The following is a 144,179-nucleotide window of genomic DNA, read 5'->3' as shown; positions in this document are numbered from 1 at the left end:
TTTAACAATATAACTTGGGATAGGTTTCACCTAACTGTCAGTGAAACCCTTTATGACCATGTCTACAGTAAGGAAGATATTTACAATATGACTCACAGTATAAGTACTTGGAATTCTCTATATGCAGCATTCTAGCAAACTATTTAACTTATCTTTGCTTCACTTCTTTATCACAAAAAAGTACTAATAACACCTACCTTATGAGATTGTTGTAAAAATTAAACTACTTGAAGAATCTTATAACAATCTAGCAAGTATTAAGCAATTTTAACTCATTAAATTAATAGATAGGTGGATAGATAGATCGACAGATAGATAGAAAGAACACCAAATAGGCATGAAGCACATTTTAGGCACTTGGGTTACAACAATTAACCAAATGGAAAAGCAAAACAAAACAAAACAAAACATTCCAGAATTTGTGTGGCTTATGTTTTAATGCCATCTCATTTAAACTCTAAGAAGTAGGTCTCATTATCCTCATTTTACAGACGAAGGAACTCAGCTCTGAGCTATGATTTGATTTATCCAAGTAGCTAATCACATAAACAATGATAAGTAGAGCCAATATTACACACAAATTAGCTCTAAGAACACTGGCTACAAACTACCATGCTATATGTACAGTAAACATTTCTTGAACTTCTCCTATGCACCAGGCAAAAAGTGAGCCACACACTACCCACAGCCACTGAGAGGCAAAGCACTTTAATGCTTTGATGTGATATTTCCAGAGACCTTGATCTAACCACTCCCTTACACACCCTGTGCCATGTAAACACACCCTCACATCTCTATGCTCCCCACTCCTGAATTCATCTCTGGATAAACATATTTGTGGCAGCAATAAATCAATTAAGAGTTAAATCACTTCTATTTGAAATCATTTGAATGAATAAGAAATAATTTGGATGGCAAGTTTACAAAGAATACATGCCTCATTCACTGAAATTCAAGGACAGAATCAATATTCCTGGAGGAATAGAGTTCTTTCACTGTGGTATTGAGTCTAAATATAACTCTCTGGCTTTAATGATTTGCTTCTACACAGGAAAAGAGTACATGCCAGTGATTTAATGAGGGAATGGATTTTCTTTCTAGTTTCACTATTTTACTACCACCTAAATACCTCTGAGTGTACATTACTGTTCTCATTTGTATATGATTCTATATAGCATATGAAAAGATTTTTTGTGAGAATCTTTAATTTTAAGAAAAAATAGTAAATGTGAGTCATTTATCTAGATTATTTAGAAAATACAGTACCTATTTAATTGTTCTGAAACATTGGTAGAATGTTCATTCCTCATAGAAACCATGAGCAAAACAATGTTTTAAGATATAAGTGTAATAAAAATGATACTTACATAATCATGAGCATATGATATGGTTTGTATATTTGTCTCCTCCATCTTATGTTAAAATGTAATCCCCAATGTTGGAGGTGGAGTCTGGTAGGAGGTGTTTAGGCTATGGGGGCAGATCCCTCATAAATGGCTTGGTGCTCTCCTCGGAGTAATGACTGAGTTCTCGCTCCAAGTGCACACGAGATCTGGTTGTTTAAAAGAGTGTGGCACCTCCTCCCTTGCTTTCTCTTGCTCCATCTCTCTCCATGTAATACATCAGCTCCCACCTTGGCTTTCCACCATGATTGTAAGCTTCCTGAGGGCCTCACTAGAAGCTGAACTGCTGTTGGCGCCATGTTTTTACAACCTGCAGAATCGTAAGCCAAAATACAATTCCTTTCTTTGTAAATTACCCAACCTTGGATATTTCTTTATAGCAATGCAAAAATTGACCAACACAACTTAATTGAATCATTCTTTGATAGTTTAAAAGAAAATTTAGAATGTTTCAAGTCATCATTCTAACATATTATTTAAAAAAATAGACTTTAATTTTTTTAACTTTTATTTTAGGTTCGGGGATACATGTGAACGTTTGTTACACAGGTAAACGTGTGTCATGAGGGTTTGTTGCACATGTTATTTCATCACACAGATATTAAGCCCAGTACCCAATAGTTATCTTTTCTAATCCTCTCCCTTATCCTTCCTCCCCATCAAGTAGACCCCAGTGTCTGTTGTTTCCTTCTTTGTATTTGTAAGTTCTCATCATTTAGTTCCCATTTATAAGTGAGAACATGCAGTATTTGGTTTTCTGTTCCTGCATTAGTTTGCTAAGTATAATAGCCTCCACTCCATCCATGTTCCCACAAAAGTCATGATCTATCTCATTCTTTTTTGTGGCTGCATAGTATTCCATGGTGTACACGATCACATTTTCTTTATCCAATCTCTCATTGATGGACATTTCTCCATGTCTTTGCAATTGTGAATAGTGCTGCAATGGAGATTTGCATGAATGTGTCTTTATGGTAGAATGATTTATATTCCTCTGGGTATATACCCAGTAATGGGATTGTGGAGTTGAACAGTAGGTCTGCTTTTAGCTCTTTGAAAAATCTCCATACTGCTTTCCACAATTGTTGAACTAATTTACACTCCTGCCAACAGTGTGTAAGTGTTCCCTTTTCTCTGCAGCCTCGCCAGCATCTGTTGTTTTCTGACTTTTTGATAATAGCCATTCTGACTGGTGTGAAATGTTATCCCATTGTGGTTTTGATTTGCGTTTCTCTAATGATCAGTGATATTGAGCTTTTTTTAATATTCTTGTTGCCCGCATGTATATCTCTTTCTGAGAAGTTTCTGGTCATGTCCTTTGCCCACTTTTTAATGGGGTTGTTTTTCTGTTATAAATTTGTTTAAATTCCTTGTAGATGCTGGATATTAGACCTTTGTCAGATGCATAGTTTGCAAATATTTTATCCCATTCTGTAGGTTGTCCATTTACTCTGTTGATACTTTCTTTTGCTGTGCAGAGCTCTTAAGCTTAATTAGATAGCACTTGTCAATTTTTATTGAGATTTGTTTGCTAGTTTTTGTCATGAAATCTTTGCCTGTTCCTATGTCCAGGATGGTATTGCCTAGGTTATCTTCCAGAGTTTTTATAGCTCTGGGTTTTACATTTAAGTCTTCAACCCATCTTGACTTATTTTTGTATATGGTGAAAGGTAGGGCTCCAACTTCAATCTGCCTATGGCTAGGCAGTTATGCCAGCACCATTTATTGGATAGGGAATCTTTTCCCCATTGCTTGTTTTTGTCAGCTTTGTCAAAGATCAGATGGTCATAGCTATGCAGCCTCATTTCTGGGCTTTCTATTTTGTTTCACTGGTATGGGCCTGTTTTCGTATGAGTACCATGCTATTTTGGTTAGTGTAGCTTTGTAGTATAGTTTGAAGTCAGGTAGCATGATGCCTCCAGGTTTATTCTTTTCGCTTAGGATTGCCTTGGGTATTCGGGCTCTTTTTTTGGTTCCATGTGAATTATAAAATAGTTTTTTCTAGTTCTGTGATGAATGTCTTTGGTAGTTTGATAGGAATAGCATTGAATCTATAAATTGCTTTGGGCAGTATAGCCATTTTAATGATACTGATTCTGCCTATCTGTGATCATGGGATGTTTTTCCATTTGTTTGTGTTTTCTCTGATTTCCTTGAGCAGTGTTTTGTAATTATCATTGTGAAGAACTCTCACCTCCCTGATTAGCTATATTCCTAGGTATTTAATTTTGTATATGTGGCAATTGTGAATGGTATTGCCTGTCTGATTTGGCTATTGTTGGTATATAAGAATGTTAGTGATTTTTGTATGTTGATTTTGTATCCTACAACTTTGCTGAAGTTGTTTATCAGCTAGAGGAGTTTAGGGCCTGTGACTATGGGGTTTTCTAGATATGGAATCATGTTGTCTACAAACAGAGATAGTTTGACTTCCTGTCTTCCTACTTGGATGTCCTTTATTTCTTCCTCTTGCCTGATTGCTATGGCTACGACACCCAATACTATGTTAAATAGAAGTGTTGAGAGAGGGCATCTTGCCTTGTGCCAGTTTTGAAGGGGAATGTTTGCGGCTTTTGCCCATTCAGTATAATGTTGGCTGTGGGTTTGTCATAGATGACTATTATTATTTTGAAGTATGTTTCTTCAATACCTAGTTCATTGAAAGTTTTTAACATGAAGGAATGTTGAATTTTATCAAAAGTCTTTTCTACATCTACTGAGATAATCATGTGGTTTTGTCTTTAGTTCTGTTTAAGTGATGAATCACGTTTATTGATTTGCATATGTTGAACCAATCTTGCATCCTCAGGATGAAGCCTACTTAATCACGGTAGATTAGCTTTTTGTTGTGCTTCTGGATTTGATTTACTAGTATTTTTTGAGGATTTTTGCATTGATGTTTATCAAGGATATTGACCTCAAGTTTTCTTTTTTGAGCAGTGTATAATGACATGTATCCACTATCACAGTATTATACAGAATAGTTTCACTGCCCTAAAAATCTTCTGTGCTCCATCTGTGTATCCTTAACCTCCTCTCCCCTGAGCTTTGGGCAACCACAGATCTTTTTATTTTGACCATGGCTTCAGCTATTTCAGAACATTATATTGTTGGAAGCATACAGTCTGTAGCCTTTCCAGATTGGCTTCTTTCACTTAGCAATGTGCATTTAAGGCTCCTCCATGTTGTTCTGTGGCTTAATACCTCATATCTTTTTATCTCTAAGTAGTTTCCATTGTATGGATGTACTTCTACTTCTGTTTGGTTATCCGTTCACCTACGAAGGGCATCTTGCTTCCTTTCAAGTTTTGGCAATCATGAATAAAGCTGCTATAAAAATTTCTAATGCCATAAGCCATCATTCTAATATTTTTTTCATTCTATAGTCCTCCAGATTTAAAAATAGGAAACCTAACAGATCTCCATGAATAAATTCCAGAAGCTGGTTAAAGAACAAATTCCTGATTCTAACCCATTTACAAACATTTTATGTATCCATAGATTAAGGAAAAGTGTTTGTAAAAGCATGCTGTAACTTTAAGTTTTAGATAAATAGGTGCTTGATGTATAATTATATGTTATTTAAAGGCTAAAAATAATCAAAATTCAAATTATAATAAATGAAGTCCATTTTCTTTAATTTTGGAAATGACTGAAAACACAATTTACTCTCTAAATTACATTACAGTATATAGCATGTAGTTTTTTTCTTTTCTAAAGGACTTAAAAAATTTTTGCTATAGCATACAATATTATGTTAATTTTCTTTTGTAAAACAATTATGGTTGGCAGAATCAGCAGCATAAGGCAAATAATCAGATCACCAATAATATTTATAAGTATCTACAGTTAACACTTACTTACATGATGTTTACTGAACGATTCTCCCAGGGGCCTGAAAGCTTAAGGGAATTAATAACTCCCCCCTCCTCAGGCCCAGTCCCAAGGCACTTGCGTCAGCAAGACAGCAGAAGTAGGAAGAGAGCTGGCTGGAAGAAACGGTACCCGCTGAAGACCAAAAGAGAGGCCGTCCGGGTACAGCGGTACAGCGTAGCAGTTACGTCAGACTGAGACACTTCCTGTTTATAGGAGACTATAAAACCCCTGCCTCGTCCTAATTTGTTGCTGACGCCATTTTAGGCCTCAGCCCATCTGCACCCAGGCGCTCATTAAAAACAGTGTGTTGCTCCACACCACCTTGTGTTGTTTGTTGGCATGCTCTTGGGGTTCGAACCGATACAAGAGCCTTGCATTTACTATGTGCAGGCACTGTTTTAAGTGCTTTTATATACATTAATAAATTTTTTCCTTATAATAAATGAGTGTGTCAATACTATTAATAACTCCATTTCACAAATAAAGTGTTGTGGTCACCCTGAAGAGGCAGAATGGGCTCTCCCCACTCAAAAGTTGGTTGAGTTGTTGAGAATGATGACACTACACATGCACAGAGGGTATGAACATATTTGTTACCCACATAATGAGGTTTTCTGAGGAGAGGGGAGGCTCCCAAGCAGTCCCGAAATGGATTGAGAGTAGGGAAGGAGACGGGCTTGGCTTTTAGGGTTTTTGTATGGTTTAAACTTTTTACCAGAGCCACAGGAGGGAACACTCAGGCTCTCTTATCACATTCTCTAGAAAGGAAGCAGAGGGTCCATAAGGAGTGGCAGGGCATGAAAGCTGATAGCAATCAACAGAAATGGAGTCAGATTCTTTGTTTAAAAAACAAAAACAAAGGCTCAGTGTGGATAGTTTACCCTAATCACAGAGCTTTTAAATTGCAGATCTCAATTACAGTTCAGTCAGTTGGTTCCAGTATCCATGCTCTTAACCTAGATACAACATTTCTAATTATAAAAGCATCACTTGCTTGCTGTAGAAAATATGGAATTTATAAATAAGCTGTGAAGAATAAACAAAAATCACTCTTAATTATACAACTCAGGGGAAGGCCATTGGTTGTATTTAGTTTAGTTCTACATTGTCCTTTAACTGTTACACTGTTTTAATATTATGTAAGGTGTTTTGGATTTTTCTAAATTAAATATTATATATAAAACATTTTTTCAATAAATTAAATATTCCTCAAAGTGGTAGATAGAACTCTAAGATGCCCCTGAGAATCCAACTCTTGGTGTTACACCCTGCATTATCCTCTCCCCTGTGATTTGATTCTAATGAATAGAACCTGGCAGAGGTGATGGGGTATTAGTACCATAATTACCCTACTTTATATAACAGGTGCAAATATTTTACAGCTATAACTAAGGTCCCTTGAGTTCATCAAAAGGGATATTATCCTGGATAGGTATAATGTAATCAAGATAGTTCTTGAAAAAAAAAAAAATGCTTGGCCATCCCCAAAGAGAAACATTCTTCTGCAGGTCTTGAAAAAGTAAGCTGCCATGTGGAGAGAGGGACTAGGAGAGGCCATAAGGCCAGGAACTGCAAGTGGCCTCTAGGAGCAGAAAGCAAATCCTGGCTGACAGTCTTATAATCACATAAAATCATAGAAAAGAGGGACTTCACTCCTATAATCACACATACACACAAATGGAATTCTGCTGGCAACCACATGAGCTTGGAAGAGAACCCTGAGAATGGAATGCAGCCCAGCCAACACCTGGATTGCAGCCTCGCGATACCCTGAGAAGAGGACTCAGTAAGCCACCCTTGGACTCCTAACCCATGGAAATCATGAGATAATTAATAAATGGTTTAAGCTGCTATCTGTAGTAACTTTTTATGCAGCAACAGAAATCACGTAAATATGTGTTTTCAAATCATGGTGCAAATAACAATTAGATGACTCAGACTTAAATTATTTAAGTATTTTTAACATAAACACCAACCTAAATCCATGATTCTTTCCTTGGTATAAATTTAAGGAAATAGATATAGAGAAGAGAGTGCACATATGTTATTTTTTGCATTTTCAAATTCATGGCACTTTGTTTTAGTAATAGCAACTCAATTGTCTGATGCTTGCAGTCTTGATGAGACGTCAGCCTTGGTACGCAGCCTTTGCCTGACCTGAGGAGAGTCATGGACCTAACAAGACCCATCAGACTCTCTTCCTGGAATTTGAATCTCCAAAAAAAAAAAAAAAAAAAAAGGGCACTGAAAATCCATAAATCTGATTCATGCTTATTATGACATCTGAGGAAACTTTCTGTAATTCCCTTCCAACTGGATCCCCACATGCCTGTTTCATACCACTTCTTACGCTTCATTGTTCAATTTTTCTTTAATTCCATGAGTGTTGACTCATATCCTTCTAATAAATCTCTCTCCCTCTCCATGCATACACACACACACAAACACACACACACACGAGTCAATCCTCATTATTCAGTACTTATGAATTTGCATGCTAAATGTATCTGTAACTCCAAAATTAATATTCACTATGGTTTTGTGGTTATACGCTCACATGTACAGGGCATTGAAATCTTTGTGTCACCCACACATACATTCTCTGATGGGGTGGAACGAGGCAAGACTCCACCTTCTTGTTTCAGCTCTCACACTGTAAATGTGCTCCTTTCACAGTCTACGTAATGCCATTTTCACATTTTTGTGCTTTTCGGGGGGGTGACTTTGATGTATAAAATGGTCTTTATATGTGTTAGGCTGAAGTGCTGTCTAATATTTCTAAGCACAAGAAGGCTGTGATGTTCCTTAAGAAGAAATGTGTGCTAGATAATCTTTGTTCAGGCATGTGTTACAGTGCTGTTGGCCATGAGTTCAACGTTATGAGTCAACAATACCGTATGTCTAGAAAAAGAAAGAGAAAACTCACTGATGTGTACATGAGATTGCTTTGGAAAGTGCTAAAGCAATGTGTCCGGAATTGGTGGGTTCTTGGTCTCACTGACTTCAAGAATGAAGCCGGGGACCCTCGCGGTGAGTGTTACAGCTCTTAAGGTGGCGCGTCTAGAGTCTGTCCCTTCTGATGTTTAGATGTGTTTGGAGTTTCTTCCTTCTGGCTGGTTCGTGGTCTCGCTGGCTCAGGAGTGAAGCTGCAGACCTTCGTGGTGAGTGTTACAGCTCTTCAAGGCAGCGCATCTGGAGTTGTTCGTTCCTCCCAGTGGGCTCATGGTCTCGCTGGGCTCAGGAGTGAAGCTGCAGATCTTCAAGGTGAGTGTTACAGCTCATAAAGTCAGCGTGGACCCAAAGACTGAGCAGTAGCAAGATTTATTGCAAAGAGCGAAACAACAAAGCTTCCACATTGTGGAAAGGAACCCCAGCGGGTTGCCAATGTTGGCTCGGCAGCCTGCTTTTATTCTCTTATCTGGACCCACCCACATCCTGCTGATTGGTAGAGCCCAGTGGCCTGTTTTGACAGGGTGCTGATGATTGGTGCATTTACAGTCCCTGAGCTAGATACAAAGGTTCTCCACGTCCCCATCAGATTAGTTAGATACAGAGTATGGACACAAAGGTTCTCCAAGGCCCCACCAGAGCAGCTAGATACAGAGTGTCGATTGGTGCACTCACAAACCTTGAGCTAAACAGGGTGCTGATTGGTGTGTTTACAAACCTTGAGCTAGATACAGAGTGCCGATTGGTGTATTTACAATCCCTGAGCTAGACATAAAGGTTCTCCAAGGCCCCACCAGAGCAGCTAGATACAGAGTGTCGATTGGTGCACTCACAAACCTTGAGCTAAACACAGGGTGCTGATTGGTGTATTTACAATCCCTGAGCTAGACATAAAGACTCTCCACGTCCCCACCAGACTCAGGAGCCCAGCTGGCTTCACCTGGTGGATCCCGCACCAGGGCTGCAGGTGGAGCTGCCTGCCAGTCCCGCAAGGTGCGCTCGCATTCCTCAGCCCTTGGGTGGTCGATGGGACTGGGTGCCGTGGAGCAGGGGGTGGTGCTCGTCGGGGAGGCTCGGGCCGCACAGGAGCCCATGGAGTGGGTCGGAGGCTCAGGCATGGCGGGCTGCAGGTCCCAAGCCCTGCCCCGCGGGAAGGCAGCTAAGGCTCGGTGAGAAATGGAGCGCAGCACCGGTGGGCTGGCACTGCTGGGGGACCCAGTACACCCTCCGCAGCCACTGGCCAGGGTGCCATGTCCCTCATTGCCCGGGGCCAGCAGGGCTGGCTGTCTGCTCCGAGTGCGGGGCCCGCCAAGCCCACGCCCACCCGGAATTCCAGCTGGCCCGCAAGCGCCACACGTAGCCCCGGTTCCCGCTCGAGCCTCTCCCTCCACACCTCCCTGCAAGCTGAGGGAGTGGGCTCCAGCCTTGGCCAGCCCAGAAAGGGGCTCCCACAGTGCAGTGGTGGGCTGAAGGGCTCCTCAAATGCCGCCAAAGTGGGAGCCCAGGCAGAGGAGGTGCCGAGAGCAAGCGAGGGCTCTGAGGACTGCCAGCACGCTGTCACTTCTCAGTAACATAGACACAGGATGTATTGAAACTATGGAAAAGACAAAAAAAGTAGTTAAACGTGTGGATTCATGTGATGACTACGAATTGTTAAGAAGCATAGTGGTCAGCATTGTTGTGAGGTTAAAACCCAAAAATATGTATGGTCACCTTATCCATGGTCAAGAAAATGTTAAACCATTCTCAGCTAGTGCTGGCTGGTTTGCATGTTTCAAAAAGCAATGCTACATGGAAAATGTTAAACTGGCAGTCAAGGCAATTAAAAAACATTTGCCAACTGTCATACAGAAAAAGGGTTATGTACAACAGCAGGTTTTCAAAGGTAATGAGACTGGCTTGTTTTTCAAAGATTTTGGCAAACAAACCTAGGTAACACAAGTGGTGTTTGGAGTGACAAAAATTTTGTGACCACAGGCTCACAGGAACCTAATCCTGTATTTCCCCTTGGAGCAATAGTTTGATATCTGCTAAATTAATATTCATGGTGACTTTATGGAACATAGCTATCATGAATAATGAGAATTAACTATGTGTTACACACACACACACACACACACACACCCCAATGTTTCTGTTGCTGGCAACTAAAGAATCCAATCAATAATACACTATATCAAAAGACTGAACTTCAATCACTTTTAATATGGTTAACTTTTAATATATAACTCAGAAAACTATCAGCTTGCATCAGTGATATTTCCAGTTTCCTTATACCATACATCTTGTTATAGCTTTCCAATTTGGTAGACAAAATATTTCCATTTTCCCTATATCATAAAACTTGTTATATATTTTGAATTTGGTAGACAAAAAAGAAACATCTTTTTGTTTTAATCTACACTTCCATTCAAGCAAAATTTGCCTTCTCTCATTTCTTGTATGTGTAATTCTCTGTTGTTGTTGTTGGGATCTATTCAGGCACTACCAATTTTTCTTACTGCTTTCTGAAATCATTTTTTACAATCTTCAGGCTGTACTAACCTCAATTTTCTGGTCTAATTCAATAACCTTTATAGTTTCCTCATTCTTTTGTGTTTCTCGTTTTCCTCGTCTTCCTTTTGGATTAATTTTGTGATAAAAATCTATCATACACTATTTCTTCAGCTAGTAATTTTGAGAGTAAGCTTTGTGAGTCCTAGAGGTTTGAAACAGTCGTATTGTCCTCACACATATAATTCATTTGGTTCTGGAAAATTCTAAATCAGACCTTTTTTTAAATCAGATCATATATTCAGAATTCTGGCAATTATGTTCAGAATTGCCAGCTAGAATTCCAATGTCAATGTGATACTTTGTCTTTTAGAGTCTCTAATTTTGTTCATCTTGAAACTCATAGTAAGTTTCACTTGATCCTGGGTTTTCTAAAATGTTACCAGTATGTCTGGGTATGAAGTTTTGCTTTGTTTCATGTATTTACAACATGTTAAGCACCCAGTTAACAAGATTAATGCACACCTTTCTTCAATTCTGATAGTATTTATTATTTCCTCCTTTCTAATTTTGAGTATTCTATTTATAATGAAATTACTTTAGACATATATTGGAACTTTTAGATCTATCACCCTTTTTTTCTAACTTCTATTTTCATACATTTTAATTCTCTGTCCTTTATGGGTTGAACTAGGAAGGATTTTTCACTTGATCTTGTACTTCACTAATTCACTCCTCATCTGAGTCCATTCTGACATCGATTCTGTCTGCTAATTTTATTTATTTTAACAAATTTTAGTACTTGCCAAATTTATTCTTAGCTGTTTTTGTGTTTTGGGAAGTGTATTAAATTTCTTCTTCATCACTTTGAGGATAATTCTGTCTATTCTAAAGTTGTGTGTTCTATTCATGCTGTTTCATTAGGTGTTATTTATTGACATTCACATGTCTTTTTTTTCATGGAGTTTTGTTGCTTATGTGCCCAGATTTTTTTTTTTTTCTTGTGTGCTCATTTTACTGGGCAAACTAGTGAGAGGTAGGATGCTATAGAAAGAACTACATCAGAAGTTAATTTTCTGGTCACAGAATTTTACATTTTACATTTCTTCCTGGGTGTCTCTAGCTCTTCAGTACATTGCCATGTTTCTCTGACCCAAATGACCAATTTCACGGCTTGTGCCTGGCCACAAAAACCTCTACTTGTCCTTAAACTAAGACAGAGAGGGAAGGGTTGCATGTCTTTGGGGTAGTCTCGTCTTCCAAGGCTCTGTTAATTGACTCATGGTCCCTTTCTCCTTAACACATGCATCATGTCCAAGCTTGGAAAAACTTCCCCCTACATCCCCCAACCCACCATCTTTATTTTTTCTATCAGTTTTCTTGTATATAGCTTTTGAGCAGTGACTCCCTCCTTTAATCTCATTCTGTTGTCTGCCACCTTTCAATGATTTATTTCTGGTCCACTGAGGTTATGACTTTTCTATTCCTAGTTCTAATGAATGTTTTTTTTAAAAGTATACTGTTCAGCATTTGGTAAGGGAGGTTTGTCTAGAGTGTGTACTCTGTTAATCACGTTAAGGTAATCCTTAAACAACTTTCTGAGTTTAAAACCATCTGAAAACATGAGAAATAAAATCAGCTTTAGATTTGACTTATTTAAAAATTCAAAGCTGCATTACAGTAAAAAATAAATAATTGAATAGAATTAAACAAAGCAATACAAAAGGGTCATTTGGAATAAACACAACAAAAAAGAGTTCATATGAATATATAAAAAAATTAAGGTTCCAATAGATAAAAAAATTAACTGGAAATTTAAATGACAAAAATAAATGTAAATAAACAGAGAAGTACAACCCAAATAGTAAACAATATAGCCACTGAAAAACTGAGAAACTTTTATATTTGCTAAATTCACACATAAAAATAAATTGTAATGAGAATATTTAATACTACCAAGTATGTGGTAAAATAAACATTATTAGGTACTGCGGATGAGTATTGGAATTGAACTGTTTGCTAATGCATTTCAAATACCCCAAGTGTTTACCCATTTGAGCCAAATATATGACAGTTTTTAAAAATATGTTCAAATGATGATATGTTTTATAGAAAATTTATAATGGAAGAAAAAACAAAGTGTTCTTTGACAGAACAGTTAAGTGAATTAGAGTTCAGTCACATCATAGACTATTCTGTAGGCATTAAAATTGATGTTTACAAAGATTTATTTTATGAGGAAATGCTCAGAATAGGTTACGTCTTTAAAATAAAATATAATTATGTATATAGGTTTCTTTTGACTTAAAAAAATGCACATATGAGTTAACCAAAAACTAAAAGGATGTTTATAAAAATGTCAAGGAAGGTTTTCTTTAGTTGACGAATTTATTTTAAATTTTAAAATCTTCTTATGTATTTTCAAAATCATCTGCAGTGAGGAGATAATAAACTGATAAATAGTAAGATAAATTATTTTAAAAAGCAGTTGTCTGAAAAATATTTTACTTTACTTCTCAGCATCTTTCCCTTTTATTTCATGTCTGATAGCTTTTTTCTTCTTGTATTAGTTTCCTAGGACTGGTGTAGGAAATACCAGTCACTGGGTGATTGAAAATAGTATACATTGATTCTATGACAGTTCTGGAGACCAGAAGTCCAAAATCAAGGTCTTGGCACATCTATGCTCCTTCGGAAGCCTGTGGGGAAGAATCCCTCTTTGCCTCTTCCTGGCTTCTGGTGGTGTCCGTGGATCCCTGGTATTCCTTGGCTTGTGACAGCACAACTTCAGTCTCTGCCTCCATCTTCACATGTTCTCCCTGTGTCTTCACATCATCTTCCTTCTGTGCAAGTCTGTCCTGTGTTCAAGTTCTCCTTTTTATAAAAAGCGCACTGGTCCTATCAGTTTAGGGCCCACTCTAATGATTTCATTTTAACTTATTTAAAAAGACCTTATTTGTGAAGACCCCAAATAAGGTCACATTTGGTGATAGCATGGGTTAGGACACCAGGGTATCTTTTTGAGGTGACACTATTCAATTCACCATAACCCCTTGCCAAGTAATGATGCCATATCTATGTCTGTCTTCAAAGGGGCTATCTCTTGATTCTGAACATCTCTCTTAATCTTCTCAATTATCAAGATGTACTGAATTAGTATGTTATCGCTTAAAGTTGTCTTCTCAATTAGTTGGAAATTTTCTTATGGAAAAGAGCGTGATTTTAAGGTAGGCTTAAGGTACAGTAATGGCTTATGGGGTAAGAATAATTACAGAATGGAAGACATTTTGAGCACCTCTCCAATCATATCATATGGGAGACGTGATAAACTATTTCACCTAATGCAGGGAGAGCAGAACCAAACAGCTGTCACCATGCGGTCTCAATAGAGGCAACAAAGGAAGACAAGATTCAGGATCATTGAAAAGTGGCAGAAATGTCATGTTATATGATATGTGTAGTGACTCTTTAAATTGCTTCCTTAATTTAATATTGTAATTTTTGTTTAGAGAAACCTCTCTTGGAAGCAGTAGTAACCATTTCAAAGTAGAAAATAATAGCATGAAGCTAGAGCCAATTTCCTGGCTTTCTTTTCAAAATCTGCATCCAAAATACAAGAAACAACAATATATAATACAGATGGTAATGTAGGTGGTCTTGGAAATTCTCAGTAAGATGCACTGAATAAGGTATCAATTAAGTATTTGAGAGGTACTAAGCATTACTTATTCACTAAATGGGATATAGATTTAATCATCAAAATACATCTTTAATTGTGAAGGCAGAAAGTAAGAAATGTGGGAGCAATACATTATTAATATTTCTTGATCCCCCAAACCCTTATTCCTTTGATGACTCACATAGAAAGTAGTGTTCTGGTATGCATTATGAATTATAACTAGAAAGATTTTTTATTTTAAACCACTTTGGAACCAGTGTCAGTGTCTATTATTTAGATGTCTATATTAAATTACATGGCTTTTTTTCTAGTTTATTTCCACATTTAAAATATGTATGCCACATGGTATTGCATCTACAGGCACACTTGCAGGAACTAATTTCAGAGGTAACCCTGTTACAGAATCACTCCTAAGCCATTACCTCCGCATGACTTTGTGGGATCATATGGGGAAAAAAAATGCTCTGTCTTTTATGGTGAGTGATTTTTTGTGGCGTGTCCATTCAGTTCATGACAGCAGAATTAGTGGTTTTGACATGTGGAGATTATTCTAAGCCAATCCAAAATTACAGACAAGTGTTCTACCTGTGTAAACAGTGCTGCTCTTCCAAATGGAAGGCTTACATTTGAAATTTTCTAAAACAAATCTAACCACTGTTTTTATATTTAAAACCAGCTGTATTTAATATATTAGTTTTGTTGTTATTCTGAGGCAAATGATGATTTAATACCAAAATATCTTTAAAAAAATCATTAAATCTGAGAGGTAATCATTGATGTTGCATTAGTCTCCCAAGACATTGTTTTATGTTTTTTTTCCTGCTTCATAAATTCCTTAGTCTTTATGACACTGAATTCAGAGAAACACTTGCAAAATTTCAAACGAAAGTATGGGTTTGCTATAATGCCTAAATTATCTCTTAGAAGACCAATTGGACATCTACTGGCCTGTATTTTCAACTTCCTTCAAGATGATTTTTCTGGTAATTTTTATCCAGCATTAGCCACTTCCCTATCTTGAATTTCTCAATACCTTGATTATTATTGAGGTAAATAAAACTGCAGAATTTTATTTATTTTTATCCAGAATAAATGTTCTTTAAATACTCTTGGCTGTTTCTCTTTCTTGTGATAGAGATATCAAGTCCTCAGTTTTGGAAATGTCACCAGAATGCCATCCCAATAATTACCTCCCACCCCCATCCCCCCAAAAAAACAAGCACATGACCAAAGTCATGATGTATTTTATTTTGGCAAAGACCTTTGGCTTAGGCGCTGGTGTTGGATGGTGGTGTATTATGAATGCACTGCCTTACCTGCTGAACATCTCTGCATCCAGAAATTTACTTAGAGATAAAGAGAAAACCAAAAGTATTGTGAAGGTAACATCTGCTCCTTTCTTTTAAGGTTTGAATATTTAAAATAGGAAAATATTTTTGCCCTGATAAAATGAAACCAGGGTTACCCAAAATGAAACTTTGTTTTAAGATGGGGATTTGGCCCATGACCCAAAATTGTCACGGAGGCTTTGTTCACTGTGTGACTGATGCTGGAATCCCGTGGAGCCATTGTACATAGCATAGGTGGGTGCGCCTTAGGATTGGAGGCTGTAGGTATGAATAAAACTGCTGCTCTATAAGAACTGTGAGTCTAATTCTGAAGGGAGAAGTACTCCTTCTTAGAGGTCTTGCCATTTAAAAAGAAGTGTAGGAAAATAAATATAACTTTTTACCCCAGTGAATAAATGCGGCATACCAGTTACATTTATAATAATATTTTCTTGTATTTTTGTAGATTGTTCCAGCATAGTAGTTTTATTTCTTCAAGAAGGTTATCTCCCTGAGAAAAAGAACCATATTTCCTATAGTTTTTTTGGTTTATGATAATGTCGTTAATTGTATTAATTTGTGGATGGTAAACATCTGATGTGTGGTTGTTGAGAAAATGATATCTCACCTTTATATGGCTTTATGGTTCATAATGTGCTTTCACAAAATTATCTTACAACTGAACAGAGAGACAGCTGTGCCAAATAAAATTGTGTCCCTGAGACTTGAGGAAATAAGGGATTTGTTCATAGCTAAAATCTCATAGCTAATAATGGGAGAAACCAAAACTCAAAAGTATGATGACAGAATCTGAATAAATTACTATTTCAACTAGTACTAGAGGCAGCAATCTAGGAGACTTCAAGCCAGACTTTAGCCACAGGTTTTTTTCTTTTTTCTGGCTATGGGGTCTCACTCTGTTGGCCAGGCTGGAGTGCAGTGGCACATTCATGGCTCACTACAGCCTTGAACTCCTGGGCTCAAGTGATCCTCCCACCTCAGCCTCTCAAGTAACTTGGACTACAGGCATGTGACACCACACCTTGTCTTTTTTTTTTTTTTTCACCTACCACTTGATGAAATGCTCTCTCCCCAATTGATCACATTACTCAGCACTCACAGTTAAGCGATACCTAGCATTTCTCAGTGACTCATGTTACCTGCCTAGCCACTGAAGACACGATTTCCTAAACTTCACTATAAACTAATACAAGATGTAGAGCTTCTTTGCCAGCTTTGGGACTTAGCTTAAAAGAGAAATTATTAGGAGTTAGACAAAAAACAGAGTAAGCAGTGAATGGACTTGAAAAGATACAGAGCTGTGGGAAAAGACTTTTGTTATCAGAGATCCTCATGAAAATTTCAGTGAGCCCTGAGACCTCCATCATGTAATGATCATCCCTTCTTACAGAATGCAAAGGAATTACAAACTGTGAATTTTGGTTTTAAGCAAATAAATCTCTTAATACCCCTTTCAAGAAATAACCAGCTTATAAAAAAGGGATAGAATTATGTAAGTCTACAGTTTCGCCCTTATAATCTCTCAGTGTCTTTAAGGGATCCCAACATCTGCAAAGTCCAAGCATTTCTCTGCGTTTTATACCCAGTTAATGGGAGAGAACCATGAGCCTCTGCTCAGAATTGGCAAGACAAGGAACAAATCCCAAATCAAGCCAAAACTGGAAGAAATACTACCACTAGCAGATTCACATTGCTTAGCGTCATATTTAATAGGGAATTGAAGGATAGGATATCTCTTTCTGGCTGTCTATACCTCTAATTTTCCTGGCACTTTACCCTTCTTGATGCTCTTTAAAAATAAAATAAAACTCAAACTCAGAGAAGGAAATCACTCTTAATTTTCCTGAAAGAGGATTGTTGTTCTAATTTGTACTGAGGGTGTTTGAATCATTGAAATGCCTTAACTTGCATCACTTTTGTTAAAAATCTCTGTCCCTTTCCATCTTCTCTAATTCCAATTTTTCAAGATTGCATAAGAAGGGTCTACACATTTTTTAAATAGATCCCTTTGGAGAAAAGGGTCTTTCTGTGGAAAACAAGTCTTTAAAGATGTAGGGTTTTTGTTCTGTTGATCTATTGGTAGTAGTTTTCCATAGCAGTTAATTAAGAGGAGCTATAAGTCTATGTTAGGCTCAGTGAGAGCTTTTAAGTCAATTTGTGTCTTTTTCAGAGGCTTCCGAGAAAGAGTGAAGATGGAAAGACCAAGCACTTGTCATGATCAATGTAATAATCTTGTTATGATCAATATGTCTACATGATTAACTCAGGTGACTATGGCTCAGGTTTGCTGGAATCTCAGTAAGAAACAAAGGCTAAGGACTTGGCCAACTGCATCACAGAACTGACAGCTGACCCTGGCTTACCCAGTGCCTAAGAATAAAATTGCAGCATGCAGAAGGTCCAAAGGAACTGAAGCTCAAGCAGGTCCATCCTCAAAAGGCCTGATGTGGCAACTACAAATCAATTCAAATCTTAATACGGAAAATTACTTAAGGTGATGCAAATGCTGAGTACCTGGTGGATTCATCTTCTGTTTATGACTCATGGCAGTGTTTTCTAGTTTATGACTCATGGCATCTTCTGTTTATGACACAGGACTTGGACGGCATCAAGGGTCAGTCAGTCAAGGCTGAGCCTAGTAGGGAAATGGGGCTGGGAAGCAGAAATTGAGGTTAAAAGAGAATAACAGCAATTGGAAAAATCTGGCCAAGGTGGGTAGAGGAAGCTTGAAGTTAGTTGAGCTGGGCATCTCGAATACTGACAATAGTGTTGAAGATTGCAGGCCCCATGACCAGTTCAACATAGTCCTACCCTTTCTCCAGCCAGCCCTTTGCTCCCTGCATCATGTTGAGTTGCAGGGATGGGGATTCTGCCTGGGACTCCAGGTCAAACTGGGCCCACTGGGAGTAGTGTGTCATTGGCACCATTCAAAGAAGATCCTTTTCTGAGCTTCCCAGGGAATACAATCATCATGGACCTAAACTTGAAGTAACCGTGTTGACAGGATCTCCACTTTTAACTATGGTGGAAGAGAAGGGTTCAAAACATTTTATCTACAGATTTCATGCTGCTCAGTACATCTCTTACGCCAAAATGCAAACATTTTTACCGAAATCATTTTGATTCTTTCATAGGTGTGGTCTTAAAAAGAGCAGTTTATAGACAACAAATCCAACACAAGAAACTGCCTAGTGTCATGGAACGCATTCTATGCAAAAAACTGTTTTAATATATTTTAAAAATTAATTTGTATTTATTTATTAGAAGATAGTGTCTGCTTTGTAATTCTTTCCCAACACTGGGACATTGAACAATGCTAATAAGATAAATGACATAATGTGGATGTTAATTTATCCATAAAAAGTGGATATATTTTGCTGTCAAATAAAATATGAGTGAAAAGAAGAAATCATGATGGGTAACTGCTCAAATCTGGAGTTGCCATAGTTTAGTACAAAAGTTTCTCAAAATGTAGTATGTGAGAATCACCTGGAGATCTCTTTGTGCTTCATAAGAGAGTTTGAGAATTGCAGATTTATCCAATTTAGAAAATTACCTTAAGTAAGATAGTTTCCCTGGTTAAGTTTTAGAGACCCAATTATGAATGTCAAATGCAAAGTATATACAGCAAGAAATTATGAAGATTATTTTACATGGTGTACTATAATTTTAAATTATTCCATATATCAAAGGACAATTATCTCTGTCTTTAAAAATTGAATTGATTTTCATAATAATGAATGTGAAAATGCTCAATAAGTAGAATGTTCTAAATCTACTTCAGTTCTGGAATACTATTTTTTGTTTGCTTTTTGTATATGTACATTTATCTATATCATTAAAAATATAAAAGCAATGTCATTTTCTAATGTACTGGAGAAAATATGTGGCAAAAGATGTAACTATTAAAAGATATGTAACTTCTGAATAAGAAAGATATGTTAATTTGGCGTACTGAAATACATTTTTAACTATTAGGTTGGTGCAAAAGTCATTGCAGCTTTTGCCATTATTTTCAATGGCAAAAGCTGCAATGACTTTTGCACCAACCTAATACATAACTACATACTACAGAAAAAAATTCAGACAAATAATACATATCATCACTAGCAGTAAGAAATTTGTTTATTTTGTATTAATGCCAGTATGGGTATTTTATCTGACTATATGGAAAGAATTTACTTTTCTTATTATCATTAGCTGTGAATTCAGACACGTAATTTTAAACAAAACATAATTTAAAATTACTTTCTCTGTATACTGTACAGGACTGGGCTCTTTGTTCTTTTGTATTTCAATCTCAATTTTAACAGTATCAGGAAGGAAGTTAGATATAAGGTTGCCTTGGATTTATAAAATAGTTTTCTTCCCAGGAACTCAAAATTACTTGCATTTATTCTTTGGAAATGTTTGTCAGGCTGCCAGTCTTTATTGTGTTCTTTTATGCACAAGATGTGCCTGGCAGAATGTCTATTAACCCCTCCTGCCTTCTAATCAACAGAGCTGGGCAGGCTTAAGTGGAACTATATGAGTTATAGGTCTGATTTACTTATTGACACAATAAAACTTAGACATCCATGTATTTGTGGAACTTTATCAAAGTGGTCACCTTGGAAGGATAAATATTTAACAGAGTTGTTATTGTCTCACATGTATTTAGTGCCCTTTTTGATAAGGGATGGCATTGCCTTCAGAGCCAGTGGATGGACCACTTTAGTACCACACATCACTCTTTCATCTTTCATCACATTCCTCCTTCATCAAACACAACTCCCACTTATTTTATTATTGTTTCTCTTTTTGTTGCCTTCTATCAAATTATCCCCATGAGGAAGATTTTGCCATCACTGTAAACATGCAATGAATAATAGGCCAGACCTGCCTTCACAGATCTGTTTAACAAAAATGATGATCATAAGTATAATGTTAGGTAACATTTTACTGAAAGTTTCCTGTAAGCCAGAAACATTCTGAGTCCTTTGTTTGCATAATTTTAACATTCAACACAGCTCTGTGGAATGGGAACTATTATTCCCATGGAACAATTTTTAAAATGAGACATTGAGAGATCTCAGGCCTATAGTCATAACTTGTAAAATGTTCATAGGCAAGCTTGATGTTGCCCATTTTCAAGTCATCTCTGACCAAGGCAGCGAATATATGGGAAGTTGACATAGACATACCACTAGCAACACAGAGAGTGAGAAAAATGTATTATAAAAATATTAACAAGGAAAAAGTTTGCAGTAGAGTAGACATGAATCCTCATCCTCCAGTTTTCTATTTATCAAAGAACCAGTATTGGGTTGGGCATAATTGCATGCCAAGAAAGAAATCCACCCTTGGACTCAACTGAATCAAATTTGGTGGTGCCTGAAGCATTTTAATTCAGGGGCCTGCCCTTTACGGAAAAGATTATAAAAATGTGAACAATGATAGGGGAAGAAATTGTATATTTATTAGAAATGAGAAAAAGAACCTCAGTCAATTTAAAAAATAAACAGCATCCCAAGTTTCACAAAATAAAAGAACACATTATTATTATTAATTAATAACCTGTATATCTAACACTTTATTTCTTTTCTTTTTTTTTTTGGAATGATTTGAGGAAGAGGTTTTATTTATTTATTTTATTTATTTATTTATTTATTTATTTATTTATTATTATACTTTAAGTTTTAGGGTACATGTGCACATTGTGCAGGTTACATATGTATACATGTGCCATGCTGGTGTGCTGCACACACTAACTCGTCATCTAGCATTAGGTATATCTCCCAATGCTATCCCTCCCCCCTCCCCCCATCCCACAACAGTCCCCAGAGTGTGATGTTCCCCTTCCTGTGTCCATGTGATCTCATTGTTCAATTCCCACCTATGAGTGAGAATATGCGGTGTTTGGTTTTTTGTTCTTGCGATAGTTTACTGAGAATGATGATTTCCAATTTCATCCATGTCCCTACAAAGGACATGAACTCATCCTTTTTTATGGCTGCATAGTATTCCATGGTGTATATGTGCCACATTTTCTTAATCCAGTCTATCCTTGTTGGACATTTGGGTTGGTTCCAAGTCTTTGCTATTGTGAATAATGCCGCAATAAACATACGTGTGCATGTGTCTTTATAGCAGCATGATTTATAGTCCTTTGGGTATATACCCAGTAATGGGATGGCTGGGTCAAATGGTATTTCTAGTTCTAGATCCCTGAGGAATCACCACACTGACTTCCACAATGGTTGAACTAGTTTACAGTCCCACCAACAGTGTAAAAGTGTTCCTGTTTCTCCACATCCTCTCCAGCACCTGTTGTTTCCTGACTTTTTAATGATTGCCATTCTAACTGGTGTGAGATGGTATCTCATTGTGGTTTTGATTTGCATTTCTCTGATGGCCAGTGATGGTCAGCATTTTTTCATGTGTTTTTTGGCTGCATAAATATCTTCTTTTGAGAAGTGTCTGTTCATGTCCTTCGCCCACTTTTTGATGGGGTTGTTTGTTTTTTTCTTGTAAATTTGTTTGAGTTCATTGTAGATTCTGGATATTAGCCCTTTGTCAGATGAGTAGGTTGTGAAAATTTTCTCCCATTTTGTAGGTTGCCTGTTCACTCTGATGGTAGTTTCTTTTGCTGTGCAGAAGCTCTTTAGTTTAATTAGATCCCATTTGTCAATTTTGTCTTTTGTTGCCATTGCTTTTGGTGTTTTAGACATGAAGTCCTTGCCCATGCCTATGTCCTGAATGGTAATGCCTAGGTTTTCTTCTAGGGTTTTTATGGTTTTAGGTCTAACGTTTAAGTCTTTAATCCATCTTGAATTGATTTTTGTATAAGGTGTAAGGAAGGGATCCAGTTTCAGCTTTCTACATATGGCTAGCCAGTTTTCCCAGCACCATAGATTAAATAGGGAATCCTTTCCCCATTGCTTGTTTTTCTCAGGTTTGTCAAAGATCAGATAGTTGTAGATATGCGGCGTTATTTCTAAGGGCTCTGTTCTGTACCATTGATCTATATCTCTGTTTTGGTACCAGTACCATGCTGTTTTGGTTACTGTAGCCTTGTAGTATAGTTTGAAGTCAGGTAGTGTGATGCCTCCAGCTTTGTTCTTTTGGCTTAGGATTGACTTGGCAATGCGGGCTCTCTTTTGGTTCCATATGAACTTTAAAGTAGTTTTTTCCAATTCTGTGAAGAAAGTCATTGGTAGCTTGATGGGGATGGCATTGAATCTGTAAATTACCTTGGGCAGTATGGCCATTTTCACGATATTGATTCTTCCTACCCATGAGCATGGAATGTTCTTCCATTTGTTTGTATCCTCTTTTATTTCCTTGAGTAGTGGTTTGTAGTTCTCCTTGAAGAGGTCCTTCACATCCCTTGTAAGTTGGATTCCTAGGTATTTTATTCTCTTTGAAGCAATTGTGAATGGGAGTTCACTCATGATTTGGCTCTCTGTTGGTCAGTTGTTGGTGTATAGGAATGCTTGTGATTTTTGCACATTGATTTTGTATCCTGAGACTTTGCTGAAGTTGCTTATCAGCTTAAGGAGATTTTGGGCTGAGACAATGGGGTTTTCTAGATATACAATCATGTCATCTGCAAACAGAGACAATTTGACTTCCTCTTTTCCTAATTGAATACCCTTTATTTCCTTCTCCTGCCTGATTGCCCTGGCCAGAACTTCCAACACTATGTTGAAAAGGAGTGGTGAGAGAGGGCATCCCTGTCTTGTGCCAGTTTTCAACGGGAATGCTTCCAGTTTTTGCCCATTCAGTATGATATTGGCTGTGGGTTTGTCATAGATAGCTCTTATTATTTTGAAATATGTCCCATCAATACCTAATTTATTGAGAGTTTTTAGCATGAAGAGTTGTTGAATTTTGTCAAAGGCCTTTTCTGCATCTACTGAGATAATCATGTGGTTTTTCTCTTTGGCTCTGTTTATATGCTGGATTACATTTATTGATTTGCATATATTGAACCAGCCTTGCATCCCAGGGATGAAGCCCACTCGATCATGATGGATAAGCTTTTTGATGTGCTGCTGGATTCGGTTTGCCAGTATTTTATTGAGGATTTTTGCATCAATGTTCATCAAGGATATTGGTCTCAAATTCTCTTTTTTGGTTGTGTCTCTGCCTGGCTTTGGTATCAGAATGATGCTGGCCTCATAAAATGAGTTAGGGAGGATTCCCTCTTTTTCTATTGATTAGAATAGTTTCAGAAGGAATGGTACCAGTTCCTCTTTGTACCTCTGGTAGAATTCGGCTGTGAATCCATCTGGTCCTGGACTCTTTTTGGTTGGTAAGCTATTGATTATTGCCACAATTTCAGATCTTGTTATTGGTCTATTCAGAGATTCAAATTCTTCCTGGTTTAGTCTTGGGAGGGTGTATGTGTCGAGGAATATATCCATTTCTTCTAGATTTTCTAGTTTATTTGCGTAGAGGTGTTTGTAGTATTCTCTGATGGTAGTTTGTCTATCTGTGGGATCGGCGGTGATATCCCCTTTATCATTTTTTATTGCATCTATTTGATTCGTCTCTCTTTTTTTCTTTATTAGTCTTGTTAGCGGTCTATCAATTTTGTTGATCCTTTCAAAAAACCAGCTCCTGGATTCATTAATTTTTTGAAGGGTTTTTTGTGTCTCTATTTCCTTCAGTTCTGCTCTGATTTTAGTTATTTCTTGCCTTCTGCTAGCTTTTGAATGTGTTTGCTCTTGCTTTTCTAGTTCTTTTAATTGTGATGTTAGGGTGTCAATTTTGGATCTTTCCTGCTTTCTCTTGTGGGCATTAAGTGCTATAAATTTCCCTCTACACACTGCTTTGAATGTGTCCCAGAGATTCTGGTATGTTGTGTCTTTGTTCTCGTTGGTTTCAAAGAACATCTTTATTTCTGCCTTCATTTCGTTATGTACCCAGTAGTCATTCAGGAGCAGGTTGCTCAGTTTCCATGTAGTTGAGCGGTTTTGAGTGAGATTCTTAATCCTGAGTTCTAGTTTGATTGCACTGTGGTCTGAGAGACAGTTTGTTATAATTTCTCTTCCTTTACATTTGCTGAGGAGAGCCTTACTTCCAAGTATGTGGTCAATTTTGGAATAGGTGTGGTGTGGTGCTGAAAAAAATGTATATTCTGTTGATTTGGGGTGGAGGGTTCTGTAGATGTCTATTAGGTCCGCTTGGTGCAGAGCTGAGTTCAATTCCTGGGTATCCTTGTTGACTTTCTGTCTCGTTGATCTGTCTAATGTTGACAGTGGGGTGTTAAAGTCTCCCATTATTAATGTGTGGGAGTCTAAGTCTCTTTGTAGGTCACTCAGGACTTGCTTTATGAATCTGGGTGCTCCTGTATTGGGTGCATACATATTTAGGATACTTAGCTCTTCTTGTTGAATTGATCCCTTTACTATTATGTAATGGCCTTCTTTCTCTCTTTTGATCTTTGTTGGTTTAAAGTCTGTTTTATCAGAGACTAGGATTGCAACCCCTGCCTTTTTTTGTTTTCCATTGGCTTGGTAGATCTTCCTCCATCCTTTTATTTTGAGCCTATGTGTGTCTCTGCACGTGAGATGGGTTTCCTGAATACAGCACACTGATGTGTCTTGACTCTTTATCCAATTTGCCAGTCTGTGTCTTTTAATTGGAGCATTTAGTCCATTTACATTTAAAGTTAATAGTGTTATGTGTGAATTTGATCCTGTCATTATGATGTTAGCTGGTTATTTTGCTCATTAGTTGATGCAGTTTCTTCCTGGTCTCGATGGTCTTTACATTTTGGCATGATTTTGCAGTGGCTGGTACTGGTTCTTCCTTTCCATGTTTAGCGCTTCCTTCAGGAGCTCTTGTAGGGCAGGCCTGGTGATGACAAAATCTTTCAGCATTTGCTTGTCTGTAAAGGATTTTATTTCTCCTTCACTTATGAAGCTTAGTTTGGCTGGATATGAAATTCTGGGTTGAAAATTCTTTTCTTTAAGAATGTTGAATATTGGCCCCCACTCTCTTCTGGCTTGTAGGGTTTCTGCCGAGAGATCCGCTGTTAGTCTGATGGGCTTCCCTTTGAGGGTAACCCGACCTTTCTCTCCGGCTGCCCTTAACATTTTTTTCTTCATTTCAACTTTGGTGAATCCGACAATTATGTGTCTTGGAGTTGCTCTTCTTGAGGAGTATCTTTGTGGCGTTCTCTGTATTTCCTGAATCTGAACGTTGGCCTGCCTTGCTAGGTTGGGGAAATTCTCCTGGATAATATCCTGCAGAGTGTTTTCCAACTTGGTTCCATTCTCCCCATCACTTTCAGGTACACCAATCAGATGTAGATTTGGTCTTTTCACATAGTCCCATATTTCTTGGAGGCTTTGCTCGTTTCTTTTTATTCTTTTTTCTCTAAACTTTCCTTCTTGCTTCATTTCATTCATTTCATCTTCCATTGCTGATACCCTTTCTTCCAGTTGATCGCTTCGGCTCCTGAGGCTTCTGCATTCTTCACGTAGTTCTCGAGCCTTGGTTTTCAGCTCCATCAGCTCCTTTAAGCACTTCTCTGTATTGGTTATTCTAGTTATACATTCTTCTAAAGTTTTTTCAAAGTTTTCAACTTCTTTGCCTTTGGTTTGAATGTCCTCCCGTAGCTCAGAGTAATTTGATCGTCTGAAGCCTTCTTCTCTCAGCTCGTCAAAGGCATTCTCCGTCCAGCTTTGTTCCATTGCTGGTGAGGAGCTGCCTTCCTTTGGAGGAGGAGAGGCGCTCTGGTTTTTAGAGTTTCCAGTTTTTCTGTTCGGTTTTTTCCCCATCTATGTGGTTTTATCTACTTTTGGTCTTTGATGATGGTGATGTACAGATGGGTTTTTGGTGTGGATGTCCTTCCTGTTCGTTAGTTTTCCTTCTAACAGACAGGACCCTCAGCTGCAGGTCTGTTGGAGTACCCTGCAGTGTGAGGTGTCAGTGTGCCCCTGCTGGAGGGTGCCTCCCAGTTAGGCTGCTCGGGGGTCAGGGGTCAGGGACCCACTTGAGGAGGCAGTCTGCCAGTTCTCAGATCTCCAGCTGCGTACTGGGAGAACCACTGTTCTGTTCAAAGCTGTCAGACAGGGACATTTAAGTCTGCAGAGGTTACTGCTGTCTTTTTGTTTGTCTGTGCCCTGCCCCCAGAGGTGGAGCTTACAGAGGCAGGCAGGCCTCCTTGAGCTGTGGTGGGCTCCACCCAGTTGGAGCTTCCCGGCTGCTTTGTTTATCTAAGCAAGCCTGGGCAATGGCGGGCGCCCCTCCCCCAGCCTCGCTGCCGCCTTGCAGTTTGATCTCAGACTGCTGTGCTAGCAATCAGCGAGATTCCGTGGGGTAGGACCCTCCGAGCCAGGTGTGTGATATAATCTCATGGTGCGCCGTTTTTTAAGCCCGTCGGAAAAGCGCAGTATTTGGGTGGGAGTGACCCGATTTTCCAGGTGCCGTCCGTCACCCCTTTCTTTGATTAGGAAAGGGAACTCCCTGACCCCTTTCGCTTCCCGAGTGAGGCAATGCCTCGCCCTGCTTCGGCTCGCGCACGGTGCGCGCACCCGCTGACCCGTGCCCACTGTCTGGTACTCCCTAGTGAGATGAGCCCGGTACCTCAGATGGAAATGCAGAAATCACCCGTCTTCTGCGTTGCTCAGGCTGGGAGCTGTAGACCAGAGCTGTTCCTATTCGGCCATCTTGGCCCTAACACTTTATTTCTTACAATTTTTGGTGTATACTCTCTGACTGTCTCTTCCCATGGCAACAATTTTGTGAAATAATTTTCTAAAAAGAAAATAAAAAGGTAATAGTCAATCTCTCTTCTGACATGCTTCATGGAAAGTTGGGTGTACTTTTAAAAGTTATTGACACAAAAGAGTCTGTATATGTCACATTTCTTTACTAATAGTGCAACATCTGCTCAGACAGTGCTCCTTGTCAGGGGACAAGTCATCAGAGAACTGAAAAGACAGCAATTGGTCCACCTTAACTGTGTCTTCCTTGAACCATGCCAGCCCTCACCAGACCATTGGTGTGCAGAGCATGAAGTAACTATGAAGCTTAGACATAGTATCTTCTGGATAGGAAGCAATGGAGCAGACTCTGAGTCAGTTCCCTCTTCTTTAGGTCAAAGACGGGGTCCAGATGAATGATGACATCTACTGGGCACAGATCTAACTATTGAAGGTGAAGATGGCAGCCTATTGGCCCACCCTCAGCCCCATGGCCACCATTGGTGAACAGATGGTGGTATCATGCCATGCTCCCAGCACTTCTCCACATACACTATGAAGAATTCTCCTATTCATTTTTTATTAGCTTCTTGATAAAGCTATCTCTAACTGCAATATTTCACATAATTACAGAGAAGCTAGGAGGTGGCAAGTAACACCCATGGACTATGCAACAATGGAAGGTTTTTAGCCAGAGAAATGGCTGGTTAGAAAATGCAAAATTCCAGGTGAGTCTGAATACCAGCACTGCCTTTACCTAGAGACCTCGCGTTCTTCCACTGAGCAAGTTTAGTTCTACTAGCCATTTTTTTTGCTAGGTTATCAGAACTTTGAGAGACAAGAGGGACATTAAGAAGAAAATTTTTCTCCCTCCTAATGCTATAAGAAAGAATGAATTTTGGATCCTGATAGACAAGGTCTGTCTCTATTACTGTCTTTATAAAATTGGAGTAATACATATGATTGAATGTTGAGTAGAGATTAAATGAAATATTTTATGTGCAAATAACTGTGTAGTGCTTGGCTCATATACGTTTTATGATAAATCTTTATCATCTCTCCTGAACCAAATAGGACCAATATTTTACACCAGTGGAATAAGTTTGACTTCTGTAAACTTGGCAGGTGGGGCATCTTGTTGAGCACTGGAAACTCAAATATGCACCAATTCACAGCCAACCTCAATCTCTGCTCTCTATGTTTGATATTGCACTTTTGAGCTTAGTATGCCAGATCCCCAGTGGATTAAATCTGTGCTGTAAATCTCTGCTCACTTGACTAATTCTGAATGTATTCATCACAAGGATACTTTGTATTGGCCACTTAGTGACTTAAACATCCTTTGATGTGAGTGACCTTTGCTGCCTTGTTCAATCAACTAAATTAGATTGCCTTCAGTGTCGTTGCTGGCCTGTCTGAAGCCTAGAATTACCCAAGTCTTGTGGCACCAAGGGCCTGGCTACAAAGCTAAGTCATTTGATTTCACCTGGAGCATTAGCGCTTCTCTTTGCTGCTGTCTCATGCTGCCAAGTACTCAGCCAGAAGGAGAGTCTAACGCAGTCTCTTAAGCCATCCGTAAAGGTGTACATGAAACTGCTCTCAATAACAACATAGTTGAAAAATACAAATTGGCTTCTAGGATGACAAGTTTGTAAAATCCACACTTACCTGAATAGAAATTGTAAGGGCCAAAATAATGCTAACAATTGTACCTGCATTCTCTCTCTTACTCTTCATCAGAACTCTGTAAGGGAGCTATATTTTTATCACCATTTTATAGATCAGCATTTAACAAACTATGGCTCGTGGGTCTGGCCTGGGCTGCTACCTGTCTTTTTGTTTTTGTTTTTGTTTTGAGACGGAGTCTTGCTGTCTCCCAGGCTGGAGTTCAGTGGCGCGATCTGGGCTCACTGCAAGCTTCGCCTCCTGGGTTCATGCCATTCTCCTGCCTCAGCCTCCTGAGTAGCTGGGACTACAGGCATCCGCCACCACGCCTGGCTAATTTTTTGTATTTTTACTAGACACGGGGTTTCACCGTGTTAGCCAGGATGGTCTCGATCTCCTGACCTCGTGATCTGCCTGCCTCGGCCTCCCAAAGTGCTGGGATTACAGGCGTGAGCCACCGCGCCGGGCCTGCTATCTGTTTTTGTATGGTCCATAAACTGGGAATGGTTTATACATTTTTTAGTGGTTGAAACAAAGTCAAAGGAAACATAGTATTTTGTGACATGTGAAAATTACATGAAATTCAAATTGTAGCATCCATAGATAAAGTTTTTTTCAAACACATCCACATCCATTTGTTTACATATTATCTATAGCTGATTTGGTTCTATAAGACAGAGTTCAGTAATTGTAACAGAGACCCTATGGCTCACAAATCCTAAAATATTTACTATCTGACCTTTTATGGAAAGCTTTGCTGACTCTATTTACCAGATGATGAAGCTCAGAGAATTCTGTAACTTAGCTAAGGCTACCTTGAAAATCAGTGGTGAAACACATGAAAACCCATGTCTGATTGCTCCAGAGATCATACTTTTAACAACTACACACTGTCACTATAGTGCTTGTTTGTTATGAAATCAGTGAATTTCACACATGAAAAGTAAATCACATTTTAGTGACTCTTTAGTTGTATTTTCTATCTAGAACATTGCAGAAAGGTTTGGCAGAAGGTGGCTGCTACCACTTCTGTAAAGTGGTGTGCTGCTGAATTTAGGAGAGTGTTTTGTTTTGCTGACATCTGCACAGCACAGTGAAGTTCCGGTCCTAGTTCAAGTGCAACGGTTGCCAGCCACAAATTATAAACACTTCCACTTCTAACCTAACTTCAAAAGCACAGCACATATACTAGGCTTTTGGAATTCGATGAAAGGTATGGGGACCATGCCCAAGAAATAATTACAAATGATTATTCAAAATTATACATTCAGTTAATTGCCAGTGAAGAGAAAAAATAATCCCTTCCTGGTTTCAGAAGCCAGAAATAGTGGCAAGATTTGGTCCATTAAACCAATGAAAAAAAATTATTATGTCAGAATTATTCTCTCACAGCAACATTTTAATATCCAATATTCATTTTAATATTCGCTTTTAAATGCATTTATGATAGTTTGCACCTTGACAAATTTTACATTTTAGATATTATGGTTTAAAACAATCATACAGCCTGGTTTTTTAACTATAAAAATGGCATAGTGCTAATATTCAAGAGTACTATTTTGTATTCTGTTAGGCCACCCAAGCAGGGTCACGAAGGATTAAGGGATATCTTTTTTAAAATATTTGCAGAGATGTGTAGACAGGGGCACAGTGGCTAACTAATAATTAGTTTGGGGATTATATATTGACTTATGAGTTAACAAATTTGTAATTTGTATCCCATGCCATCTATGTTGTCAATGGTTTTAGGATCTTTGGACTGAAACACTTGATCTGCATTTGTTTCATGGCCTATTCTGGAACATGTAGTCCTCCAATTATTGTTATGTTGGGTCTTAGGACATCTATTTTTATGACTTAGCACTTAGCAGCAAAGATACATAGCACAGCTTGGAAGAGCACTGCTTTGGTTAAACTAGTATTTACTGTAAGTGGAAAAGGGAGATAGTTATTAGAAAATTATACAGAGTAAATGTCTTGTCTAAAAATTAAACTGGATATTTCTAAACTTTCTTTTTTACTTTTGGGTATCTTTGACTCATTTTTTGGACAGTTTGCTTCGAAACTAAGTCATTTTCAAACAGTAATTAAAACATGAATTTTCATCAGGTTATGTTTTCTCCCTCCTCTGAGTCATTTTAGTATTTTGTGTACATGCCTCTTACTATACTTTTGATCTTTCATTACAGCTATTTATTTACTTCAGTCATTCTACATAGCCCTATATATTGTTAAGTCACTGAAGGCAGGTACCAAATCTTTAAATGATATTTTTTATTCTGGTTCTATGATAAAAGGGAAAGCATTAATTAAAATTGAGTAAAACATTTAATTGTGGAAATGTGTATTATAAGGAAAGCTGTGTGCTTTTGTTTGACAGACACAGGGAAATTATATGGGTGCCACATAGTTTCCTGTGTTCAACTAAAGCAAACCTGACCATTTATAATGTTTGATTTGCTTTGATCATTTGCAATGATGAAGAGAGATATATATGTAGCAGAGAGGGCAATTTATATTTTGAAGAAAAGGAAAATAAGGAGAAAGGGAACTTGAGGGAGAAGAAAGAAGACTAGACATGAAAAGAACTTGCAGTTCCTAAGGCAAGAAAAGGATACAGATATAATATTAGGAGCATTGGAGAACATGCCCAGTCTGAACAGTTTTCAGCATTATCCTCCTTTCAGATACAATCACAGTATCCAAGTATTTTCCTCTCTTTTCCCTGTCTCTAATATTTATTATTTAGTATATGCAGGACACTCTGCTAGGAACCATATCTATACCTTATAGGCTATGTGTCTCAAATTAATTTTAAAGAGGTGAATAGATAAATATGACTATTTTAATTTATGATAATAAATCTGGTCTGAACAGACTTTGTGGTTAAGACATTAATGGGCATATAATGTGTTTTGAACCATCCAATGAAAGATGAATCTGCTTTAAAATATGTTTTTTTCTCATATTTCACTTTGAAAGCTAATTTTTTCAGTTCAGATTCTAATTCTACCACTTACTAGCTCCTTGTCCTGTGAGACCATTAAAGGAGTTTTCTAGCTTCAGTTTTCTCACTGGGAGAATGGAGATGTTAGTAAAACTGAGGCAATAAAATTTCTATGATGATCAATTAAGATAATGTAATTAAAATACTTAGCATGTTGTAAGCATGCAGTAAATACTAGTTAATACTGTTATACTGGGTCTTGATTTATTGTGCAGCTGTCCCTATTATGACTTTCCTCTCCTGTGGGGCAGATATTTTTGAATGGATAATTAATACTGGTAAAGTTTAAATTTATTAATTGGTCTCAATAAGCTAACATTTGTCCATTTAGAATGCTTTATGAAAAGGGAGCTGTCTCAAGCCCAGGAGTCCTTGGTATTCTCTCATTCATAACAATGCACAGAATTTCCAATCCTGATTATCTTTCCATTTTATTTTAATTTTTGATCCTACTCTAAATAGTCAGATGCATTCAAATATATCTTAAAATTCATTCATTATTTTAATTTAATCTGAACAGAATACATAAACCAGTAGTGTGTTTTAAAAATATAATTCTAGTGCATTGTCTTAGAATAGTGTCAACACAACTACTCAGTAGCTCTTTACTGTGATTATATAACATCGATTCAAGAAGTAAAAGGCTGGACTGGTGCAATGGCTCACGCCTGTAATCCCAGCACTTTGGGAGGCCAAGGTGGTAGGGTAGTTTAAGCCCAGGAGGAGTTCAAGACCAGCTTGGGCAATATAGGTGGGACCTCATCTTTGCAAAAATTAAAATTAAAAAATTAGCTGGGCATGGTGATGTGCATCTGTAGTCCAGCTACTTGGGTGGGAGGATTGCTTGAGCCCAGGAAGTTGAGGATGCAATGAGCTGTGATTGCACCACTGCACTCCAGCCTAGGTGACAGAGTGAGAACCTTGGATTCTGCTGTTATTTATGAAAATGAGGCTCTTATATGCAGCACCTTATTGTTTCCTACTCAAATTTTTAAAAATTGTCTTTGATAGGTTTCTCAAAAATTTCAGAATTCACACTTGAAGTACAGGGTATTTGATAATGTGTTTCTTTCTGCAGAGTAGCCAGATCAAACTGATTGCAACCACAGAGCTCTGGAGGAACAGCAAATGAGCTGCCTTGTCACTAAAGATGGTAAAACTTTCAGAGAAAAGAAAAATATTCCATTCTCAACTGGCAAATTAAATGTTATTTTAATAAAGTGCAATGATACAGAGTACACAATTCCCAATCTAATTTCACATGTTATTTATTTAAAATAATATGCATTAGCACAAAGACAAATAAGATTTGTCTCAATGAGAAACTAGTACAGATATAATTCCTCTCCACTTTTGACGCACATATCATTTTACGGCTAAGTAAGCAAAACCTTCAAATTTCAATAAGGCAAATAAATTAACTTTGCACAAGTTGAAGAGGGAACATTTTATGCGGGAAATTATTTCTAAGCTTGAAGATGGAAGAAGTGTGGTTTCTCTCCAATATAATCTCGTTTAACCAAATATAGGTCCTAGGAAGTGTGTGTGTGTGTGTGTGTGTGTGTGTGTGTGTGTGTAGAACTAGCAAACAAGAGCATATAGTATCTTTCCCTATACAATTAAATAAACTGGGGCTCATCAAATATGTGTTTAATAATGTGCATGAGAGACAGGTTTTATAAGAGATGGTAAAGAAGGAAAATCATGCCTAAAAGAACAAGTTTTAATATTTTATCTTTGTGGAATTTGTTAAACATCATGATGTCAACATTCAATTCTGGTAGTGTAACCTTTCCTGAAATTAAGATTTAAGAGTATTTTTTAGCATTACTAAAAAATTAGCATTCAATGACTCAAATTATGATGCCCAGGCTAGCAGCAAGAGCATCATCCAAGGACTTAGAAATGCAAATCCTCAAGCTCCACCCCAGACCTACTAACTCAGAAACTCTGGGGGTGGACCTCAAGAAATCTGTGTTTTAATGAGCTCTTCAAGCAATTTAGATGCATGCTAAAGTTTGAGGACCCCTGGTCTAAATCAATTCCTCACAAAACAAGAGAAATTTGATGTATGTAACCAAGATGTTCAGGGGCAAACACATGAAATTATGCTTCGGTAACTTACTTAAGTTTGCCACTGATGCATTTTCCAGATGCTTTCGAGTCCTATCTATTTATTTTACTCCTTTGACTAAATTAAAATGCAATTTATACAATGCCCTATTTGTTCCACTTTTGCTATAAATTCAAGCTCAATTTTATTTTGATCTTTAAAACTGGTCTTGACCACATTCAAGGTAACTCCAGATCAATAATTTGAAGCTCAGTGTTGTGACACTCTTTGCCAATCTCACTTATCATAGTGGTTAGTTCTACCTTGTCTATTTATCAAACCAAGTTCCTACTTCTGAAGCATGTATACTTCATTCTTATTTTTCAATTTCTTATCACAGAGGATACAATGTCCACCCAAGCATGTGCCTCTGACTACTCTCTCCTATTCTGCAAGGGTGCAATAATTATTAAGCAAACTAGTCAGAAACTAAGTCATTGAATAGGCCATTCTTCATCAGGATGCAGGAATACTACTGGTGTATATGAGAGTAAACATGGTTGGGTAGAGGGACAGATTGTGGCAGAGAGGGATAGGAGTGCAGTAGGAAGCACCCAGCAGCCTGCCAAGTCTAAGTTTAATGCTACTTCTCAGCCAAGCCTTAAAGGTGGTGGGGCATCAGGTGCTTTCTTATCAGAGAATCCCAGAAGGAAGAAGAAACAGTGGATTGAAAGGTCCTTGTGGCCAGCCATAACTATCTATGTCAATTGCTCTGAGATAAACCAGCAGTTTATATGCTCCATTTGTCAATATTTGGGGAACTCATTTTACCCTTTGTTTGTATTTCCAAATGTTGGGTTCTGTTTTGGACCATCTCTTGTGGTACAAAACATCTCTATTATGCTTCCAATATTCTAAGTTCTGCCTTCCTCTCAGATGATGAAAGAGAGTAAGAAACTTCACTTACTCCATGCCCCATTAAAAGTCATTCTAGTTCTAACTCTAGCTCTTAGATCTTTCTTTATAGTTCTGCTGTAGTTACTCTGTCAAAGCCTGGTTCTATTGTGAAACAGAATAGTCACTTTACTCAGCAAATGATATCAGACTAGAAGAGATCTTTGAAAATGTTGCACTTTTGAGTTTGAGTTTTCATCATGATAGACCATCTGGATAAAGAGAAATTCAATAGAAGACACACTTAGAATAAGAGAGCCATCAAAATCTTCTTTGGAAGTTACTTTTGGCTTAAGGCAGTTTTATGGTTGTTGGCATCTTGAGAAATTTTGGTATGTATTTATACACATTCATAAACGCAGAAGCAGTATATAAGATATATAGCCAGCATCTTGGATTTTAATCAGGAGTTTCCAAGTAAAGATTTTAGGAGAAGTCCCTGACTATTTAAAAGACACAATAAATAATAAAAGAAACAGATTTTTAGCAGAGAAGACTCATTTATTCCATAGACATTAATAAAAAAAAAGGCCAAAAAAAACCCACCATTTGCTCTTCTCTTCTCTTTCTCCTGTCTCTACTTCTTTTTTCTTTCTGTCTCTCCCTGCACTATCTTACCCTGTGTATTAATCGCTTCAGTTATAGACTCCAATGCACATTACTTCCCCATCTATCATTCTTCTCTGTTGAGCTCCAGGTACACACCATTAGTGGGTACCTATAACCAGGTGTCTCATGGTCAACTGAAACATAATCCAACTGCAAATGACTCACCATCACTGTGCCCCATGCCCTTCACACAAACACACATGGAACATGCTCTTCCTTCTACATGCCTTATCTAAGCTAAGGAGACTGCAGTTTCCAAAGATAAAAATATTGGAATTATCTAAAATTCACCCCCTTTTAAATAAAAATAATAAATTTGTTATTGATTTTTCTTTCAATTCCATAATAATTCTCAATTTTTCTCCTATTCTTCCCCCAATGCCATTGTATTAGTTTGTCACTCATTACAAATTTCTTGGATTACTAAAATAGCTGCTTAGTTGGTCTCCAAGTCTCCATATTTCCCTTCAGTCCATCTTCTGTATCACTTCTTGAGATTTATTTTTACCAAAAATAAAAATAAAGGTCATTCTGTATCTAAGAGCCTCTAAGAATTCCTTGCTGTTTCCAAGGTAAAGTCTACTTGAGCTAAGCACATAAGACCCCTTACAATTTGGCTCTAAAATCTGTTTTCTAACATTTGCTGTTTCTCCTTTGCACCTCCATAAATGCTAAGTCAAACCATACAAACTTAAATGTTATAGAAAAATACCTTTTATGCTTTTTTTGGGGGAGTGGGAGGTGGTGGGATGGAGTCTTTCTCTGTTGCCCAGGCTGGAGTGCAATGGTGCTATCTTGGCTCACTGCAACCTCCACCTTGCCTCAGCCTCCTGAGTAGCTGGGATTACAGGTGCCCACCACCATGCCCAGCTAATTTTTGTATTTTTAGTAGAGACAGGCCTTCACCATCTTGGCCAGGGTGGTCTTGAACTCCTGACCTCGTGATCCACCCCCTTTGGCCTCCCAAAATGCTGGGATTATAGACATGGGCCACCACGCACAACCCCTTTTATGCTTTTGTTTCTTTTTACAGTATATGTTTTTTCTCTGCATAGAATATCTCTTTTTTTATCTTACTGGTATGCAGTATCTCCACTATGACTTCTCATGTGGCATGTTAGTTGTGTGTTTGTGACTCTTTGCTCATTGAACTGTGCTCCCGGAAAAAAGGATGATGAGTATAACATAGTTATCTAGCAAATAATGGACATTTAATTTCAGTGAATGAATAAATGAATCAATATAAGGCAACATGCTTAGTAAGTATACCTATAAATAAAAATCCTAGTGATGTTTGAATAAAGTTGATAAATGAGTGAGTAGTAAGTTGTATATATTTGGGGAAGGACTACAAATCTGGAAAGATACCAGTTTTCTTCTCATTTACTTGCAATGTAAAGGAAAAGTTATTTTCATGCTTAAAGTATACCATGTTTGCCATTTTACATCTCTGTTGAAAACTAACTCAAAAATTTTGTCCGAAATTTTCCACATCTAATATCAAATCAATCCTCAATGTATAATATTAAGGACAGGTCTTTTAAGTGAAGTATAATGTTGACTATCAGCCAAACAAAGAAAAACATTTTTGGATCTTTGATGATATTAAGAAATAACTTGTACTGGTATTACAGTTACATTAGATGAGAATCCTTAAATTTTAGAGATACATGATGAAAACACACATATGACCTGTGAGATGTGCTTCAAAATAATGCAAAATGGTGATGTAATTAAGAATGTGGACAAGGCAGGTTTATCCACAGGTTAATGGGTGTATTAGTCTGTTCTCACGCTGCTGATAAAGACATACCTGAGGCTGGGTAGCTTATAAGGAAAAAGAGGTTTAATGTACTCACAGTTCCATGTGGCTGGGAGGCCTCACAATCATGGTGGAAGGCAAAAAGCACATTTTACATGGTGGCAGACAAGAGAGAAGTGAGGACCAAGTGAAAGGGGTTTCCCCTTATAAAACCATCAGATCTCATGAGCCTTATTCTCTACCATAAGAACAGTTATGGGGAAAACCACCCCCATGATTCAATTATCTCCCACCGGGTCCCTCCCACAACACATGGGAATTATGAGAGCTACCATTCAAGATGATATTTGAGTGACAGCCAAACCATATCAATGGGTATATAGGACAGGTGATGGATAACAAACATTCATCCAAATATCTGTTCACCTTTGTGTATGTTTGAAATTCTCTACAATAAAGTTTAAAAAAGAAATACATTTTCCATCATGACCAGTGCCTACACAAATATGAACAATTAAAATGACATCAAATGCTTGCTGCTATTTGTAACACACTCTAATATTTTCTTTTCTATTCTATTTTTAATTTAAATTAAGCCTACTAAAGATGAACCACTAAATTTATTTCAGTCTTTGCTAAAGAGTTCAAACACTGTTCTATGTCATAAAATAATCCTGCATGAATTAATCTCCCTCTTATCCAATGCCCACTTTAAAAATCTTCCATAACTCATATTAAATATTAACCTTCTCATAAAGCTCCTAAGCTTTTAAGCATCTCCCTAATGTTACTCTAATTTCATCACATGGTTCTTGTCATAAAGTCTGCTGCAGAAGAGTTTTCTGGGGTTGGTCTAAACAGTTGAAGACTAAGGCAGGCTATGGACAAAGTTATGCTTTGATTTCATATATTGTCCTTCCCTGGACAATTTTTTTTCTGACTCTATAAAGAACACTGCTTTGAATAAAACAATAAGCAATATTGTCAACAATATTGTCCCAGATGATTAAATTGTATCCTTTAAACTTGACCCTAACATAAAAAGAGAGTCTTCCTGAACGTTCACCCTTCCCTATGTTCTGTTCTGTGTATAATCATCTGCAATTCTCTTTGTTTTGCTGGACTTTCTAGTGTTACATTCTGATTGTTTTTTAGCTTTGCAACTACAGAGAAACTTCCAGTTTCATATATTCTCCAGGCATCCTAAGTCACTCCTTAGATTTTATTTGTACAGCCCATTTGTTTCTGATTAAAAAAGTTAAATGCCATTCTGTTTTTATTAATAAATACACTTCCCTTTACCCACGTCATTTGTTTCCTATGGTACAAGCTAGGCCTCCTAGGATGTGCCATCAACAAATAATAAACATTTTTTATATTGGAGCAGTTAGTGATACTGTTGCATCTTATGCAGTCCCACTGAACTGCCTCTTTTGTTGTCCCCTCCAACTTAATTGGACTCTCAAATCTATTTTAACTGATCAAATAAGTATATTACCTCAAACCTATTTTCAAGCTTCAAACTTATTTTAACTGATCAAATAAATATATTACCTTAGACTTAATTTTCAGGCCTCAAATCAATTTTAACTGATTAAATAAATATATTAAAAATGAAAAACTGAGTACCACTAAGTTCTTGATATTAACAAGCCATATAGGCATCTAAATAGTGACAAATCAGTTTTTGGCTTATTTAATAGATATTATCTACACTACTACATTTAAAAATCATAAAGATAAAAATGAATACATTAACCTATACATTGTGTTATAATCTTTAACCCTTCAATAATTGTTCCTATGTATTTACATTATTTCTACAGATTGTGTTTTAAGGTGCTTGAGGCCTGTACCCCATAATTTTGAAGACAGTGTTTGATGTGTATAAGCTAATTTGATAGTATGCGTGTTGAATTAAAATACCAACTCATCGGTCAGGCATGGTGGCTCACGCCTGTAATCCCAGTACTTTGGGAGGCCGAGGCGGGCAGATTACCTGAGGTCAGGAGTTCAAGACCAGCTGGCTAACATGGAGAAACCCCGTTTCTACTAAAAATACAAAAAAAGAGCCAGGCTTGGTGGTGCACGCCTGTAATCTCAGCTATTTGGGAAGCTGAGGCAGGAGAATTGCTTGAACCTGGGAGGTGGAGGTTGCAGTGAGCCGGGATCATGCCATTGCACCCCAGCTTGGACAACAAGAGCGAAACTCCGTCTCAAGAAAAAAAACAAAAAACAACAAAAAAACAACTCATCCTAGCTCTTTAATGCATTACTCTGGTATAGGGAGAAATAAGAACAAGGTAACATCTAGATGTAAAATGAAAATAATTGGCTAAGCACTTGAAAAAAACTGACCTATAAGTAGTTTTTGATTATATATATCAGGTAATATTATGGGGGAAAAGAAGCCTTGCATGAATTTGATGAGTCAATATGGAGTCTAACATGGAGAAGTTTGTAAGTAATCTGAAATCTATAATGTAGTATGTATAATAATCACTCCTGGTTGCCACCTTTAAGCAGATTTTGCCATTAGCCAAACTGAGATGTGTTACTATTGTGGTAGAAGGTCTGTAGAATCCCATTCTTGTAATTGCCTGACATTAGATAAAGATAACTTAAAAATAACTTCCCAGGCTTTTTAGGTATTAAAACATTTTACAGTGTCTTAAATCATTGTCTGTAGGATTCCAACAGTAAGAAATGGGTTCTGTCATTCTGACTGATGGAGTCATCATTACTCTAAGCATGTCACAGGGTGGCTGCATCAGAACACGTCCAATCTTGGGGGCACTAGGAGCAGCACCTGCTACTGGCATGCTCTGCCTCTAAATCACTCTATTCCAGCCAGTCTCTTACCTCTGATTATATGTGCCTTCAAGCTCATACACAAACATTTTAAGCTAGATGACATTTTACATTGTATTTTACTCTCAAATATTTAGTTTTAATTCCAGCATCTGGAAATCTACCCTTTTGCCAAACTCTGAGTCCAGTGAAGAGAACTACTAAGAATTTAAATATTATTACTGTTTTTACCTAAGTAAAAAAACAATGCAAGAGGAATGATGATCTATGCTAATATTTACCTTGTGGCCCTTTCAAAGGGACACAACTTATAAGGTAGATGTCTTTAATATGTACATATTCCCATAAAGTAAAATATAATGTTTTATTTAATATGAAGGAAACCAAGAACAAATAAGTTTAGTGTCAAAAAGTGATTTACCAGAAGATTGAAGTAATATTAGGCCTTTCACCTGCTCCATGCTCTTTTTTCTATTTCTATCTAATTTTATTTCAAAACAATGTCTTTCGCCTTAAATTATAATGCAAAATCTCTCTTAAATTTTTCCTCTGAAAATCAAATGAGATCAGCACTTATTAAGTCCCTTCTCTGTGTCAAGCACTGTGAAAGCACATGGTGTAGCCAGTACTGTTTAATTTTGTGTCACATGAAACACATTTTGTAAATGCTTTGTAAAGCAAAATTTTTTTTCGTACTTGAATTAGCAAAATACATAACAATTTCCTTCTGTCTTTAAAAAGCAACAAAATATTCTGCTTGAAGGAGAAAAACAAGAAATCAAGTATTTTAGACTTTCCATTTATAGAAATACATTTAGTTCTTAGCTTTATGGTAGATCCCAATTAACTAGAATACTTAATTTAATAACTATCTTACTTAGCCTTAGCAGTTAACTAACATTAAATTTTGGTAATGCATAAAACAACCAACACACAAACCAAAAATACACAAACAACAACAAAAAGAAGATACTTTCTAAAATGTAGGCTATTGAGTCTAATTGAATCTGCCAATTGAATTGAGACACATACACATTATTAAAATGCTAAAAAGAAATTTAGAGGCAAAATATACTAAAATTAAAATATACACTGAATGTTGTTTTCTAAAACAAAGCCCTGATAAAAGGGTTTGTTGTTGGACTTTTTAAAAATTTACCTTTTTTTTTTTAGACAGAGTCTTGCTCTGTCACCTAGGCTGGAGTGCAGTGGCGCAATCTCGCCTCACTGCAACCTAGGCCTCCCAGGTTCAAGCGATTCTCCTGCCTCAGCCTCCCAAGTAGCTGGGACTACATGCATTCACCACCACGCCCGACTCTAAATTTACCTTTCTAATGAAAGTAAAATAGTGGTCATTCTGTCAAACTCAAATTTTGTATATTGTATCTGCAGTTGTTATAACCTTTCAACAAGAGCACAAGGGCTGCTGTTCAAAGCAATAGGTCGAGTGTTCTGAGGTCCTCAGTGAAGGTGCTCGCTGCTGTCAGTCCTGACACCAGGAGTTTTCACTATAGAGATTTTAGAGGAGCCATTCTTCAATTAAGATTCCCACACAACCTGCCCATGTTAGCTGACAATCTAAAGGACTAACACAAAATCACCACTCCCTTCCCTCATGTGCCAATTGCCTTTGAACTTAATTTGCTAAGCTCTACTCTTTTTTCCTTCAGGATGAATTCATCAGGGGTTTTCTTTCCTGCACAAAAATATACCCTAGGAAGACCAGCACTTCTGGGTCTTTAAAGATGCCCAGATTCTAGGGTTAATGTGGCTGAAGTTTAAACTAGAACCCTTGCTGCATTAACCTATCTACATCTTCTAATACAAATGCCTATTCAGGTAGTTATAAAATACCCATTTTAATGTATGGATATTAATGGACTATTATCTTCTCCAAACTGCAGCTAAGGAAATGACTGGATTCCCACATCAAGTATTTATCAGGTATCTTTTATGTGCACCCTTTTTAGGCACTAGGAGTACATTTAAGTAACAAGTTAGGACAAATAGCCCTCAAGTAACATAGACTTTTGCCGTAAGTTTGGGGTATTCTTAAAACATGTATGAAAACTTGCTGGCAGCCTCTGATTATCCAGACAACCCTTTTTTTTTTATTTTAATTTTTTCCATCAAAAGCCTACTATAACCTACACACTTGGAACAAAGTAGGTCCCCAGTATGAGTGTTAAATAAATGAGCCAGATTGTTGAAACATTAATATTATAGGAGGAATGTCCAAACTTAACTTATTACCCCTTTGTTAACTCAGAAATATTCTTCTGTGTATCTCTTGCTTTTCTCACTGCTTGAAGCTCGGGTAATTCTCGTTATGTCAAGTGTTTCCCTGGACAGGATACACACATATCCCCTACAATGCCCTTCCGTCTTTCCCAGGTCCAATTACTCAAGATGGTCTTTGACTCCTTAAACCAACTGAACCTATTTATAACTTTCCTTTCAGATGGCCACAAAAGTGAAGTCTTATCCATTTCCCTTACTATTCTAACTGAAGTAGGATTTTCTTAAACATTGGCATTTATGATTAATTTGTTCTACCATTCATTATAATTAATTAGTTAAAAAGCACATTTGCCTTTAAAAGGACACAACTTTTAATCTGCAATACACACTATTTCAACTACCTCATAAGCTGTGATAAAAAGGATATTTTTTTCTAATAAATTCTGAGTTTTAATTCACTAACTCTCAGACTGTAGGTTACTTAATGTCATTAATACAAATGCACATATAGAATATTTTACTCAAACCAAATGCTATGAAGTTATAAAGAAGTCAACCATCATTTTTTTTTCCTTTTTAAAGATTCTCCATCTTTTAAAGTAAAAATTAGGCCAGGACATTGGCTCATGCCTGTAATGCCAGCACTTTGGGAGCTCAAGTTGGGGCAGATTACTTGAGGTCAGGAGGTTGAGAACAGCCTGGCCAACATGGTGAAACCTCATCTCCACTAAAAATACACAAATTAGGTGGCAGGTGCCTGTAAACCTAGCTACTTGGGAGGCTGAGGCAGGAGAATCGCTTGAACCCAGGAGGCTGAGGTGGCAGTGAGCTGCGATCGTGTCACTGCACTCCAGCCTGGGTGACAGGGCAAGACTTCATCTTGAAAAAAAAAAAAAAAGTAAAAAATTATTTAAAGTAACCACTATGTTACAGTATAATAGAAATAAAGAGAATGTGTATATATAATATTTTGCTTAAAGGAAGAGAATCGCCACTGAATTTCAAATATGAATAAATTACTATATAAAATATAATTGGTAATCAAAACAATGTTTTACATGTGATTTCCAAGTTCATGGAAAAAACATTTAAAAATATGTACACATCTAAATTCCTGATTAGAATAACTAAGTGAAAGACTGAGCTTGAATGCAGAAATGCAGAGTATGAAGATTTAAAAAAACAATAGCTTACAATATATTGATGTTTGTACAAAATTATTTATTATTCATTTATTGATCTAAAAACAAAAGTTCATTTGGAAGAATATTTCTTTATAATATCGTACATACATAAAATGTTGAGCTACTCAGGAACCTGAGGCTGGAGGATCGTTTGAGCCCAGGACTTGGAGTCCAGACTGGGCATACTAGTGAAAACCCATCTCTTAAAAAAGAAAAGTTAACAAGTTGACTCTTTGGTTTATCATTTTATCCTTTTGTTTTAAATATTCTAGAACCCAGGATCTACCTGAATATCATGATAAAGTTATTTTAAAAAAAACAGCAACGTACATGTCACATATATAGTCAATGTAAAGCAATTCTACTTTGCATCCCTTAGCCACAGGCATAAGGCAGAACACAGATATTTCTGTGTTCTGTGAATATCTGTGGAATGATACTTGAATATGTGGATCTTGAGTAAAGCTGAATTCATCCAGAATTAAACTTTTTGCATTATTTAGGTGACACTAGACATCATCTTGATTAAACAAGATATTTGCTTCCACAAGTGTAGACTGACAACATATACCCATACCTGAACACACCATGTCAGAATTATGGCTAATCCCAAACTTGTAATAGAGGGATATCTGTGTATTCGGGATACAGGGTCACTTGCAGTATTCTCTAGCCATCTGCCAAGAACTACTTTGAAATTATACCCATTTTTCTTGTGTTTCTGCTTAAAAACTAATGTACAGTACCATGTAGACAGTAAAAGCTGCATTACCAAACTTTAATATCAATGTACATCAAAGTGATATTATCCGCCCCCCAATATTAATATGGGGAAAAAAAGACAGAAAGTATATGGCTTAAAACTATTTCATCCACAAACTGTGATGGTGTCTGTTTAAAACTTAAACAGTAGCTGTACATTTTTTGAAGTATTATATTCTTGCTCAGTCTTATCCCTGGAGAGGTTTTGGCCACAGAGACTTTGGAAAGTTGTTATGTACATATTCTCAAATATAGATATTTTTGAAGAAAAAAGATACAAGAAAAACAATTTTTAAAAAACGCAGAGAAAAATAAATCTGCTGTGCAAAGCCTAAGTCACCTGTCAGGGGATGATGAAATAAAGCATTCTGTATTCCTCAATTCCACTGAAGAGGAAGAGCTCACAAACTATTTAAAAGGATGTTTCTATAAGCTATCTACATGTCCTGAAATTAAGGAGATTTCTGTACAAAAAGGCAACAGGCTTTTGGTTGTAATTAAACATGATTAAACTTCTACTCTTTATATAATTTCAGTTTTAAAGTTACATTGCACTAAATTTCAGGGCTTTCCATTTCAGAACTGCCTAATGGCTCATTATCCTAATTCCCTATCCAATACTAACAAAGAATGGGTAATAACAAAGTCAGTCTAGTTTGGTTAACTGTGGGTTCTGGGCTTTGTTAGGTTTTCTTTTCCTGTCATATTTTCTCCTGCTATGTTTTCTTTTTCATGGTTTCTAAACACTATGGAAAATTATTTTAATGATATAGATATTTTATACCATTATTTAAATTATTTTAATGAGACAATATTAAAATTTGTCTGAATCTTGCATTTTTAAAACAACAGTATACTGCTCCACACAGCAACTTAGAATATATTAAGTAATATATTTAAAGTGATGTACAAACACTTCACACTTCTCACAGGATGCACTGCTTCTTGAACTCTGTTCTTTGTGAATGAAGCAAAGTCAAGTTAAAGTCTCTGGAACAGATATGGAGCTTATACTTCATTACTGTAAGAAAGACAAAGGGTATCTTATAATCTGAATATCATCCTCAAATCATGGAAGAACTAGCCCAGTAAAACTTCTCATTTTCCCAATGGTATTCTTACAAAAACACTATGCAGTCATATCATATTTGGCACAACTTAAAGAAGAGCAAGACCTGTAATCCCAGCACTCTGGGAGGCCGAGGCGGGAGGATCACGAGGTCAGGAGTTTGAGACTAGACTGGCCAACATGGTGAAATCCCATCTCTTCTGAAAATACAAAAATTAGCCGGGTGTGGTGGTGCGCACCTGTAATCCCAGCTACTCAGGAGGCTGAGGCAGGAGAATCGTTTGAACTTGGGAGGCAGAGGTTGCAGTGAGCCAAGATTGCGCCACTGCACTCTAGCCTGGGTGACAGAGCGAGACTCCATCTCAAAAGAAAAAAAAAAAGAGCAAGAATTTTCGCAAGCAAGACCCCTTAGCATTGTCATGCCAATCTAACAAAAATTTAGGCAGAAATTTACATTTCTAAAAGCTTTTATACAATAGAAAAAGGAGGGGGAATCATTCAGATTTTCTAAATTCCTACTGGTTTGTCCTAAATGTGAAGTAAGGAATGACTATAAAAAATCAGCAGCCTATGGGTAAGAGGGGGACAGCTCCCTGGGTCCAGTGTAGAAAGAAGCACATCCCAGACCGTTTTCAAAGGCTGAGGAAAATAAATTCCTACGAATGTCATTATACTACATGAGGCTGATACTTTGCAAACACTTCAGGCAGAAAAAAAAATAAAAAATAAAAAATGTAAAAGGTACTGCTGTTGCCCAAACAGCTGTACAATGATCCACAGAAAAAATAATATTAATAAAATATAACAAGTTATCCCGTAGAACTTCAAGTTAATCTTAAAAAAGGGCTTTGTCCCATTTGCTTATATTTTTGAAGATATGAAAACACTATAAACACATGTTATAAAGGGTTACTGAGGGTAGTATGACCTTTTTAAAAGGAAATGGTTAAAATCCATACACCATACACCATACACCATACATCGTCCACAAAAATTTCTAAGTGAGACTTAAAATCTTCAGTCTAAAGAAAATGATTTAAATACATCTATTATTTTTACCATTACCACTTACAAATAATGTGTTTACAGAGAAATTCTATCTACAGCAGACCCTAACTTTATCACACAGAAAAATAACTTTATACTAGGACACTGGTGAACATATACATCATACCCATAATTCTGTCCTTAGGAAAATCTATTGGCATGTTACAAAGACTGTCCACAATTTTCTTTGGACAAATATTGATAGCCTCATTCATTTTGCATTTTAATAGCTATTTATTTTTGTGTATAAAGTTTCCAAACTTTTGCATAAATCCTCGAAACTTGTTCTCATTGGGTTGATATGAGCGATAAACACCAGTGTTGTAATTAAGCAATGGACTAGACCTGCCATAACTGTTGCCCATAGTCGCAGATTTTATTTCTGGGCGATTTATACTGGTATTTGGCATGTTGCTTGTTGGCTGAATAGAGCTCTCAATCTTACAAAACGGCTCAAAACGACTGTAAACACGCCGATCAGTTGAATGAGATCGTAGAAGCTCACTGGACGTTGGCCTTGGAGAAGAAGTAGGTCTTCTTTCAGGGGTAACAACTGCATTAATCTCCCTTGAATCTCGGTATTGGATCTGTTCAGTGTTAAATCTTGGGGCAGAGGCATCTCCTGCCCTTTCCAAGAACTTGCTTTCAACTGGACCTGGAGAAGGTGTTCTTTTATTTTCATCTGGTGGAGCATTTATCTCTTGAGATGGGCTAACTGTTACATCTTCCTTACTCTTGTGGATGCTGCCTTGAGAATTCGATGAGGAAGAATGCTTTCTTCTAGGAGATGAATCAACTTTTGTGTCTGATTTCTTTGGTTTTTGATTTTCTTCACCCTCAGAAACTAATGTGTCAGAGCTACTACACAATCTATAAAAGGCAGGTGCTTTATTTTTGGATAGATTTTCTTTCTTATCTGGGGTAAGGCTAAGTAATGACCTTAACTTCTGAGACCCCTTTTTCAAAAAACTTGGGGAACCCTTAACTTCCTTCTTTGAAGCAAGTTCTTTGTTAGATTCCTCTTTATTCACATCAAGTAAAGCAGCAATGGAAACTGATTTGGTAGTAGTGCCACTTGGAGAGTTTCTCTTGGTAACTTCCTCCTCATCCTCCTCCAAGTTATGAGTCACATTGTGCATGCTTTTAGAACTTTTCAGCAAATCTTCTTTGGGCTTTTCTGGTTGTCTAACTCGATTCCTGGTAAGTGTACTATATACATAATGCTTACTATTTCCAGGATCTAAGTTGGCTTTTGAGTTGTCAAATAACGGGAAACTTCGCCTTTTAAGTAGATTCTCAGTCTGTTGATTCTTTAGATTTTCTGTCTGCTTATTTACACCCAAGGTTTTATATATATAGTTATTTGATTCAGTATGGCCATTTGTAGTTTGGTTTAAGGCTACTGAGTGGTTTTCAGGAACCTGCAAGGTGTGCATTTTTGGTGCCTCTGACTGCAATGGGAGCTTGGGGATTGATTCTGGCAAGGGTTTGTCTGTCAAATGCTGTACATTCGTAGGGGTGTCTGGGACCTCTTTAGGTGTCTCACTTCCCTGAGAACCAATGATAGTTGAATTTGAGGAGCCAGTTGTACAACTGTTAACTTCCTTTTGCTCAGGTAAAGTGGGTTTAAATACTAAAGAGGAACGAAGCCGAGAATGAGTATAAAGGGCATTGGCCTTCAAATTCTCAGGATTATCATAGCCCTCAAATCGGTCACCTAAAGCTGATCCATTTGAGTCCGGTGTAGCTTCTGAATGATCATTTAAGTAGGATTCAATTCTCCAGTTACGTAGGAATGACTTTGTGGTATGTTCAAGGGTTGGCATTCGTTGTTGCAAAAAGCGGATATGGTTATCTGTCCCATTAAAAGACCTCCGAACATTTGAATTCCTGTCTGCAAGATTTGTTGTTTTTCTCTGCGCAAGCCGATTGGCAAAACTCTGGGCAGGTGTGTTGTGGTGGCTTACATAGCCTTCCCGTGATGAGGACGCCACACTGAGACTATCAGATGGCTTTTTCCAATTACCAGGTGGATTATTGGTTCTATTCAGAGCCCTATTAAGCAGGAGGTATGGCACTGTTTCTGGCTGTTCCCCAGCATAACTATGCCTTTTCCAATTTTCATTTATCTGATTGGGTTGAAACTGACGTATTGCGTTTGGACCATTAAAGTTAGGAACAAAATGAGGTTTGTATCCGTGACTTCTTATGTTATATTTGTCATGTTCATTTAAAGTATATATCCCTCTGTTTTTGAAGTAACTGGAATCTAGTTTATGAATCTTGTCTTGTCTACCAAAAAGGTTTCTCTGGCTGGAAACAGATGCTAATGAAGACACCGAATGCTGGTAAGTGCCATTTTCCCAGAGGGCTTTTCCATGCTTCACCCTTGCTGATTCTTCCTGAGCAAATGAACTAGGGACACAGGATCTGGCATAGAGAGTTCTAAATTCTTCATCAAAGGACTCAACAAGTTGTCCTGTAATTATCTGAACCATGCTGAGGTGAGCTTTCTCAAATGACCACATATAACTGGGGAAAAAAATGGAAAAATTTTAATCATTTAAAAGATTGATAATAACATATAGTTCTACTAAAAAAAGTATCACTTAATGACTATGTTTTTGTACTTTTCTTTGGCTATCATTATTTAGAATATTTTCCGTCATTACATGCACTACATGTTTTCCCATCCTCATGTTCCTATTTTAAATAACAACGCAACTCAAATTTTGGCTTTGAATCCACTACTTTCCAGAAGTCCAAAGAAAAACTTGCTGTGCATTTTCAAAAGCAATCTGCAGATTCAATGCAATTCCCATCAAAATACCATCATCATTTTTCACATAATAAGAAGAAACAATCCCAAAATTTATATGGAACCAAAAAAGAGCCTGCATAGCCAAAGCAAAACCAAGCAAAAAGAACAAATCTAGAGGCATTAAATTACCTGACTTCAAATTATACTACAAGGCTACGGTTACCAAAACAGCATCCTACTGGTATAAGAATAGGCACATACACCAATGGAACAGAATAGAGAACCCAGAAATAAAGCCAAATACCTACAGCCAACTGATCTTCAACAAAGCAAACAAAAATATAAAGTGGGGAAAGGACACCCTATTCAACAAATGATACTGGAATAATTGGCAAGCCACATGTAGAAGAATGAAACTGGATCCTCACTTCTCACCTTAAGCAAAAATCGACTCAAGATGGATCAAAAACTTAAATCTAAGACCTGAAACCATAACAATTCTAGATGATAACATAATAAAAACTCTTCTAGACATTGGCTTATGCAAAGAATTCATGACCAAGAACCCCAAAACAAATGCAACAAAAACAGAGAAAAATAGATGGAACCTAGTTAAACAAAAAAGCTTCTACACAGCAAAATAATCAGCAGAGTAAACAGACAGCCCACAGAGTGGGAGAAACTATTTGCAAACTATGCATCCAACAAAGGAATAATATCCAGAATCCACAAGGAACTCAAATCAGCAAGAAAAAAACAAATAATCCCATCAAAATGGGCAAAAGACATGAATAGACAATTCTCAATAGAAAATATACAAATGACCAACAAAAATACAAAAGAAAATGCTCAACATCACTAATTATCTGGGAAATGCAAATTAAGCCCACAATGAGGTACCACTTTACTCCAGCAAGTATGGCCATAATTAAAAAATCAAAAACTAATAGACATTGGCATGCATGTGGTGAAAAGAGAACATTTTTACACTCCTGGTGGAAATGTATACTAGTAAAACCACTATGGAAAACAGTAGGAAGATTCCTTGAAGAACTAAAAGTAGAACTGCCATTCAATCCAGCAATCCCACTATTGGGTATCTACCCAGAGGAAAAGAAGTTATTATATGAAAAACACTTGCACATGCCTATTTATAGCAGCACAATTTGCAATAGCAAAAATATGAAACCAGCCTAAATGCTCATCAACCAACAAGTGGATAAAGAAATGTGGTATGTATATACCATGGAATACTACTCAACCATAAAAAGGAACAAAATAATGGCATTTGCAACAACCTGGATGGAACTGGAGACCATTATTCTAAGTGAAGTAACTCAGGAATGGAAAACAAAATATTGTATATTCTCACTTATCAGTGAGAGTTAAAGATATGAAGATGCAAAGTCTGAAGAATGATATAATGACTAGAGAAGGAGGGTAGGAGAGGGGTGAGGGGTAACAGACTACACCTTGGGTATATTGTACACTGCTTGGGTGATGGGTGCACCAAAATTTCAGAAATCATCACTAAAGAACTTATCCATGCAACCAAAAACCAACTGTTCCCCAAACACTAATGACATAAATAAAATAGAATGTTAAAAAAAATAAAGAAAAATTTGCTGTGTATTTTACATCTGTGTCAAAACTTCGTGGCATAAAAACTGATATTATATTTTATATATACCATCTTGGCAGAATGCAGTAAAGCCAGTGTTGGAGAAAAAGTCAAGAGGCCTGGTTTCTGCTGAATTGTAGACACATGAGCTTGGGCTTCACTTTCCTCGTGTCCAATGTAAGGATACGGACAGCATAATAGCTACAATGTCTCATAGCTGTAACATGATATAATGTAAGATACAGCTGTGTTAATGCATGTATTTTAAGAGTCGGTAAATTTTCAGACTGTTATCTCTGTGGTTTACTCAATAAGTGTAATTTAGGATGCCAAGAGCTGTAAACAGGATTTGTGGCCAGCTGCCTCAATCATTAAAGGGCAGAATTCACTGTACTCACTGTACATAGTATTAGTAAATGCAGGCTTCAGAAACCATGCCAGTCAAAATGCCAATCAGGATCTTTTAATATAAAATACAATTTTTAGGAAATTAATGTCTGTATGACTTTATAGTACTTTATGGAAGCTCCAATTCCTTTCCTAGAGTTTAGAGGTAACAGCTACCTTTAAAATTCATATCAAATTTTAAATCTGATTTTTGAAAATCTAGTGATTTAATATACAGTCAACTGAACTGAAAAATAAATGAATTGCTATTATGCTATGCATAAAGTAATGTATATGACACAATGGGGGTTAATACAAAAGAAAAAAGAGACACTCTCCACATTGAAGCATCTTATTATTTCTATAAAGGAGACAATAAAAATGCAGGAAAATAATTAAAAGAATGTGCAGATTAAACATTTAAAATAAACAAAATATTACATATCACAAACAGGAGCATGTAACTTAAGAATCTTGTTATTTGGATATGCTTAATTTTATCTAGTATGCCTATAGGAAGCATGATACAGAAGGAATATTTATTATGCCACTGGGCTGACTTAAAAGAAATGGTATAAAAGTAAGTAACTAAAGAAATTTTCAATCTGACTAAAGGTATGAATTCAAAATATTAGAAACATCAAGTAATGGAATGAACAGTGAACTATCAAGTATGAGGAAATCCATGAAGAAAGTGAAGTTCTGCAATATTTTGATAAAGACTAGATTCCCAGTTCAGACACAAAAGATGTGGGAAGACAATTTGTGTGGAGGGAGAAATATGGAAAAGGGAAGAATGCAATAAGGGTCATGTTCTAGTTGAACACAGAAAACATACTATATATAGCTGGAGCAAAGAAGCCATATAAAAGACTGATGAACTAGTGGGGAAAATCTTGAAAACAAAACAGAAAGTTCGATTATGTAGAATTTGTTTCCAAATTTGGATAAATTATAATAGAAAGAGATGTTTGAGGAACTATTTTTTTCTAGTAGCTATTTGTAGTACTATTGTAGTACAGACTTAAAAGTAAGAGCCCAACCAAAGTAGAAATAGGAATAATGAGTGAAAATGTTGAGCCAGTAGTAAAAAGAAAGAACCAAAAGACTTCATGTCAAAAGAACATCCATACGTTATTAAATAAAAACAACTTCCAAGTGTTGAGGTTAGAAAACTAAGAAGATACGGTGTTGGTGAATGTGTGGCAATTGGAAAAGTTTCCCTGCTATAGTAAATCAGAAAATAATATTGTAATAAAGTTTCAGGCAACAGGAAGACATTCATTGAATATATTCAGTAAGTAAATCTGAAAACCTACAGACATGCTTCAGGGCTTGGAAATGATCTCTGTATTCCTCTATTATCGTAGGTGATTTCTATGCCATTAACTATGAAGTCCGAAGTCCGTATTGCCAGTGCTGACCTCTTCCTCATCTCTGGAATCTGTGTCCAATCTCTACCCAAAATTTTAGTGGGCCTTGCAAGCCTCACATGTATGACTCATAAGTTGTCATCTAGCACTCCTCCTTCCCCGACCTATTCCTTCCCTAGTATTGCTTAAGTGAGTGACTCAGCCATCTTTCAGGTGATCAAGACAGGAAACAAGCAGTCATCTTTGAATGCCCTCTTTTTCAGAACCAAAAGGTCCTGTTGACTCTGCTTGCAAAACTTCTCACAAATCAGTCCTATCCCACTATCACCCTAGTCTTAGCATTTTCGGCTAATTTGACTCTTAGTGTTCTCATTTGCTCATTTTTCAATCAACAGAACAGCAGAAGTGATCTTTGCATAAAACAAATTGGGTCATGTCACACTTCCACACAGAACTTTCTGTTTTGTTTAAAAGAAAATTCAGGCTCCTTACCTGGCCTAAGATAATTCCTACCCTGCCTGCTTTCCAGTTTTACTATGGATAGCTCTTCCCTTGCTTAATGTGGTCCTACCACACTGGCCTTTCTGCTATCCCCCAGATATCTGCCCCAGGATCTTTTATCTATTGTTCCCTCTTCAATATATCTCTTCCCCTGCTGACATGCTCTTAGAAGACATTTATGATCACTCTATTCAAAGTATCCATCTGATCATGCTTTATCATATTCCCCTGATTTCATTTATACAATACCCCATTACCACTATCAGATGGTTTCTTGTATGTTCTCCCTTTGTCTGTCTCCAGTGCCCACTAAAATAAAATTTAGCTCAGCAATCTTGTGTACCTTATTTAGGACTGCACTTCCAGGGGCTAAGAACGGTGCTTGGCATATTGTAAACACTTAAAAACATTAGTTGTAAATAAACAAATGATAATATAAATGAACTATTAGTTTCAAAATCAAGACTAAAAGGCAAAGATGTTTATGTTGGTGGAAAACTTAAAAGGTTTACATTAAATCTGGATTATCATGCAGGTTTATTTCTTTTTCTTTCCTACACAATACTAAAAAGATAGCAAAGGGAAAAGGGAAGTAGCAAGTGAAAGTATTTAATAAATGTTTAGAACAGAGAAATCTGATGGAGAAGTGGTGGCTGACTTATAGGAAGTTTGCATGAGGTGAGCAGCAATGAGAATAAGCCAGATGGGCCCAGCAGAATCTTTATGAATTCAACATCGGATCAAAAGGTACTACAAATGGTGGGTTAGAAAGGTCATGAAAATAGAGAAACAGGAAGATTGATTGAAAGTCTCATATAGAGCAGTTGGGCCTCCAGGTTCCCTACTCTTTCCTTTCCCATGAAGCACTCCTTCCTATCCCTTTCAGGAATCTAAGGTTTACTTCAGCAGAAACCAATCCAGAGAAAGTCTGAACTCAGAAACTTTAAACAAACCATGACTGGGATAAAGGTGAGCTAAAAATGAGACTTATCAGACCCTCAGCTCTCTTTCCCATTCTGCTTCTAGAATATCTTCAGTTAGGATCATATTCTGACTGCATTCCAAATTCCATCTCCTTTGACAATCTTTTGGAGAAAGACATTATTCTCTGGAAACATTGAAAAACCCCAGATAAGTGATATTTATATTGATAGTCGGGGATTCTCCTGTAAAGTTGCCAGGTCCCCAGTCTATCATTCAGCTGTAAACTCAAACGTTGATAAGCATTTCCCGCTCAGTTTCTAATCAGCTTTACAGTCCCTCATTCTTAAATATAAACACATAACAAAGATTAACAGATGAATAAACAAAGTTTCAAAGACAGCTTATAAAGCTTAAGAGCTTAGATGCAATCATAGATCAAAACAAGCTGGAAAATGGCACCTAGAAGAAACAGACACAAACTACAAATAAAAATACTTCCGAAAACACAAACACAAGGTCAGTAAAGTGGCAGATTAGAAAGTTACAAGCCCTACGTACCCCATAGAGACACTAGTTAACAACAATATGTGAAACAGAAGACCTCTGTGAAATGCTAGCGACCAATTGAAAAGATAGAGCACCCAGAACATTATATTCCAGCCATACAGGTTGAAAAACCTGTGATGTTTGGCCAGCTCATTCCTATTCCTCCCCCATATGGTACAGCATGAAACAAACAGAGAGAAACTTTTCCCCCAGCCCCCAGACTGGGGGTCCTCCCTCAGGATGGAAACAAAAGAGTAGACTGTGGATCATAATTCTGGCTTGTCTTCAGTGCAGCCCAAGAGACTGGCTTCTATCTTACCTGAGTGCTGGTAGGATTGGAACCAGAGTTTAGAAATCATTGAAAATAGAGGTAAGCAGCATGTTAAACCTGCAGTTCCATGGGCAGACACCAAAGGAACGAGAGGTCAGAAAAGATTTGAAAGGTCCTAGAATCTGTGGCTGGGCTGAATGGTAAAGGTCTTTCCCTGAACAAAGACAGTATACAAAGACTGGGAGAGGTGACTGATTATTTTTAAGATGTCTGAATACTAGCAAAAAATTACAAGGCATATGAGGAAGCAGGGAAACTCAGCCCAATCCTAAGAAATAAAATAAAACTCCAGAAACTAACCCTAAAGAATCACAGATCTATAAGCTGCCTGATTAAATATTTAAAATAACTGCTATAAAAATGCTCAATGAGCTAAAAACAAACAAAACTAACAAAAAAAACATCAACAACACACACACACAGACAAGTAAACAAAATCAGGAAAATGACATACCAATGGAATGAGAATATCAACAAAGATAAACTATAAAATAAAACTAAAAGGAAATTCTGGAACTGAAAAAATAATATAACTGAATAATTCATTAGAAGGATTCAACAGCAGACTTGATCAGGCAGAAGAAATAATGAATAAACTTGAAGACAGGTCATGGATATAATTGAGTCAGAAGAGCAAAATGAAAAAAAAAAGGAATGAAGAAAAGCAAAGATATACTAAAGAATTTATAGAACTACCAAGGAGATCAATATTGCATTATGAGAAGCTCAGAAAGAGGAGAGGCAAAGAAGCAGATAACTTATTTGAAGAAATAGTGGACAAAAACTTCCCAAGTCTGAGGAAAAAAAATTGACATACAAATTTTAAAGAACTCAAACTGGGATAAATCCAAAAAGAATTACACCAAGACACATTATAATCAGACCTGTTTAAAGTCAAAGACAGAAAGTCTTGAAAGCATCAAAAGAAAGGTGATTTGTCACATACAAGGGAGCTTCCATTAGACTATCAGTGACTTTCTCAGCAGAAAGTTTGCAGGCTACAATGAAGCAGGACCACATAATCAAAGAGCTACAAGAAAAACACTGAAAACACCAAAAATCCAGCAAAACTGTCCTTCAAAAGGAAGGAGAAATTAAGACTGTCCCAGATAAATGAGGGAGTTCACTACTAGGAGATCTACTCTACACAAAATGCTAAAGTGAATCTTTTTAAGTTGAAATAAAAGGATGGTAGAGAGCAACACAAAGCCTTATGAAAATATCAAGTTCTCCAGTAAAAGTAAATATGTAGACAAATGAAGTGACCTGTACTATTGCAGATGTGGTTCATAGAATTTAAATGTGAAAAATATAAAAAGTAACTTTAAATCTGTGTTCATTGCTATACAATACATAAATACGTAATTTGGAGCAACAATTATGTAAAGTGAGGAATAGAGCTATAAAGGTGTGGAGTTTTCATATGTGATTGAAGTTATCAGTTTAAAATAAAATGCTATTACTTTAAAATGTTTTATGTAAGGCCATGCATGGTGGCTTACGCCTGTAATCCCAGCACTTTGGGAGGTTGAGGTGGGCAGATCACCTGAGGTCAGGAGTTCGAGACCAGCCTGGCTAACATGGTGAAACCCAGTTTCTACTAAAAATACAAAATATTACCCAGGCGTGGTGGTGCACACCTGTAATCACAGCTACTCAGGAGGCTGAGGCAAGGGAATTGCTTGAACCTGGGAGGCGGAGGTTGCAATGAGCTGAGATTGTGTCATTGGACTCCAGCTTGGGCAACAAAAGTGAAACTCCGTCTCAAAAAAAAAAAAAAAAAAAAGTTTTATGTAATTCCAGTGATAACTGAAAAGAAAATATCTTTAGAATATACACAAAAGGAAATGAGATGATAATCAAAGCATGTATGTGCAAAAAACAAAACAAAACACAAAAGACTGCAGTAAAAGAGGGAAAAAAGAACAAAGAAGTTACAAGACATATGGAAAAAAAATGACAATAGTAAGTCCTTCTCCATCAGTAATTGGTTAAAAGGTAAATGAATTAAATTACCTCATTGAAAGACTTTAATTGACTGAATGGATTAAAAAAACAGTATCCAAATATATGCTATCTTCAAGAGACTCACTTTTGATCTAAGGACATACATAAGCTAAAAGTAAGAGGATAAAAAAAGATACACCATGCAAATGGTAACCAAAAGAGAAAGCAGGAATTGCTGTAAAAATATCAGGAAAAACAGGCTTTAAATTAAAATAAAAAACTTATAAGAGATAAAGAAGAATATTATGTGATAAAAAAGGGGTCAATTCACCAAGAAGATATAACAATTATAACAATTATAAGTATTTGTGCAGCAAACCTCAGAGCTCCTAAATATACAAAGCAAACTTTAACAGAATTGAAAGGGAAAACAGACAGCAACACAGTATTAGTAGGAGACTTCAATACTCTACTTTCAATAATGAATGCAATGAGACAGAAGATCAAAAGGAACACAGACAACTTGAACAAGAGTACAGACCAACAGCACCTAACAAACACATAGAGAACACTTGACAAAAGCAGAATATACATTCTTCTCAAGTACACATGGTACATTCTCCAAGACAGATCACGTTAGGCAAAACAAACCTCAACAAATTAAAGAAGATTTAAATCACACAAAGTATCTTACTTGCAACAGAACACAACTAGAAATCAATGGTACAAGGAAAATTGGAAAGTTCACAGATATGTGGAAATTAAACAACACAGTTTTGAGTAGCCAATGAGTCAAAGAAGAAGTCACAAAGGAAATTAGAAAATACCTTGAGACAAATGAATATAAAAACACAAGATATCAAAATTTATGAGATGTAGCAAAAGCACTCTTAAGAGGGACGTTTATAGGTGTAAATACATATATTAAAAAAGCAAAAATATCTCCTCTGACTTAATATTACCTAGTCTATGCATGTAATAAAATATGAAAAATATGACCTATACCATATGTACATGTATTTTTATCAATAAAACATTTTTTTAAAGCTAAAAGATCTCACGCAACAACCTAGCTTTATACCTCAAGAAACTAGAAAAAACAAAAACAAATAGGGAAAAAAGGGAAATTCTGAAAGGTTCAAGAAAGAAAACATGGCTGCGTGAAAAGAATGTGACTAATAATAATTGCTGAAACTTCTCAGCAGCAACTTTGATTATGGGGTAATACCTTACCAATTTGGAGGAAAAATGGTTCAACTTAGAGTTCCATCCCACATTAAGCCATAAATGACTTAGAATTATAAATTTTTTAATTTAAAAGTCCTTGAGCAATCTTGGGAGAAAAATGAAGACTTGGAAACAAAATGAGGAAATACAGGATTTAAGAAATCATGGATCAAATCACTTAGAAATATGAAAAATACCAGGCCCCCAGGTGTGCTTCCAATTTAAGGACCTGCTAGTTCAGATGGGATGTCATAGATGGTTGGTTGTAACTGAGCATTTGGGAAAATCATTCATGTGCTGCAAAATCTATGTGGTCAACTGGAGAAAGAAGTAGCAATAGATAAATAGAAAACAAACACAATTAATAAAAACAAAATGGCCATTATTAACTTTGTTTCGAAAAAAGAAACGTACATCACTCTATGGCTCATCAGTGATCCATTTTGACACAATTTCAATAATGTAGACCTGGACTTCTCATTTAACCAAAAATTGTGATAAAACTATAATGCAGACAAGAAGGAATAGTAGGTAGTAAATACAATTCTCCAAAAATAAAAAGCCAAGATAATATATGAAATTGGTAAATCAAAAAAGAATAACATAATCATGTTATTTAAGGGATGAAATAAATATCAGAAGAACCAACTAAAAGAATTGAGCAACTGCATCTGGAGATCAGGACCAGAGTTGGCTAGAGATGGAAAACAAAAGTCACTGTTTTGTACTGCACATATTTTAGTAATATTTGATTTTTTTAAAATGTGCAAATATTTTCATGGATTAAAAAAAAACTGTCTACTCCCAGCTCCACTAAACACACACTGTCAGATATTAGTCATGAAGTTGACTTAAAAATTCCGAGTTCCTGGCTGGGGGCTTAAAGTCCATCAAATGTAAATAGTAACAGTATGCTGGTTGCAGCATGGACCTCAACTGTGATGATTTTTATGTGTGGTTAAAAATGGAACCTGAGAGGTGCCAACTTCAGCCAATTTGTCTTTTGAAAGTAACTTTCATTGAGCTCATGAGATTAAAAATGAAAAAGCCTATAAAATTATCTCTCAGTTTGATTTATAGACAATGCTTTATTAAACATTCATCAATGTTAGTATCATGTTATGAAAAAACTCCTCATGTTTTCCTGATAAAATCATCAGCATGTGAGTGAGCTGTCACACAATGTGTAACTGTGGTAAATACAGATTCTGGGCCTCTCCAGGAATGGTAGGAGTTTAGAATCCAATGATATCCCATGGCAAAGAATACTGAATTAAAGAAGAAGGCATTTTCAACTTGCCTATGAGGAAAACAATAGCAATACCAGAATGTGAGGGACAAAGGCTGTTTTTAAACCAAAAGGAAATTCACTTTTAACCAAACTAGTTCAAAACTAGTCTACCACATCTCGTTCGAATATTGTTAGCAACAGGAAAGGTCCATGATAATGTCAGAAAAAATAAAAAGGACAATGATTACAACTATAAATTATTTAAAGAAATATATTTAAAATGAACTTGAGATAACACAGAGAATAGAGTGTTAGTTAAGAGTTGTGATAAATTTTTTATAATCCATGGTCCTAGGAATTCTACAGTTACTATCATAAATAGTAACTTAAATTCTGCCTCTGGCTTCTGATATAGACAGAAAGATAGAGATATATAATTTTTTTGTCACTGCTGTTTGATTTTCCCCCACATTAATCAAAAGTAGCTCAACTATAGTCATTGCAACACTAGCAACTATTAATATCTAGTGGCAGCAAAACAAAGCTGAGGTAAATTTACTGTCAAAGATAATCTTAAAACTTAAATAATAACCATAGAAACTATTAATTATGATGACCTTAAATAACAATGATTCTACAAGTCAAGTGAACTCTCAATTTTAATTAAAAGTTCAATTAAAAACTCTCCAAAACCAAGTGGGTCTGGACAAATATATTCACATATAATGAGTCTTTAAAAGGACTCACGAATTTCAAGCACTAGCTGTATTTTCTGCTGTTAATATGTTTTCATTTGGAACTCCAAACAGCATGTTTTTTTAAAAAGGTCCCGAGCTTAAAGAGAGAGTTAGCAGAAAGTAACAAATCAAGTCCTAAAATAGTAGTTAACATTAGGGGTTTGGGATGCATGAACTCATTTAATCCTCACAACAATGATATGAGGCCAGTTCTATGATTTATTTTATAGCGGAGCAAACTAAAGTGCAACCAAATAAAGTAATTTGCTCAAGGCCACCATTTCAATGTGATACCTCCTTCTCATGGACTTTCTGTTACTAAGACAGGAGACAAAGGTTTCGCCTTACACAGTCGTGTTCACATCCATAGCTCTTCTGGATTCTTCCCTCAGTCTTTAATAATGACTCTACCCTGCCTCAGTGACCTAGCAGTTCATGGGTATTTGGTGGTGCTTTTATCTGCCTGTTTATGTAGCCTCACTATGTATCTGATTCAGGACTGAAGCCAGGGGATTTATTTACAAGAGAGTATTAGGGCAGTGTTTACACTCTCGAGCCAGCCTCACCTGGACTGGGTTGCCAGTTCTGCTTTGATCAGATTCTTAAGAATACAAAATAAGAAAAATCCATTTACCAGATTACTTAAAGTGGTAAATAGCTTCTGTTTTTACAAACGATTGTAACTAAATCCATACTATGTAATGTTTCCATAAGGAGCAAAACCACTTTTAGTACCACAGAGCTGTAGGGAACCTTAGATATTGGTCAATGTCTTCATGTTCTGGATGAACAATCTGAAGCTCAAGGAAGTTATATGATTTGCATAAGATCTTAATGCTCTTTAGTGGCAGACTCATGACTCAAACCTAGGTCTCTAATCTCCATGCAAGTGTTCTCTTTTTTTTTTTTTTTTTTTTTTTTTTACTTTTAAGAAAAAGCTTAACTGATTATATTAAAATTTGAAACTAATAAATCATCAAAACGATTGATAACACTGAAGTTAAACACAATGATCTTACCTGTAAGAACCGTACATCACTTTCTGGCAGTCAACTAACAAAAATTTCTGTTCCATTTTTCCATGGAATTTTGCCCCTGTTTTTGAAAGATAATCTTGGCCTTTTACTGTTCGCACTCGAATATTCTAGAATTATATGTAAATAAAAAGCAGACATTATGGCTAGGAAAAGAATATTTTGAAAACCAAAATCCATATCATGATAGAATCTTAATATAAAAAAATTTACTTAAGGTAATTAAAAAAAAAACTCCCAAATATTAAATCCTTAATGAAAATAATCATTTAAAATATACATTTCAATATAGCTTAAATAGGAGATTTCACTTTACATTTACACAGAATAGCATCAAAGATCACTCAGCCTCTCACTATAAAAAACCCTTTTGGGTTATAATGCCTTGATGATAAATTAACTAAAATTAAAATTAACCTTCCTTTTAAAAAGTCAAAAGTAACAGAAAATACTACGTGAAATGATTCTAATAAGCAATACATGCTGAACCATAGAAGCACCAGAGTCACTGGTTTCAAAGCTGTGCATGCAAAACTGATGTATTAAATATTAATCAGGAAAAGCACAATATAAAACCCTCATGAAGGCCGGGCACGGTGGCTCACATCTGTAATCCCAGCACTTTGGGAGGCCACTTTGGGTGGATCACGAGGTCAGGAGTTCAAGACCAGCCTGGCCAAGATGGTGAAACCCCGTCTCTACTAAAAATACAAAAAAAATTAGCTGGGCATGGTGGCGGGCACCTGTAATCCCAGCTACTCGAGAGGCTGAGGCAGGAGAATTGCTTGACCTGGGAGGCGGAGGTAGCAGTGAGCTGAGAATGCACCAGTGCACTCCACTCTGGGAGGGAGAGCAAGACTCCGTCTCAAAAACAAACAAACAAACACTCCCATGAAGATGTGCTTTCAGTTGCATTCTAAAAAGTACAGGGGACCTTTCTGTGATCAATCATTCCATAACCTTAAATACGTATTTTTTTTTGTTTTTCAGTTTTATATTCATCTACCTTAAGATGCCTTACATTTGACTGAGTTGAAAATGACACATAAAATACTTGAGGAAAAAAAAAACAGAATTCTTACCCTGAGACGCTGAACTGAACAACCTTGTTTCTCAGTCATATTTAGAAAATGATTAAAATTGGACTCATCAAGCAGAATGTAAACAGATACTCCTCGAGTTGATGCCTCAACGATTTCTTTGAAAATGTCCACATCTGTAAATATATCCATCACTAAAGCAATGACCTGTTAAATATAAGAATATGAAACAATTTTAGATCCTTGATAGAGAAAGATTTAAGAAATTGCTTACTTTCAGTAAAGGTCAGATAAAATTTTAAAAATTAAATACATATATGTATGTATATACAAATATTCATTTCATTTTCTAAAACAGAAGATAAAACCATATTAAAATAAGCAAATAACTATATGCAGATTTGTACACTAAGTCATTTTCATATTAGCTTTAATTTAAAGGAAATCTGCATTTCAGTAGGATTTTGAAAAATGGGCAAATCCAAATCATGGATTTCAAGACTGCCTGTAAGGTAGACAAACAGGACAAGGTGGAAACCAGTGTTACAATTTTTCTAAGAGGCATTTCCAGGGGAAAGTAGGATTTTTTTGAACCAGTCATTAAGAATAAAAGTCTTGGGGAACTGAGACAGAGAAAAAAATATTCTAGAAATAGAAATATACCTAGGAAAGGATGAAAGATGGAGAAAGAGTATAAGATGACTTGAAGACCAAAAAATTAAATATACAGTTGTTCCTCAGTTTACTGGGGGAATGGTTCCAGGACCTCTGCATATACCAAAATCTGCACATACTCAAGTCACAGTCAGCCCTGAAGAACCCACGTATATGGAAAGCAGGACCTCCATATATGTGAGTTTCACACCCCTTAAATACTGGAGTATTTTATACATGTTTGGTTGAAAAAAATCTGCAAAAAGTGGATTGAAGCAGTTCACACCCATGTTGTTTAAGGGCCAGCTGTACTTGCCTAAAATTACTTTAGCAGATAAAATAAGCAAAAGAAAAAAGTGAATTAAAAAGGTGATATAATTTAGAAGGAAAATGCCCTAAAGAACAGGTCCCTAAGATGTAGAGTCTGTGTTGATTGTTGGAATGAAAGTAAAATAATGCTAGCAGAAGGGGAAAAATCATTTAAGTGGCTGTCCACCTTCTATGTGCCAGGCATATTTATTGACCACCTACTATGGGCCATGCAAGAAGAACAAAATCCTGCCCTTATGAAGCTTACATTCTAGTGGGGGAAGACATAATAAGTAATAAAGATAATAAATAAGTCAATTATATAACAAGCTATAGGTTTTTTGGAAAAAAAAGAGCAGAATAGGGGATCATGGGTTCCTGGAAATTCAGGAGGAGTTTGGGGGTTTCGGGGAAGGTCTCTCTGAGACAGTGTCCTTTGAATAGAATTTAAAGGAAATGACATTATCCACATTGATATCTTCAAGAAGACTGTTGCAGGCAGAGGAAACCAGCAACTTTGCTCTGGCAATCCAAAAAACAGAAACGAGATAGCAGGAATGAAATGAGAATGGGAGAGTTATCACAATGTCTTAAAGTCACTAAAAGCCTTCAGTATCTTTTTTTCTGAATAAGACTGTAAGCTATTAAAGGGCTTTGAGTTGAAGTAATGAAATGATCTGGTTATGTTTTGAAAGGATTGTTCTGGCTACTGTGTTAAGAATAGGCTTTAAAAAAGGTAGCAAGGATGGAAACATGGAGGCCAGTTAGAACTACTGGTGCAAGTGAAGTGAGAGGTGACGGTGTGTAGGACCAAGATGGTAGTGTCAGGGATGAAAAGAGATAGCCAGATACTGGATATCTTTGAGTCCAAAGGTCTTGTGGATGGACTGACTGTAAGGTATGAGAGAAAAGGGAGAAAAAGTGAAGAAGACCAAGAATCAAGCCCTGGTACACTCCAAGTTAAGAAGTCTAATACCAGAAAAATTCCCAGCAAAGGAGACTGAGGAAACACAGGGCAGGTGGAATACTGAACACCAATAAAGACAGTGCATTTGTAAGAAGGAAGGTGAACTTGAGAGGTTCAAATCCTACTGCTAGGCCAAGAATAGTTTTAGTGGAGAAGGAACAGCAAAAGCCTCAGTGGAAGGCATTTAAGAGAGAATCGGGGCAGATACTAGATATAGAAGATACAGAAAACTATTTTTGTGTAATTTGGCTACAATAGGAAGCAGAGAAATTGAACAGTAGTTGGGGGTAGAGCTGAATCAAAAGAAGTTGTACTTTTTATTTTTTAATTGGCATAAAATTGTGTGTAATCATCATGTACAACATGATGTTAAGATAGAGACTCAATCTAGGTGTCCATCAACAGATGCACAAAGAAAATGTGGTGTGTGCGTGTGTGTGTGTGTGTGTGTGTGTGTGTATAAATGAATACTGTTTGACCATAAAAAGAATCCTATTTGTTACAACATGAATGAACCCGGAGGGCATTATTTTAAGTGAAATAAGGCAGACACAGAAAGACAAATACTGAGTGATGTCACTCATATGTAGAATCTAAAAATATTTTAAGGTGAGAGAAATAACGGTATGTCTTTATGCTAATGAAATGCTACAGTAAAGAGTAAAATTAATAGTGCAAGAGAAGGTGGGAGGTGAGGTGGAGAAGGGGAGAATTTCTGGAACAATATCTTTTAGTAGGCAATAAGGTATAGAGTCTAGTGCAAAAGTTAAAAAAAAAAAAAGAAAAAAGAAAATTATAGCACAGAAAGTAAAGTAAAGACTAGTAACTGGTCATCTATTATATGAAGCCAGAGGGCTAAGTATAAAGGTGCAGATGCTGCTGGGGGAGACAGCATGGCAGTGGTGCTGTGGATGTTCTCTTCTGAGTTCTTTGATTTTCTCAGTGTAGTGGGAAGCAAGGTCTTCAACTCAGAGTGAAGATTCCAGAAGACATTTTAGAGATCTGAGGAAAAGGGTACTATGTAGTCATCTAGGAGAGTAGAAAATAAAATAGACTAAGAAAATATAATATGATTGATGGTTAGCTTTAAGACTCACCAGGTCATAAATTTAATATGGGACCAGTCAATGTGGTTGTGAGTTATTCTTCAACGCTGTTTGGTGGCAAGCCTCTAGGAATGGAGTAGGCAGAGTCTGATTTAGCCATGGCTGTGGTTCTGCCATGAGTGTGTAACAAATTGAAAGAGGGCAGGGAGATTGAAGGTGTATATAATATGGAGTGGCTGAAATGATTGATCATGGGCTTTAAGTTTGATATAGAAAGGAGAGAAGATGTCATGAATGTGAGAGGCAGTGAAATGAAGGTAGGATAAATGAATTTTAGATCCTGCTGGCATTAAAGAACATTAGATATTAAAGGATTATTGTTAAAGATTGAATATATATCTTATCTTTAAAATATACATGTTAATATAGTTACAGATGAAAACATCACGCCTTATATTTACTTCCCATTATAATGGATGAAAAAAATGGCCGTGAATGATAATTGTTGAAGCTAGTTGGTTGTACATAAGGGCTCCATATACTATTCTTCCTACTTTTGAAAGTTTTTATAACATAAAGATTAAAAAATTAAAAACACAAGAGTATTTTTTACTAGCAGATACTAGAGATGGTAAGCCAAAAATAGAAGCAGAGGTGGTAGTCAGATGAATAATGTTGAAAAGAGTGACAGAGACCAGAAAACAAAAATTGTAAAGAAATGAGGGGGAATGGAATGACCTGAGAATAGGCAAATGGCAATATACAGCATAATGTAATGGATACATTGTGAATACCTTAGAAGATGAGCAAAGTTATGGATAATATATGAAATAATTTTATTTACGCTAATTACAGTGTTTAAACAAAATACTGGACCATGCTCGAATTTTATCTGTGATAACATTCTTCAAACTACCTGTGAAACATACTCCAATCAGATTTTCTCTAGAAAGAACAATTTCAATCATTCCAGTAGCTTCCCACAACCTTTTTCTTATTTATAAATGGTATGAGGAGCCAGATGAAGGGAGAAACCAGTGATAACAGTCTCATTCATGTTTGAGAATACTTTTCATAATGTCAAATATATAAAAAGTCTTAAAATCATACCCAAAATTATTAATTTAATGCATTAGCTATGCATTAATGAGGGGTGTAATGATATATAGGCATTAAGATTTTTAAAGTCCATATTTCACATTTATTTTATAAAATAACTTATAAAAACATATGTCTGGTGCAGTCTGGCACTAATTTTTTTAATCAGAATTTTTTGAATACAGAAACAGTATTGTACAACATGGTATTCTTTAATTAGCATATTTAAAAATTTATTTTTAATTTGCCAGATAGTCTGCATGTAACACATTACTTTAGACTTTGGAAGTGAACAAAAACACATTACTAGGATACATAAAGGATTTTGTTTGCAAAAAGTAATTGAAGTCACTCAGCCAATGGATGTTTCTGTCACACTAAATGCAGAACAAATGACAGTCTTTCTTGCATGACAAAATAATACGCTGGATCAGCATCCAGAAGACTAGATTATACATCTCTGACAAGCTTATCTGATGTCAACCAAGCCAGGTTGCTTTTCAGGGCTTCTGTTTCTTTGTACTCTCACTTGATGTGTGGAAAAATTACATGAAATCTACAGTAACTTCTAGCTATGCTGCAAAAGGCAAAATATAATGTAACTTTTTTTTTTAAATGATGGGTTACATTCCTGGGAAAGAATAATAATTAGAAATGAGGTATGCCAAATCTGATCTGAAATTATTACATGCTTGGTTAGTTATCAAAATTACACTGTGTTGCACACATGGCCACATGGCTATATATAATTGAAGAAAAATTATATGCCTGATTAGTATAAGGCTTTTCAAAAGGTACATCAATCTATTATATTAATCAAGAAACCAGTTCTATTAATTGGTGTTCATTAAACTACCATGACATTATATATTTCTTAAATTATGTACTTGCTTCTTCATTAATTCTTGTCATGAATTCACAATTCTTGCATTATAATTCGAAAAGGTAAATAAATAAATGCATTCATCGGAAACATGAGACTTAGAAAACTTTCAGAACGCTACCCCAGGTCATTTTTAAGATTTGAGTAAAACTTCACATCTTTTAGTATTAACGGTCTCCGAGAACCTGACCCAAGGACATTTTTCTTCACTTATCTTTCTTACAGTACTAAATTTTCCCAAAGTGACCCAGACCCCGGAGGACACCTACAGTATATATTACATATATAGTCAATGGATATTTTGATAAGTTCATATGCATTGCAAAATGTAAGGCCATTCAGGAAAGTACATAATCAAGTGTTAAGTAATACACGGGAATGGTAATTCAGAGAAAGAAAAAACAATAATCTATATGTACATGGTTGTAAAGGGGGGAATACAGTAGAATGAAAGAGACAACAGGTCTTCATGGATAAGCAGTAAATAATGAGCAAAATTATTTTTAGCCATCCAAGGTGAAAGGCTAGTACTGCAAAGATACAGAGGCAAAAGTAAAAAAGAAGATGAGGGTAATATTCTAACAAATGTTTATTGAATTAACATAAAGTTAAATACAAAGATCATTATGCTCACAAGCAAGGAATAAATTTAGTTAGACAGGATTTATACAGATTATGAAAGATCTTGAAAATATGATTCATTATTACATTTGGTCTGGAGACCAATATAAGTGCTAGAAAAGAGAATATCTAGTCAAAACAGTGTGTTGGGAAAATGTGTCTGATAGTAATACGCATACTGAAAATATCTAAGTTCTACTGAGTCATACAATTGCATAAGATTGTGAAGCCTTCTGTATGATTTTTATTGTAATTTAATAAATGCACCAAATAACCAAAAAGTGTGGTAGAAACCAGTGATAAGAAAAGTGAAAATAAATGACAGATTTCATAGAAAATATTCATTAGTGTTGACATTGAAAACTTGCATTTCCTTACAAATATGCTTCACTATTTTCAATATTTTATGTTAAAACCTACATTGTTTTTCCCTTTGAAGTCTATTATAATACAGAGCTATTAGCAATATGCTTTTGTATGACCTAGATACTTAATGAAATATAGGTGTACCTTGGGTTAATGTTCTTTAGTCACACAACTGTCACTATCACCCTCACAACTGAATATTATTCAGACTTCTTTTGTAATTGCCTAAATAGAGATAGGAGGATTTATTTTTTTCAGCAGAAGAAAAACTCATAGGGAGTTCTAATTTTGAAAAAACAGATTAATGGAGCTCTACAATAACATTATAACAAAATTCAACACAACTGAAAAACTTTTAAGAATTAAATAACAGATAAAGGGAAATGATCACTTAAGGGACATATATTTCCAAGTCTGTAAACCCTGTCAAAAACAATCTGCTAAATGATTTCAGAAAAAAAAAATGAGGCTGATATAAAGAAGTACCTTTGGCCCAAATCCTTCTATAGCCTAAGTAAGAGTATCCATTTTGCATGAAATTTATATATAATATACTGTGTGCACTATAGTATTGCTTAGTAACTTACAGCTTTACATTATGGATGTATTAATAATTTCTCAGATATTTAAGAATCTATCTTAACTGCTATATCTATATATCTACTGGTTTGGTCTGCCATAAATTAAGTGATTCTGGGAAAGTTACTGAAATGACTTTGAGTCTCACACACCTCTAAATATAATAAACAAATGAACCAGAGAATATCTTGCATGTACCCGGTTCCAAAAGTCTATGTTTTCAATAACCATTCATTCACTCCATATTATGATGGATAAAATAATATAAATAGACATAGACTTCAAGCACTATCATAAAAGAGTATTACAGGGTTTCATTTATATATATTAAAACATGAGAACTGAGTCACACTAGACATCTTGGCAACTTATTATTCAAAGTTGATTTATATATTACTAGGGGGATACAAACAAGACCTGAAACTTATAATCCTAATTATCTAGACTTTGTAAATAATGAGATCTCACTAGTTTTTAGCAATTGGATTAAAAGGTACATTGTACATAGCCTTTTACAAGTACATACATTGTACTTGCTTGGTGAAAGTGGGGGGAAAAATCTAGATTATTTTAATAAAAGTCAATTGGAAATGTAAAAGGCATGTTTGGGTTCTGTTACAGCAAAATTAATTTATAAAATGAATACTAGTGTATGGCAACTCAGAAGGGAATCTGCATACATTATTTTCCACATTATTTGCATCATATCATAGAACTGAAAATACTTAATACCACAAAAATAAATCACATTTTTACCTTTGTCCAATTTAAGGAAATCTTTATATCAGCTCTGTGCAAGTAGGCATCTTTGATTTTTAAAGGAACTTTTGCTCTAATAAGGAAATCTACAAGGAATTGGGAGGAATAAAGAATGAGGAGTAGGCCTAAAAGAAACTGCAAAGAAAAGCCATAGTTTTTTTTACTGATTTCAACAATTCAATAATCTTTCATGTTCTAACTTCCTCAGTACTTCCTGAAAAGTTACTTTTTTTGAAACTTGGTCTGGTAAGTGTCCCACGCATGGGCCCTCAAAGCCAAGATGTTGGAGGGTCAGGACAGAGTAATTAGTGGTGGAAAAATGAGCTCAAGACCCCTCAGCCTCTCCTATGTTAGAATAATCTAGCTCTGTGATCACACAAACAATGCACCTTACAAAGCAAAAGAGGAAGCTCTGCGGGGAGTTACACCATTTGAGGGGATGCTGGAAGACAGAGAGGAGGCAATGCCAAAGCATATTTAGTTCAACCAGAAAACAATTAAAATGCCCCCAACTTTCTGCAAAATCTAACTCTCAGTATGTCAGAAGGATGTTGATATGGTTTGACTGTGTCTCCATCCAAATCTCAGCTTGAATTGTAGTTCCCATAATCCCCATGTGTTGTGGGAGGGACTTGGTGGGAGGTAATTGAATCATGGGGGTGGTTACCTCCATGCTGTTCTTGTGATAGTGAATGAGTTCTCCCAAGATCTGATGGTTTTATAAGAGGCTTTCCCCCACTTCACTCTACACTTCTCCTAGTTGCTGCCATGTGAAGAGGACATGTTTGCTTTCCCTTCTGCCATGATTGTAAGTTTCCTGAGGCATCGCCAGCCCTGCAGAACTCTGAGTCAATTAAACCTCTTTCCTTTATAAATTACCCAGTCTGGGGTATTTCTTCATAGCAGTGTGAGAATGGACTAATACAGATGTTCTTTAAAATAAAGATGTGTGCTGTATTACTACAGAGTTAGAAATCCCAGTGTTTTCTGACTTGCTGCTATTGAAGGATCAGGGCCAGTTTTAGTAAATTCTGAAAATATTTGTAAAAATGTAAGGAGAAATAGATTTGAAATTAATAATAGACTTTACTAAGAAACTATGAAGCATTCATAATTTTTCAAAGTGTATGTTATAGTATTCTAATACTTCATTACCATAGAATCACTTCATTAGGAATGAGTATCAAAATACAATATTTATATATGACTATTTTCCTTCATTCTCAATTTTATTATTGAAATTGTCAAACCTACAGAAAAGTTGAAGGAATAATATGAGTATCTATAATCCATCACCAATATTTTTACATGTTAAAATTTTGTCATATTTAACTTTGCAGGTATTTATTAAGTGACACAGGATCAAAATTCAGAGTAAAAACAGATACATCTGATATGGCTATATTTTTTAACAAGAGTTAGAGAGAGGGCTTCGGGTGGATACGTAAGGCAACTTGCTAAAACAGAAGAATTTCTTATGAGACTTTTTAAGCCATGCATTAAAAGTAATAAACCTTTTTCTACTTAATTTCTTAATCGCTTACTATTAATTTTTCAATTTTGCACTATAACCGAATGTGTAATTGGTCATTTTCACTGGTGCTATTTAAAAGAAAACTTATTATGGAGAAAATGACTATTATAATAACTGTTACTTTAGATTATTAATTTGAACCAAGAAAAGCTCCTCAAAATTCTGACCAAGAAGGTAAAAATTCTGAACAAGAAGGCAAAAGGTAGGTCATATTTTTTTAAATTTTTCTCTGGCTTTGTTATTTTCACCAATCATGAATATAGGTATGCATTAAAGTGAGAAATGATTAAATTATTAATTTAATTATGTAAAGAAGACATTGGGAAGGGAACATTTAAAAGTGGAAATTTTTAAAAAATCACTTAAGTGAAAACTTTAGTTGTAAATAAAACCTCTGGGTTAGACTAAAACATATCTGATCTTTCTAAACACGTGTTTTGTAATTATTAAGTTAGTTAGATCTTTCCATAATTAACCACACAGCCTGAGAGTATTTACTCTGTTACACCTAGTTTCTAAGGTAGTTATAACTGATATATTTCAGGTATTCAATAAATTTTTGTTGGGATGCAGTGTCTACATGGCACCTGTTCTCAAAGAGTACACAGTATTGAGAGACTCATTCATAGAACTATAAATCATTGTGACATCTGCCATAAAATGTACATAACACAGTAGAACAAACTACTGTAAGGGAATAACTGTTTATGACTAAGAATTATGTGTCATCAGTACCTAGAGCCTACAGTGAGTGAGGCATCCCTGTGGATCTCATTTAATAAGGGAAATGAGACTGTCTTCTAAGAATTAAATGTCAACAAATGAAAGCACTGGCATTCAAAGTCCCTTAGCAGAGAGCAAGGTCTGCAAGATGTAATAATAGCCAGATGAAAGATAGCAACATAACATATAAAAGTAGATATTTCAGTAGAAAAATGTAGAAGTTGGTTCGTAAGTCATGCAAATAGAGTCAAAGAGACAAATACTGCCCACATTCATCTGTGTACTATCCAGAAGAGAGGAGGGGTATCGAAAAGCATGAACTTGATCTTTGTATAATATTGGCTAGGTATATTTGGTTTGGTAATGGCATCTGAGCCAGATGCGTTTTAAACATCCTATTAGCTCCTCTTGTTCTGATTTTATAGCCTTCAAATATATTGGGATTTAGTGTGTATATTGCCACAAAGGAGACTGAGCCAGTTGGAAAACACAAATCTGCTAGGATATTGAGCACTTACAATTGGCACTATAAAATGAAATTATTTTGTCAGACATCCGTGTTCCAAGCTTAGTCAATACGAGCGTGTGAATCAGGCTTTTAATTCTTAAGTGTAAGGTTCAGAATCTAGATTTTGGCAAAGTGATTAAAGAAAAAAAAATTCTCCCTGAGACCTCTTGGTAGGTAACTTTTTCTCAGTAATGTAATTATCCATGGTCCCGAGATAGCTATTATCTTATTTTGTACTTTAGTGATATAAAAGGGTGTCTGTCATGAAAAAAGAAGTGAAGGGCACTGCAGGCAGAAAGAGAAAGAGGGAGGACGGAGTAAAAATCCCTCTGCATAAGGAAAATTGTAAAATAGTGCATGAATAGTGCATGAAGAGGAGTTTGGGGAATAGGAGCAGAAGCTTTAGGAAGGTTCAGCGGCAAAGCAGCACTACAGCAGAAACAGCTAGAGGCCCAGTTTTGTTGGGAAATGGAATTCTACTAAGAAAGAGATGGCGATAAAGCTAGAAAGATTGTAATGGTAAATTTGGTCAATTGTGGAGGGAAGTCGTTGAATGCTAGGCTAACTATGGATTCTATAAGGCACAACAGTGAACCATTCATAACTTTATAGTCAAAGAATCACATGATTAAAACAATACCTGAGAAAATTAACGTGTTTGTATACATAGGATGAGTTAGAAATGTGAGTTTCTTTTTTTTTTTTTTTTTTTTTTTTTGAGACGGAGTCTCGCTCTGTCGCCCAGGCCGGACTGCGGACTGCAGTGGCGCAATCTCGGCTCACTGCAAGCTCCGCTTCCCGGGTTCACGCCATTCTCCTGCCTCAGCCTCCCGAGTAGCTGGGACTACAGGCGCCCGCCACCGCGCCCGGCTAATTTTTTGTATTTTTAGTAGAGACGGGGTTTCACCTTGTTAGCCAGGATGGTCTCGATCTCCTGACCTCATGATCCACCCGCCTCGGCCTCCCAAAGTGCTGGGATTACAGGCGTGAGCCACCGCGCCCGGCCAGAAATGTGAGTTTCTACCAGTAGGTAGAGGAGTTAGGGGTTTTCAGTCCTAGTCTAGCATGAGATGCCAACGTGGATGGCGAAAGCAGGAATAAAAGGGTTGGAGGTAAAGTTGTAAAGGATGATGTGACAAGACTCATTGGCTAATTGCTTCTAACGGACAACAGAGAAAGGATAGACAGAAATCTCTAGGGTGTAGAGACCTAAATTACATGGAGAATTACTGTAGCATTATAAGAAAACTTAAAATTCAAAAGTAGTATTTCATTTTTGTGTATAAAGAAAGCCATCAGACTAAGTCAAAACAATATGATAAAAAGTTGTGTTACTTTTTAATCTACCTGCCATTCATCCATCTATCCATCCACACATCTACCCATCTAACTATCTATGCTTTTTTTTTTTAACTATAGAAACTCGGGAATTTTTATGCATAAAAACAGGTGGGTGAACATCAAAAGAATAAAATAGGAAAGAGGTGATTTGCTTGATGATAGAAGATATCAGTGGCATCACAATGATATGGTATAAGCACAAGAGAAAAAGTCTGCCTTAGAATTAAGTTATACAAATATGCTAAAACTGTAGGGAAGAAGAAAATGAAAAGGCATATTTTGGTGGTGAACAGGACACAAAGGAGAAATGGGAACCAGAGTAGGGGACTGTCACTTGATGCTGTTAACATACCCTTCATGACTGGGGAGGTAAAGTTTTCCTCTGGGTGCAGTCAGTGAGGGCTCAGATTGTGGGCTTGCCAGGAAGTGAAAAAGATCAGAATAGCTGCTTAGAGAAATACAATAACAGTTTATGAGAAATTTTTAAAGGGTTGGCAGAGTTCAGTGAGAGCCCAATTGAGATTCAAAAATGTAAACTTGAAGTTGACATTTTTTACAAATGTTTTAGACATTTTCCAGCAATGCCCAACAACCCTGGAGTGAAAGCAAAGGCAGCAGGAAGTGGGTTTGACTCAGGATTAGGGGTTCCTCAGGTTAATAGAGAGATGGGTTCTGACACAAATGACCAAACAGCATCCAAAGAGACTGATGGATGGATAAGAAGAATGTGAAGAGACCAGAAATCAGCATAAGAAAAAAATTCAAATTCATTGGGTTTGATGAAAAGTGACCTCTAGGGTGAGACAGAATGTAAGTGCTAGGTTCAATATAAAAATAAATAGGTTATTTTTTATTATGTCATGAAACTTGGCATTTCTAATATGTAACATAAACTTAAGGTTTTGTCCTTTCTAGCAGCAATGTTATACAACACATAATTCATGAATAAATTCTAGTTTTTCACAGTACTTTGCTGATGTTCACAGGAACACACCCATTGGTATCTTACGTTTAAAGACACCTAGAAAACAGAAAATATCCCACCACTATTTACCAAAAAAGGAGAGGGAAACTTATAGATTAAAAGATTACTAAGAGACATATCAACAAAATGCAATGTGTGGACCAGATCTTGTTTGGATTTCAACAAAACAACTGTAAAATGACATTTAGGTAACAATCAGGAAAAGATCAACACTGACTGGATATGTGATAATATTAATTATTATTTTTATTCTTTAGGTTTGATAATTACACATGGGGTATGTTTTCAAAAGCTTTTTTTTAAAAAAAAAAGACAATCACATTGAAACAATTCAGATGAAATTAAAAATATATGATGCATGAAATTTGCTTTAAGGTAATTCAGCAAGAGTGGGAGATACGAAGGAAGCAAAATTGACCACAAGTTGATAATTACTGAAACTGATTCTTCATATACATATGTTTGAAAACTTCCATAACAAGATGTTAAGTATTCAATAACCTATCTTAGCTTTTACTCTATCTTATTCCTCTTCTCATGGTTTTTTTTTCTATTTTTATCTCTCTTTAACTCGTATATAACATTCTTGCTAAATTTTCTCTTTTTATTTTTGTTCTCATTCTCCCAAAGTCACCTGTCAGTATTTCCTTTTCTTCCACAAGTGTCTGTCTCTGTATATCTATTTCAATCTGGGATCTGCCATTTTCTACTCGGGCAAACTGAGAGAAGAAAATTATCTCTGAGCCTCTATTTCCTCATCTATAAAATCAAATAAATACTTCCTGTCCCATGGGATTATTGCGAAAATTGAGATTATGAATACCAAGTTGTTAGAGCAGTAGCACATGGTAAGGAAGCATTAAATAGTGGCTATGAATAAAAATGTTGGTGACAATATAACTTGAAGAATAGAAACTGATAGTCCACATGTAAAGAGAAGATTGGTGAGGTGTTTCACATTTCTCAAGCCATTATTTTTAATTTATGTTGACCTTAACCAAATATTCTTCCAACAATTAACACAACAAATACAGCAAAACAAAACTTCCTATTCCCATTTTAAGAGGCTGCATTCTTTACTTGGGTGGTAATTGTTTCACTTTGATGTCAAGTATAAACAATTAACCTAGCATAAAAAATCAAATATACTGCAAAGGAAAAATATAGTCCTATTTATTTTTTAGTAATTTCCATTTGAGTAAAAAACTTAAATGTAAAGTAGTTATAGTCAAGTCATAAACTGGTAAAGTAGCAATTTTGTATTTAATGTAATATATTCCTACATCTGTACCCAATAGTCAATTTCTATCTACCTAATCTCCTGTTTATTTCACTCCACTATTCCTCATTCTTCTCTTGGATATTTTCACACCAATAGCTTCCGTAAATTATGCATTATTTTTCACTTTCAAGCCTGAAACTTGAAAGACAGCATACCTTTGGTGGTAGAAAACATTTGTTCTCAAAGCTAAAGATGTGAGAAATAAATTTTCAGGGGGCCATCAGGCTAAACTGAACAACTTTAGCCATGTTACTTAGAATACTAACTGAATATTCCTCTCACAAGTATTTAACAACTAACGATAAATGAAAATAGATAATCTATAAACAGATAAACAATATATAAATATAATATATAGTTCAAATTATAAAACTTAGAAAATATTTTTCAATTGGGCTGTAAGATGTAGAGTTTGTATTTTATTAACAATTTCTATTTTCAACTTTTCAAGTAATGATTAAAATCTCACCGTCAGAATCTTTTTTTGTTGTTTTTTTTTTTTGGCTGGGGAAATTATGAAGCATAATTCACTTCCTTTATGAATTCAGGTTCATAAAAAAGAACTTGTCAGTGTTCTGATTTGGAAGGTTGCTTCTGTTTATTACGTATTTTACATCTAAAAATTGACATTTTATTGAAATTGAGATTGCCTATATCAAAAGCTAAAACAACCACATTTACTTCAACCATTTTCATTACATTAAACCAAATTGTTTTATTTGTGAAATTCAAAAACTTTCACAGCCTTATGTATCACACTTGATATTCTAAATAAATGTTATTTGGGAAAATAAAATATGCTTCATATAAATATATCCTCAAGCAGACAGTTAAGTTATAAACATAGGGATCATGAAATATAATGATTAAAGAAGAAGAAGAAAATGAGACAAAGAGGGCAAAACATAGAAAAAAGGTATAAAAATTATCTTGGAGCAGTACATTAAATGTGGTTATTGTACCAAAAATATAAAATGGCATTTAAAAACTTACTTAAACTTTACATATGTCCAAAGGCTGAATAATTTCATCTTTCATACATAAGGACACAAATAATATTAAAAAGATGTATCTATTGTGATCAGCAACATTTAAATTAGAATTTCAATTTGGGCAAATGAAATATTTTGAGACAATTTAAATATGCCTATAATTTAGATTTCTTGAGACTTCATTTTCAGAAACATAAAATGGCAAGAGAAAATTATATCAGATGGCCAATAAAAATCCCAATAGTCACAGCGAAGGAAAAATTATCCAAATTATTAAAATGTGAAGCAGTTCAGTAAAAAATCTAACCTTAAGCTATTATTACTGACCTTACGAAATACAAAAAAGCCATATGCTAAGAAGGGGCCCAAAGTATTGTGTCATCTGAGAGGAGGGAAGAAAAGGGTTTTGTAAGATATTCTTCTGAATTTATAATTTGTGACAGTATGTAACTTATTCAATAAAATATTTAATTTTAAAGTAAATTACAATTTGTGAGCATCTAAAACAGGCTCCTAACCCCACTTCCTGAGGTAATCTTATCACTAATTATCCAGCTAAAAGTGAAAGATCATCTCACTATTTTTTTAGACTTAATGTCAGACTGCCTTTGCTTTTGTTTTTTTTTTTCTTTAACTCAAACTTCCTAAGTAAAGTTTAGGGGCATTTCTTTCAATTCTAACATCTGTATCAAAAAACAAAGAAGCAAACAAATAGTTGGTAACATTCTATATAAAAATGTATAAAATATTTTTCTATTACACATACACACACACACACACACACACACACGCTGTGTGTCATTCTGCATTCCTCTCATGCTCACTCTCTCTGTACCCCCCAGGAGAAAAATGATAGAAAACAGACTAAGAAAAGAAAAATAGCTATAATTTTGCAACCAGGAAAAGTGATTCTTTTCCTTTCATCTTGGTATATGTATATTTTTACAAAGCTGAGATCATCTTAGGTATGTGATATTGTATGTTGCATGTTTATCATTATAGTATATTTTCTTATTACAAACTGTTGTTACATCCCATGTTTGGGAAAAAAAACAGTTCTTCAAAGCAGTATAAAGAATGTAGTCTGCACACAGAAAGACCAGTCATAAATCTGCTGCAGAAGTCCAGAAACGAGAATCTAACTTAATTGGCAAAGGGGATTCTATCATTCAGGGTTCTGGCAGGAATCCAAATTTCCCTAAGAGATTTCAATGCTGACATTTACGAAAATGAGACATTTATGAAAAGACTATTTACTGAAGTGTGAGCATGGCTAAGGAAACCAGCATGGGAGACAGAACTCTGGCACTCAAGGAGTGAGGGAGCAAGAGAAAAAACAAGCAAGCAAACGGAAAGTGAACTCTGCCCCGCTCTAGTGTTCTACTCTCCTGCTGGCACTTCCTACTAGGCAACCTGGTGACCACCAGAAAGGCAGGCAGCAAGGAAGCCCAGCCAATGCAGTCCATGGCATTAGCCTCGGAAAACGAAAGGGCAGAGAAGCATGGAAAATAGATCCGGTAGAGGCGGGAACAGAAAATAGCACGCTAAAGGATGTAGAACAATGAATTCGGATTTCAGAGATATTTAGAAACTAGGTGGCAAATATAAAACCTGACAGTCAATTGGATGGTTGGGTACATGAGGAGAATGTATTTCCAGGTTTCTTGTTGGCTAAGTGATTGGTGTTGTCAATTACAGACATCTGTATATTGATTGTTGGATAGAATCCATCTGGCTTTGGGTCGCTGAGTTCCAGCCATCTATGAAACAGCTAGGTGGAAACTCATTGTGAGCTGGTTTTCATGGTCTGGGTCTCAGAAGAAAGCTCCTGGCTTCCAATTTCCAATCTATCTTTCTTTCAGATAAACTATTTAAAAATAATTTATGGAATCATATATAAATTCTTTACAATGATATTCAGTGTCTACCAAAAGTTAACTTTTCTTCTTAGTTTCACATCTTACTGAATCTTCCATGTGTGCTGCTCTGATGGCCATGTACTTTCCCAATATCATGCTCATGTCGTTCCTTCCATCCAAAATCCCCGTCTTTTCTTTTCTCTAAGAAAATTCAACTCATCTTTAAAGGCACAGGCTTCTGCAGTCCTCTTCATAAAGCCTTTGCCAATTCTCCGAGCCTAAATTAACTGCATCCTAATTTATGCTCCTCTACAGTTTAGGTATACTTTTAGTGGAGTGTTTATTTTATTCAGCCTTGTTGCTTACTTATTACTTTCTTGGGGGCAATAAGTTACTTGAGGGTAGGTGTGGACCTAAGTCATTGCTGTATCCCATCCAATTAACTAATATAACTCAATAAAACTTATTATTCACTGTTATTTCTCCAAAGCATCAGGTACAGTTATTTTCAAATACTAAACATGCAAATAAATATATTTAATGAATATTTCATCTTTTTTCTTTTGAATTCCTGAAAATTGTAATAATTTTCTAAATGAAGCAATGCCTCAGAAATCTCTCATGGTATTAGGTTGGTGCAGAAGTAATTGCGGTTTCACCACTGAAAGTAATGGCAAGAACCGCAATTACTTTTGCACCAAACTAATAGTTTTCATCTGGAATCTACAGCATTCCAAGAGGGAGTTGGATTGGAATATATGGACTGTTATTACTTTGCTTGCTGGTCTTCTGGTTCTAGGTAATATTTTATGCATGAACACCTGTATAAAACAGCTAGAAGACTCCTAAAGGTCACCCGCCATATATTCAAATGAAGTATAACCTGAAATACATTCTAAATGCTACAAGTAATAAATGTAAAAAACATGAATCTTAGTAAATTTGGAATAATAACACTTGCATTGTGGAAGGTATTGTAAAAATCAAATTTCTCAAAACAGCTCTATGAGTTGTGTTAGACAAGTAGTATTATTTCCACTAATACAGACACACGCCAAAGACATCAGCAATAAAAGGTTAAATATCATAGAAACTAATATTTATTTAAGATCACACAGTAAGTGATGAAGTTATGACTAGAACTAGTTTTCTTCTAGATCAGTACTCTACTATTATACTATATGACTCCAGCCCCCTACCAAAATCAAGGACAAATGGGTATACCTGAGGGGTTCCAGAACATAGAATCCAAATTGATCACAGATATATGGCTAATGCTCCATTAATAAGAAGGGTCAAGGAACAGTGTGATTCAAAGTTCCATTCTTGAAGTACACCTGTACCCCATGTTCTGGAATCCTGCCTCAAACTTCTGGCAATTTCCATGTTACTGCCATTTGGGTGAGGCTGGTATTGAATTGTACATTGTCTCTATGATGAGCTATAGCTGAAGCAAGTCTAGGACAGAATCTTAAGTCCGAGAACTTCAATTATAAAAGCACCTAAACCCATTATGGATGAGAAATTATAAAATATAATTTTTAAATTTTTAATTTAGAAATTAGAAATTAACTAATCAGAATAAACCAGATATCAGAAAATGTTCATCTATGCTAAATGCATACAATATTTATATGACAGATTTCAGAGTGTTTGAAGGAGCTCTTTTCTTTGGTAGTAGAATGATACTTTAGGAATAACTCTCAAAAATGAAAGAACCCTATCTATTAAAAGTTAGAATCTCAACAGTGAAAATACAATAGCTCATGGAAGAAATTGCTTAGTTTCTAATAAAAAAATAGAGGAAAGAAAAAACATAAGGGAATAAGGAGTTTGAGAGTGAACGAAATCACTAAATACAACTTCTATCAGTAGAATAGCTATCCTTTACGCAGCACCCACTCTGACAGTAATTGCTAGACTTTTTTTTTTTTTTTTTTCCATGAAATCCCAAGAAGGCAGAAATCTCCATTTGGTCAACAAATTAGACAGCAACAGCTGCCCTGTTATTTTGAAAGTATCAAGCCCACTTTTTTTTCATCCTCTAAATTATGGCCAAGAAGAACCTTAAATAAGTAATGGTAATTTTTTATTCCTTAAGTGGACTTTGATTCATAACAGAGTTCTACATCATATCTGTCTCATGTCATTCCTTTGATAAAAATCATATAGTAACTTATTCAAGCTAAATATGTTCTCATAATACTTATGACCTTAGGTCTCTTCCCAAGCCAATATAAAAAATGTATTAGCTTTAGAAATCAAGATTCCTTCAAATTTTAATATATCCTCAAAAATTTGGCAACATTACAGTGTTTAACCAGAACCTCGCATGGAACAGAAAAAATTCATACATTGAACAAATACATAAATTAGGTCAACTCTGACCTCTGAGGTGCCTTCAAACTCTGAAATTCTATGACACTGTTTTTTAAAAAAAAATCTTCATAAAACATTCTCTATGAAAATATCATCAAAACCTCTCTTCTACTTCCTCAGTCTCACCCTGTCAGAAGGCTCCTTATGTTGAAAGCTAATGAGATGTTAAGTATAGAAATTGAAAGTAAAGATCAAGTGAGAGCAAAGAGAATAAAGAACTGAAGAGATGCAGTGCTAGGTTTCTGAGAATGGTTACTAATGTTACTCAAAAACTTACTCACTGAATTTTTTTTAACTTTTTTTATTTTAGCCACATTTAATAAAGCTTTGTGGTTGTTTATTTTCCACGGTAATACTTCTAAATCATTGAGATATGTAAATAAAACAATCTACGAAAAATAGCATATTCTTAAATACCATTTGATTGAATAAAACAATAAGAATAATCTTTAATTAAAAACATAATAAGACTAATGTAGATAATAGCTTTTCTATCCTAAAGAAACAACAAAAGAGGCTGGAATACGTTTCTAGCATCTGTTTTATTTTACAGTTAACTGGCATTCAAGGAAAGGCACAGGCTGATAATGGATGCATAGCACGTATTAAAAAGTAGGCTTTCTCCATATAACTGTAATGAGTATAAATTTGATGCTACTGTTCACCCTTAACACATTATAATAATAGAACAAATGGAAATGGGCATTCATAAAACAGAATGGGTTTCAATATAATCAGGAAAGAATGTCTAACCAAAAGGGTTCACAAATATATATTAGACAAAAGAGACTGTATAATACCTGCTGTATCTGTGAATATATTATTTCAGTATGTTGTTATTTAGTCATATTACTTGGACTGAAATATAATTCTTAGCAACATCCTCTATCAAATCACCATTTTTAAAAATAATCTATTAACTGAGAGAATGGTAAATAACTTGTCTTGCTTTAACTATATACTATACTTCATTAGATTGAGTTTTCAGTCTAAAAATAATTGTTTTCTCGGCCAGACATGGTGGTTCACGCCTGTAATCTCAGAAATTTGGGAGGCCGAGGCAGGGAATCACCTGAGGTCAGGAATGAAAGACCAGCCTGGCCAACTTGGTGAAACCCCGTCTCTACTAAAAATACAAAAATTAGCTGGGCATAGGGGCACGCGCCTGTGATAGCAGCTACTCGGGAGGCTGAGGCAGGAGAATCGCTTGAACTCAGGAGGCAGGGGTTGCAGTGAGCCGAGCTCATGCCATCGTACTCCAGCCTGGGCAACAGAGTGAGACTCTGTCTCAAAAAAATAAATAAATAAGCATAAAAATAATAATAATTGTTTTATTGGTTTAAATTTAGATAATAAAATCTGATAAAATAGGTACCAAAACACCAACTCAATTCATTTCATGTATGTTAACTATATAGGGTAATTGTCACAGATTCTGGCACTTTTGTCTGCTCTTAATGGTATAAATGACCTAGTTTATATTTAAATTGAACTAGACACTCTATATCTTGTGGTCCTTTGAAAATGCCATTTAAATAGAATCTACAGTCTCCATAGAGATAGAACCAGCTGATCAGTTGAAACAAAGAGTCTTCATTTAGAATGTCACTGGTTATTTTAATACTTTTTTTTTTTTTTTCGAATAGTAGGTGCAGTGGAATGAAGGCAAAAGGATAGTGTCAGGGAGAATATATATAAACTATTCTGTATAGAATCTTAACCATGAAAAGAAAGAGGAAAAATCATAACTAACATAAATAGGATAAATAGTGGGATTTTGTTCTTCTAATAGAAGAGAAAAACATGTTTATAGGGGGCAAATGGGGAAAAACAGAAATGGAGAATTCATAATATAAAGGAAGCAATTTCCTTTATATTATGATTGTGATCATAAAAGATTATGATCCTATGGCCAAACCTTGATATTTTAGTTTTATTCAACTTTCTTAAATGTCTCTATTATTTATTTTGTTAACATATAAGTTTTAGCCTTTACTAAGTTACATAACCTTTCTAAACTTTTTATTTTCTCAACTGTGTAATTAAGAAAATAGTAAAGACTTTTTTACACACACAAAGTTTTAGACAGGAGGAATAAATTTTTGAGATCTACTGCGCAGCATGTTGACGATAGTTCATAATAATGTATTGTATTCCAAAACGGCCAAGAATAAAAATGTTGAGTTCTTACCACGAAAAAAATAGGAAAGAATGTGAGGTGAAAGATATGTTAATTAGCTTGATTTATTTACTGCACAATGTATACATATATTAAAACTTCACATTGTACCTGATAAACATATACAAGTATTATTTGTCAATTTTTAAGTTTCAGGTTCATAATTTAGTCCTTTCAGCACAATCGCACACGTACTGAGAGCTTCATATTAGGGAGATAACTGGCTTCCTGAGGATTCCTGCCACCCAGTCAGTAGTAAAGCTAAGACTTTACCACTATGCTATGCTATTCCCAGAACAGCAGGGGCCAACAGTTCCAAACAGCACCACCATCTTATATTTTCTTTGCAGCAAATAAATTCTCCCTGCTGACCCCAGGTTCTTTTCTCCACCTCTTGCTCTTTGAGTAGAAACAGAGAAGACTTTATTCCCACTAGGTGCCCTGCAACTACTCCTCCTATCCACCTACTCCAGGTCCTGCCTTAACCACCATTGCTACTACCTCTGCCAATCATTTTACAACTTGCCAGAATGTCTTTCCTTTCTTTACAGATCGTTGATCTCCCATCCTCTCCCTCCTCCTTTCTTTCTCTGCTCTCTTATTTCCCTCTAATTTTCTTCTTTCTTCCTCTTTCCCTGCTCCACAGAATATATTTTTTCTCTGCTTCTTTTTACTGCTTGCCTTCTCCACAAAGCTGGTAGTATTTGCCACCCACTCCTACTATGCCAAGTTTGGCTTGCATTCAGTTCCCGAAGCCATGGCCAAATCCTGGCTCTTACCACATTCTGGCTTCATAGCTCTAGTCCTAATGTCATCTACTAACCTTAGTATCTAAGTCTCTTAGTCTAATGTCTTAATCCTCAGTCAGAACATCTTTGGTACACCCATGGAATGAATAGTAATGACTGGCATGGGCAGAGGTGAAGCCATATCCATATGTTTATTTTTTATTAAAAAATGTACTGGGCTCTCATTCGCTGACAGGCACCTGTGAGAGATATTAAAACAGAGCCGTGGAGTGGGGCAAGGAATGGGAGGTGTGTTTTCCTTAAATTGTCTTAGAAAGTAGGGGGAGGCAGTGATCTAGTTTAGAACAATATTTAATCTTTGGACGACAGCACCTCTACATAGAAATGTCAGTACCTGTAGATTCACTCCACAGGTACCTTAGAACTTGTGGAAGATCATGCTACTGGCTGCTTTTGAAGAAGTTTTGTTTTTTCAGATGGACTTGATAACTGCCTACATATCAGCATATGTACTGATCATCATTCTCTAGCAACATTAAAAACCTGTGAAGACCAACTACTTTGTAAAGCATTTCAGGAGAGAAAGAGTCTTTCATTTATAAGTTTTTAAAAACATTGACTCATAACTTAACAATTGAGCAATGAACAATATGTAAACAGACTTTAAACTGTGATTAGTCTGAGGAGCCTTAAAATAAGCAGTAAATTATATTGGCCAAATGAGAGGGCACAACAACAATCTAGGATGCAGAGGACAGTTTTCAGCCAAACAAAAGAGGTTTCTCCCAGCCATAATGGATAAGGGTTGCCATGAAATCTTAGTGAGGAGGAGCTGGGAAGTGATATGAGAATCTACTCTGTACATGTGTGGTACATAAGCATATGGGGCAACGATTCCAATATTTGCCTGAAAAATGAAATGTAAGACTGTACAGAAAATGTCAGAGAAAAAAGTAATTAAAAAAACCTATTATGCTAGAATAAAATAGTATGTAACTAGCATATAAGAAGCAGACAAGTAGAAAGGTATGTAGAAAAAAATAAAGAATGAGTTAAAAAAACACTTGAGATGATTTTATGAAGACGATTTTATAGCAGTTAAGAAAGGATGAAATATTATATTAATGTAGTTAGGAAATAATAAAGATTCATACCCCAAAAGAATAATTATTAAAACCGATATAAGTGGCCAAGAAACATATAAAAAGATGCACAAGACCTCAATAACAGATGACTGCAAATTAAACTACCATGTTTTGCCTGTCATCTTTGTTAAAAATTGAAGCTATTGACAACATTCAAAGTTAGCAGGTGGTGTCAGAAATATTCACATGAAGTCTCAATGGTAGTAGAAATGCAGACAATTTTCCTAAATGGCAATCTGGCAATGTTCTTTACAGTGAGTAGGTGACCAAGCCATACTCTTTTGCCATGCCGGTCCAACTCTTTGGACTTATCCTAAAGGAAAAGCATGATTCAAATATACAGAGATATGTATACTTGCATGTTCAGCACTACACTCTCTACACTTACATTTGTAAGAAACTTAAATGTCCAATAAATAATAAGGCATTCCAATTATGGTACACGTATATAATGGAAAACAATGATAAAAATAAGTCAAGTTCAAAGAATGCTGAAATAAACCCACTTATTGAAATATAGAGAAATATATCCATAGAAACAAATCTATAAATATATGCAAATTGTATGAGGTTATTTTTATTATTTTCTACATATCTTCTTGTTATACATGAATATTACCTTAAAGATGACTTGTTCTATTTTTTCTAGTTATCAAAATGTACTTGTTTTAAATATTTGTGAAAATAAAGTGTATAAATCTCATCTTACACCTTGGGGGTTCAATTACTCTGAACAAATCATTTTGTTTTACTCCTAAAAGCTAAAGAACCCTTCAAGATTCTTGTACACAGAGAGAGAGCAAGTACAGTAATCAGCACTCCTTGAAAAATTCTGTCTTAATAAGACTTATTTCTGCCTGACTGAGTTACAGGTTATGTGGGGATCACTAATAGAGTACTGGAAATAAAATGAGGAGACAATCTGACATTTACACAAAATAAGGGGAGCTATTGCCTGGAATTCTATGGTCCTCTTAATCTTAGGACAAACATAAAAATATGGAAAAATGTAGAAAAATGTCAAAAACAAGGTAACTATGATGATCAATGAGGGCATGTGTAGCCTCCAGAAAAACAAGTTAATCAGAACTTCCACAAAGACGATGATCATAATAGAGTTGAAGACTGAAATCATGACACCTGCACAATTCCTAATAACATAACCCCAGAAAAGAAGAAATTCGATATAGTAGATATTGGACCTAAGGAATCTCTACCTGTAGAAGTTGGCAGAGTCAAGACAATAGAAATATGATCCAGAATGAGAGCTGGGCACTGTAGCCCATGGCTGAAATCCCAGCTACTCGGGAGGCTGAGGAGGGAGGATTGCTTGAGGCCAGGAGCTTGAGAAATATAATCCAGAATGAGTAAAAATAAATCCATAATTTATAAATTTGCAAACACCTCTGAAATGGAACTTGAGGGCATCTCGGGACAAAGCTTTACTTTTTGGAGTCAGATCATGGAGGACAATTGCTCTGCTATCTTTAAAAATACAGCTTGGTGTCAATGTGAGAAAGAAAACATTGAGATATAGGAAATAATGGTTGACCCAATACACCAATCCCTTCATTATGAGTTAAATGAAATAGAAAATAACTGTGTTGAAAGTGTTTCAGGCAAATAGCAGCAAATTTGCATATTATGAATACAAATAAAGTCATGATTCCTAAGTAAGAGGGACCACGGATGGGAAGACAGCTGACCTGTAAAGGCTTGAAAAGGAGGAAAAATAGGGCTTACAGGAAGGAAATATAGTCTTCAAATTAGCTGTTTGTCATAAAAATGACACACCTGTCACTAAATAACATCAACCTGTCAGAGTTAAAGTGCTTAATTACCTTAAATTGCTTCTCTATAAATCTGGTTTAAAAAATTATCTGAATGTAAAATACTAAATTTTCCTCCAGGTCATTGCAAGAAAGAGCTTAGTACCTTGACCGCATAACTTCAACCAGCAAATATTGTTTATTTTCTTTATGTTGTTTCTTTTATAATGTTATGTTTCAACATTAAAGAATCAAATAAGGGAAACAATGAAATTTTTAATAAGAACCTCTATAAGTTATTAACTTTTTATATCATAGCAATGCTGCATCTCCACATTTTAAAAGCTTCTTTCAGGGAATATGTGATGTGTTATATATTATCTCATGACAGAAAATTCTTTAACATAATGGCTTTCAGAAATAAAACTATCTTGTAACAGGCTTTTATCACATTTGCTCAAGAGGATAATAAGATACAGTGTTGTTGTTTTTTTAAATCGTGAGAAACTTTGTAAACCTGAAACAATTTTACTTACTGATATTCTATATTGATCCAGGTGTTTACCAAATTCCCCTGTCCCACTGGAGTTTACAGTCTAAGAACACATGGTAGATGTATTAAGAGGAGTACAACAGTTGTCAAGGATAACAGCCTGAAAAGAAGGATCAATATAAATTGTGTTCTGAGTTATTTGTCATCTGTAACCTTCAGGCTTTCTTGTTTTAGTCTGTTCAAGAATCCTGGCTTGGCTAGATAAATAAACAGATTCCCAGTTCTTTCCACACATGGATAATAGCTTTTGTTGTCAGTAACACAACATTTTTATAGTGTCAAAGAGCAATCATGTTCTAATAGGCAATTTTAAATTTTGACCTATGATTACTCTTTAATGTCTGAATACACAATTAGAGTTGTTTGAATGTTGAGCCCACGCGTGCCTGCTGTTATTTATTGGATACACATGTGGATACAGTGCTTGTGGTTCTATGCCCACATTTCCCAGCCTTTCTTACTAAGTAGAAGGGGGTGGTCTATCACACTCATCAGTTTTGGCATTTCTCACTTTCTTGTTAAAGGAACTTATTTGAGGCATACCATCATTTAGCTGCAAGCTATAGAGTCAATTCAGCCCTCCTAGGTCAAGCACTGGATTTCCTGTGCATATGTGTTACATATATGTGTATATTGTCACTGACACATACTTATTTCTACATCTGTTCTCCCTTATTTTACCCCTGTCAACAACACTTACTTGATTACGAGCAAAGACAGAATCTATGGCAACAAATAACTTTAAAATAAATGCTTCATTTTGAATATTTTAAAATGAGTTATTTTATTTTTTATATTTTTGAACTATGAAACAGAAATCAGATCAGCTATTAACTTCTTCCTCCAACAGTACTCTCATTTTTTCTGCTTCAATATTCTTCAAGAATAGTACACTCCTGTCAGGCAAAAGCTCACATTACACCTGGTGCTTCCTACTGGGGCCAAAGAAAATGAGCAGTTTGAAAAGTTCCCCCAGAGATCCTGATATGCCAGCATGGGGTAGGATAGGGCCTCCCTCTTTTCTCATCACTCCAACCCACTGAAAGACAATGATCTAAAAATAGATTGGTTCTTTGTTCTTGCTTTCATGTTGTGCCTTGCATTTATATGAAAATACCAAATATTGGAAAGCCCCACCATTAAGGTTATATGTGCTACAGAAATGAATGTACAACAAAAACTTCATGTACATGATATTTTGCATAACAAATGTTAATTTTGACAAAAACTTAGCTTTGAAATGTGATACTGTGTTTTGTAATCATCACTAAACTATATTATCATAGGATAAATTACTAACTTGTTTCATATATCAGGTTTCCTTTTTGTTTTAATGTGAGTTGTTTCATTTTATTATAATTGAAATACATGCTCTGGGTCATTTCATTGCTGGAGCGCAACTTACCTTCAGTCAGAAAAAAACTGAAAATGAACATGTGAACAACATTCAGTTTGGTATTTCCACTAGCTATTGAAAAAAACACCGACTGCTATGGTAACATTCATGTTTGTGTTTCCCCGAATTCTTATGTTGGGATCCTAACCTCTAAGGAGACAATATATTAGGAGGTGGAGCCTGTGGGAGGCCTCATGAATGGAATCAGTGCCCTTATAAAGCTGGTATCAGAGAGCTCCCCGCCCCTTCTCTCATCTGAAGGCATAGCAACATGCTAGTCATCTAAAACCAGGAAGTGGACCCTCACCAGACATCCAAACTGCCAGTGTCTTGATCTTGGACTTCCAAGTCTCCAGAATTGTGAGAAATAAATACCTGCTGTTTAAAAGCTGCTCTGCTTATGGCATTATGTTATAGCAGTCCTGAACAGATGAAGACACTGACAAAAACAAGTTGAAGAGAACACTGAAATCATTAGGTATAACGAAAGATAAAATGTGTATTGTGAATCCATATGGAGAGTTGCTACATTTACTACAACAAAAGAATCCTAAAATCTCAATGCAAAATTACCCATGCTTGTGATTTTTGAAATCCTTAGAAATGTTTAGAAAAACCCTTGTACCGATTCTCCCATGCACCCAAGTGTTATATGTAACACCCTTCAAAAATAATAGAGCCTTTTCAATTTCTACTTTATCTATTTATATGACTAACTCTAGATTTCATGACAAATTAAAACTCACTTTTTCTATTTCTCATTTTTATTTAAGAAATATGCTGGGCATTTACTATGAGCTCGAAAATGTTAAATGGGGAAAGTACGGTTCCTATCTCAAGGACTTCAAAGTCTAGCTGGAGCAACAGGCATAAACAAAGATTTGAGTCACTGCCTGATTAAGTGCTACAGAAAATGTGCATAGCAGCATGGAAGGCAATAATGAACTAACTTGGAAAGTTCAGGAAATGCTTAATAGAAAAGACACTTCAAACCTTACAGAAGAAGTCAAAAGGAACACTGCAAGAGACCACCAGTAAGTTAAAAAGTTCCTGAAACAGTCCAAGCAAAAGATCATGCATGCCTAAAGTAGAGCATGTGGCACTGCGAATAGAGAAAATAGAACCAATTTGATATATGCTGGTGATAGAATCAACAGGTCTTGACAAAACTTTGGATGAGGTTAGGGAAAGGTACGGGAAAGAGGAAAGAGTTAAAACATAACTTCAATGTTACTATGTTGAATGAGTTGTTAGATGGTAATTCCATTATCCTAGTCAGAAGCTATAAATGGTAATAACCAGTTTGGAAGCAGAGTAGAGATAAGGAGTTCAGTTGGGGAAGTAAGTACCTAGTTTGGGGTCTATGGAACACTCAGGTAGGGATGTCCAGAAGACGATGTTCATGAACTAGCAATGATGGGCAGCACTTCATTTTTTGTGGCCTTTGTCCCATTTCTCAACAAGTAACAAATGACCTACAAAGACCAGCCATCTTCATTTCTGAGTCCACGAACAATGTAGAGGCGACCCAACCCTGCTTCACACTTGAACAGAGCTAATGATAAGTCTCCCAGGAAATTCTGTTATTCCTGCACTGCTGGGGGGCTAACAGGGAATTTCTTTCTAAGCTAGAGACATATTGGACGGAGAAGAGCATCAGAAAATAGCAATGGGCAGGTTCCAGTATGTCAGGCACCCGTTGTTTCTCTCAAGCATTAATTCTAAGAGGAAATATAGAGAAAGCTATACTGGATTCTTAGAAAGCCTATTTAAGCCAGCAATTTTAGCTAACACCCAAAAGGGGAGGAATAATGTATCATTAGCCACCCCAAGAAAGACCTACTGAATAGAGGGAGAAAAAAATAAATATATTAGTTATATACAACCAAAAAGTATACATGACATCATAATCTTTCAATTTTCTGATAATTCTAGTTTAAACATATGTAATAATTCAGGTATGTTTCTTATTCATTCGGGTATTTTCTCTGCCCCCAAGTAATTGTTTTACTTGATTATGTTGTAATTATAACACCAAATTTCCTTAAACATTAAGGTTGCTGATTAGAAAATAAATAGTTCAGGCAATATTTCTATTTTATGCTTATCTAATCCCTATATGCTTGCCAAAAGCATTACTGATGGTGAACTTGCATGTGAGTTATTTCATTCTTTTTCTTCTAGATATCTTCATGTTGTTTAAATTTCTTTTTTACTGAATCATCTTACCAGTTCAGACAAAAAGAAAGAAAATGACTAAGAAATTCCAGAATATAACTCTACCCAATAAGAGATTAAACACTTGGACTGGACTTTGACAGCTAATTTAATAGTCAGGTTTCTACGTTGTTTTGCTTTTTTCCAGACATCTGCAGTTTTCAGATGGAAACTGTTATTAGGATTTCTGTCAAAAGTTCTAAAAAAAAATTTTAGGGCCTTATTTCCTATATTCTATTTATAGAGAATAAAATGATATATAAGTAAATGTCAGAAATTTTAACCTCATTTAAGGCTTTCCTATTTGTAACATTTAAACTACTGAGAATACATAACAATGCAATCAAGACTTTCATTATCAGCAAGGAGATTATATATATTGTTTTAGATTAATCATTGTGCCCATGACTGTTTCCCATATGTGATTTCCCCACTGTCCAGATGGTTTTTTTTTTTTAGATCACAACATGGGTTACTGCCATACCAGTGTAGCAGCAGTATTAGCTGGTAAAGCTGTCCCCAGGTTTGTTGTGAGAGTGGCCTAAAGGGTCTCAGAGAGAGGACAAGGGAAGAAATTTGGCAGTGACAATAATATTAACAGTAATGATAAAAAGGAGGACTCCAGGGAAGTCAAGACAGAAACAAACTCTAGCTAAATACTAACAGGATGGTGTCAAATGTATTTTCATAGTATTGTGCATTCTTACTGTTACAGTATGACCTCTAAGAATCTAGACTTAACTATAATATTCAATTATGTTTATTTTTCAACAAATATAATTGATTTTTGTTAAATAACTTCCTTCCAAAGATTGTGGCTAAAGTTTTCCTGACAGTTGTAGAAATGTGACTTCTTTAAGTACAAAATTATCTTTGTTGTTTTCCTTCTGTCAACTTTAAATGGAAAATACTATTAAATATAGAAGATACTTTCCTGACTTCTCAGAAATAGTGTCCAGAACATAATTTAAATTTAGTATTATTTAAAAATACTCTGAGACATTGACAATTTTAAAGGCTATTGAGAGTGGCAGTGGCCATATTCTTTTGCTTTATGCTGCTGTGTTTATGGTATTCTTTTGTACGCTTCTTAACAGTATTTCTCTTTCTTGTTTTCCTTTTAGACGTCAAGCTAACCCTTCCTTCTCTTATCAGTGTGGACTGGCCTCTTGTGTTCCAATTTCATACTTATAATCTGATGTGGGTGTGGAAAGAAGATCAGAGAACTTTGAATTATGTATAAAACAAGGGTAAATGAGCTCTGAGGTAGGACCAGGAGGCTTCTTCTACCAACAAGCTTTGCATGTCTGTTTTGGCTGCTCAGTGGATAATTTGTTCATTTCTTGTTTTTTGCATCATTCGAGATGGATGCTACAAGGTAGCCAAATCCAGAAAGGTAGAATGTTAAGATTATGCTTTTGGTATAATCAGTTGATGAGATATTTTATCAATGGTTGTATTTTTTTCCTTTGTTTGTTTTAAACCTATGCCATGTTGCCAGGCACGGTGGCTCACACCTGTAATCCCAGCACTTTGGGAGGCCAAGCAGGGGGGATCACGAGGTCAGGAGTTTGAGACCAGCCAGGCCAACATGGTGAAACCCTGTCTCTACTAAAAATACAAAAATTAGCTGGGCATGGTGGCATGGCCCAGTAATCCCAGCTACCAGGGATGCTGAGGCAGGAGAACAGCTTGAACCCAGGAGGCAGAGGTGGAGGTTACAGTGAGCTGAGATAATGCCACTGCACTCCAGCTTGGGTGATAGAGCAAGACTCCATCTAAAAAACAAAACAAAACAAAAAGGTAATCACAGCTACTCAGGAGGCTGAGGCAGGAGAATCACTTGAACCTGGGAGGCGGAGGTTGCAGTGAGCCAAGATCACCCCACTGCACTCCAGCCTGGGTAACAGAGCGAGACGCCATCTCAAAACAAAACAAAACAAACCTATGCCATGTTACTGGTTACTAGTTTCAGAACCCATTTTTCCCTAATTCAGTAGAAGTCCCTCTCAACAAAAACAATCATTACATACAACATACATACTACATAAAATATAAAAACTATGAATGTCAACTTCACATATTCAGTTCCAGAATATATGATGCTTGATATGTAAATGTGTATTAAAACTGTGGTGCAATAACTGAGTTTGAATAGATATTGCTTGTAAAAGTAATATTGCTTAAAAGATACTGCTTAAAAAGTTTAAAAAGTAGTAAAAATCAGAAGCACAAATTGGCACATCTACCTGAGGATATGAAAAAGACACTACATATCTTATGAAAATAAATGTACAAGTCCCACGGAGGTATAATAGAATTTTATGCAAGGCTAAAATAATAAAGACTGAGGAGACCTTGAAATGCTATTGAATCTGTCCCAAGACCTTTCCAAGACTATGGCTTTTCTAGGTAAACCAAATTTGTTCTCTTCATACTCAATAGTAATCATTTCTTCAATATCTCTTTGTAATGTTTTTCTCACTGATACAGTTTTGGATGTTGTTTCCCCACATCCTTTCTGAGTTACAGAATCTACACAATACAGTACTTTTAACACCACTGGTAATGCATGAGTTAAGACCTAGGCTTTGCAGTCAGAGACTTAGGTGTCAGTCTTGGATTCAGCTGCTGACCTTGGTCAAATTACTTAACCTCTTGAAATCTCAGTCTCTATGTGAACAATGGGAACATAATACCTTACCCACAATGTTTTCAAAGATCAAATGAAAGACTCTTTGAGGCATGTGTAGCATCATACATAAGACACTGTAAAAGCTAAGTGGTAGAGCTGAGATTCAAAGCCAGGCAGTCTGGATCCCGAGTTCATGCTCTCAACCACTGCCCTAAGCTGTCTCACAGTGTCTTTTCAAAAACCACAATATCAGATTTGTCCCTGCTTCTAAGTTTTCTGACCAAAGAAGCCATTTTGTATTTGAATTCTAAATTCTAAGGGCCTGTTACCCTTTCCAATATGTCATCAACTACACAAAAAAACTTAAGTAGCAGGCTTTGTATTCTATTCCAGTAAAAATCAAAATTTGTTAAACACCAGATGGTTGAGGCCAAACCCCTGTGGAGTTCTACTTCTTAGGTTCCCTAAGATGGCATAGATTCTTAATTAAAATCTCTTCAACTGTGTTCTCTCAAGTATAAGATACCTGCATAAACTAGACTTATTTGTACATTTTGTATGGCATGAGTGTGCATTTTCTTAGCAGACATCACACAAATATGTTAAGTTACAGAATGCGTATCATATTTCCCCAATTTACCTATGAGACTATCATCCTAAACAAAATCAAGAGATTCATCAGAATCCACATAGACCAATGTACCATCTTACCAAATTCTGTCAGGGAAAAAAAAAAAGTTCCTAGGACTTAAGTTTGTAAATTCTTGCCAGATTCACTGCTTCCTGAATTCAGATACAGAGCACTTGCAAGAACCACTTAAATCAATGGACACTACAATCCCTGAAGGCCAATGGTTACCCATATACAGCATTTATGTGATGAAAGCACAAAAGACATACTTAAATATAAGCTTTGAAAGAACCCTTCTCCCTCATCCTTAAGTTAAGCCTCTACAGAAAAATATAAAGGACCTAGTGGAAAGGAACACAGTTTACTTCATGGAATAATGAAGAGTGTTGATCTTTGACCATAATAAAACATACTGACTCGGGTTAAAATAAGGTGAGAAGAAACCAGTGATCTTTTATCACCTATAACACTTCAAGTGATTAGAATGTCAAATCATTTCCAAAATGGACAGAAGTAGAATGGCTACAGTAATAAATATTGAGACCTCACACATACATACATGTGCACTATAAATTACTCATTGGAGGCCCCTTTTATATTTCTCTGCATATAAATATTATCAAAGGAAACTCCTTGGCACTAAACTTAAGAAGGTTCTTGTAAAAAAAGAATCATTTCCCCTCTCTATCTATATATATCTATGCTTAACTATACACATATAGATATATATTCATGTATCTGAATTTAGATTTAGATACTGGCTGTATATACAACTTAATGTAGTAGAATCGTAATTCTTTAATTGGTTCATGTATGTTGGACATACAGCATAATCAGAAATGTGAAGCTTAAGATGAGGATGCCATTTAAGAACCACCTGGTGATGATAAACATTTATACCTAGAAATTTCCCAAAATATGAAGTATTAAGATACTAAACAGATAACCAGAACTTTGGTTCATATTTTGAGCTTTTATGTATTTACATGTTTCATTAAATAGTATAGACTTGGAAAAATTTGCCCTAATACACAAAATTATAAAATGTATTAACAAATAACCACAATATGAATAGACTGTGACAAGGAACAGGTTGATGGTATAAATAAAAAATTCTCAGGAGAAATATTATCTTACTAATAGAGACTAGATCTCCTCGAAAATATACTGTATTAGTTATCTATTGCTGCATAACAAATTGTTCCCAACATTTAGTGGCTTACAACCACACTTATAATCTCACAGTTTATGTGGGTGAGGAACCTGAGAGGAACTTGACTGGGCAGTGCTGATTCAGAGTCACTTGTGAATCAAAGCTGCAGTCATCTAAAGTTGACTGGGAAAGAGTATCTGTTTCCAAGATGGTTTACTCACACAGTTGTTGGTGGGAGGACTCAGCTCCTCACCCCAACAGCCTCTATATAACCTGCTGAGTCATCTCATGACACAGCAGCTGGGTTCCCATAGAGTGGATAATCCAGAAGAAAGCAAGGGGGAATCATGATGCCTTTATAACCCATGATTCATGCCATCACTTCTGCTATGTTCTACTCATTAGAAGGGAGGTACTAAGCCCCATCCGCACTTAAGAGGGAGACAATTGGCTCCACCTTTTGGAGGGAGGATTGTTGAAGTGTTGTAAATGTATTTTAAAATTATCACATGTAACATTTAAATTTGGTGTTTAAAATATAAATATATATACAATATATACAATATATATATTTATGTATATAATATTAATAGGAGGAGATGGAGAAGAGTATTTTTGGAAGAAAAAAGGGAAAGGAAAGATTCAGAGGCAGCCATAATAAGAATAAGACCATGTCCTTTGCAGGAACAGGGATGGAGGAGGCCATTATCCTCAGCAAACTAACACAGAAACAGAAAACTAAATACCACATGTTCTCACTTATAAGTGGGAGCTAAATGATGAGAACACATGGACATATAGAGAGGAACAACAGACACTGGGGCCTATTGGAGAGTAGAGGGTGGGAGGAGGGAGAGGATCAGGAAAAATAACTGAGTACTAGGCTTAATACCTGGGTGATGAAATGATCTGTACAACAAGCCCCCGTGACATGATTTTATTTATATAACAAACCTGCACATGTATCCCTGAACTTAAAATGAAAGTTAAAAAAAAAAAAGATTCAGAGGCAGAAAAAAAGGAGCATGTTAAATCTAGAAAGGCAGGTTGTTGGATGAAGTGAGGGCTTCTTTGGCACTTGCAGAATGCAAAGACACAGAGATTTATATTTAGAAAAGAATGACATTATCAGTGATCATTCAGGCAAGTGGCTACAGGAATACGGGAGAAAGCAGAAATGTTCATTAGCAAGATAAGTTAAGGGGACTGTTGCAAGTAATTACCAAATGTAGAGGGCAGAACATGGATGGTAGCAATGGAGAGCATTAGAAGGAGGTAGACATGGCAATTTCCAAGACCCAGTGCCTGTGGCCAGGTGTGCTGGCTCATACCTATAATCCTGGTACTTTGGGAGGCTGAGGTAGTAGGATCACTTGAGTTCAGGAGTTCTAGACCAGCCTGGACAACATAACGAGAACCCATCTCTATTTTAAGAAAAAGAAAAAAAAGAAACAAAACCCAGTGCCTGATGACAAAAGTGAAGGTATACAATGAGAGAGGAATGAATCATTATGTGATTCCAAGATACTGTAGTCTTGGCATCTAGGAATGTGATGATGCCTTTAACAGAGAGAGAGGATGAGAAAAAGTGTAGTGAGTTTTCCATTCTTCTAGCTACTATTTTGGACATGCTGCATTTGATAGGCCAGTGGGCCACAGGTAAATATGCTGGACCACCAGCTAGAATCACATAGGCTAATGTTCAGAAGACAGGCCACATCAGGTTGTAAATAGCAATAGTGCCAAAGTATGAAGGTAGAAAGCAGCAGTAAGAAATAAAATGTGGAGAGAGAACAGACCCAAAGCTAAAAGTCTTTAAAACATTCACTTTCAACAGATGGAAAGAGCAAAGAAAATCAAGAAACAACAGTTGAAGAGACAGGGAAAGAACAAAAAGAGAAATAACACAGAAACCAATGGTAAGAGAATTAAAGGCAAACTACTTACAGAGGAGTGGAAGAGACTAAAGGATATTACAAGGTTGCAGGCATGTCTTGGTCATGTGGACGACAGTAGCCTATGAGACACAGGTTAGGAGAGGAAGGAAAGCAAAATTCAGACTGCAGGGCTGGGAGGAAAAAGTAAGGAAGTAGAGCCCTTTATGGAAACTACTTCTTTCAAATGTTTAATGGTTAAAAGGCAAGAAAAAGGAATAATAACCTGAGACACTAGCAGCAGGGAAGCAAGCAACTCACTCTAGAGGACTGTCATGATGGAACACAGAGGAGAAGTAACCATAAATACAAATTAAAGGTATAAAAATTAAATGGAATCGCAGGAGGCTCAAGATCACAACTTTATTTTTTTTTTTCTCTCTGAAGAAAGCAAATTAGAAGTAATGGTAGCTGAGATTAGGCTTTTGAGACTGGGAAGACAGGAAGTTTAAAATTCACTCTGAATGTCCCCTATTAAACACAGGGATTTGTTGAGGGAAAGAGAACAAAAAGGTTCAGTTGAGTTTAAAACATTAATGCACATGATAAATGTGTAAATTTTTAAACTGATCTTATCACTGTTTCTTCTCACTGATTACATAAATTGAATGCAGTGATACACAGGTTACAGTAATCTATAGAATTCTTATGGTGGCAGGTGGTGGGGGAAGATGAGGGGAGGGCAGGGAATGGACTTTTTCTGCTTTTGAAGTTGAGATATTTCACATGTGTAACTGATGAGTGCATTCTTTGGTCACATTTCCTGTACTATTATGTTAAAATAATTGTTTGGACTCTTAATTTCTTTGATCTCACCCTTAAAAATAAAATAATATGGACATACAAGTTAACATGAAACTAAGCTTTGGGAAATCTATAACTTTGAGCTCCAGGAATTTTACTATTGTGAAACTACGTAAATAAATCCTAAAAACTGTGTTGATTGAATGAGAATTGGTCCAGTTTTACAAAAATAGAAAAAGGCAGATGACAAGGCAATCTTTTATTTTGGGAATTAGCTGCACAATTTTTCAACTTGGGTTGTTAAGAATTGAAATAAATTATGAAAATGTAACTTAGCAAAAGGTTGGTGTACTTGGTTCAATAAAACATTTCTTATTTCAATGTGTCAAATAATTTTGAAAATCAGATTAAATGAACATATACTCAAAAAAGTTTTGACATTACATTTTCCAAACCTATGTGTTCTACAATACAATTATTTTCTAGAATAGCTGTAAAGAATATGATGCAATAAAATTCTTGTATTTGGTTTTATTTATGGCTGTTCTTTTCATGTTTTGAATAGATCATGACTATATATATTTTTTAAACAAGTTTAACATAAATGGTTAAAATGTAAAACTTATAAGTATCAAAAACTTCACTACTAAATTATGTATGTTTGTAGGATATTTATAATCCCATTTTAGAAATACACACCCATAACTAATTTTTTAAGGCTTTAAAGCCATGAGTACTTAAACTCTATTATGTTTCCAATAGAGTCAACCATTTGTAAGTGTGTATCAACAACTTGGAGTTCATTCTCTAAGTTTATGAAGAAAATGAAAAGTCTACACATATATCCTCATATGTATATAGTCAGCACTCTGTCCATGATTCTGTTTCCAGAAAATATTTGATTTAAAAAACAGCAATTAAAAAAATACAAATTTTGGATACACAGTATAGCAATATTTACACAGCACTTGCTTTGTACTAGGTAGTATAAACAATCTAGAGATGATTTAAAGTATTCAGGAAGATGTATGTAGGTTATATGCAAATACCATGTCATTTTATATAAAGGCCTATTCATGGATTTTGGTATCCCGCATTGGTACAGGAAGGGGTGTGGGCGTCCTGGAACCAATACTCTGCGGTAGTGTTATTTTAAACACAGGGATTTATCGTATGTAGCTTAAATAGACAACACTTCATTGGGATAATGGTTAAAATCATGTTTCTTTATGTGCACTGCATAAATAAATGTTGGGAAAGTAAGACATGGGAAGAAAAAACAAAATGCAGGATGGTTTCCATCCATTAAAATATTGGAAATGCTTAAAATAAGAAAATAAAAACAGACAAAAGAAACAGGCTTACAGGTAATGCAGACATTGGTGTTATCAAAAACAGACTGTGACACAACTGTTATTGAAGCATTCAAGACAACAGATGCCAAGAAAGAAAATTTCAACAGAGAACTGAATACATAGACTAATGAGAATTATAGGACTGACAAATATCAATACCAAAATTAAAACTCAACAGATGGGTTTAATAGTTAATTAGACTCAACTGCAGAGAGGATTAGTGATTGAAAGATATCTATGTAGAAAATACACAAAATGAAGTACAGAGAGAGAAAATTATAAAAAACACAAAAATGAATGAGAGATAGCTGGAACATGGTTAAACAAACAAACAAACAAAACAATGTATGCCAGACCTGTAATCAGAATTCCTAGAAGAAGAGAAACAGAAGGTAGAAGCAATATTTGAGGAGATGCTAGCTGATATATTTCCAAAACAGCAGGAAAACTTTAAGGCACAGATTCAAGAAGCTCTATTATGTCAAGGAGAAAAAAAAAATTTAAAAACTGTTCCCCTAGTTACATCATGTTAAAGCTATTAAAAATGAATGACAAAAAGAAATCCTTAAAAGTAGACAGAGAAAAAATATATACCTTTAAATCAGCAACAATAAAAGTCAGAAGAGTTTACAACTGAAACTATGAAGGCCTAAAGATAAAATAACTCAAAGTCACTGAAGTGCTAAATAACAATAATAATAATAACAACTTTTATTCCATACCAGGTATAAATTATCTGGAAAAAGGAAGGAGAAATAAACACATTTTTTTAAAGTTCCAAGAGGATTCATTGCCAACAGACTGGTAACAAAAGCAATCCTAAAGGGAATTCTTTAGGAAGAAGGAAAATTATCCCACATGACAGAATCTTAACAAATATGGAATGAACAGCACTGGCTGTTCTGGCTAAAGTGAATATGTATATATAACTAATGAATATTGATAACTTAAAACAATAATAAAAATATTTTGGAAATAAAACATATATTGAATTCATGACAATGACCAAGATGCAAGAGAGGCATTAGTAGAATTAAAGTGTTCAAAGGTCCTTGTACTGTCTAGATTGTACTAAGAATACTAAATTCTAATACAGTTTAAAATGTCAAGAATGTAAATTTATTATTATATAAATAACACACAACAAACAAGCTCATAAATGAGGAAACTGAATAATAAAACCTATGTGAATGATCCTACAGAAAAAAAAAAAAACAAAAAAAGGAATAAAGAACAGATGGGGTGAGTAAAAGAAATCAGTAATTACATGTTATATACTAATCATACCAATTAAAGGACAAAAGTTGGTTAAAGTTAATTTTTAAAAATATAACTATGCACTGTTTATAGGGAACATACCATAATCATACAGAGAAAAGTTGAACATATAGGGATGAAAATATATAGCATACAATGTATAGTGTGTGTGTGTGTTTACAAAGACACATCAAATACATATATACACATTTTATATATACACACATATAAAATACTAATTTTATAAAGTTAAATAGTTATGTAATTTCAAATTGAGTAAATTATAAAGAAGTTTTTTAGGAGATAAAGGGAACTGTTTCAAAACAAAAGAAATTTCTATGTACCTAAAAAGAGTCTCAAAATATTCCCTTTAAAAATAAAATAATTACAATTAGTAATAACAAGGTCCATAACCATTGATAAAACAAGCAATAAAACAAATAAACAAAAAAACCAAAGTGAAAATAAGGAGGACTATACAAGAATTAAAACTTAACCTAAGGAACAGAAGACTTCACCTAACAGCTATTGAATATATAATAGAGTCATCCCTCGGAATACACAGTTCCAGTTCCAGGACCTCTGTATGTTCCAAACTGTGCTTTCTCAAGTCCTGCAGTCAATCCTGCAGAAACAGCATTAGGAAAAGTCAGCCCTCCACAGATGTGAGTTTTGCATCCCAAGAATACTGTATTTTTAATCTGTGTTTGGTTGTTGATGCAGAACCCTTGGAAAAGGAGACCTACTGTATTTGTTGAATAAAATCCACATACAAATGGACTCATGAAGTTCTAAAGTCATGTTGTTCAAGGGTTAATTATGTTTTTCAAATTCTCATTAAACATTTACCAAATGCAACACAGGCTGAATCATAAAACATACTTTAAATATTGTCAAAGTACATAAGTCATACAGAGTAAATTATCTGATCACAGTATAATTCAAATAAAATTCAACGACAAAAAGATAAAAATTCGAAACGATTTGGAAATTTAACAAACACTTCTGAATAATCCAGCAACCAAAGGATCAATTAAAATTGAAACTAAATGATAGTTTAAATAATAATAAGGTATATATAAATATTGAATCTCATAAGATAAACCTAAAGCTATATTTAAAGAAAAAATTATTTTCCAATTCACATATTATAAACTAAAACACTGAAAATTAATAGTTCAAGTATTCAAGAATCCTGGAAAAATAATACAACGTAAAATAGAAAAAAGAAAAAGGGAATAATGAGATCAGAAATCAGTAATATAAAAAAATCAACACGCTAAATTTGAAAAAGAAAATCAAGAAACTAGTCACGAAAAAGAACAAACCTCCAATATGAAGGATGAAAAGATAACATCATCACAAATCCAACAGTCATTAATACAATGAGGAGATATTATAAACAATTTTATGCCAATCCATAAGAAAAACTCAGGTGTTCCTGTAAAAAATATAACTTAAAAGCAGTAAAAACAAAACAAATACAAGAAAAAAATAGAAAATCTGAATGGCCTTAGACCTATTGAAGAAATTAAACCCAGAATTAAAATTAGGCTCATAAAAAAGACTTTAAGCACAAATAACTTAATTGGCAAATCTTTCCTAATATTCAAGGTTGAAATCTTATACAAACTCTTCCAGAGAACTGGGAAAACAAAAAAACAAAAAAAAATCATTATGTGGGCAGCATAACCTTGATACTAAAAACTGACGACTACAATTATAAAAAATGAAAACTACAAGCCAGTATTTCTTCTGAACATAAACACAAAATTCATAAATAAAATACCAGCAAATATAATCTAGCTTTATATAAATAAAATATCACAACTAATTCAAATGAATTCCAGGATTGCATTGGTGATATCTTTCTAGAAAAATCAATTTATGTAGCTTAAGATATTACCAGAATAAAGGAGAAAAATCATATGACATGATAAAATGATAAAAACTCTTTAAGAATAGAACTTCCTATATATGACAGTTACTTATTATTATTATTATTATTATTATACTTTAAGTTTTAGGGTACATGTGCACAACGTGCGGGTTTGTTACATATGTATACATGTGCCATGCTGGTGTGCTGCACCCATTAACTCGTCATTTAGCATTAGATATATCTCCTAATGCTATCCCTCCCCCCTCCCCCTGTCCCACAACAGTCCCCGGTGTGTGATGTTCCCCTTCCTGTGTCCATGTGTTCTCATTCTTCAGTTCCCACCTATGAGTGAGAACGTGCGGTGTTTGGTTTTTAGTCCTTGCGATAGTTTGCTGAGAATGATGGTTTTGTATAGCAAGTATTGTTTACATTTAACATTATGTTAAACATTGCAATGGAACACGTACCCAAGGTATTACGGCAGTCAAAAGATTTGAAAGTTATATGGGTTGGAAAAGAGAAAAATAAAACTACCATTATTTACAGATAATATATCTAGAAAATCCAAAATAATCTATATAAAAACTATTGGAATTAATAAGGGTATCAATCCAGTCACTGGACCCAATCAATGTCAATATACAAAAAATATATTTCCATATTAGTAAAAAAGAAAAAATTAAGACAAAAAATTAAAATATTTCCAACAGGATCAAAAATAACAAATAATTAGGAATAAATCAAACAAATGATATGTGAGGCCTATACACAGAAAACAACAAAATTGTACAGAACAAAATTAAACATAACTTAATAGAGGAATATACCTTGTTCCTGGATTAGAAGACTCAATATTGTAAGGTTCAACTCTACTCACACTGTTCTATAAATGCAGTGAAATCCCAATCAAAATCCCAACATTATTTTTTTTTTGGAAAGTTGACAAGATGATTCTAAAATTCCTACAGAAAAGCAAAAGATTTAGAGTAGCCAAGGCAATACTGAAAAAAGTATTGTTACTGGGCCGGGCGCAGTGGCTCACGCCTGTAATCCCAGCACTTTGGGAGGCCGAGGCGGGCAGATCACGAGGTCAGGAGATCAAGACCATCCTGGCTAACACAGTGAAACCCCGTCTCTACTAAAAATACAAAAAATTAGCCGGGCGTGGTGGCGGGCGCCTGTAGTCCCAGCTACTCGAGAGGCTGAGGCAGGAGAATGGCGTGAACCCGGGAGGCGGAGCTTGCAGTGAGCCCAGATCTCACCACTGCACTCCAGCATGGGCGACAGAGCTAGACTCCGTTTCAAAAAAAAAAAAAAATACTGGAGGACTCACTAGCAAATGGAGAGGCTTACAGTAATAACCAAGACACTGTGGTTTTGGCACAGCAATGATAAGTAAATCAATGGAATTAGAATAGAGTCCAGAAATATACCCATATGTAAGTGGTCACTTGAGTTATGACACAGCAGTAACTGCATATTCATATGGAAATCAAAATGGACCCTGGCCTCACATCATATGAAAGACAAAATAAAACATCTAGAGGTCAATTAAGGATAACATCTTCTTGATATTGGGGAAGGCAAATATTTCTTTTTTTTTTTTTTTTTTGAGACAGAGTCTCACTCTGTTGCACAGGCTGGAGTGCAATGGCGCAGTCTCGGCTCACTACAACCTCCGCCCCCCAGGTTCAAGCAATTCTCATGACTCAGCCTCCCAAGTAGCTGGGATCATAGGCATGCGCCACACACCCAGCTCATTTTCTATTTTTCTCTTTTTTTTTTTTTTTTTTTAGACGGGGTCTTGCTCTGTCACCAGGCTGGAGTGCAGTGGCGCGATCTCAGCTCACTGCAACCTCCGCCTCCTAGATTCAAGCGAGTCTCCTGCCTCAGCCTCCAGCATAGCTGGGACTGCAGGCGCACACCACCATGCCCAACTAATTTTTGTATTTTTTGTACAGACGGAGTTTCACCATGTTGGCCAGGATGTTCTCGATCTCTTGACCTCGTGATCCGCCCACCTTGGCCTCCCACAGTGCTGGGATTAAAGGCGTGAGTCACCATGCCTGGTCTTCTTTGCATTTTTAGTAGAGACAGGGTTTCCCTATATTGGCCAGGCTGGTCATGAACTCCTGGCCTCAAGTGATCTGCCCGCCTCGGCCTCCCAAAGTCCTGGGATTACAGGCATGAGCCACTGCACTCAGCTGCAAGTATTTCTTTGATAGAACACAAAAATAGCTAACCTTAAAATAAAAGATTAAAAAATTGGGCTACACTGAGATTAAGAATTTCTATAAATTAAGAACTCCTGTTAATCCAAAAAAAAAAACCATTATCAGAGTGAACAACTAAGCTATAGAAAATATTTGCAACATGTGTCTGACAAATAATTCATACACAGCATAAAAAATTATTTCAAATAAATTTAAAAAGAAAAATAACCTAGTTTTAAACAATCGGCCAGGTGCGGTGGCTCACGCCTGTAATCCCAGCACTTTGGGAGGCCAAGGAGGGCAGATCACCTGAGGTTGAGAGTTCGAGACCAGCCTGACCAACATGGAGAACCCCCGTCTCTACTAAAAATACAAAAAATTAGCCAGGCATGGTGGTACATGCCTGTAATCCCAGCTACTCGGGAGGTTGAGGCAGGAGAATCACTTGAACCTGGGAGGCGGAGGTTGCGTTGAGCCAAGATTGCCCCATTGCACTCCAGCCTGGGCAACAAGAGTGAAACTCCATCTCAAAAAAAAAAAAAAAAAAACTTAAAAAAAAATCACTAAAAAATCATGGGTCCTATGAGAAAATGAAGAATATATCTCATCTTAAAGAACAGGTATAAAATGACAATAATGGCTAGGCATGGTGGCTCACGCCTGTAATCCCAGCACTTTGGGAGGCCAAGGTGGGCGGATCACAAGGTCAGGAGATAGAGACCATCCTGGCTAACACGGTGAAACCAGTCTCTACTAAAAATACAAAAACAAAAAAATTAGCCGGGCGTGGTGGTGGGTGCCTGTAGTCCCAGCTACTCAGGAGGCTGAGGCAGGAGAAGCTCCCGGGAGGCGGAGCTTGCAGTGAGCTGAGATCGCGCCACTGCACTCCGGCCTGGGTGACAGAGCGAGACTCCATCTCAAAATAAATAAATAAATAATAAAAAAATAAAGTGACAATAATATAGAGGATGACTAACTGAAGTCTGGTAAGGGAATCAAACAAAGCTTTCCCAAACAAGTATAATTTAACATGGATTTTAAAAGATGAATTGGAGGCAAAAAGTTGGGAAAGAATGCTCCAAGTAGGTAAATAATCATGAACAAAAGCAGGAAGGAATACTTCTGCAGTGGAAGGCCCAGAACAGGTCCAGTAGCCCTGGAGTGGAAGTAATTGAGGGAGGCAGGAGATAAAGCACAAAGCCTCATCATATACTCCATGCTTATGAGTTGGAGTCCATGTGGCAGATAACCAGGAATCAAATGCAATAATACTGGAACAAAAGCATGGTTGTGAATGTTCAGCTGGTTTGCATGGAGCCTGCCTGGAGTGGTCTATCAGAGGTAATACACCATAATGGTAAGCCCAAGCAGGGTCTGTCTGAGCCCATGACCCAGGCTCAAATACCAGACCTGTCATTTTCTACTTCTGAAGCCTAGAAAAAATTATTTTTTTATTCCTCACCTCTAAAAAAAGGGCAATAAAGGTATCTACGTTAGAGAACTGTTGTGAAGATAAATGTGTTAATACATCAGTATATATAAAATGCTTCAAACACTGCCTGGCACATAGCATTAAACATTAGCTGTTACTGGTGTCATTAACAAATGTATTTCTCCTACCCACTAGAGAAGCAACATGATACAATAATCATAGAATAGAAGTCCAGATGCACTATGCACAATAGCAAAGACTTGGAACCAACCCAAATGTCCAACAGTGATAGACTGGATTAAGAAAATGTGGCACATATACACCATGGAATACTATGCAGCCATAAAAAAGGATGAGTTCATGTCCTTTGCAGGGACATGGATGAAGCTGGAAACCATCATTCTCAGCAAACTATCACAAGGACAGAAAACCAGACACCGCATGTTCTCACTCATAGGTGGGAATTGAACAATGAGAACACAGGGACACAGGGTGGGGAACATCACACACTGGGGCCTGCCGTGCGGCAGGGGGAAGGGGGAGGGATAGCATTAGGAGATATGCCTAATGTAAATGACCAGTTAACGGGTGCAGCACACCAACATGGCACATGTATACATATGTAACAAACCTGCACGTTGTGCACAAGTCCCTAGAACTTAAAGTAAAATAATAAAAATAAATAAATAAAAAAGAATAGAAGCCCAGATGCCTGAGTGCTGTCAGTCCTTATGGTCACCAAATGGGTGACTTTGGACTTTCTCAATTTCTCATTGCCCAATTGTAAAAAGACTACATGATCACAAACCTCAGATTTTATTTTTTTTTCAGTAACTGCTCCAGAATTCAGCAGGTTGAAATATGACTACTATGACTCAGTTTTTTTTATGATTATAGATTTTTTTCAGCAGCGTATATTGGATTGATATTTAGCCAAATGACAATGTTTTCCCTTTCATGTTTATTTATTGCCTGTGTTTGAGTTCAAGGAAGAAAAAAATTCAAAATGTGATTATTAATATGAAATTAATACAGCCCAAAGGAAAGTTCTCATTTTCAAAAGAAAATGTACAGTTACCAATTTTTCTTACTGATGATTACACAGAAACAGTTATGAGGCTTTCTTCATTTCTGAAGGAATATTACCATGAGACTCTCACCATATCAGCACTGGTATGCTAAGAGGTAGAGGGATGAGTAAGAAATGGGTGGAGGTGGCAGTAATGAAGGAGTATATTATCACTAATATTATTTACAATTGTCAGCACATGCTCTCAAAAGCAGACTGCCATCTAGTCAATCTTAGTGTTTTTAAATTCTGTGGGAGACACAGCAGCTCCCACTGTCCCCTATTTTGTTATGCCATTGCATTTCAGTACAAGAAACCAATTATTTTATTGTAAGAAAAATCCTAAGTGAAAAAAGACAGGAGGCAACTTTAAAAATATTATACAACATATGATCTCAAATATAACACATCTGAATCTTCTATTTCAGGGATTTATATAAGATATCAAAACACATACACATTCACTTGTGTATACATGTATGTCTCTATTTATTTAATAGGTAAGAAAATTTCTAACATCAATAGCAGTGATTATCTCTACTGGGAGATTATGATTGCCTTTTCTTAACCCTTTCTTGAATTTTTCCATATTGACTATAAGGAATGTATGTACCCTAATAATAAAAAATAAACCTTCGACTGGGCGCAGTGGCTCACACCTTTAATCCCAGCACCTGGGGAGGCCGAGGCGGACAGATCACGAGGTCAGGAGTTTGAGATCAGCCTGACCAACATGGTGAAACCCTGTCTCTATTAAAAATACAAAAATTAGCAAGGCATGGTGGCGCACACCTGTAATCCCAGCTACTCAGGAGGCTGAGGCAGGAGAATCACTTGAACCTGAGAGGCAGAGGTGGCAGTGAGCCGAGATCATGCCACTGCACTCCAGGCTGGGCAACAAAGCGAGACTCCGTCTCAAAAAAAAAAAAAAAAAAAAAGAAACCTTCTATATATACATTTGTCGCACTAGTAAAACATATTTGCTAATAAATATTTTGGAGGTATTTTATCTGTATCATATTTTTGCTACTTTAAAATTTCAATAATTGTCTCTATAATCCTGATACTTAAAGAGTAAACAGGTGGAAAAAAATCCAGATCCCATATAACACAGAGATCATTCGGGTGATGCCCATAAGCACACATGATTTTACCTATATATTTCCTATGAATCTTTTACCATATCCCTCAAATATTAGACTTTAAATCACTTGAAGTGGGCTTTTCCCCCCATCTGTATGAATTAGCAGAGTGCCTTGCACATAGCTGGGACTCAATAAGCATAGGTAGACTTAAACTATATGTAGATTGTTAAAACTTTTTTTGTACAGAAATAAATTTTATTAGCTTAAAATCAGATGATTAAGACATCTTAAAAATAGCTTTAAAACAAAAAAGGACTTTCCTTAAGATTCAGAATTAAGTAGTTACATTTACATTCTATTCTAGTAGGAAATTGAAGATATATTTTCCCCTTGAAAAGACATTTTGTTTGCTATTGGACGTCAGCTTCAGCCTATTGTCAGCTTGTTGCTGACCATTATCCCAACGCCTGTTACAACCTGTCTTACATTCTTCTGTATGTGTTAACTAACCAAAACACAATATTATTATGTCCAAAATCAGATTTCACAACATCACTGTCACTAAAAAACATCTCATGACTTCCCACTATTCTCTTCCACAAGGTTTGATCAAAGGACCTTCACAATTTGGCCGTAATCAACCTCTCTCAACAACTCTGCTTTCCTTTTTTTCCACCCTACTCTACTTCTCTCACGCTCCCCCGCTGTCTGAAAATGCCCAGCTCTCCACCATACATCTCCTACTTATCAAAACTATCCATCTAAATGGCCTGTTAAAAAAAGGGACCTCCTACGTGACCCCTTCCCAGTTTCTCCTTCTTCCACTCACCTGACCCAGCATAAAGGAATTGCGAAATAATTGCCTGTAAAAGTTTGTTTGAAAAGACTAAGTGTTGGGAGGTTCTGCTTCTCAGCAGGGTAGATAATCTCCTGTTTTATTAGGTCCTGGGACAGCATCTAATCCGTCATGTTCTTATCTCATATTCTGTATTTACCCACTCCTTTGCATCTGAATCTTATCCAAGTTACTTACAACTAGGTCCTCAGGGTCAGGACTGTTCTCCAAGTCAGTCTATTTGGGTTCCAATGTGAACCCTCATCTAGAGATACTTAGACATGTGTGTTGCCAGATGTCAGTGACTGGGGTTACGGATCAACCATCCAAAGGCTATGGTGAAGTCGTAACTTAAAAGTCCCCTTAACTCAGTCTCTATGCCTGCTTCCTGATCCCAACTTTGGGGCCTCTGACACCAACCTCAAATGACAATACCATCACTCCAACTGCTCAGGCAAAAAATGTTGAAGTCGTCTTATGTTGTTCAACCTATTTCACATCCCATGTTTCACTACCTTCAAAATATACCTAAAAACTAGCCATTGCTGCCACCACCTGACCATCTAAGATACCATCACCCCACACCTGAATTATTTTAGTAATATCTGATATGCTCATTCTTAGTCCCCTACAGTCAATTTTCAATATTACAGCCAGAAGTATACTGTTAAAATATAGCAGGTTTAAAATTGATGTCTCTCTTTTGCTCAAAATTCTCCTGTAGATTCCTGATTTACAGGAATCATAGCCAAGTTCCTTAAAATGGCCAGTGGGGATCCCCAAGATCTAGCCTCCATGTTTCCTCTCTGATGCATCTTCTACTCATCTCCTCTTTGCTGTCGGGTCCAACAACTGGTCTCTGCTCTTCTTCTAAAAAACAAGAAAGCTTCCCCTATGTCTCCTGTGTTCTGCCCACAAATACATGCATGGCTTATTCCTTCTTTTCTCAAATCTTGGCTGAAATGTCACTTTGTTAAGGCCTACTCCGAGCACCCTATTTAAAATTGCAAACTACCTTCCACCACCACTCTCAGCTCCCTTTACTCAACCATATTTGTGTTTTGCTTCTTCCTGCTAGCACTCCTTATTTATTAGTTGATTAACCCCATTTGTAGGTAAACTTCATTCAAGGGTACGCAGGGTTTCTTTGGTACTTTAATCACCTATGTATTCTCAGAACTTAGAATAGTATCTGATACATCATTGGCACTAAAAAAATAACTGCTAAATGAATAAATGGCCTGCAATACCTTTAACCTATAAGGTTGGCCAAAGACTTACTGATTTCCCTCATAGCTGAACCCAGCAGAGGCCAAAGGACAACTTCATTACCTGATTCTCCTTTTCTTCCTGCTTCAAATTTACCTTACCTTTGAACTCAGAAACGCATTTCCTTTCAGTGCCTCCTGGCCTGGTCTACATTCTGGGTACTAGCACCTCATCTACTTATCATTAACTTTTGTCAGTTCCAGGTGAGTGACTTCTGACTTCTAATAACAACCACATGATACTTTTTACCTGACTCATTTAGAAATCAATGCTTCCACATCTACACCCACTGATCTCAATCTTAGACCCTCTCAACCAGGTCTTCAAACACCTCCGATTAGGAATATGTAATCTTTACCACTTTCTAGTTATGAGCATTTTGGTTTCATTCTGCTTCATTACCGCTGACCAACCTACCACGTGAACGCAGTATTTTTCATCAGTAAAATGTGGATAAAAGGACACACTTCACAAGGTTACTATGAAGGTCAACTTAAGATAATGCATGTAAAGTGCTTAGCACAGTGCCTAACATGTAAGTGCTCAATACATGTTACCTGATATTGTTACTAAATTGCATAATATAAATTCATTACTCAAAATCAGATGTGAGTTCCAGTCCTTAGGATAAAAGTCGCCCAACTTTTTACAAGATAATTTGAAGAGTGACTAGTTAAATAAATCAATAATTGATATAAAAATATATGCCACATGATGGATCTGTAGCAACTATAAGACAGCAGGCAGAATCCTTAAAATGCAAAATGTCAGTGTGTCAAAATGTCAGCACTCATCATCTCAAAAAGGCTCCCATGGCAAACCTTCATGACTTTTTACATCTCATTGAGAGGACAGACAAGTAAAGTAATATCCCCTTATTTTCATGAAAGTTAACTTTTGATAAGATGCCTCAATGTGTACCTAAGGTCCTAAGCTTATCACCTCTATAACAAATGCCTAAAGAATGCCTTAAGTCTGGTCAAGTTATCTCTTCTTCCATGTTCCTTTCATTCCCTATTGGACTACCATCTGCCCTTTCTCCTTTGCAGAGTTTTTGCAGTTATTTTTGTGGCTTAGCCCTGAAGGCATCTGAGTGTGTAAAACTGCTAATTTCTACCCCTCTGGAATTTAGGTGTTTAGGCATTAGGAATTCTCAGTATTTTATGACAAGGTTTTATGATGACAATTAGCTTTGCCATTCCAACAAACTACTAAAGGTGTATCATCAGAAAATATTACACATTTCAATAAGTAACTGTTTGGTTTTTATTTTAAACCAGAGACAGGAAAGAATGAGTAAACATAAACAATCACAAAAAATAAACATTCTACTTCAGAGATCCCCAAATATATAGAACTACATTTTGTACCATAGTCAGTAACACTACCTCAAAGCTCAGAGGACTATACACACCATGTGCAGTACCTACAAAAATTGTTTCTCACTGCTTATTTTATATATATATATTTAAAGAGAGAGAGAGAGAATTTAAAAATACTAAAGAGTAATAGCTGACTAAAGGAAATAGTCTCAAAAACATTTCTCCCAATCAAATAAATTATATGCACTCCAGCAGGGTGCGGTGGCTCATGTCTGTAATTCGAGCAATTTGAGAGGCTGAGGCGGGTGGATCACCTGAGGTCAGGAGACCAGCCTGGCCAACATGACGAAACCCTGTCTCTACTGAAAATACAAAAATGAGCCGGGCGTGGTGATGGGTGCCTATAATCCCAGATACTAGGGAGGCTGAGGCAGGAGAATCGCTTGAACCTGGGGGGACAGAGGTTGCAGTGAGCCGAGATTGTGACATTTCACTCCAGCCTGGGCAAAAGAACAAAACTCTGTCTCAAAAAAAAAAAAAACAAAAACATATATATATATATATATATATATATATATATATATATATATGCACTCCTAAATAACTTGCATTTTAAATTATTTCTTTCCAACTATTAATAGAGGTATTGGTTAGTATTAGCAATGCAAAGACTCTGATAAACTTACTGACACCCATAAGTAACTGTATTTTTTCTTTTTAAAGCTAAATTCTTTTCTCAGTTGTCAATTTTTAAATAAAGTCTCTTAAAAATACAAGTCACTGAGGATCCTTAGACTTTACCTGATAATACACTGCAGAGTAAAACATCTGAAATTTCTAAGTTACTGACGACTTTGGTGTGCAACCAAGTTGGAAGTCTCATATAACAATTTCATTTTCATTTTTTCATACTTTTTTAATTTTTTGCTTCAACAAACATAAAATAGATATAGAATGTGTTGTCTCTCTGTATAGCACCACGAGTTTGTTAAAGACAGAGTACTGCCATACAGACACAGCAATTGTTGGCAGGATGAAGTCAGTGCAATTTTAACCAGATCTTTTTCTTTCTCTCTCCTTCCCTCCTCTCCTGTCTCTTTCCCACCTTCTTTTCTCTCCCTTTCTTCCACCTTCCCTCTTCCCCTCCACCTCTTCTTCCCCACCTTCTTTTCTCTCCCTTTCTTCCACCTTCCCTCTTCCCCTCCGTCTCTTCTTCCCTCTCTCTTTCCGTCCTTCTCCTCTCATGCCCTGTCTCTCAAACATACACACTCAAACATAAATATATATTAACATGTAATGCATTTTATTCACAGAAGAAATGTTCAACTTAATGTCCCAGGATAGTAATGTCATTAAATTTGACTAAGCAAAATATTATTTCCAAGAAGAAATCAATTTTGACTCAAATTCAAAGAATGACAAAATTCACGGTGAGAGTTGGGACAGGGATAGGGTAGAGAGGAAATTCTTAATAAAAATTAGGAACATCAGGACAGAGACCATTCTAGTCTAATGAAGGCACAGATAAACATATAAATAACACTTAGCTGGGCAGGACATGGTTGCAAAGGGATGCGGATGAAAGTAACATATCACGACACAATAAAAATCATTTCTATCACGAACTAATTCAACAAGGAATATAACATATCAAAATAATCTTAAGTTGGTAAGCAGTATTAGAGATTTGGATAGGAACACCAGATTTAAAAAATGTGAAAACATTTTTGCTTCATATCTTTTCCTAAATAAATGAAGAAACTTGAGGAGGTACAATGACTTGTTTAATGCCACGCTAGTTAGAGTCCTGGTGACAAAGTCTCTATTCTAGTTCTACTTTTATAATATCAGCTCACTCCCAAGAAGATTCCCCATCACCTGTTCATCTTCCTCTTTGCATCTGTGGGGCCAACTGATGGTTAATATTTCTCTATATTACTAATACCTCCCAAGGCCATAACAGACACACCCAGGAACTCAGTAAGTGACTCAGTAAAGAACCAAGCCCTGAACTCAGGTAATGTGGTATAGAGCGCATCAGGAATTACTCTGTCCTAATTCTCACTAGACTTTTGCTTATGTGTCTTGATCCCATATTTCACAAGAGTAAGATTCACATCTCACAAAAAAAGCTAGCCTAGAATTAGGAAACAGAGATGCAAATAACATTGTGGTTAAACATTCAGATATTCAAGACTCTCAGAAGTTATAACTTTGTAAATACGTACCACTGAGTGGCTAGGAAAAAAAAACTTTAATGAAAGAAGACTTTTTTAAGTAATTAGAGGGGATGTTTTCATAAGAGGAGTTCACAGTAATTAGGAATATGTGCATATATCATCTTGGGAACACTTCTTGACAGACAAATAATTACCTGGGAAAAGTCTGGCTAGACACTATCAGACTTTGCAAAGTAAAGTCTGACCTAAATGTAATTATGTCAATCACAAAGTGAAAAATAGAAAGGGTTTCAAAAAAAGAATCAGTAAATTAAAATATGTCCCTTTAGGGCACAAGTAAGATATTATCTACAATTGAATTTTCCCAAAGGAAAGTTCTCAAACAAAATAAGCAAACATACAAAAGAAAGAAATAAAACAAAACAAATAAACAAAAAATATCTAATCAATTTCTAAGTGATAATTAGCAAAAATAAAATTAATAAGTAAAAAAGTATAGATTTTTGAAATACTATAAAGATCACATTCTGCTTATAAAAGCAAAATGATCAAGAGCTCATTTAACTATATAACTTAAGCTAGAAATGAGAGCATATAAATTACTGAAATTCAAAAACAAACACAAAATGTTTCACCTCTTTCCAGTAAAGACAGTTGAGATTGAGAATCATTTTTAATTCCTTTCATAAGAGACTGGAAGGTTAACTTGGTGCTTATAATCAGACTTCAAATGTTTGGGCCTTTAAGCAGATAACTTTTATATTATTTTCATTAGTTTAAGATTTTTCCATAAAATGGCATTATTTTCACAAGTACCTTATCTCAACTGCAAACACAAAAGTGAAAATGGATTTAAATTCTTATCTGAGATCTTTTCCTGGGTTCTGTTTTGACGGTGTCTAGTCCTACTGGTTTGGCTTCATATCTCTGTAGAGTTTTACAGTGTTTATTACCAAAAGATTCTCCCTGAGATATTTAGAAGCAAAAAAAAAAAAAAACTTTATCCATTAAAATATACATTATCCAAATACTTTATGAAAAAAAAAGATCATCCCTTTACAATGCCATGACAATTCACTGAGTTACCAATAAAGATAAATTACCCTCTGAAAAAAATTCAAAAACAGAAAGCTTATCCTGATGACTATTAGGCTCCCATTGATTCTGAAAGATAATAAGAGCATGACATCTGTTGAGTAAATGATAGTCATGAAAACCACATTTAATCTTTAAAAAGCAATGTGTTCTGGTAAGCTTTTATTTCATATTTGTTCTTTTAAAAATTCTTCACAGGACCATGTCCAGTTATAAGCTAAATAATCTTAATTTTTTAAAAATGGGGTCAATAACTTTTTTCCCCAGATTACTTAATTCTTCAAAAATCTTTAAGTAGATATGGCGACATATAAAGAATCTTCCAAAATAATTGAGAAATACATATTCCATGCAAAGATAACCAATTTGACTTCAATATTTATTGCATCTGGGTAGAAACTAGCACAGTCCCTAACACCTTAAAAAATAACAGCTGGGTGTGGTGATTCATGCCTATAATCCCAGCACTTTGGGAGCCTGAGGCAGGAGGATCACTTGAATCCAGGAGTTTGAGACCAGCCTAGATAACATAGGGAAACCTTGTCTCTGTGTTAAAAACAAAAAATAAAAAAAATAAAATAAATAAAATTAAAAACAAAAACCATGTGCACCAAATCGAAGTCGTCTGTTATAATTTATATTTGGCAGTATACTCAGTTTACAAGATCAAATAATTCTCTTCTTTCAAATTCAACTTAGCTATAGCTATACAAGTAGAAAAAAGATGCAATTGTCTTTCTTATTTGTATGCCACATTGATTTTATGAAAGAGAAGCACACATCACATTACTGTTTTACAGTATGGACTTCAATTTCTTCAGCTCGCTAATTCAAGTGGGAGTCCTCAACGGACAGTGACCGGGTAGAAGATATTACTTTTAGAGGCTCATTAAATACAAAGCTGCCACATTAGAAAGAAAAATACATCAAAAGATCATGACTAATGTTCGGTTCCCAGTGGGTGCTAGCCCAAAAACTTATGATATCTCCTGAATTAACATTTTGTATCACAATAATGCAATGTCCCAAAGGAAACTAGCTATCACGCAGGGTGATAAATGCATTACTAAGTTACTACAATAAGAATCTTCATCTTCACTGATGTATTTTCAAAAATGGATTTCAATTTCCTGTTAACATTGTGCTTCAAAAGCATATCATGTCACCAAACAAAATCAGCAAACATTAATACTTGATATTTATTATTTTGCCATTACAAAGACTCACATATAGCCTCAAATTTTGTACTGTTGCCTTACAAAATGCAATTGTATAATTTGTTCACAAGGCCTAAGATAGCGCTGTTTAAAAAAATATTCATGGTTCAATTCAGAAAGCTGAATGACAGTTCAATTCATTCAATAAAAGTTTGGTCACTTACAGTGAGCCTGATTCTATAGCTAATTTTTAACAACTGGAATGGATTAGTACTTTATTTAATATAATACTGTTAAAGGAATTAATACAGCTGAAAAGACAGGTTATTTAAACTCAAAAGGTTTAGGGAAAAAAATTACCTCATTTTTACAAAGCTTGCATTTGACATTAGCTTCAGAACACTGTGTCTCTCTACATTATTGTTAGCCTTTTAGTTGCCTGTCTTGCAAACTGCCATGTCACTGAGGAATTCAAGGGTCTTATATTGACGTACTTCATAAAAGCATACTCTTGCAAGCATTTCTGTGTCTTATTGGCATAGAAGAAAGCAATGTCATGCGTGTGTGCTTCCTAAGGTTCCTTTTAGATCTAAATTTTTGTATCACATAGTCATAACTAAAAAATGCACACTTTATAATTAAAAATTGTAACTTTTTGCCTATACTTTTTTTTTTTTTTTTTTTTTTTTTTGGTGAGACAGGGTCTCGCTCTGTCACCCAGGCTAGAGGGCAGTGGCGCAATCTCAGTTCACTGCAACCTCCACCTCCCAGGTTCAAGCAATTCTCGTGTCTTAGCCTCCTGACTAGCTGGGACTATAAGCACTCGCCACCACATCCGGCTTATTATTATTATTATTATTATTATTATTATTATTATTATTGTAGAGACGAGGTTTTGCTATGTTGGCCAGGGTAGTCTCAAACTCCTGACCTCAAGTGATTCGCCTGCTTCAGCCTCCCAGAGTGCTGGGATTACAGGTGTGAGCCACCACGCCCAGCCTTGCCCATACATTTTAAAACTCTAGATTGAGCTTGGCAAATTTTTTTGTAGTCTCCAAAGTGCCCACCATGGTGCTGAGTAGATACAAAACTCTTAATAACTTTTGTTGCTTGATTAAAGAGTCCTACAGTTTTACCCAAGTTCTAAAATAAGATCTGTGAGATGTATAAGTCAATATAAATATTTGATAAAGAACACCAAAGCCTTAAAATGCTAAATATCTCAGAATCTTGCTTTAGAATTTTACATTATTATGTTGATTTTATACTGTTTCCACACAACTCAGGAAAATAGATAAGTAAACATATGGTTTATTTAATAGCATAAAGCACATTCAGAGCAAGAATTGGTATTCAGTCCTGTTAAAAACAAAGAAAACTTCACCATATCCACCAACTACTTCCTTTCAGAGAAGAAGAAAAATTTAGGTGCTTTAAAATTATGAGTGTTGAGTAATCTTATTCCTAGTCAACATACCTCAGTCTTCTGGGAGAAGAGATCTCCTGAGTACATTATTAAGAAAAGGAAATCTCTTTTCTTTAGCAGAGACCTAATGCCACTCTCTTGGATATATGCAAGATATAGGAAATACAACCTTCCTGTGTATCCATAGGTACTTTCCTAAAAACAATAGGCATGGCCTATACATATAGAGATTCTTTTATTAACATACATATTTGTGTTATTACTCTCTCTACTTTTCTACATGTTTCAAATTTTTCATTTCAAAATAGAAATGTTATTACCTTTCTTGCTTCTTTTATCATCTTCCGAATAGTTTCTTTTATCGTAAGTAGATGTGCTCTTGGTGGATGAAAAAGGAGATCTATATGGGTGCCCCCTAAGAGTCCGGGCATCACATATGGCCAGCCTAAGTCAAGATTTGGAGCTTCCACATCAGACTCAACAGGCCAGTAGGTCCCTGAAGATAAGGTATCATCACAGGAATCATCAGTACCATGTGCTGTGCTTTGTGCAACTTTCTGGACATTTTTCAAAATATAATTAATTTCTTCCTCAGCAAGAAAGTCTGAAACTCGTTCCTGGACAAGAAATTCTTGGTATGCTTCTAACCCGTGTTCAATCAGAATATCAATGGCTACTCGATACCATTCCTTGTAGTGAGGCTCAATGTAGTTGTCAGATTTACACTCATCATTCAATGAGGAAAGCATTGATGAGGTCTCCATGCTTGCAAGTGTTTGGCTATGGCACTTTCAAATGTCCATTCATGCAGTGGTGAGAAGTATCTGGTATTTGAAAAGAAGAAAATCAAGATCAAGTTAAAATTCGGTAACAGAATGTTTTATGATACATATCAACTATTATTTTTTCATTTACACATTTCCATTACCAGAAGCTCAAAATGACACATATTTCATATCCAAAATGACATTAATAGCACCACAATTCACACATCTATCACAAATAAGCTACACAGATTTCCCTTACAGATTGCTGTTGGATTTTCCTTTTCCAAGGTATCTCAATTTAAATTAAAAGAGAATTAGAAAACAATCAATGCCTACCCAGCCATTAATGTCTCTACTGAGTACCTGTCAGGCATACAGAATATGCTAGATGTAATGTTAAGAGCACAAAACACTGGTCTTTCAGGAATTTATTAATTAGTTGAGGAGGCAAATTGTACGCAAAAAACATTACTTACCACTTTGAAGAAAGCCATACATTGCTAAAGGCCAAAATGAGTAATGCCTATATTCAGTGCTTTAAGAATAAAAGCAAGTAGAGATCAATATGGAGCAAATGAGTTATGAACAGCCCTGAGCAAGAGGTGGGCTTCGGCTGGACCCGGAGCAATGAGTAAGAATCTGATCAGGTGGCAAGAAGAAATATTTCCATCCCATACAAGGATAAAAACATGAGCAAAATCACGGAAGAGATATGAGAGTTTGGTACATTCACTAATTATGAAGGAAGAAAAAAATTAAAGAAAAAAAAACCTGGCATGCTGGAAAACAGGTTCCTTTTAACAGGAGTAAGAGATAAAATTGAATAGACAAGATAAAGCCAAGAATGGACGGACACAAAGTTTTGTGATTCAACAAAACTTCTGTTTGAAACAATTCTGGCAGTAGCAGGGGACTGAAGAAGAGACAGGTAGCTAGGAGAGTGTTTCAGTGTTCAAAAACGCAGTGAGGAAGTGGACAGAGTATTCCAGAGATGGTTTAAGGAAGGAGCCTTGAGATTCAGTGACTGGACAGAGTATACGAGATGAAATTTAAGACATGAAAGATAATTCAGAAATTTCTCTTAGGAGTCAAAATCTGCCTATGCAGGCTCACATTCCATCTCTCACAATGCCCACAGAATGCTCTCCATTCAATCATTCAGTCACTACTCCACACTGTGTGAGATACTGGAATGGGCTCTCTCAATCAGATGATGGACTTTCCAGTCTTTTGAAGTCATGATCTCCATTGTGTGGATTCAAGGTACAGATTTATGATGTGCTATAAGCATTAAAAAGATAACTTGGAGCATGGAACACAAAGGGTGCCTCCATTTACCATCTTAGTGGAGACAATCCTGTTCCTATCTCTGGGCTCAGAAGTTTTACAAAGAAAGTCTAACAGTACAGAAAGCCCAAAGATTAAATATGATACAGGAATAAAAATAGAACATGTTCTTTTCTGTCTTTTGGAAAGCCCTCAGCTTGAGTCATAATTTGATCCAAGCCCAGACAACTAGAACTATACCTGGATCCTAGGCTCCACAGTGCAGCATCTGAACTTTGGGGATGGCAGCATCTGAATTCTGGTGATGGCAGTCTTCCTGCCCTATAGTATAATGGTGAAGTTTTGCAAAAATATTCTCTTCTCCAAGAGAAAAAGGAAGAACACCCATCTTGTCTGCTAGTATAAAAGCTATCGCATGGGGAAATAAAATTTCTTTTGTTACTTAATTAAAATTAATCTATTGACATGTATTGGGATACATCCTAAAACTTTCATAAATTTCTCAATCATTCTAGGATATGTCATCTTTTTCCCAATCACATTTCATTCAAGTTCAGTGGTTCTCAAAAGGGAAGATTTGTCCCTCATCTGACAACATCTGGAGACATTTTTAAATAGAATCACTTGTGCGGAGGAGGGCTACTAGCATCTAATGATTAGAGACCCAGGATGCTGCTAAACATACTACAATGCATGAGACAGCCATCCATATTTAGAAATAATCCCACCCAAAATGTCAACAGTGCCAAGGTTGACAAATCTTCATAAAGTTGCTCACTTCATATTCATGATATCATGCCACTAATTAATAACTTTCAACACTCATTGAAGTTCTCTTTTGCACATAATGCTCATTGTTAGCAAAAAAAATTAAAAAATAAGATTTGCATTCACTTAAAAGACTCAATCCTTATGCTTACAGTTTCCTAAGGTTTATTGAAGTACAGTTTTCACTTGAAAATTCCAGCCAATGAAGGAACAAGTATCTGGTGATTACATGATAAATTACATCTGTAATTTGTAATTGTTAAGTCATAGGTAACTACTAGTTGTTCATAATCCAAGTTTCCTGCAAACCTATTCATTTAATTTTTAAAATGTAACTTTTGAATTCCTATATATGTGATGTTAAACACCTGTTACCTATTTGGAAGTTAAAATGCATAAAGTACTTTTAAAATACTACCTATTTCTGAGCTACACCTATGCAAATAAATATTTTGGAACTGTAAAAAATTCATTCTGGAACTATGTAAACTCTGAAATCACAGACCTCGAAAGGACCATGAAAACCAAACCATGAAAACATAGATAAATTAATCTGAAGAAAAAAATTGGAAATAAGAAGTGAAACTTATTTATAATTAATTACCATTACAGGACTAATCGATAGCCAGATACCACACAGAAAAATATATTATACAAAACATACAACAGAATGAACAATGAGGTTACAATATTATGTACAAGACTTAAGATTACTACTAAATATACTTTATATTGTTCTGGTGGAGAGGCTATGTTCCAGCCACGGTTTAGAGATATTTATCATAAGAGCTATTTGCATGGAATACTTGTGAAGGAACCATCTATAAATGAATTTTATCAGAGAACTACAGGGTAATGGCACTTGCATAGTGAGTATTGCAATTAAATATCACCTGTATTTAATTATAGACTTAATAAAGCACTCTCAGCAGTTCAATCCCTGAACATTTGGAGGGCTTTATTTGAGGACAAAATTAATTAGGTGTGCCTTTAAATATATATATAAAAAATAAGGAATTATTTTATTAATAACTATTAAAAACTCCCAGGAAGCATATTCTTTTATCATACACAGTAGAGTTAATGAGTAGAGAAAAAAAAAAAGATATCACTATGCCATGTAAGCTGAGCAGACCATTAGGCTTATCTAACAGTTAAATGACTCATTCCAGAAAAAAAGTGGCCTTACAAATCCATGCCTCAAAAAAAATTAAAAATTGCATTTGATATTGAGCTTTAGGGTCATTTGTATCAAGTAGAAATTCCACTGAAATTCTATAAATACAAAGGATATAAAATAAGTCATAAAAATTGCTTTCAATTCATGGGCTGCTCTGGAAAAACAGTTTGGCAGTTTCATTTATAAAATGACACATGCAACTAACATACAACACAGCAACTGCACTTTGGTGATTTATCCAAGAAAAGTTGAAACTTATCCTGTACACAAATATTTATAGCAGCTCTATTCATAATAGCCTGACAATGGAAACAACCCAAACGTCTTTCAACAGGTGAATATTAAACTATGGTACACCCATACTGTGGAATACTACTTGGCAGTAAAATAAATGGCCTACTAATACATGCAACAACCTGGATGACTCTCCAGAGAATTATGCTGAATGAAAAAACACCAATCTCCAAAGTTTACATGCTGAATAATTCCATTTGGTTAGATGCTGCACTCTTAAAATGACAGTCGGAGAGGTAGATGTGGCTATAAAAAGGCAATCAGAGGAATTTTTGTAGTTATAGAAATATTCTATATCTTGACAGTATCAATATCAGCATATTGGTTACGATACAGTATTATAGTTTTGCAAGACAGCAGCACTGGGGAAAACTGGGTAAAGGATACAAAGAATCTCTCTGGATTTTTGCCCTTAACTATATGTGAAACCACAATTATCTCAAAATAAAAAGTTTAATGAAAAAAATCTTACTGATGAGCAATGTCATGAGACTTAGATAGAAAAAAAAAAAACCTATAGCACACAAGATAAGAGTTCATCTGTAGGGTCAAATTGCCAGGTTAAAACTCTGCTTCATCAATTACTATGAAGCTCTTGGACAAGTTACACACGTCCACAAGCCTCAGTTTGGGCAGATGTAGAGAGGAGAATAACAACAGTCTTTATCTTCTTGGGTTATTTTAAGGAATAAATAAGGTAATGCATTTCAACCTTATTATTATTATTATTATTATTATTATTATTATGACTATTTTACATGTTCACAATCTGCTATAGTATAATTACTATAAATATGTAATAAATTTGATAAGAGATTTTAAGATTTGAAAAGAGATGTTTTTTCATACCATTAGCAATATCATACAATTTGTAACTATTTAATCATCTGCAGTATAAAACAACCAAACCTAGTATCAGTTTGTTCCTAGTTTCTGACCTGAGAGAATTCATTGAATAGGCTTCTGATGTAATAGGTCAGTGGGAAAATGTTCCAAAGAGAAATTACAGCTTTTTTAAATCAAAAGTCCGAGGCTATAATTACCTAATGTGCAAGCCAATAAACCAAAGTCAGAATTTTGACTGAAACAAATATAAAAAATATCACAGGTGCTAACATCACTGCAGTCCATTTTCCAGTCTCTCTCTTAAGCTGTTTCTCTCCAAGTATTGAATGCTTTATGAGTTGCACTACATCCTCCAACAGGATATGTCGAAGTCCTAACCTGCATTACCGGTGAATGTGACCTTACATGGAAATAGGGTCTTTGCAGATGTAATCAAGTTAAGATGAGGTCATATTAGACCATGGCTGATCCTAATCCAATATGACTATATGACTTGTGTCTATAAGGAGAGAGGGGACACAGAGACAGACACAAAGGCAGAACTGCACGTGACTACAGAGGCAGAGACTGGAATGCCAAGAATTGCCTACAAGAACAGAGATAAGAGAAATGCATGGAACAGATTCTCCCCTAGAGCACTTCAAAGAGAGCATGGCCCTGCTGACACTCTGATTCCAAACATCTAGACTTCAGAAGCATAACAGAATATATTCAGCTGTTTTAAGCCAATATTTTTGGTACTTCGTTACAGCTGCACTAGGCAGCTGATACAAATGCGTACAAAAATGCTTTTATTTTGAAACCTTCAAAATTTTTAAATAAACTTAAATTACCAAGTAAATTTACCATTTAGAAATGATTGGTTTTTGCAGCTTAAATGATATAGTTAAACTAGTTATCTGATATAACTTCAATGTTAAGCAATTTTATTAAGAAATACTTTGCAAACTCTCATATATTGAGGGAAAAAATTCTTGAATTTGTTATTTCTTTTGGTAATTGACTTTATGATATGTATCAAAATGTCTGTCTACATAATGTAAGAAAATGTTTCATAAAGGATTGTTTCAGAACATCTCTTTCATATAAAATCATTACCCATGGTCCACAACAGTTGAAAATCATATATCTTTTCTTTCTTCAGCTGTCAAGATTGTTTGTCTTCTCATTTGATTACCAGAAATTTAAGATAACAATTAAAACATGAAAGAAGTTTCTATTAAATTAAAAATTGACTATAATATTCAAGCTGTCAAGTGCAATTTGATATCTCATGTTGACATCCAAACTCATTAAAAAATTCTAAGCTGGCTTCATAATAATACTTATAACAACATGGCCCAATAGCACAGATTACAGTCATCTGCACGGCATGATATTCAGCAGGTCACAGAAAGTATAAATACATGACGCACTCAGTCACAGGGTGTTGGGTGCAAACATCTCCACAGATGGATTACCAGTAGAATCACCCATCTTATCAAACTCATAAAAACAATAAACATACTTCCAATTCATTTTCTAAATCTCAAATGGGAATCCCATTTGCTCAATACCTACTCATTCTTTAATTTCCTCAATTTACTTTAACTGGAGGGAGGGGATAGCAATATCACTTTCATACCAATATGATTCCAGGGTTTGTTTGTACTGGCTGCTATTTGCCTTCTTAGATATAAACTACAGGAATTTTAGATATTGGGGGAAAAAAATACCCAATACATGTTAATGACATTAAAACACAATTATTCAATGTCATTTGGAAGCATTTATTGAATAATTCCTGTAAATAAATTCATTAAGAAAAAATAAACCATTTACAGAGAGAGCTTATACTGAATGCTCAAATTCCAAAGGATTATACATGGCTTAAAAATGCAAATAAAATTAAATTATTATTTTACCAACATCTAAACTACAAGGCTATCCTGATAAAGTTGTGTCTTGTGCCATACCAAAGTGACGTATTCTTGTTCTGGCCCTGATCAGTAATCATTTGGATGAATAAATAGAGACACATTAATATAATCTGCAGAAATCAACAAAAAACATACATGTTAGATGCCAAAACAGATATGTAAAATAGTGACAAAGTGGCAAAATAATAAATCAACATGAACATTATTAAGTTCAAGTGCAATAAATTTGGAGGTTTTAATTTATATCAAAAATTAACTACATTCACACAGGATTAGGCAGGGTTTGGAGCCCATTATGTCATGAAGAATAGTTGAAAAATTGGAACTTTTAGTCCAAAGAGAACACTAGGAGATGCACTAAAGGGTAGTCTTCAATTATATGAAGTGGAGAAGTCACAGGTTGGCTCAGCGGCATAGTTGGTAAGATGGCACAGGTTTCGACCTCTACTCTGAAACTTATTGGTTGTAAAACTTCAGTCATGTTATTTAAGGGCCTTAAGCCTCATGGTGCTCACCAGGAAAAAGGGTAAAATAACTGTACTGACCCGAAGGGTTTCTATGTGGACTAAATGAGACAAAGGCCCTCAAGTGTACATGTGCCATAAAAACTGCTAAAAACTGTTAGGTAATAATCTAAGATGGAGTTTTATTTAATAATAAAGCTGCATAAAGACAGAATTGGTACCTCTATTTTGGGTTTTTGTTGTTGTTGTGTTGTTTTTAACTGAAACCCCTCTTTATGTGCATAATTAAGCAGAGGACACATTTTTGGAGAGGGTCCTATAGGATAACAACTTGGATTTCTGAGACTTTCTTCATGTCAGAATTCCAAAATAGTATTTGTTTTGCCCGCTCAAAAGATCTGTGAGGTTCATAAGCTTGCTCAGCAGTGAGGTGTGTTGTGGTTTCCTACACCAGAGTGACAAGAACTCGCCTCCTACTCTTCTTCCCAGTTTCTCCAGAATCACCCTTCAAAGTGCAGCTTCATTTATTTATTTTTTTGCACCAATAAAAAGTATTTAATTAATGAAAACAAGATGACAGGTGGATTTTTTTTTTCGTGGTTTTTTTGGGGGGGGGTTTTTGCACCCAGCCTGGAGTGCAATGGCGCGATCTCGGCTCACTGCAACCTCCACCTCCCAGGTTCAAGTGATTCTCCTACCTCAGCCTCCCAAGTAGCTGGGACTACAGGCACACACTGCCATGCCCGGCTAATTTTTCTTTTCTTGTATTTTAGTAGAGATGGGGTTTCACCATGTTGCCCAGGCTAGTCTTGAACTTTTGAGCTCAGGCAACCTGCCCACTTCAGCCTCCCAAAGTCCTAGGATTACAGGCATGAGGCACCGTGCCCGGCCAATGACAGGTTTTTAAAAAAGAAGAAGAAACACTTGCTGATCCATCTAGCCTCTCATTTTACGGAGGAAGAAGCGAATGTCCACCACGGGCCACACACTGAAAGTCACATCCTGGGTAAGAACTCAAGTCTGTTAACTGCCATCTAGTGTCCTTCCCACAGTCCTAGCTTCCTCAGCAAGGGTTACTTCCCTCACTGTTTTTAGGGTGTGCCTTGGATCACTCCAACTATACCCTGATGCTGCTCAAAGGCTGGACTACACCTTCTCCTTTTGTTCCCCTCCTCCTGTGACCCACTGTGCTCAGCCCAGACTGGTCATATAATCTGAATAGATCTATAGCCTCTCAAAACCCGTGGCCTTCTGTGGCAGGCCAGGTTCCCATTAGCCACTAGAAGAGTCAGTTTCTACTAATCCTCTATTATAACTCTGATGTATGTAGAAGTTAAACATTAAAGAACTGGGGAAACTGGTGCCTGAGTACAACGGCTGGAATACGAAAACAAACCCATTATGACCCCACCTGGGTTTTCTTAGACCCTAATGTCTGATTGAATAATAAAGGCATTCTTACACGTATACCTTGTACCAGGGCCCACTTAAGAAACTTTCCAAGACTCTAGAGAAAACCTTCCAGACTCCAGACTCTAGTTAAAGATTAGATATAGATTGAATGAAACACTCCGGCTTGTAGGTGCACTCCCACAGGTAGGCATGGGGCTTAAAACGTACATAAGCACTAGAAAAAAACTTGTAACTTGGAGTTGGTCCGGTGAGTTACTCAGGCCTTTTCCCTGTAACCGGTTGCAGAAATAAACTCCCTTCTTTCCCCGTCTGTCTGCATCTCATTATCGGACAGTGAGAACAAGCAGCTGGACCTTTCTGTCTGGAAACACTCCAACTAGATTTGGGGCCATTTTACCTGGGATTCATTGCTTCTTCCATCATTTTATAAACTGAAATGACATTTAGGGCCAGAAAGAACCCAAGAGACCACATCATGGACCATTCCTCTCATTTTATGAGACCACTTCTTTTTTGTTTGTTTGTTTTGGAGGTGGGGTCTTCCTCTGTCAGCAGTGTCACAATCTTGGCTCAGTGCAACCTCCACCTCCTGGGCTCAAGTGATCCTCCCACCTCAACTTCCTGAGTAGCTGGGACCACAGACACGCCCCACCATCCCTGGCTAATTTTTTTGTATTTTTGGTAGAGCCAGGGTTTTGCCATGTTGGCCAGGCTGGTCTCAAACTCCTGGGCTCAAGTAATCCATTCATCTTGGCTTCCCAAAGTGCTGGGATTACAGATATGTGCAACTGTGCCCGGCCTAGGCCACTTCTCTACTGGGACATTTTGATGCAGTTTAAAGAATGAAATATTCAACTCTCATCTTAGGAAAGATTTGCTCAAATTCATCTCAAATTAATAATGAAATACTGCCTTAATAACGGAAGGTAACAGAGTGAGAGTTGACTAAAGTATAAACTAGAGACTACTAAAAAATAAATTTTAAGAAAACATAAACCCATGGCCGGGCATGGTGGCTCACACCTATAATCCCAGCACTTTGGTAGGCCAAGGCAAGCAGATCACCTGAGGTCATGAGTTCAAGACCATAACATGAACAACCACAATATCCTCAAGTCCTGGAGAGGGTCAGGGATAAGCAGAGCAATGAGTCAGCGCTCAGGGAGGTCTGTGGTTAACATGCTGTGAACATGTACACAAGAGAGTTTTACATTTTGATGAAACACTTTCCTTACGCAGCTTTATAGTTTTAGATTTTAAGTATTAGGTCTTTGATTCATCTCAAATTAATTTTCGTATATGGGGTGTGATACGATTATGTACATATATTTATACACACACTTACACATAATACAGTTGTTACAGGGCTATTTACTGAAAAGACAATTCTATTTCCCATTGAATTGATTCACGCCTTGGTTGAATGTGACACAACTATATAAGGAGGGTCTATTTCTGGGTTCTTTCTTCTGTTCCATAGATCTCTTTATTGATACATATGTCAGTATCACACAATCCTGGTTACTATAGCTTAATAGTCTTAGAGTTACTTAATGTAAGTTCTCCACTTTGTACTTCTCTTACAAGATTTTTTTAGGATATTCTAGTCCCTTTGCATTTTAGAAACAGCTTGTCAATTTTTTTAATGGCATACAATAAAGGATACAACTCAGGAAGAGCCAAATGCATAGGGCAAGGTATAGGAGTATAGAGGAAGTGAGGAGCTTTCATGCTCTCTCTAAGCACATCCCTGTCTCAGCAAGTCAATGTGTTTACCAACCCAGACTCTCCAGCTTCATTTTTTTTCTAAGTTAACTAAGCAACATTATCAACACCACTATTCAAATGCAAAAACAAAACAAGATTGTTAAAAGCTGCCTCTAGTGGTTTTAATAACATGCAGAAAAGCTTGTTATTATGCTATGTAGCTAACAAGCAGGCTACAAAACTATATAAGAGCAAAATTATAATTGGAGAAAATTCACCCAAAAACAAAAGGAAAACACACACACACACACACACACACACAATGAGGGTGGTTTTCTTTGAGTAGTGGTTCTACAGGTGGTTTTTTGAAGCTTCTTTTCACTTTTCTGTATTTAACAAATGTTTATCAATGAATATGTATTATTTTGCAATGGGGAAAGATTTTTTAAAAGAAGTACCTCAACAGTTATTTTTGAGTTTACAATAACCACTTCTTTTCTCATTCACAGACTGTTGGCTGTAATTGGTGATTCAAAACCCTGCATATCAAAGTTTGATAATTCTTATAGAGCAACACATGAACAAGTACAGAATATCCAAACTAAAGCCATATGGGTACAGACCCATAAAGGAAAAAAATTAAAATAACTAGATGTACTTAATTAGGGCTTAGTAAGTAGCTCACTGACACACAGTGTCATGCCTAACACTCGGGGGCTAGTACAACAGTCACTGAAAGGAGCTCCCACAGTAATCCCTAACACATGCTATCCCTTCTCATGCATTATTTAAATGCATCATACTCTACCCTCTCCACTAGACTGTGAGCTCTATGATGGCAGAGATTATGTCTGTTTAGTACAATTCTAAATGCTCAGTAAGTACATAATTGTTAAATAAGCTAATGATATACTGCCTTAATAACTGAAGGTAACAGAGTGAGAGTTGACTAAAGTCTAAACTAGAGACTGCTAAAAAATAAATTAAAAAAAATCATAATACCCGTGGCCGGGTGCAGTGGCTCATGCTGGTAATCCCAGCACTTTGGGAGGCCAAGGTGTGCAGATCATGAGGTCAGGAATTGGACTCCAGCCTGGCCAACATGGCGAAACCCAGTCTCTACTAAAAATACAAAAGTTAGCTGGGCATGGTGGTGGGTACCTGTAATCCCAGCTACTCAGGAGGCTGCGGCAGGGAGAATCGCTTGAACCCGGGAGGCGGAGGTTGCAGTGAGCTGAGATCACGCTATTGCACTCCAGCCTGGGTGACAGAGTGAGACTCCGTCTCAGTGCTGGGGGCTGGGGGGTGGGCACGGTGTCGGGGGAGGAATTATAATGCCCATACAGAAACTGTCAATATCTGAACATATATTTGCTTATGTTAAATCGAGGTTAGGTTTTTGGTAATATAAAATATTACCCATTTATAAAGGGCTTCAGAAAGAATAACCAGAAATGCGCTGAGTACTGTAAAAGTGATTAGGTAAATGGATAGATCTATATCAAAAACATAAATATTAATTTCAAATGAGAACTTTGTCAGAAGAAGAAAGGTGGTATCAAGTGTCTCTGGGGATTCTCCATAAAATTTGCATTTTTCATTATTTTATTATGTTAAAGTCATTCTGCAAACAGATTCTTGGCATTTTCATTAATCATAAAAAAATAAATTACTAAGTCTTGTGTTTTCAACACAAATAGTGATACAAATTAGCTATAAAGCATGACTCATTTTTTCTTGTGTTTCTGGTATCAGTTTTGTTATTATATAAACTTATTTCAATAGCAAGAAAAGATTAATTGGCTGTTTAAATAAATTATGGTTATGTATATTTCATATATCAATAAGGTGAAATTGAAGTAACTATATATTTCAGAGCAGTCCCTGGGAAGCTGAAGTCTATATTTTACAACTTGATATAACAGAACAGTGTAAGGCTTAAGTTCATCCAATAAGTCATCCAAATATGAATCTAGATTCTTTTTTCAAGAAGAATGCATCCCTCACTCTACTCTAAAGGTAGGCAAAACTTACAACAAGATGAGGATCTCCTTTTCTTGAAAATGTCGGATAGGTGGGGGAAATGACTTTTAAATAGTGACTATTGTTAGTGCCAATGGTATCTGAAAATCATTGCTGAGATATGCAGAAGACTAAGAATTTTCCTCAAGTGTCATCAAAGCTATTGATTTTCCTGTTATCAGGGTTTGGACTTGGGAGTTGCCATCTCTCTTCGCTCTTCTCTCTTTACTCTCCCAGAATAATCCCGTCCAGTCTTACATCCATGAATGACTTGCAAACATCCAGACTTCACTGCTCCCTTCTCCTCTAGACTCACATATCCAGTTGGTTTGTGGACCTCTTCCCTGGATATCCAACAGGTTTTCTTTCTTTACACCTAACATCCTGAGTTAATTTCCAACTTAGGATCTTTGCACTAGCTGTTCCATCCACCTGGAATGCTCCTTTTTTTTCATTTCTATCTTATCCATATGCCACCTTCTCTGAGAGGTCTTCCCGACTACCCATTGTAGAGAGTGCCCACTCTCTCTGCCATACTTAATCGTTGTACCCTGCTCTAACTTATAACACTTATTATGTGAAGTAAGTAAAATATTTATTTATGTGCTATTTCCTGTACCCCCTTCAGTAAAATAACAGCTGCTTAAAGGCCACTGAGTCTGTATATTCTAATTTACCACTGGCCCCATCATGTTGGTTATTCCATATTTTAGGTATCATCACTGTCTTGGATAAGACCTATTCTCTTACATTACAAGTAAATTCAGTTCTGCCCTCACGGTATAATTATAAAGGAGAAATAACTAGAGATCTGTCGACCTACCCCTTACTTATTCACCTTGACTCTCCTCCTCCTCACTTCACAACACTCATACATAATTCCCTGAACACCACGGGAAGCAGGGTTCAGTCTCGTTCAACCTCAGTTTCAGAAATGTAGTATAATTTACAACAAAGACATATTTAGACAAAAACACCACAGGCAACAAGAGCCCCATGGAGTGAAATGCTGAATGTGTCATGTGCCCTCCTGTCCCACCTCTGAGTCTATTTAAGGCCAATAAAGTCACTCTTGGTGCATGCTGACATTTGCAGAGTAAATGCTGTAGGAAAAATGATAAATGTGTGTTCCAATACCAACTTTTAAAACAGCTTCCCAAATACATTTAACAAGGGTAGTGTGCCTCAACTATAAAATAGTGCGAAAGTCTATAAATAAAATGTCTTAAGAAAATGTATTTTGTTTAGTTATGTTAGGAACAGCTTTTCATAAAAAGTAAAATTGTTACATACATTTAGTGGCAGAAAAGCAGTCTCAGACGCTTATAAAGTAGAGGGTTAAAAACAGAAATAATTTTGTGCCAATTGTGTAAGTGGACACAAATTTATTTAGTTCGAATGCCAAATAATATTAAATATTAATAATATATCTAGCCTGGAAAGCTTTTAGTTTTCACTTGGTTAAAGAGCCATATAAATAATCAGAATATCTAAAAATAATCCCAATACCTACCAATTCTTTATCAGTCATTTCCCTTAGGATTCACTTGTAATCAAGCCTGCCTAGACAGCTGTATCACAACTGAAAAAAGTGCTTTTCTCTTTATGTTACCCCAGAAACTGCCAACAAATCTGATCAGAAAACTAGCCCACTCTAGTTCGACTTTTTGTTCTTTTCAAAATAACCTTTTTTGTTGGCTTCTTTACTTGTTTATAGAGCACTTGCACACAGGGAAGTTAATAAATAAGAGATAAATAAAGAAATATATATTTTAAATGTGTAAAATGCTGCTGGATTTATATAGACAGATTTCTAGGACTTGTGGGTTACATATGAACAGTCACTTGGTTTCTCAGCTTTCTCTCTCTACAATTGTGCTCAATTCTTCTGACAGCAGGGCTAACTTGCAAGACTGCAATTCTGAGACAAAGCTGATGTTTATAGAACTCTGCTAGTCACAGTTGCTTAAACCACACCTGAACCAGAAAATGCACCTGGCAGCTTATTTCACTTTCATTTGTCCTTAAGGCCTATGTCAGCATAACAGTGGGGGAGAGGGAGACGACTTGGCCACATGGTATTGCAGCTATCACTGGTTGACTTATCGCTCTGCACAATTTACATATGGGTGTGTATATGTGAGTCCATGAGTAAATCTTGCTTTTTCCACTCCTTCGCAGCTCAAAGTTCTAACTGATTTCAAAGACAGGGCTCCTCACTTAGTCTCTCAATTAAGCTTTCCCCAAAGAGTTGTGGCCATTATTTAGCAATTGCTACAACACTACATATCTTAAGTGAAAAGACCTTGGCACCCTTTCCATGGAATCATCATTGATTATGTTATCTATACCTTTCTTCTCTTTCAGTTTTAACCATCCTCTGTACAAATCAAAAATATTTATCATATGTATACAAAATAAACTGAATTATTTGGGAGACAATGGAATTTCTACATTGTTACATTAAAATCAAAGATGATTCATTTCTTTAACTCAAGTAATTAATGGTTTTATCAAATTATTTACTCTGTGTGTGATACATCCACACACATACTTAGGATTTCAAGGGCTCCTGCCCCCACTTTTTGGTGAATCGTATTTTGGATCCACCCCAAATTTCTGTGGAATCACATTTTGGATCTAATGACCTTGGAGAGATTTAACACTCTTCTTTTCCTGTAAATGTCTTATTCTAATTCTTCCACATACAAGATTTAACATGCTAAATGGGAGTAAAGCCACTCCATAAACAAAATATAGAATTTCAAATAGTTTGAAGACCTTATGTTAATAACAGAGCTATGAGTATGGCTTTGAGTATGAACCAAAGGTGACAGATTTCTCAGATAATATATTGAGATATCAACGGACATGAATTGGCCTAGTATCACACAAATAAGTGCTTCTGCAATAAACCACTTTCTATATTTTTTTCAACGTATATGGACTGATGTTTTTGTCTGACATTAACAGACATAGAAATTGTAGCCATATGCTGTAATTTTCAATTATATGTATAAGTGATCTCCTACTTAGCTCTTTTGACATTTGAAAATCCTGAACTTTTCTGCATGAGAGATTGACACTCAAAACAACTTTAATAATTCTAGTCTTTAATCCATCAATTACTAAGTATTTCATTTTACTGTACATGGGGCTGCCAGCATGTCAATATGCAGTTTCAATAATATCACTGTATTTCTTTTTACTGCGTATTTGCACACTTATTTGAATATTTTATTGCAATTTGAACTTATAATCAATTTTGAAAACTGGAAAAATGAAAATTCTGAAGTTAGTGACAGGATGTTTATAATTTGGATACAATTAAAGCAAAGATGAACTTCACTGTACATGCCAAGAGAAGCGGCCCTTTGGTCTTGATCAGATGACCATTGCACACGTGTTCCATTGTGAAGAAAAGGAACAATTTTTTAAAAGTATAAAATACTAGAAACATATTGTTGAATATTGTGTTTACAATGTTTACAGAGTAATCAATCGTCAATTGTATTTATATTTTAGCTACTAGAAAATAAAATTTGACTTGTATTAGAATATAAAATTTGACTTTCACACCTAGGCATACGCTGAAGATAATACAGGTTGGGTTCCAGACACCACAATAAAGTGAGTATTGCAATAAAATGAGTTACACAAATTTTTTTTGGTTTCCCAGTGCATATATAAGTTATGTTTACATTATACTGTGGCTTATTAAGTGTGCAATAGCATTATGTCTGAAACATCAATGAACAACCTTAGTCAAAAGATAAGTTATCCCTAAAGAAATGCTAACTATCATCTGAGCCTTCAGCAAGTTGTAATCTTTTTGCCATTGGAGGGGCTTGTCTTGATGTTGATGGCTGCTGACTGATCAGGGTGGTGGTTGCTGAAGGGTGGGGTGGCTATAGCAATTTCTTAAAATAAGACAATAACGAATTTTGCCAGAAAGATTGACTCTTCCTTTCACAAACGATTTCTCTGTAGCATGCAATGTTGTTTAACAGCAGTTTACATATGGTAAAACTTCTTTCAAAATTAGAGTCAATCTTCTTAAATCCTGCTGCTGTTTTACCAACTAAGTTTTTATAATATTCTAAATTCTTTGTTGTCACTTTAACAATGTTCATAGCACCTTCACCAAGAGAGTAGATTTCATCTCAAGAATCCACTTTCTTTGTTCATCTATGAGAAACAACACCACATCCATTAAAGTGTTATCATGACACTGAAAAAACTAAGCCACATCTTCAGGCTCCTCTTCTAATTCTATTAATAGGTCCCTTGCTATTTCCACCATATCTGCAATTACATCCTCCACAAAAGTCTTGAACCTTTCTAAGACATCTACAAGAGTTAGAATCAACTTCTTTCAAACTGCTGTTAATGTTGATATTTTGACCGCCTCCCATGGATCACAAATGTTCTTAATGGCATGTAGAATGGTGATTTCTTTCCAGATTTTCTATTTATTTTGCTCAGATTCATTAGAGGAATCACTTACCTGTGGCAGCTATAGCTTTATGAAATGCCTTTTTAAATAATAAAACTTAAAAGTCAAAGTCACTTCTTGATCCATGTGCTATGGAACAAATGTTGTGTCAGAAGGCATGAAAACAACATTAATCTCCATCAGATCTCTTAGGTGACCAGGTGCACAGTCTATAAGCAATAACATTTTGAAAGGAATCTTTTTTTTCTGAGAAGTAGGTCTCAACAGTAGGCTTAAAAAGTCAGTAGACCTTGCTGTAAACAGATGTGCTCTCATCTGAGCTTTGTTGTTCCATTTACAGAGCACAGGCAGACTAGATTTAGAATAATTTTTGAAGACCTTAGGCATTCTGGGATGGTAAATGAGCAGTGGCTTCAACTTAAAAGTCACCAGCTGTATTAACCCCTAAAAAGTCAGTCAGCCTATCCTTTGAAGCTTTGAAACCAGGCATTGACTTCCCCTCTCTAGCTCTGAAATACTAGATGGCATCTTCTTCCACTAGAAGGCTGTGTCACCTACATTAAAAATGTGTTGTTTAGTGTCACTTTGTTCATCAATTATCTTAGCTAGATTTTCTGGATAACTTGCTTCAGCTTCTTCATGAGCACTTGCTGCTTCACTTTGCACATTTACATTTTGGAGACAGCTTCTTTTCTTAAACCTCAGGAACCAACCTCTGCTAGTTTCATACCTTTCTCCTCCAGCTTTCTCATCTCTCTCAGCCTTCACAGAATTGAAGAGAGTTAAGGTCTTGCTCTGGATTAGGCTTTGGCAGAGAATGTTGTGGCTGGCTTGATCTATCCAGGGGTGTCTAATCTTTTGGCTTCCCTGGGCCAAAAAGGATTGTCTTGGGCTACGCATAAAATACACTAACAACAATAGCCAATGAGCTTAAAAAAAGAAAAAAAAATTGCAACAAAAATCGAATAATCTTTTAGGAAAGTTCACAAATTTGTATTGGGCAGCATTCAAAACTGTCCTGGGCTATATATGGCCTGCAGGCCACAGATTGAACAGCCTTGAATTCTAGACCAATAAGATTTTCTCCCTATCAGCAATGCCATTTTACTCTCTCATGATGTGTGTGTTTACTGGAGTAGCACTTTTAATTTCCTTCAACAACTTTTCCTTTGCTTTCACAATTTGGATAATTGTCTAGTACAAGAGATTTAGCTTTTAGCCTATCTCAGCTTTCAACATGACTTCCTCACTGAGCTTAATCATTTCTAGCTTTTGATTTAAAATGAGGGCATGCAACTCTTCCATTCCCTTGAACATTTAAAGGCCCTGGTAGAGTTATTAAGTGGCCTAATTTCAATACTGTGCCCAAGGAGTGGGAAAGGCACAGGGGAATGGCCAGTTGGTGGAGCAGTCAGAACACACACAACATTTATAGATTAAGTTCACTGTCATATGTGCACATGATTTGTAGCACCCCCAAAAAATTACAAGAGTAACATCAGAGATCAATGATCACCAAAAAAAGATATTATAATAATGAAGTTTGAAATATTGTGAGAATTATCAAAATGTGACACAGAGACACAAAGTGAGCATGTGCTGTTGGAAAAATGGCACTGACAGACTTGCTTAAGGCAGTGTTGCCAGAAACCATCAATTAGTAAAAACACAATTGCTGCAAAGTACCATAAAGCAAAGCACAATAAAACGAGATATGCTTCTAATTTTACTTGTACAGATTTTTAGAATACCAAAGTAGAGAACTGTGCTGATAAAGATGACAGACAGAAATAAAGAACTGTAAATAGGCCAGGCGCAGTGGCTCACACCTGTAATCCCAGCACTTTGGGAGGCCGAGGTGGGTGGATCACAAGGTCAGGAGTTTGAGACCAGCCAGGCCAACATAGTGAAACTCCGTCCCTACTAAAAACACAAAAATTAGGCCGGGCGCGGTGGCTCACGCCTGTAATCCCAGCACTTTGGGAGGCCGAGGCGGGAGGATCACGAGGTCAAGAGATCGAGACCATCCCGGCTAAAACGGTGAAACCCCGTCTCTACTAAAAATACAAAAAATTAGCCGGGCGTAGTGGCGGGCGCCTGTAGTCCCAGCTACTTGGGAGGCTGAGGCAGGAGAATGGCATGAACCCGGGAGGCGGAGCTTGCAGTGAGCCCAGATCTCGCCACTGCACTCCAGCCTGGGCGACAGAGCGAGACTCCGTCTCAAAAAAAAAAAAAAAAAACACAAAAATTAGCCGGGCATGGTAGCGCCTGCCTGTAGTCCCAGCTACTCGGGAGGCTGAGGCAGGAGAATCACTTGAACCCGGGAGGCAGAGGTTGTGGTGGGCCAAGATCACGCCATGGCACTCCAGCCTGGGCAACAGAGTGAGACTGTGTCACAAAAAAACAAACCAAACCAAAACAAAACAAAACAAAATGTAAATAAATAGGTAGTTCAACAGATGGTGAAATGGACAAATAAATAGAAGTATGAAATGGGAGATGAGAAAGAAGAAAGATGAACGGGAAAAAAAGTAAATCAGAAGGACTCAGAAGGGATAGATAAAAAGAGAAGGTAAGTGAAGAGAAAAACATAATGGGAGGGAAGAGAAGAGAAGCATAAAAGAAAAAAGAAGGAAGAGAAGGGACAAAAGGAGGATACAAAGGATGAGATGTGACAAAAAAAGATGAAAAGGCCAATAAAGATGAAAATGGAAAGGAAGGGTTGAAACTAAAAAAAAGAATCACAGGGGAACACTGTAAACAGTTACTTACTCTAAAAACAACTTAGCTATATTGCACTCATCTTTAAACAAATAAGTCAGAAGTTACATTTGAGAAAAATACAGCACTTTTTTTTTTTTTTTTTTTTTTGAGATGAGTCTCACTCTGTCACCCAGGCTGGAGTGCAGTGGCGCGACCTGGGCTCACTGCAAGCTCTGCCTCCCAGGTTCAAAAAATTCTCTGCCTCAGCCTCCCAAGTAGCTGGGATTACAGGCACCCGCCACCACGCCTGGCCAATTTTTGTATTTTTAGTAGAGACGGCGTTTCACCACCTTGGCCAGGCTGGTCTTAAACTCCTGACCTTGTGATCCACCCGCCTCAGCCTCCCAAAGTGCTGGGATTACACGTGTGAGCCACTATTTCCAGCCGTTAAAATATAGTACTTTTAAAACATCTGTTGAATGAGTCTTATGAGACTAGGTATTTGGAGTAACATGCTGTTAAGAATTAAAGCCATCATTGCCAGTGTGTATATATAAATGACAGCCCAAACATCTTATGTTGAGTTATTCTATTACCACCATTGAGATGGAAGATGACACTCTTTAGTGCTTTGAAAACTGCCTTTTCTTCTCCAAGTAGTAATGTTTATGTAATCAAAGAAGGAATCTGATGTTAAAGAACGAAAACCTTTTGAAATGAAAATTTGGCCAAAGAAGTGGAAATAATAAGCTTCACAGTGATACTGTGGGGAAACCTTAGTTAACATTATTTTATGATACTCTCAATAAGAAGTGATCACAGAGAATTTCAGAGCAGTGTGGGTGGGACACAGGAGTGACCACATAGTCTAAACCTTTCACAATACCAGTGAAAAACCTGCAAGCCTAAAGAATGTTAATACTTTGTCAAAAAACATGACTATCCCAGGGCTGCTAATGTTCAATTTCACAAATGATTAATGAACACAAACAACGTCTGCTGTGACCTTCAGAGAATAGGAAGGAACTACAAAAATCAGTGGACTTGATCCATTTATTTATTTGTGTACTTATAATTATCATTAGGTTCCTAAACTGGAAGCTTCCTAAGATCCAGGAATATATTTTTACTTTCCTACCCCTGGAGAGGAACATATTGCTTGGCAGATAATGGTCAATAAATATGTTTAATCAAAGGGATAGTGTAAAAGAGCACAAAGTTAGAGCCATTAGATAATCATCATCACTGCATAACTTCTCTATAAACTCTTCAACATAGGCCCCTGCCAGTAACCGGGAGACTACACCTGACTCTATGTCAGTATGCAAGAGAGGCTGACCATGACTAATTTAAGTTTCCCATGGACCAGTAATCTACAAATTATTTAAGACACAGCTGAAAAGATAAATGTCATGTGCCCTTAGGGGACTTCTCACCCCACTCTTAAGGACAATGTAAAAATAAAACAAAAGACAAACTGGGTAGTAATTAGATGTCCCCAGAGGAAAAGTTTCCTACCGTTCATGATCATGTGATTCCAGGACTTCCCAACATAGACAGCATGCCCAATGAATATCTCTCATATTTGGATCATCTCTCCACCAAGGCTCACCTTCCTTACAGCATCACAGCCCCTGAAAACATCCTTTGCCCCCTCCATCACCCACCCCTACCTTCTGTACATGTTAGCCCCCTGCCTCCTTAGTGCACCCTCCTCCCCAGCATACAGCCCACTTGCCCCCCACTCCACCTCACCTCCACGTATATCCTTTCCACTGGAGCCTACCATTTCCCCCAGCTCTTGTCTCAGGAGCCCACAGCACTCAGCCTCCCAATCCCCTTGGGAAGCCTGCTCTACCCTTAGGGGCCAGGATACTTCTAGACAGTGCCCATGCCCATTGGCACACCTCAGTGGGAAGGAAGCTCCCACTGAAGGCTCTAACACATTTTCTCAGAGAAATGTTGTTGGCTTTGATTCTTGATGGAGTTTAAGTGCTATTTGTACAACTTTTTATCTACGGCATCCTTAAAGCTGGGCTGTGAATAACCATCATTTAGAACTCTGTTTCCATGGGGGAGCGGATGTATTCTGATGTTCAGATGATAAATTCAACAACAAAATTCTAAAATACATTCCATCTCCAGATCAGAAATTAAAGGAACAAAAGCACATTTCAAAATGAACAAAACATTGTGTTTAAAAAGGTGAATTGTGAAACATCCATGGGACATTCACATTTTGCAACTTATAAAGGGACAGACGTGCAAACTTACCTAACTAGATAAACAAGGACAACTTGAAATTTTACCAATAATTCATTAAATTAAGCTAAGTGGCCTCTTTTCAAAAGGTCTCCTCCAACCAGATTTATGTATTAGAAGAGTCCCGCTTTGATGGGATAACAGTTTCACCCCAAGATTCTGGACACTTAAAAGTATAATAACATTACATTTTGGCAACTCAGTATTGTATAATGTAATTAAATGGGAAACAAGTAGGTTAGTTGCTGCAAGGTGAGTCATGGTCAAGAAAATACTCAGTGAATGAACCTCCACCTTAACCTATAAAGAACGGTGGACGGTAGAGGAAATAAAATAGAAAGATTAATAAAATTAATTACTTCATCCCAAAAAAGTTTAGCCAGTTAGCGTCATAAACTCAAGGGCATAAACGTAAAAGACATCACTGAGTCAGCACCAGAGGTGTGGTTTGTCTCCATCTATACAATCTCTTTCAGCAACTGTTCAACTGGTAATGCTTCCCACAATAAATTCTCAGCATCTGCGGTCTAAAGCCTGCCAGCTTTAAAGGCAGGATCCACCCAGCCCCTTAGGCAGGCTCTAGAGGGTGTAGCCAGCACCCTAAATAGGTGTATACCCCACGTGTGCCTGAGCCCCAAAGGCAAGGGGGTGGAATTTGCAATTGGAAGGTGTGGGGACTTCTACTTTTCTGGGAACTATAGGAAGACAGAGAGAAACAAACGCAACAAAGACCTGCACTCCCAACCTTCCATCATTCTGTTTCACATTATTCTCATTCTCCAATCATTTTGAGCCTCCCACCGCCACCCCCACCCCCACTCCAATAAAAAACAAAAAACCCCAGTTTTCTCTTCTAAGTCTCTTTCATCACTCTCTCCCTTCCTGTTGCTTGTCAGCAATGATTCAGCCTCAGTCATGGATTTCCTCGGGGCTCTTGCACTTGTTAGGATGAGAAAGGGAAAGAAGGGAGGTGCCTGCCAGTAACCTAGCAAGATGTTTGTAACTGGGAATTTGGACATAAGCTGTTGAGCATTAAATTCTAGCCTCAATTGCTTGCCACCCGCACACCTTCTTCTTAAGTGTTCTGGCCGCCTGAGCTCTCATTTCCACTTCTAGGTCAGAGAGACCCTATAACTTCACCGCTCCGAGCATAGACAACATGCTAACCTGTGTTTCCATAACCTCCCAGCCTCCTCCTATAAAGAAAGCGCTGTTGTCTCTTTACATACCTATGACTCCTGCAATGAACACAGGCATTCTCTGCCTGTCCATTAACCTTACACAGGTAAGTCTCCCCACATATCACACAGAATAGGCCAAAAGTCTCCAAGTCCCGTTCCAGGAGCAATCTGCTCTAGGCCTACTCTCCTCTTCTAGATCACTCACCAGGATCTAGAGCAGTGGTTCTCAAACTTTGGTAGGTACAGGCTCTCCTGGAGAGCTGCTAGGGCACACAGACCCAGACTCAGGCCGACCCAAGTATGAAAAACACAGGTCGCTACCAGTCTGCACTCAGAAACGGGATCCTGTACAATTAAGAGGTTGTGTGAAAAAACTGTCTTTTCAAGTTCTGCTCCCCACTCAGGATCTAAAGAACACCCACGCCCCTCAGCGACCTAAGCTCTCCCACCTTTTCCCGGAACCCCCCACCCCCATGCCCTCTGCTTCCACCCTGGACTTCCTCCCACGAGACTTTTCCCAGCGGTCTCTCCTCCCGCTTCCCCTCCCGGGGTCCTCGGCGCACTCCTACACTGGAAAAGAGGAAACAAATGCAGCCTCCACGAGGGGCGGCGCCAGTCCTCTGGGGACCCAAACCGACTCCGCCCGAGACAACTTTTCAAACTTCTCAACTCACTCGAACCCCCACGACAATGAAAGAAACGTAGAAAAGACTGAAGCAACTGAGCTTTACACCCTGTGGAATTTCCAATCCCGCCTGCGCTCCCAAGGGAGAGTCCCCTATCCCTCCCGTCCGCCGCGCCGGCCAGGGGCGGGTGAAGCCCCGGGCCCCCCCAGTACCCCAAGCACCTCAACCCTGCACCCGCTGGGGTCCCGTCCGCCGAGGTCCGGGGCAAGGGAGCCCAAACCCCACTTACTTGCCCCAAGCCGCGCGCAACCGCGCCCGCCGCACAGCGCCGGCCGCCGAAGGTTTGCCTCCCAGGAAGCAGCAAGCGCCTGGGCGCGGGCAGGGAGGGGAGGGGAGTTACCTGCCCAGCGTCAGGTCCGCGGAGGGAGGCTGATTCCGGCTCGAACCGCGCCTCCCCGAGACAAGGTGCAGCGCTGGAGGGGGCGGGAGTGGAGACGGGTTACAACAAGTCCCAAGTGGTGGCACGCCAAACCCCGAACAGCCAGAAAGCGCTCGGAACCTGTCTGAACTCAAACACCCTGCTCTCTCCCAGCGGAGTATGAAAAAGCCTTTCTTTCCTGCCCGCCCTCGGGGCTACGGGGCAATTACAAGTCCCGACACCCTGCTCCTGGTCTGGGGCGAGGAGCGATCCCGGAGGACAGCGACGCTCACCTGGGAAGAAGGCGGATCTAGGCCGAGCGGGGCCGTGGTCCCGTCCTCGCTTTTCCCTGGGCTCAAGAATGCCTGGAGGAGAGGCCTGGGGGCCGCGGGTGAGAGCAAGGGTTGTAGCACCTTCGAGAGTGTGGGGCGGATTCAGCCCACAGTAGGTAATTCCAGTGGGCATCCCGCAGTGCAGACTCCTTCTCAGTGCCTAAGAGTCTTTAGGCTTGGAGAGGACGTGGGGAGTGGAAAAGTAGAAGAAAAAGTGCTTGTGCCTTTACTTTTTTATGTAAAAGAATTTCAAATATCATCAAAGATTTTGGTACTGACTCTCAACTGTCCTAGTTACAGATTTGGGATGAAAGGATATTGTTTAAAATAGGGAGATGTGCGTGAAAGCAGGTCCCTCTAGGTGGGATACTGCGGAGCAATGTTACGGAAGTGGAGACACTATAATTTAAACATAAAATACAGTAATTAATAAAATTTATTTTTTAATTTCCTTGCCTACACCTCAGTAAATCTGTCATGAGTATTTATAATAATTTGTGTAATCACGTAGACTTCAAGATAAAGTCATTTGCAGCAAATGTCTAAAATGCAGCCTAGTACTGTAAGAATGGAATTTAGGGTAGTAATAGGCATATTTTAAGCGTCTGGCATAATATATAAATTATCATAAAATTGAATTGACCCTTAAAAATGACTTTCGTGGCGATTTTGCTCCAAATAAAACAGTTGAGGAAAATGCTAAGCCATTAAGGTTTGGATGAATCCCTGACTGACGTGCTGATTTAAACTGAAGAATGAAATTCGCATTAGTCTAGATACTGAAACATCAGAGCAAAGGCCAAAGACAGGAAAGTAAAAGCAAATTCCAGGATTAGTACAAAGCTAATCTTCCAGATCTTGGTGTCTGGTTTGTAGTTTCATTTCTTCAAAAGAATGTAGAGAATTGTCTTGTTTTATGTATTTATTTTTTCCTTCTGTTCCTAATTTTCACATCTCACTTTTTAATATTTTTTCAGTTCTCTTCCTCATTTTTGGCATGCAATCCATTGACTAAATTAATATTCTCTATGTGGTACTTAATATACTGGCGTGTTTCTACAGCCTTTGAGAATAATTCTGAATGTCTCTTAAAGGTGCAATACTTATGAACGTTTTGAGATGCACTTATCCTATTGTTAAAAATATCAAGAATATTTGGAGTTAAATGAGGCCCATAGGAAGTCTAATTTTATTAAGATATGCACTCATGCTAAGTCAAGTGAAATCACAAAGAAAGAAGGATATATCTACTCGAGTGTTCATTATTAAAAGCAAACAAAAGATCAGAAAATAGACGTGGAGAGGGAGAATCTATTAAAGGTATTATGCTATGTAAGACCTTTCCATCCTTAATGGGATGGAAAAATAGATAAAATTGATCTCACCCCTTAAGGAGCCTAGAAGGTGGGTGAGGAATGTGGACAGAATTTCACAGAACTATTAGAATTTGAGTTGGGTCCCGACTGATGAGCAAACTTGTCAGGAGAATGAAATTGACATGTGATTAGATGCTGAAAGAGCAGAGTAAAGGCTAAAAGCAAGTTCCAGAACCACGCAAATCAATTACCTGATTTGGCCATGGGCATCACATGGTTGTGAGTGGTGGAAGATACATTTAGACATAAAGTTTGGAGTAATTTTCTCACAGAATGAGATCAAAATTATTTATAATCTAAGATTGTTGTGAGAATTATA

General features: G+C 36.4%; 1 protein-coding gene across 5 annotated transcripts, besides 3 other annotated features; it reads right to left on the bottom strand.

The window, feature by feature from the left end:
• Positions 9,502–10,002: an enhancer, noted in NCBI's record as "H3K27ac hESC enhancer chr6:54843646-54844146 (GRCh37/hg19 assembly coordinates)". NCBI's record gives its function as "activates a minimal SCP1, AML or CMV promoter by ChIP-STARR-seq in naive H9 embryonic stem cells {active_cell/tissue: H9 hESC(naive)}" and the evidence as "EXISTENCE:reporter gene assay evidence [ECO:0000049][PMID:30033119]".
• FAM83B (family with sequence similarity 83 member B) lies at positions 43,751–142,647 on the bottom strand. 5 transcript variants are annotated; one of them, XM_017010478.2, is made up of 5 exons: positions 142,446–142,647; positions 118,160–118,663; positions 62,315–62,479; positions 61,218–61,342; positions 43,751–49,144 (listed from the first exon to the last, which is right to left on the bottom strand). In XM_017010478.2, the coding sequence occupies exons 2-5, from the start codon at positions 118,601–118,603 to the stop codon at positions 46,843–46,845; spliced, it is 3,036 nt and encodes a 1,011-aa protein (XP_016865967.1). In that variant the 5' UTR covers positions 118,604–118,663; positions 142,446–142,647; the 3' UTR covers positions 43,751–46,842. The 5 variants fall into 5 exon arrangements, with proteins under 5 accessions (XP_016865967.1, XP_006715085.1, NP_001010872.1 ...); XM_006715022.4 differs by having other exon boundaries at positions 142,135–142,513; NM_001010872.3 differs by lacking the exon at positions 142,446–142,647 and adding an exon at positions 142,024–142,079.
• Positions 58,945–59,239: an enhancer, noted in NCBI's record as "tiled region #2673; HepG2 Activating DNase matched - State 5:Enh". NCBI's record gives its function as "activates a minimal TATA promoter and a strong SV40 promoter by Sharpr-MPRA in HepG2 cells {active_cell/tissue: HepG2}" and the evidence as "EXISTENCE:reporter gene assay evidence [ECO:0000049][PMID:27701403]".
• Positions 58,945–59,239: a silencer, noted in NCBI's record as "tiled region #2673; K562 Repressive non-DNase unmatched - State 24:Quies". NCBI's record gives its function as "weakly represses a minimal TATA promoter and a strong SV40 promoter by Sharpr-MPRA in K562 cells {active_cell/tissue: K562}" and the evidence as "EXISTENCE:reporter gene assay evidence [ECO:0000049][PMID:27701403]".
• Positions 142,648–144,179: the final 1,532 nt, after the last annotated feature.

Source organism: Homo sapiens, chromosome 6 (assembly GCF_000001405.40).
Source record: "Homo sapiens chromosome 6, GRCh38.p14 Primary Assembly".
Classification (NCBI taxonomy): Eukaryota; Metazoa; Chordata; class Mammalia; order Primates; family Hominidae; genus Homo; species Homo sapiens.
This window is presented reverse-complemented; position numbering and strand designations above follow the sequence as displayed.

Excerpts from the sequence above, each read along its gene's own strand:
- FAM83B (XM_017010478.2), bottom strand. The coding sequence starts at position 118,603 with ATGGAGACCTCATCAATGCTTTCCTCATTGAATGATGAGTGTAAATCT. Across the intron at positions 61,343-62,314 it reads GTTCAGTTCAGCGTCTCAGG|AATATTCGAGTGCGAACAGT; the intron begins GTAAGAATTCTG and ends ATATAATTCTAG. Across the intron at positions 49,145-61,217 it reads GTGATGTACGGTTCTTACAG|TTATATGTGGTCATTTGAGA; the intron begins GTAAGATCATTG and ends TTTTTTCCCCAG.